At 61.8% G+C, this 135,431-nt stretch overlaps 8 protein-coding genes across 21 annotated transcripts in view; 2 read left to right on the top strand and 6 right to left on the bottom strand.

Annotated features, from left to right (window-relative positions):
- The window catches only part of RNF212 (ring finger protein 212), a 10,574-nt gene extending 10,022 nt beyond the window's left edge, over window positions 1–552 (bottom strand). Inside the window, exon 1 of the mRNA XM_060188408.1 lies at window positions 360–552. Coding sequence (XP_060044391.1) covers window positions 360–474 — 115 coding nt within the window. The 5' untranslated portion in view covers window positions 475–552. The remainder of the gene's footprint in view (window positions 1–359) is intronic.
- A 1,826-nt stretch (window positions 553–2,378) lies between these two features.
- On the bottom strand, window positions 2,379–11,935 carry LOC103126825 (transmembrane emp24 domain-containing protein 11-like). Its single transcript, XM_007537739.2, has 5 exons — window positions 11,664–11,935; window positions 9,650–9,750; window positions 4,126–4,251; window positions 3,346–3,492; window positions 2,379–2,771 (listed from the first exon to the last, which is right to left on the bottom strand). Exons 1-5 carry the CDS (start codon window positions 11,782–11,784, stop codon window positions 2,622–2,624), a joined length of 645 nt encoding a protein of 214 aa, XP_007537801.2. The 5' UTR covers window positions 11,785–11,935; the 3' UTR covers window positions 2,379–2,621.
- An 844-nt stretch (window positions 11,936–12,779) lies between these two features.
- SPON2 (spondin 2) lies at window positions 12,780–20,839 on the bottom strand. The gene is made up of 6 exons (XM_016194613.2): window positions 20,681–20,839; window positions 20,333–20,506; window positions 19,795–20,018; window positions 16,849–17,040; window positions 16,510–16,684; window positions 12,780–13,146 (listed from the first exon to the last, which is right to left on the bottom strand). Exons 2-6 carry the CDS (start codon window positions 20,502–20,504, stop codon window positions 12,968–12,970), a joined length of 942 nt encoding a protein of 313 aa, XP_016050099.1. The 5' UTR covers window positions 20,505–20,506; window positions 20,681–20,839; the 3' UTR covers window positions 12,780–12,967.
- A 4,272-nt stretch (window positions 20,840–25,111) lies between these two features.
- Window positions 25,112–37,665, bottom strand: CTBP1 (C-terminal binding protein 1). Of its 4 annotated transcripts, XM_060188374.1 has the most exons (10): window positions 37,469–37,653; window positions 31,944–32,014; window positions 31,008–31,162; window positions 28,170–28,314; window positions 27,495–27,701; window positions 27,047–27,261; window positions 26,591–26,721; window positions 26,388–26,515; window positions 25,716–25,833; window positions 25,112–25,622 (listed from the first exon to the last, which is right to left on the bottom strand). In XM_060188374.1, exons 2-10 carry the CDS (start codon window positions 31,948–31,950, stop codon window positions 25,436–25,438), a joined length of 1,293 nt encoding a protein of 430 aa, XP_060044357.1. In that variant the 5' UTR covers window positions 31,951–32,014; window positions 37,469–37,653; the 3' UTR covers window positions 25,112–25,435. The 4 variants fall into 4 exon arrangements, with proteins under 4 accessions (XP_060044357.1, XP_060044355.1, XP_060044356.1 ...); XM_060188372.1 differs by lacking the exon at window positions 31,944–32,014 and having other exon boundaries at window positions 37,469–37,665; XM_060188373.1 differs by lacking the exon at window positions 31,944–32,014 and having other exon boundaries at window positions 25,112–25,619; window positions 37,469–37,664.
- Window positions 37,666–52,740: 15,075 nt separating this feature from the next.
- Window positions 52,741–67,480, top strand: MAEA (macrophage erythroblast attacher, E3 ubiquitin ligase). 7 transcript variants are annotated; one of them, XM_016194622.2, is made up of 10 exons: window positions 52,741–52,867; window positions 60,474–60,656; window positions 61,408–61,611; window positions 63,893–64,015; window positions 64,227–64,340; window positions 65,392–65,468; window positions 65,982–66,090; window positions 66,347–66,480; window positions 66,814–67,009; window positions 67,120–67,480. In XM_016194622.2, the coding sequence occupies exons 1-10, from the start codon at window positions 52,799–52,801 to the stop codon at window positions 67,213–67,215; spliced, it is 1,305 nt and encodes a 434-aa protein (XP_016050108.1). In that variant the 5' UTR covers window positions 52,741–52,798; the 3' UTR covers window positions 67,216–67,480. The 7 variants fall into 7 exon arrangements, 6 of the variants coding, with proteins under 6 accessions (XP_016050108.1, XP_016050109.1, XP_007537786.1 ...); XR_009549060.1 differs by having other exon boundaries at window positions 52,784–52,867; window positions 66,818–67,009; XM_060188377.1 differs by having other exon boundaries at window positions 52,784–52,867; window positions 66,818–66,932.
- Window positions 67,481–76,248: 8,768 nt separating this feature from the next.
- UVSSA (UV stimulated scaffold protein A) lies at window positions 76,249–90,339 on the top strand. Of its 5 annotated transcripts, none has more exons than XM_060188369.1 (14): window positions 76,249–76,514; window positions 77,831–78,161; window positions 78,419–78,539; window positions 78,688–79,032; window positions 79,484–79,596; window positions 79,721–79,846; window positions 84,542–84,638; window positions 86,130–86,241; window positions 86,357–86,473; window positions 86,615–86,798; window positions 86,929–87,040; window positions 88,665–88,839; window positions 89,120–89,332; window positions 89,508–90,339. In XM_060188369.1, the coding sequence occupies exons 1-13, from the start codon at window positions 76,417–76,419 to the stop codon at window positions 89,211–89,213; spliced, it is 2,025 nt and encodes a 674-aa protein (XP_060044352.1). In that variant the 5' UTR covers window positions 76,249–76,416; the 3' UTR covers window positions 89,214–89,332; window positions 89,508–90,339. The 5 variants fall into 5 exon arrangements, with proteins under 5 accessions (XP_060044352.1, XP_060044353.1, XP_060044350.1 ...); XM_060188370.1 differs by having other exon boundaries at window positions 79,721–79,847; window positions 84,546–84,638; XM_060188367.1 differs by having other exon boundaries at window positions 79,721–79,847; window positions 84,546–84,638; window positions 86,082–86,241.
- Window positions 90,340–96,903: 6,564 nt separating this feature from the next.
- On the bottom strand, window positions 96,904–99,450 carry NKX1-1 (NK1 homeobox 1). The gene is made up of 3 exons (XM_060188482.1): window positions 98,969–99,450; window positions 98,257–98,616; window positions 96,904–97,562 (listed from the first exon to the last, which is right to left on the bottom strand). The coding sequence occupies exons 1-3, from the start codon at window positions 99,417–99,419 to the stop codon at window positions 96,904–96,906; spliced, it is 1,470 nt and encodes a 489-aa protein (XP_060044465.1). The 5' UTR covers window positions 99,420–99,450.
- Window positions 99,451–124,078: 24,628 nt separating this feature from the next.
- Window positions 124,079–127,196, bottom strand: LOC132537607 (uncharacterized; the record flags this gene model as incomplete). The annotated part of the gene is made up of 2 exons (XM_060188481.1): window positions 124,079–124,892; window positions 127,081–127,196. Coding segments are annotated over 2 exons (930 nt in total), but the record flags the coding sequence as incomplete, so codon positions are not given.
- Window positions 127,197–135,431: the final 8,235 nt, after the last annotated feature.

The following is a 135,431-nucleotide window of genomic DNA, read 5'->3' as shown; positions in this document are numbered from 1 at the left end:
ACTCCCACACATGAGACACCCCGCAAAGCCACGCCTAAGCCTGGGGCCACGCCCACACAACACGAGACACGCCTCACAAAGCCACGCCCACACACGAGACACCCCGCAAAGCCACGCCCAAGCCTGGGGCCACGCCCACACAGCACGAGACACGCCTCACAAAGCCACGCAAGCCTGGAGGCCACGCCCACACAACATGAGATACCCCGCAAAGCCACGCCCACACATGAGACACACCCCGCAGAGCCACGCCCAAGCCTGGGGCCACGCCCACACAGCACGAGACACGCTCCACAGGCCGCGTCCAGCGCGAGTCTGGGGTCTGGCGCGAGGCCCCAGCCCATGACCTTTGCCCTGACCTTGACCCTTGCCCAGGCAGGTGTCGCAGAACACATGACCGCAGTTGGTCAGGCTGAAGCACGACGTGGTGCGCGGTGGCTGGAAGCAGCGGTTACAGAAGACCCAGCAGGCCATGCTGCTGCGCACGAGGCCACTGAGGCGCACTGCGCCTGCGCACAGTCAGAGCCTGGACTGCGCCTGCGCAAGGCGCCACGCGCCCGCCAAAAGCTGCTGGCGGGGCTGGGGGCGGAGGGTAGGCGAGCCGGTGGCTTTGGTCCTCACGTGAGGGGCGTGGTCCCGAGTGGGGCGTGTCTCCACGTGGGCGTGGCCCCGTGAGTGTTCCAGGCTGAGGGCGCGGCTTCTCTGAGGGGCGCGGCTTCTTTGGGGGCGTGGCCTCTTTTGGTGGGCGTGGCCGTGTGGGCGTGGCCTCGAGTGGGAGCCGTGGTCCCCCCCAGCTGAGTAGTGTCCCTGAGAGGAGGCAGGGTCTCTGTGAGGGCGGGGTCTCTGTGAGGGCGGGATCTCTGTGAGGGTGGGATCTCTGTGGGGACGGGATCTCTGTGGGGACGGGATCTCTGTGAGGGCGGGGTCTCTGTGAGGGCGGGGTCTCTGTGAGGGCGGGATCTCTGTGAGAGTGGGATCTCTGTGGGGACGGGATCTCTGTGGGGACGGGATGTCTGTGGGGACGGGATCTCTGTGAGGACGGGTCTCTGTGAGGGTGGTATCTCTGTGGGGACGGGATCTCTGTGAGGGCGGGGTCTCTGTGAGGACGGGGTCTCTGTCAGGGAGGGGTCTCTGTTAGGACGCGGTCTCTGACGGCGGGGTCTCTGTGAGGACGGGGTCTCTGTCAGGGAGGGGTCTCTGTTAGGACGCGGTCTCTGACGGCGGGGTCTCTGTGAGAGTGGGATCTCTATGAGGGTGGGATCTCTGTGGGGACGGGATCTGAGTACGGGGTCTCTGAGGGTGTGGTCTCTGTGAGGGTGGGATCTCTGTGTTGGCGGGATCTCTGTGGGGACGGGATCTCTGTGAGGGCAGGGTCTCTGTTAAGACGGGATCTCTGTGAGGGCAGGGTCTCTGTGAGGGCGGGGTCTCTGTGAGGATGGGGTCTCTGTGAGGGCGGAATCTCTGTGATGGCGGGATCTCTGTGGGGACGGGATCTCTGTGAGGGCTGGGTCTCTCTGAGGACGGGGTCTCTGTCAGGGAGGGGTCTCTGTTAGGACGCGGTCTCTGACGGCGGGGTCTCTGTGAGGACGGGGGTCTCTGTGAGAGTGGGATCTCTATGAGGGTGGGATCTCTGTGGCGACGGGATCTCTGTGAGTATGGGGTCTCTGAGGGCGGGGTCTCTGTGAGTATGGGGTCTCTGAGGGCGGGGTCTCTGTGAGGGCGGGATCTCTGTGGGGATGGGATCTCTGTGAGGGCAAGGTCTCTGTTAAGACGGGATCTCTGTGAGGACACGGTCTCTGTGAGGGCGGGGTCTCTTTGAGGGCGGGGTCTCTGTGAGGGTGGGGTCTGTGTGAGGGCGGGGTCTCTGTGAAGGGGTCTTTGTGAGGGTGGGGCCTGTGAGTTGCTCTCTGTGTAAGGGTGGGTCTCTGTGTGAGGGCGGGTGTCTGTGTGAGGGCAGGTCTCTAGTTGTGGGCAGGGTCTTTGGGCGATGTCTCTGTGAGGGTGGGATCTCTGTGAGGGCGGGGCCAGTAAGTTGCTCTCTGTGTGAGGGTGGGTCTCTGGGTGTGGGCAGCGTCTTGAAGGTGATGTCTCTGTGAGGGCGTTGTGTCTGTGAGGGCGGGTCTCTGAGTACAGGGTCTCTGTGAGGGCGGTGAGTCTGTGAGAGCGGGATCTCTGTGAGGGCAGGGCCTGTGAGTTGTTCTCTCTGTGACGGCGGGTCATCCTGAGGGTAGCCCCTGAGGGCGCGTGGACCAGGGAGGGTGAGGCACAGGTGGGCCGTGGTCCCTCCTCCCCTTCGGTTCTGCTCTTCTGCCTCTCGCCTGGCAACCTCCGTGCCCCTCAGCGCCCTGGGGCCCATGTCCACCCCGAGTCTGGCCTCTGGCCAGTCACCCACCGCGTGTGAGCCGCTGTCTGGTGCTGCTTAGGCTGCACCTCAGCAGGTGCTTGCTGGTCTTTCTTCTCTTATTTCCACTGGTTTTTATTTTGGATAGAGACAGAGATGGAAGGGAAGAGGGAGAGAGACACTGGCAGCCCTGCTCCACCGCTGGTGAAGCTTCCCTCTGCAGGTGGGGACGGGGGCTCGAACTTGCGCACTAACTGCTGCGGTGCCCTTTCTCATTATTTTAAACAAGCTTCTTGGCTATGAAAAAGTCCTTAAGGCGCTTCACTTGGAAAATCCCCACTGCGACCAAGAGCAGCGTCTGCATGAAAGCCCAGCACAGCACGTTGCTGTTGGTGTCTTCACTGGCCGTCCGGAACTGCTCCTCACGGTCCTGTATGGAAAAGAAATAGCAGGCCCTTGAGGCGTGGCTTTCGGAACCGCCGTCCTTCCTGTGACCTCACCGCCGCCCAGCCGAAGCCAGAGTCTGGTTTGTTGCGGAGACCAGAAGTGGACTCTGGCCAACAGAGCGTGTGGCTGCGCTGGGCGTTGGACACCCGGAACCGGAGCCTTTACTTTCTGCTCTGTTCCCACCTAAGTGACAGACTCTCACGGCCTGCGTCTTGCTTGGCTAGGCCTGGGCACCGTGCCAGCTGTGCCCCCCCCCCACTTCCCAGAGCAGGAAACCGGAGCCCCAAGTGAGTGCTGGACCTAGTCTGACCAGAATCCACCCAGCAGACACAAGAACAAAACCATGACTGAGAAAGTGGGCGTCTTTGAGTCTCCGGAGACAGGGAGTGTATGGGGAGCGTCCCACGAGTGCACCCACTGTGGGCGCCTCTTCTGGGTGAGCACCAAGCCCAGCAGGCGAGGAAGCCCCCACCCCACCCCCTTGGCACACAGCTCTGGCCCGGATGCAGCCTCCGCTCCTGGCGGCAAGCGCCCGCGGGCTGAGCAGGCTCACTGACCCGTTGGTAGTTCTGTTCCTTGACTATGTGCTGCACTTGTTCCAGCAGATGTTCCAGCTTGAAGCTGACTTCCTTGACCTTGTCCTTCGCCTGCATGATGGCTGCATCCAAGTCATGCTCTCCCACTCGGATGTCTAAATGGATCCGCTATGCAGAGAGCAAGAAGAGGACCGGGTTCAATCTTCCTTCCCGCACCTGTCCCCTTCCTGCTCCCGCCCCCAGAGAGGGGCACTGATTCACCCCACCACCCCACTTCCAGCTATAGTCACTGGTCTTTCTTTGTTGTAAAAGTGCTTCAAATGTAACCCGCTGGCCTGCAGGCTCAAACCTTCCTCAGCATCAAATTTACTGTTCGGCAAAAGCCTCTGGAGCTGAAGAAAGATGGTGACTCTCAGGGAAGCCTTCTTCACATAGAAATGTCTGAGGCTTAAGTGCAACTTCTCTCATCTGTCACAGCACAGTTAGAACAGGGCCCATCACCACCCACCGTGTGAGTTTTCTTTGTTAGAATTCCATTATTAATTCACCGTTCAGCCGGCACTTGCTTTCAAGCCTGAATAATCACAGTTCTTTTAACCTTCGCTCACAGTTCTTATTTCTCAAGCCCTTTAATCAACTTCACAGCTTTCCTTTGAACCCCTTCCAAGCTCTCCAGCACCCTGTTCAGTCTCTGTGCTGGGATCTGGGCGCAGAACTGTAATCATTCTCCCCAGGCCTGTGCAGCAGTGCACATACCAGTGCCATGCCTGAGCAGAGCCTGCCGGGCCAAGGCCAACTTACCAGCTGACTCCCACTGAACGACACCAGCCTGGTTGAATTTGATTCTAAACAAATGATGTGCTCACCAGGCAAGTGTGATGTAAAATAGAATGTTCCTTGTGGGCCATATAACTTTGACAGTAACACCTAGGATTGAGGACAGTCACGGTTAAAATTTATTATGCTGAATACATATGCCGACTCACAAGGACGTCCAATGGGTGATAAACGTGAAAAGGTCTAGCCTTTTCTAGTCACCAAAGACAAGTAAATTGTAGTAAGCTAGTCCTTATTTGCTGGGGACCCAGGGTATGGGTGTACAAGAATCTAAACTGAGGGCGGGGTAGATAACATAATGGATATGCAAACAGACCTCTCACCTGAGGCTCCAAAGTGATAAATACCACCATAAACCAGAGCTGAGCAGTGCTCTGGGAGAAAAAAATCAAAAATGAATCCCTAAGTTGGGGGGAAGAAAGAACCTAAGTTGGTGGAATCAAATAAATGAACAGATGCTTATCGTGAAGGATGAGAGATTGTATCTATGGGACAACTGTGCTATGAATCATGACTTCTGCAAAGCAATACAAAAAATGCTAAAATAAAAATACTTAATAAAGTATTCAGGAAGACCAGTGGTGGGGGGGGGGATATCCGTGATTTCGTAGCAGGTTGGCCAAGACTTAAAAATACCCAATGGGGGTCGGGCGGTAGTGCAGCAGGTTAAGCTCAGGTGGCGCAAAGCACAGGGACCTGCGTAAGGATCCCGGTTCGAGTCCCTGGCCCATCACCCATTACTCTCTTCTCCTCTCTCAATTTGTCCCTGTCTCTATACAACAAAAAAATAAGATTTTTTTTAAACCAGGATTATTGCTGGGACTCAGTGCCAGCACTATGAATCCACTGTTGTCGGTGACCATTTTTTCCTTTTTTTTTTTTCTTTTCTATTTTATTTGACAGGACAGAGAAAAATTGAGAGGGGAGAGGCAGACAGGAAGAGAGAAAGATGCCTGCAGTTGGTGGTGCACCTTGTTGAGCATACATATTCACTTATACAAGGACCCAGGTTCAAACCCCCATCCGCAGCTGTAGGGGAGAAGCTTCATGACCAGTGAAGCGGGGCTGAAAGTCTCTCTGTCTCCCTCTCCCTCCCCTCTCCTTTCAATTTCTCTCTGTCCTATCAACTAAAAAGAAAATATATTTAAGGGGGTCAGGTGGTAGCGCAGAGGATTAAGCGCACGTGGCACAAAGTGCAAGGACTGGTGTAAGGATCCCTGTTTGAGCCCCCAGCTCCCAACCTGCATGGGGGTCACTTCACAGGTGGTGATGCAGGTCTGCAGGTGTCTATTTTTCTCTCCCCCTCTATGTTTCTCCCCTTTCTCAATTTTTCTGTGTCCTATCCAACAACAATAACTGCAATGACAACAATAATAATAACAATAACAACAAGGGCAACAAAATGGGAAAAATGGCCTCCAGAAGCAGTGGATTCATAGTGCAGGGACTGAGCCCCAGCAATAACCCTGGAGCCAAAAAAAAAAAAAAAAAAAAAGAATGGGGGTCAGGCAGTAGCACAGCGGGTTAAGCGCACATGGGAAAGAAAACACGAGGACTGGCGTTAAGAATTCCAGTTCGAGCCCCCAGTTCCCCACCTGCAAGGAAGTCACTTGATAGGCAGTGAAACAGGTCTGCAGGTGTCTTTCTCCCCCACCTCTGTCTTCCCCTCCTCTCTCCATTCTTCTCTGTCCTATCCAGCAACAATGACATCAATAACAACAACAATAACTACAACAATAGGGAGTCGGGCAGTAACGCAGCGGGTTAAGTGCACGTGGCTCAAAGCGCAAGGACCCCATAAGGATCCTAGTTGGAGCCCCGGCTCCCCACTTGCAGGGGAGTCGCTTCACAGGCGGTGAAGCAGGTCTGCAGGTGTCTATCTTTCTCTCTCCCTGTCTTCCCCTCCTCTCCATTTCTCTCTGTCCTAACAACAATGATGATATCAATAACAACAATAACAACAACAATAAAAAATTACAAGGGCAACAAAAGGGAAAATAAATAAATAAAATAATATATTTAAGCAAAGTCAAAATAAAATAAAATGAAGCGTTGTGCCCAGGAGGTGCTGCCCAGTGGGTGAGTGGGGCTCCGAGCTGGAAGTCCTGAATCTGATCACCGGTATCACATAAGCCAGAGTGACGGTCTGGTGCTCCTGCGCTCTCTGTCTCTATCTCTCTCCTTTATGAATAAATATATCTTTAAGAAAAGAGGGTGCTCAGGCTGGGTGAGCTCAGGCCTTGCCATGTGCAAGGCCTGGGCTCCCTGAAGGGTGCTGTGGGGTCTCCTCTGTTTTTCTTTCTAAAAGGAGAATGCGGCCCCATGCAGCTGTGGACTCTGCGATGGCAATGCAGTAACCCAGCTTCTTCCTCTGTGACAGGTTGGGATGGGTGGGCAGCATGTGTGCAGTGCACATCAGGAGGACTAAGGGACTCTACTCTTCGCTGGATTTTTTGTGACCCTAAAATTGCTCTGAAATAAGATTTACTAAGGGGGAGCCAGGCTGTGGCACGGCACAGCTGGTTAAGCACACGCACTACAGTACGCTAGGGCCTGGGTTCAAACTCCTGGCCCCCACCTGCAGGAGGAAAGCTTCACGAGTGGTGAAGCAGGGCTGCAGGTGTCTCTATTTTTCTCTCTCTCTCTCTCTCTCTTTTTTTTTTGCCTCCAGGATTACTGCTGGGGTTCAGTGTCTGCACTATGAATCCACTGCTCCTGGAGGCCGTGTTTTTTTTCCCTTTGTTGTATAGAACAGAGAGAAATTGGGAGAGAAGGAAGACAGAGGGGGAGAGAGAGATAGACACCTGCAGACCTGTTTCACCACTTTGGAAGCAATCCCCCCCTCTGCCTGCACTGGGAAGCCAGGGGCTTGAACCAGGATCCTTACGCCAGTCCTTGGGCAGGATGCTATGTGCGCTTAACCCACTGCGCTACCACCCAGCCCCCTATTTCGCTCCCTCTCTGTCTCTTCTCCACCTCTCAGTTTCTCTTTGTCTCCATCCAATAATAAATAAGTAAAATTAAAAATAATAAGAAGATTTACTGAGTCATTTCAAAAGATACACTGCACTGATTAAGCGCACACATTACAGTGCACAAGGGCCCAGGTTTGAGCTACATGTGTCTCTCTGTCTCTCTCCCTCTTTATCTTCCTTTCCTTTCTTGATTTCTCTCCACCTTATGGAATAAAATTAAAAAGGAAAAAATGACCCCCCTCAGAGCCAACAGATTTACTGTGCCAGCAGCAAGCCCCAGAGATAACCCTGGAGAAAATAATAATATAATCTACTCTGAAATAAGATTTACTAAGTCATTTCAAAAGATACATTGCACAAGAAGAAAAAGGGAAAGAAAGATATATTGCACATAGAAAATACAGCGAAGTCTCTCTTTCCTTTTTTTTTTTTTTTTTTTTGCTTCTAGTTATCACTGGGGCTCGGTGCCCGCACTACAAATCCACTGCTCCTGCAGCCAGTGTGTGTGTGTGTGTGTGTGTGTGTGTGTGTGTGTGTGTGTGTGTGTGTGTGTGTGTGTGTGTGTGTGTATCAGAGAGAAATTGAAAGGAGGAGGGAAGATAGAGAGGGAGAGAGAGAGACGGACACCTGCAGACCTGCTTCACCATGTGTGGGCCAATCTCCCTGCAGGTGGGGAGCCGTGGGCTCTAACTGGGGTCCTTGTGCTTTGTACTATGTGCACTTAACCCAGTGTGCCACTGCCCAGCCCCTGAGTCTCATCTTTTTAAGTCAGTTTTGATTTGGAAACAAATAAGGGATCTCATTATTACTTGATTCCCTTTAGCAGACAGTTGACAAGAACACTTAGCTAAATACAAATATGTCTAAGGGCTAGATTTTACTTTACTTTTTGCCTCCAGGGTTATTGCTGGAGCTTGGTGTAGGTGTAGCTTGGTGGCGGCCACTGTTTCCATGTTATTGGACAGAGACGGAGAAATAGAGAGAAGAAGGGAAATAGAAGGAGGAGAGACAGAAAGGCACCTGCAAAACCGCCTCATTGCCTGTGAAGCTTGCTTTCTGCAGGTGTGGAGCCAGCAGCTCGGATCCTTGCACTCTGACTATGTGCCCTTAACCAGGTGTTTCACTGCCAGCCCCTGCAAGGTTTTACAATTTGCTGGGAAATTGTGCAGGTGCAGTCACATCTGCCATGTTTTCCCCTCAGGCTGCTAGTTCCCGTATCCCCGCGACATGATATCCGGAGTGCTTTGGTTACTCCTCCCCCCACCCATTCTCGTGAAAGCTGCTCCTATAAAAGCCCTTCTTCTTCCGCACCTCGTTCTCTTGCCAGCGCTTCACTTCGGTGTTCAGACGCAGGAAAGGTTACTGCGTGAGGCGGCCATTTTCGCTACCTCCACGTGGCCCAACCTGCCTCTCTAGCACCCAACTCTGAGGTGCCAGCGCAAATAAAGACTTGTGTTTCCTCTTCGCTCCGGACCTCCTCTCTCTCTTCTCCGCGGCCCGCGCACAACAACAAGAACTGGTTTCCAATTTTGTGTGAATGACAAAGAATTAGACCCTGAGAAGAAATATACTCAGGAGCACTGCCCAGGTAGTGGAGCAATGGACGAGGGCTGGACTCTCAGGCATCAGGTCCTGAGTTGGGGACCTGGCACTGCAGGTGCAGAACTGTGTTCTTCTCACTTTCCTGTTCCTTTCTTTCATAAACAAATAAAACTTTTAAGTTATTCAGAGCTAACCACTACCTACTCGGCTTCCTGTCAAGGTTTCATAGTCTACATCCAGTGAACGTTCGAGCTCACAGCCACATTTTGAATGCCTGTTAGCTGGGAAACACAAAGTGCAGTCTAAGGCTCAATGTTCATGCTGTCTGAGGTGTCGTCCTGCAGGGTGGCTCAGCCACAGCCCAGTCTGCTTCTCCACAAGTGGAGCGTGGCTGTGGGCTGCAGATCTGAGCACACCTGGGGCCCAGGGCTTTGAGTTCAAGTTGTGCCTCTTTCCTTCTGTCTTTCTCTTTATACCCGAGCCCTGCTCAGCTCTGGCTGATGGTGGTGGAAGACTGAACCTGGGACTTTGAAGCCTCAGGTAGGAGAGGCTCTCTGCATAACCACTATGCTGTCTCCACTGTCTATTCTCTGCTTTTATTAGAGGAACCCCAGTGTGACCCCCCACCCCATGTCTGTTGTGCTCACAGGGAACCAGCACGGAACCACACACTGAACCCACCTGGACACATTCAACCGTCCTCCCCTCTCCTCCCAGGAGCCTCCAGGGATCTTGGAATCTGAAAGCTAATTCATTTTTTGTCCCACTGCAGTCTGCTCCTCCATCAGACTCCAGTCACACAGGTACGGTCTTGACATCACTTGCACCTTGCACTTGTCCAGAGTTAACGGCCGGCGCAGTAAACTTGCTGATACAGAGATCGGCACGTGTGTACGTGGGGGCGGGGGGACGTGTGACAGTGGGCACTGTGCAAGTGGAAGCTATCAGCGAGAAAACGTGAAGGGATTCACCTCGTCATTGTAGGTTGTGACAGTCACGAACATGCCCAATCCGGGGGCCAAGTCCAGAAAATCATGTCTGCGTGTGTCCCACTGCTGCACCTTGAAAACACCTGTTTCAAACGTGGCAGGTAAGATGTTTACGGTGAAATACGTGTGAGAGGGCCAGGAGACTGCAGGTCAGGGCCAGACAGACAGAGCCTTATCACACACATGGGCGGGTGTGCGTGCGGTTGCACTGGGGCTGCTTGTCTGTCCTTCTGTCTCCATCTGAGTGGGGAAGCAGCCTTGAGCAGTCAGGTGACCCATGTGCCTGGCCCCGTCCATGGAAATGTGAGAAATCGCTACGTGGGATATGACAAGTGAGTCAGCCCTGTCCTTTCTTCCTTTTTTGCCTCCTGGGTTATCGCTGAGGCTCGGTGCCGGCACTGACTCCACTGCTCCCAGCAGCCATTTTTCAATTTTTTGGAGAGGACAGAGAGAAACTTAGAGAGGAGGGGAGATAGATAGAAGGAGAGAGAGAAAGACACCTGCAGACCTGCTTCACCACTTATGAAGCGTCCCCCTTGCAGGTGAGGAAAAGGGGCTTGAACCCAGGTCCTTGCGCTTAGTAAGCACTGTGTGCACTTACCTTGGTGAACCACCGCCCACCCACTCATATATATATATATATATCTATGATTTTTCTTGGTTTGCTTGTTTGTTTAAGAGGGTAAGAGGGAGAGAGGAAGGGAGAGCAGCAGCATCTGCAGCCTGCTCCTCCGCTGAAGCTCCTCCCTGTGGTGAGAGCTGAGCTGGACCCACAACGGTTCTGGAAAGGGTCCCGGCTGATCTTCCCCTCACCACCCAGAGTGTGAGAAGTGCCCACCTGCAAATGGGGGGGTGTGAGAACCTGAGCAGGGGTGAGGCCACTATTGGGGACACGCACCGGGACCCACAGCCCTTCTAGAACCCCCAGCCATAGAGCTCAAGGTGCATGGAGGGGGGAGCCCCGCAGGCATCAGAGGACACGGGTCTGGACACCGGACACCGGGGCAGGAACCAGGTGGGCACCCACACCTTCCCACCTGGCAGAGACCATCTGAGGAGGAAGGCCTCCCTGTCTGCCACCCCCACCACCCTCCATTTCCTGGCCAGTTCTAGAAGGCCTGCCAGCTTGGGTCCTGGGGCTTCCCCTGCCTGGCTGGAGACAGACTGGGCGGTGGGGGTGGGCCTCAGGGAGCAGGGTGGAGTGCGATGCCTCCTCACCACCACCAGGTGGCAGAAGAGAAGCACCGCAGGCCTGGCAGGTGGGGGCATCGACGTCGCCCCCAGAGCAGAGGGCCACCAGCGGCCGGCTCAGTGCAGTGCCTCAGTTTCCCCAGCGAGGCCAAGACAGAGCGGGCTGTCTGGGCCCGAGAGCTGACCGTGGGCAGAGCATGGGGCTGAGGGAGGAGCTCTGGGATGCCTCTACTCCTGCCCGGCGGAAACCCAGCTTCACCTTGGCCCCACCAGGGAAGGGGGGACTTAGCTCAGATCCAGGGCTCACCCCACAGCCCAGGACTCTGCCTTCACCCCCAGGAGTGAGACTCCAGCTCGAGTCCGCCCTCCTTGGGGCGTTCAGTGAGCGGGCTGCAGGCTGGTGACCCTGAAGGACGGTCAGAGCCCTCCGTGTGTGCCAGATGTGCCGGGGCTGAGGACTCCTCTCCCTGCCACGGAGAGCTTGCTGTTAGACAGTGTCCAGGCCGCGGCCCTACTGGCCCCCTCCCAGCCTCTGGGAAAGCAGCCCTGTCCCTCTGCAGGAACTGGGGGACGCGGCGCCATGCGGCCAGCCAGCTTGTGGCCGGGTTAACCCTGTGTTGGGCACTGAGTTGTGAGCACTGCCCAGTCCCTCTCCTCTGCTCTGGCTGGTCTGCACCTGGTCTCAGGCTCATCCTGGGGGACGGGGTGCAGGGGAGAGGTCCTGAGAGGAAGAGGGTCAGGGCGGAGGCCGGAGTCAGGCCTCTGGGGACCCACTCACTATGCGTGGCCAAGTCCAGGTCCCTACCTGTGATCAGCGTGTCCCCTGGGATATCCTCGATCAGGCACCGCTCCTCCCGCTCGCCTGCGTGGAAGTAAAAAGCCACCGAGAGGCTGACCCAGGCGCTGAGGAGACCCCACGTCCGCATCCTGGTTGCCGTCCTGCCAGCTTGTGTCTGTGCACAGAGTGCCGGCCGTCACTTGACGCCCGTGGGAAGGGGCACCTGGCGCCTGTGCTGGGTGACAGCTGCCACCCCCACCCCTGCTGGCCTGGCCATGTTCCAGGGCAGAGGCAGGGGACAGGCCCCCTCCCGCCACTGTTGTCTAGAGGTGGGGAGACCAGGTGACCTGGGGGCGCAGGGAGGGGCCCCAGCACGTGGCCCCTCCTAGGAGCAGGGCTGCCGGTCTCACTGGCCAGCAAGTCCCAGGGGAGCTAGACTTGCCCGGAGACCTCTGTGGAGAGACCCATCCCGTGGCCCCAGCCTGGGCCCTGCTGGCCGAGCCTCTCAGGGAGCCCTCAGGCTCAGAGTGGCTCGGGTGCAAGAGGGTGCGTGTCTGCAGCTGTGCCCGGCCCGCCCGGTGTGTGTGAGCAGAGGCAGGTGCCACACTGCCACTGGACACTGAGTCTAGAGTCTGGTCCTCCTGGCTTCCAGGCGAGGCCTGCATTCCCTGCTGACCACGTGAGCCTCGGCGGGCCCGTGACCATGAGCACCTCTTCTCGAGTGACATCACTCTCCCAGACGGCTGGGGGCCGGGCGTTGGGGTGATACAGCCCCACGTGGTGGTCCCAGGTTCTAGGGAGAACCCGCTTTGGTTCTGTGGGCCACTGGGGGGCCCGCCTGGCGGTGGGGAGCCGGTGTGTGGCCGGCCGGTATGGTCCAGTGTGGCCCTCTCCTCACAGGCTGGGTGCAGACGGAGGCTGGGCACTCGCAGGGTAGCTTGTGGGTACCCTCACACTCCCCTGGGTCCCGCAGTCACACCAGACCACCCACCGGCACCCACCGGCACCACCACCCGCAGCAGCACACCCACCAGGCTCCAGCAGGCAGCTGAGGTGGGGCTGGTGGTGACACCCTGAACCCCGACTTCACACCAGCACCTGCTCCCTGGCCTGGGGTCCCTGCCCACAGGAAGAGCTTGAGGCTGGTCACGGAGGGCATTTATTCATACAGGTGGTCCACGCCCTCCACCGACCCCACCAGTCACCTGCTGGACGAGCCTCCCAGCGCCCCCAGGTGTCCGTATCCCTGAGGCCAGGGCTCGGGCACAAGCATGCAGGCTTCTGTGGGCTCACCCTGCGTGGGTAATAAATATGGAGGCAGGCAGCCAAGGTCACACGCAGTTGTCAGGAGTGCACTGGGCCTCCTCCTGCAGCTCAGGGCAGGGAGCCCCCCGGTTGGCCGGCTGCACTCGCACGAAGCGGGTCCTGCTCTTGGAGCCCAGTTGCCCACAGGGACCTCCACACAGCCCCCAGGATGACCAGAGGGACACCTCACAGTCCAGCGGCGTCTCTGCAGGGAGACAAAGCACAGGGGCAGTGACAAGAGGCCCCTGGCACTGAGCTCCCACCCGGCCTCCCCACAGGGCCAGGGTCTCTGAGCACCCTGGTCTTCTGGGGCACCCTCAGAAGTCCTCACGTTCAGATCCACCGGGAGGGGCCACCAGGAGGTGATGCCCTGGGCCCTGTCCCACATCCTACAGTGACCCATGGAGCTCAGTCCCTCTCCATGTCCTGAAGTGACCCCACAGGGCCCAGTCCCTAATCCTGCAGTGACCTCCCTAGGCCCTGTTCCCACTTCCTGCAGTGACCCAGGGGGCCCTGTTCTCACATCCTGTAGTGACCCATGGGGCCCTGCCCCCAATCCTGCAGTGACCCCACAGGGCCCTGTCCCCACATCCTGCAGTGACCCCACAGGGCCCAGTCCCCAATCCTGCAGTGACCCCACAGGGCCCAGTCCCTAATCTTGCAGTGACTTCCCTGGGCCCTGTTCCCACTTCCTGCAGTGACCCCACAGGGCCCTGTCCCCACATCCTGCAGTGACCCCACAGGGCCCAGTCCCTAATCCTGCAGTGACCTCCCTGGGCCCTGTTCCCACTTCCTGCAGTGACCCAGGGGGCCCTGATCTCACTTCCTGTAGTGACCCATGGGGCCCTGTCCCCAATCCTGCAGTGACCCCACAGGGCCCTGTCCCCACATCCTGCAGTGACCCACCTGGTCACTGTCCCATATCCTACAGTGACCCCCCCTGAACCCTGTCCCCAGGTCCAGCACTGACACCCTGAGTCGTGTCTCCAAATTCTGCAATGATCCCTCTGGGCCCTGTCCCCACATTCTGCAGTGACCCCTATGGCCCTTGTCCCCACATTCAATAGTGGCAGTCATGGGCCCTGTCCCTTTATCTTGCAATGAACCCCCTGGACCCTATCCCCACATCCTGCAGTGACCACCCAGGGCCCTATCACCACATCCTGCAGTGACCACCCAGGGCCCTATCCCCACATCCTGCAGTGAACCCCCTGGACCCTATCCCCACATCCTGCAGTGACCACCCAGGGCCCTATCCCCACATCCTGCAGTGACCACCCAGGGCCCTATCCCCACATCCTGCAGTGATCTCCTGCTGGGCTATGTCTCCACATCCTGCAGTAATCCCTCTAGCCCCTGACCCACACCTGCAGTGACCACCATGGACCCTGTCACCAGTCTTGCACTGACCCTCATGGGCCCGGTCCTCACATCCTGCAGCCTGCAGTGACCCTCATGGGCCCTGACCCCATATCATGCAGTAAACCCACCCCCGTCCTAACTCCTCATCCTACGATGACCACCCTCAGTCCTGTCCCCACATGCTGCAGTGACCCCCCTATGTCCTGTCAACATGTCCTGCAGTGATCCCCCTAGGTCCTGTGCTCATGTCCTGCAGTGAACCCCTAGGTCCTGTCCTCATGTCCTGCAGTGACCCCTCTAGGTCCTGTCACCATATCCTGCAGTGACCCCCCTAGGTCCTGTCCCCATGTCCTGCAGAGACCCCTCTAGGTCCAGTCCCCATGTCCTGCAGTGACCCCTCTAGGTCCTGTACCCATGTCCTGCAGTGACCCCTCTAGGTCCTGTCCCCACGTCCTGCAGTGACCCCTCTAGGTCCTGTCCCCACGTCCTGCAGTGACCCCTCTAGGCCCTGTCCCCACGTCCTGCAGTGACCCCTCTAGGCCCTGTACCCACGTCCTGCAGTGACCCCTCTAGGCCCTGTCCCCACATCCTGCAGTGACCCCTCTAGGTCCTGTCCCCACGTCCTGCAGTGACCCCTCTGGGTCCTGTCCCCACGTCCTGCAGTGACCCCGCTGGGTCCTGTCCCCACGTCCTGCAGTGACCCCTCTAAGTCCTGTCCCCACGTCCTGCAGTGACCCCTCTGGGTCCTGTCCCCACGTCCTGCAGTGACCCCTCTAGGTCCTGTCCCCACGTCCTGCAGTGACCCCTCTAGGCCCTGTCCCCACGTCCTGCAGTGACCCCTCTAGGCCCTGTCCCCACGTCCTGCAGTGACCCCTCTAGGCCCTGTCCCCACGTCCTGCAGAGACCCCTCTAGGCCCTGTCCCCACGTCCTGCAGAGACCCCTCTAGGTCCTGTCCCCACGTCCTGCAGTGACCCCTCTAGTTCCTGTCCTCACGTCCTACAGTGACCCCTCTAGGTCCTGTCCCCACGTCCTGCAGTGACCCCTCTAGGCCCTGTCCCCACGTCCTGCAGTGACCCCTCTACGTCCTGTCCCCACGTCCTGCAGTGACCCCTCTAGGTCCTGTCCCCACGTCCTGCAGTGACCCCTCTAGGACCTGTCCCCATGTCCTGCAGTGACCCCTCTACGTCCTGTCCCCACGTCCTGCAGTGACCCCTCTAGGTCCTGTCCCCACGTCCTGCAGTGACCCCTCTAGGTCCTGTCCCCACGTCCTGCAGTGACCCCTCTAGGCCCTGTCCCCACGTCCTGCAGTGACCCCTCTAGGCCCTGTCCCCACGTCCTGAGGTGACCCCTCTAGGCCCTGTCCCCACGTCCTGCGGTGACCCCTCTAGGTCCTGTCCCCACGTCCTGCAGTGACCCCGCTGGGTCCTGTCCCCACGTCCTGCAGTGACCCCTCTAAGTCCTGTCCCCACGTCCTGCAGTGACCCCTCTAGGTCCTGTCCCCACGTCCTGCAGTAACCCCTCTAGGCCCTGTCCCCACGTCCTGCAGTGACCCCTCTAGGCCCTGTCCCCACGTCCTGAGGTGACCCCTCTAGGCCCTGTCCCCACGTCCTGCGGTGACCCCTCTAGGTCCTGTCCCCACGTCCTGCAGTGACCCCTCTAGGTCCTGTCCCCACGTCCTGCAGTGACCCCTCTAGGTCCTGTCCCCACGTCCTGCAGTGACCCCTCTAGGTCCTGTCCCCACGTCCTGCAGTGACCCCTCTAGGTCCTGTCCCCACGTCCTGCAGTGACCCCTCTAGGTCCTGTCCCCACGTCCTGCAGTGACCCCTCTAGGTCCTGTTCCCATGTCCTGCAGTGACCCCTCTAGGTCCTGTCCCCACGTCCTGCAGTGACCCCGCTGGGTCCTGTCCCCACGTCCTGCAGTGACCCCTCTAGGTCCTGTCCCCACGTCCTGCAGTGACCCCTCTAGGTCCTGTCTCCACTTCCTGCAGTGACCCCGCTGGGTCATGTCCCCACATCCTGCAGTGACCCCGCTGGCCCCTGGGCCCTGTCCCCACGTCCTGCAGTGACACCCCCCCACTGTATCCTGCATTTACAGGGTGGAGCTGACCCTGGGGCTATTCTGGTTCTGGGGTCTTATCTGTGGGGACTGTCCCGGGGCTGGCGGCTCTCCCTTTTCTGGGGGCTGTCCTGGGGCTGGGGACTCACCCGGGGCATTGTCCCCGATCTCATTGTCTCCCCCCAGTAGCTGGGGTGTGGGTGGCGGGAAGGCCTGGGCGCGGTGGCGCATGCGCACCAGGGTGACCTTGGCAATGGGCGGCAGGGCCTTGAGACGCGGGTAGAAGAATGAGTTGGCCGGGTGGCTGGGCGATGATGCTGTTATCTGCAGGGACAACTCGATGGTGGATGCCGGCCAGGGACAGGGGTCAAGGTTCAGGGGGTGGGGTCGGGAGACAGGGGGCAAGGGTTGGGGTTCAGGGCACCAGGTCAGGAGACAGGGGTCAGGGGTCAGGAGTAGGGGCGAAGAGCAGAGGTCAGGTCAGCCACCTCGGTCACTGTGTCCTGTGGGACGGTGGCAAAGTTGGGCGACGAGAAGGTGAAGCCGCTGTCGGTGCCCGCGTCATAGGGGCGAAGGTCCAGCGCCACCTGCTCCCTCCAGCGACTGCCCTCGCACAGCGCCAGGCTGTCCACACCCACGAACCAGTCGGGGCTCGGCACGATGCGCACCACGAATGACACCTGGGGCGGGCGGCCGGTCAGGGAGCAGCCACCGGATCCCCCTGCCCGCAGGAACATCCTCGCCCCCAGGACCCCCCAATCTCGCCCCCAAGGACGCCCAGTCCTCGCCCCCAGGGACCCCCTGTCCTCGCCCCCAGAACACCTAGTCCTCGCCCCCAGGGACCCCCAGTCCTCGCCCCCAGGGACCCCCAGTCCTGTCCCCAGGGAGCCCCAGTCCTCGCACCCAGGGACCCCCAGTCCTCACCCCCAGGGACCCCCAGTCCTCACCCCCAGGGACCCCGAGTCCTCGCCCCCACGGACCCTCAGTCCTCGGCCCCAGGACCCACAGTCCAGTCCACCAGGGACCCCCAGTACTCGCCCCCAGGGACCCCCAGTCCTCGCCCCCAGGGACCCCCAGTCCTCGACCCCAGGGAACCCCAATCCTCGCCCCCAGGGACTCCCAGTCCTCGCCCCCAGGGACCCCCAGTCCTCGCCCCCAGGGACCCCCAGTCCTCGCCCCCAGGGACCCCCAGTCCTCGCCCAAACGGACCCCCAGTCCTCGCACCCAGGACCCCCAGTCCTGTCCACCAGGGACCCCCAGTCCTCACCCCCAGGGACCCCAGTCCTCACTCCCAGGGACCCCCAGTCCTCGCCCTCAGGGACCCCCAGTCCTCGCCCTCAGGGACCACCAGTCCTCGCCCCCAGGACCCCCAGTCCTCGCCCCCAGGACCCCCAGTTCTCGCACCCAGGACTCCCAGTCCTCGCCCCCAGGGACCCCCAGTCCTCGCCCCCAGGCCCCCCGTCCTCGCCCCCAGGGACCCCCAGTCCACAACCCCAGGGACCCCCAGTCCTCGCCCCCAGGGACCCCCAGTCCTCGCCCCCAGGACCCCCAGTCCTCGCCCCCAGGGAACCCCAGTCCTCGCCCCCAGGGACCCCCAGTCCTTGCCCCCAGGGACCCCCAGTCCTCGCCCCCAGGACCCCCAGTCCTCGCCCCCAGGACCCCCAGTACTGTCCACCAGGGACCCCCAGTCCTCAACCCCAGGACCCCCAGTCATCACCCCCAGGGACCCCCAGTCCTCGCTCCCAGGGACCCCCAGTCCTCGCCCCCAGGGACCCCCAGTCCTCAAACCCCAGGACCCCCAGTCCTCGCTCCCAGGGACCCCCAGTCCTCGCCCCCAGGACCCCCAGTCCTCGCCCCCAGGACCCCCAGTCCTCGCCCCCAGGACTCCCAGTCCTCGCCCCCAGGGACCCCCAGTCCTCGCCCCCAGGACTCCCAGTCCTCGCCCCCAGGACTCCCAGTCCTCGCCCCCAGGGACCCCCAGTCCTCGCCCCCAGGGACCCCCAGTCCTCGCCCCCAGGGACCCCGAGTCCTCGCCCCCAAGGACCCCCTGTCCTCGCCCCTAGGACCCCCAGTCCTCGCCCCCAGGGACCCCCAGTACTGTCCACCAGGGACCCCCAGTCCTTGCCCCCAGGAAACCCCAGTCCTCGACCCCAAGGACCCCCAGGGACCCCCAGTCCTCGCCCCCAGGAACCCCCAGTCCTCGACCCCAGGGACGCCCAGTCCTCGCTCCCAGGGACCCCCAGTCCTCGCCGCCAGGACCCCTAGTCCTGTCCACCAGGGACCCCCAGTCCTCACCCCCAGGGACCCGCAGTCCTCGCCCCCAGGGACCCCCAGTCCTCGCCCCCAGGACCCCCAGTCATCGCCCCCAGGGACCCCCAGTCCTCGCCCCCAGGGACCCCCAGTCCTCGCCCCCAGGGACCCCCAGTCCTCGCCCCCAGGGACCCCCAGTCCTCGGCCCCAGGGACCCCCAGGACCCCCAGTCCTCACCCCCAGGACCCCCAGTCCTCGGACCCCAGGGACCCCCAGGGACCCCCAGTCCTCGCCCACAGGAACCCCCAGTCCTCGACCCCAGGGACCCCCAGTCCTAGCCCCCAGGGACCCCCAGTCCTCGCCCCCAGGACCCCTAGTCCTGTCCACCAGGGACCCCCAGTCCTCGCCCCCAGGACCCCCAGTCCTGTCCACCAGGGACCCCCAGTCCTCGCCCCCAGGGACCCCCAGTCCTCGCCCCCAGAGACCCCCAGTGCTCGCCCCCAGGTACCCCCAGTCCTCGCCCCCACGGACCCCTAGTCCTCGCCCCCAGGACCCCCAGTCCTGTCCACCAGGGACCCCCAGTCCTCGCCCCCAGGGACCCCCAGTCCTCACCCCCAGGGACCCCCAGTCCTCGCCCCCAGGGACCCCCAGTCCTCGCCCCCAGGACCCCCAGTCCTCGCCCCCAGGGACCCCCAGTCCTCGCCCCCAGAGACCCCCAGTCCTCACCCCCAGGGACCCCCAGTCCTCGCCCCCAGGGACCCCCAACACCCCCAGTCCTCGCCCCCAGGGACCCCCAGTCCTCGCCCCCAGGGACCCCCAGTCCTCACCCCCAGGGACCCCCAGTCCTTGCCCCCAGGACCCCCAGTCCTGTCCACCAGGGACCCCCAGTCCTCGCCCCCAGGGACCTCCAGTCCTCGCCCGCACGGACCCCCAGTCCTCGCCCCCAGGGACCCCCAATCCTCGCCCCCAGGGACCCCCAGTCCTCGCCCCCAGGACCCCCAGTCCTCGCCCCCAGGGACCCCCAGTCCTCGCCCCCAGGGACCCCCAGTCCTCGCCCCCACGGACCCCCAGTCCTCGCCCACAGGACCCCCAGTCCTGACAACCAGGGACCCCCAGTCCTCGCCCCATTGTGCCCCCTGGCCCCGCCCCCGGACCCCCCCACCCCCCCCCCCGTCCGTCCTCACCAGCGAATGGCGCGGGTGCACCTCCAGCTCGGTGGCCGAGCGCCCGGTGCCGCTGGGCAGGGCGGGCGCGGAGAAGACGGTGCGCACACTCTGCAGCGCCTCGCCCGCCGCCTCCATCTCCCGCATCAGCGTCCAGGCCTCGCCGCGCTCCGCGAACTCCCGCAGCCCCGCGCTCACGTAGGCGCCGCGCCGCCACAGGCTGTAGTCGGAGCTGTGCGCGGCCCCTGGGACGCGGGAGATGCGGGATGGAGTGGGCGAGGTGCGGGTCGTGGGGGTGAGGTGCGGGGACTCGGGAGGTGCGGGACTCGGGAGGTGCGGGGGACTCGGGAGGTGCGGGTCGTGGGGGTGAGGTGCGGGGACTCGGGAGGTGCGGGTGGGGGTGAGGGGAGGTGGAGGGGAGGTGCAGGTCGGGGTGAGCAGGGCAAGGTGGAGGCTGGTGCAAGCACAGCACAGGGAGCACCTGGACTGGACGGGAGGACCATGTGGCGGGGCTGGAGGAAGGGGAGGAGGTGGCCTCTGGGGGAGCCCTGCCACCTACCCAGCAACTCCGACCACTGCGCGGGCGGCCTGAACAGCGGGTACTGCTTGGGGAAGGCGGCCTGGCTCCACTGGCCGATGAAGGTGAGGCTGTAGCGGGCAGGGCCCGAGCACGCCGGCCCGCCGAGCGCCTGGCCCAGGAGCAGCGCCCAGAGCGCGGGGCGGGGGTCCATGCCTGCGAGAGCCAAGCTGGATGGCCGACCCACCCTCCCTGGAAGTCCATCTCGTGCCCGGCCCGGCTCATCCCGTCCAGTCCCGGCTGGTCCCCACCCCCGTCTCTGTGCCAGGGTGCCCCCACGTCAGCTGGGGCAGGGAGCTGTCTGGCGACTCCATCTGGGCCGACACTCACCAGTGGGAGAGGCCTGGCTGGAGCCTGGAGCTGGGGCGTCTGAGGGGCTGGACGTGAAGTGCGGGACCCGAGCAGCACCTGAGGGACGGGGCTGGGGAGGGGCTCGGGGACGGGCAGGGCCCAGACACGGCCTCCCAGCCTGGGCAGATGCGACTCTGCACTGAGGTCATCCTCGGGTGGCCGCACCCCTTTCTTTGTCTTCCTTCTGCCCAACCCTCCCTTCCTCTCCCCTGCCTGCCCCTCCCCGCCCCTTCCCTTGAGCCTCTCCCCTCCCAGGACTGGCGGCCTGCACTCTGGCCAAGAGTCCTGGTTTCAGCCCAGTGCAGACCCCACCCATGCCGCTGACCACTGAGCTGCCGTCTACACTGCTGTGTCTGTCCACACCAGTGACCCTCTGTCCACCCATACCGCTGACCACTGACCCACCGTCTACACTGCTGACCCTGTCCACACCAGTGACCCTCTGTCCACCCATACCGCTGACCACTGACCCACCGTCTACACTGCTGACCCTGTCCACACCAGTGACCCTCTGTCCACCCATACCGCTGACCACTGACCCACCATCTACACTGCTGACTCTGTCCACCCATGCCGACAGCCTGAGCCACAGTCTACACTGCTGACTCTGTCCACCCATGCCGCTGACCACTGACCCACCGTCTACACTGATGACCCTGTCCACACCAGTGACCCTCTGTCCACCCATGCCGCTGACCACTGACCCACCGTCTACACTGCTGACTCTGTCCACCCATGCCGCTGACCACTGACGCACCGACTACACTGCTGTCTCTATCCATGACGACAGCCTGAGCCACCGTCTACACTGCTGGCCCTGTCCAAACCGCTAACCTTCCCTCCACACTGCTAACCCTCTAGATTACACTCAACACTGCTGTGAGGCCCAGAGTCTCCAGGTGGCCCAGGGGAGGGGTGGCCATGCTGCAGTGGTGTGGCCTCCAGCCCTTAGGCCGAAGCCACAGTGGCCGCCTCAGCTGGAAATCCTGCAGAAACATACACTGGGCAGGCGGGCAGGCTGTGTGAGGGCGCTTTGTGAACTGTCACCCCAGAGACAGTCTCCACCTGTCAGGACAGCAGGACAGCTGAGGACACGATGACCACAGCCATAAAGTACTCAAGATGTAGTGCTCCCTCCCTGTCCCCCTGCTCCCTCCCTGTCCCCTGCTCCCTCCCTGTCCTCCTGCTCCCTCCCTGTCCCCCTGCTCCCTCCCTGTTTCCCCTGCTCCCTCCCTGACCCCTGCTCCCTCCCTGTCCCCCCTGCTCCCTCCCTGTCCCCCCTGCTCCCTCCCTGTCCCCCTGCTCCCTCCCTGTCCCCCTGCTCCCTCCCTGTCCCCCTGCTCCCTCCCTGTCCCCCTGCTCCCTCCCTGTCCCCCTGCTCCCTCCCTGTCCCCCCTGCTCCCTCCCTGTCCCCCCTGCTCCCTCCCTGTCCCCCCTGCTCCCTCCCTGTCCCCCCTGCTCCCTCCCTGTCCCCCCTGCTCCCTCCCTGTCCCCCTGCTCCCTCCCTGTCCCCCTGCTCCCTCCCTGTCCCCCTGCTCCCTCCCTGTCCCCCTGCTCCCTCCCTGTCCCCCTGCTCCCTCCCTGTCCCCCTGCTCCCTCCCTCTCCCCCCTGCCCCCTCCCTGTCCCCTGCTCCCTCCTTGTCCCCCTGCTCCCTTCCTGTCCCCCTGCTCCCTCCCTGTCCCCCTGCTCCCTCCCTGTCCCCCTGTTCCCTCCCTGTCCCCTTGCTCCCTCCCTGTCCCCCTGCTCCCTCCCTCTCCCCCTGCTCCCTCCTTGTCCCCCTGTTCCCTCCCTGTCCCCCCTGCTCCCTCCCTGTCCCCCCTGCTCCCTCCTTGTCCCCCTGTTCCCTCCCTGTCCCCCTGCTTCCTCTTGCTCCCTTGTCTCCTGCCCCTCCCTTCATACCACAGAGGAGCCATCCTCCTACCCCCAGATAAGCTGACCCCCTTTCTGGTCAGTAACAGTGACATGGTCACACCCCCAACCAAGGCAGGGAGGACTTACAGGCAAGCCAAACAATTTAGCCCTGAAGACATTGGAGGGGGCAAGGGGCAGGGGTGTGGCCTGGGGGCCAGGACCAGCTGGACAGGGATAGCCAGGAAGCCCCCACCCTCCCAGAGCACATGACCAGGGGGCCTGCAGCACCCCCAAATACACAAACTTTCTCACAGCCCATGTCCCCCACACCCATGTCCCCCACACCCGTATCCCTCACACCCGTGTCCCCCACACCCGTGTCCCCCACATCCGTATCCCCCACAGCCATGTCCCCCACACCCGTGTCCCCACACCCGTGTCCCCCACACGCGTGTCCCCCACACCTTGTGTCCCCCACACCCGTGTCCCCACGCCCGTGTCCCCCACACCCTGTGTCCCCCACACCCCATATCCCCCACACCCCATATCCCCCACACCCGTGTCCCCCACACTGTGTCCCCCACACCCCATATCCCCCACACCCATGTCCCCCACACCCCATGCCCCCCACACCCGTGTCTCCCCAGCACCCCCGTCCACTAACCCAGACCCCTACACCCCTCTCCTCCACCCCGCACTAACCCAGGCCCCCCCATACACCACTGGTCCACGTGCCCACAGCACTGCACAGGGCACACAACAGTGGTCAGGCAGGAAGCCTCCCGCCCCATGTCCCTTGGGCACTTGGCCTCCGTCTGTCCAGAGGGGACAGGTCAGCTAGCTTTCCCGTGGGCCCTGCTGGGTGGCCCCTGATGGTCCCCAAACCACAGAGTGGGTCCTGGCGGAGGGCTGCGGGGGGAGGGTTGCTGGGGCGCAGCCCAGCAGCTTCCTCCCGCAGGGCTCCAGGGAAGCCCCTGCCAGCCCGGAAAGTCTGACAGCCTCCTGTGTCCTGGCCACACCCTACCCAGAGGGAGGCAATGTGGGTCAGCCTGAGCTCATCTGAACACCCCACCCAGCCCTCCAGCCTGGGCCGCACCCAGGCCACACTGCCAGCAGCACCTTCCCCCAGCAGCACCACTGCCTTGGAATACACACCCACCACCCTGGGGCTCCCCCTGCACCCACCTCCTGTGCCCACCACCCAGAGGCCTCCCCTCTGCACCCACCTCCTCTGCCCACCACCCTGGGGCTCCTCCTGCACCCACCTCCTGTGCCCACCACCCTGGGGCTCCTCCAGCACCCACCTCCTGTGCCCACCACCCTGGGGCTCCTCCAGCACCCACCTCCTGTGCCCACAACCCTGGGGCTCCTCCAGCACCCACCTCCTGTGCCCACCACCCAGAGGCCTCCCCTCTGCACCCACCTCCTCTGCTCACCACCCCGGGGCTCCCCCTGCACCCACCTCCTGCGCCCACCACCCAGGCCTCACAGGGGCTCCTCCCCAGTGTGGGGGCAGGCTGCTCATCTGTGCTCCCACCCTGCCAGAGTGCTCCTCAGTCTTTCCAGGGCTCAGAGGTCGAGGGGAGACACCTAACGGTCCTGCCTGAGACTCTAGCTCCCAGGGTCAGTCCTGCACCATCAGCCAGAGCGGAGCAGCTGCTGGATAAACGAATGACCCAGAGGCTCTGCTAGGCTGCCCTGCCTGAGGCTCTGAGTTCCCAGGTTCAATCCCTCACACCACTATCTACCACAGCTCTTCAGGGGACTCAGGGAGAGAAGCACGCCTCACCCCAAGCCTAGGTGGTGGGAGGGGCGACCCAGGGCCCTGACCCCAGCTCAGGCTGACACCAGAGTGAAGGAGTGTGGATGTGGCCTGGGGGTGAGAAGGGGGCTTCCTGCAGGCTGGGGCAGGGCAGGGGGCTGGGGGTCTCTGTCTGAGAATCCAGGGCCTCCCTCATATGGCTCCCATTTGGGGCGCACCCTCCTCGTCTGCCCGCTCAGTGTCACCCAGCCTGTCCAGCCACACAGAAGCCAGCAGCCTAGCCCCCTCCCCCACTTCTGGGGACTTGGCAGGGGTGGGGCTGGCCTTGAACAAGGAGTGCAAAGGTGGTGAGGGTCCTGGTGGATGCAGGGGTGCAGGGGCCACAGGGGTGGAGGTGAGGGTCCTGGTGGGTGCAGATGAAAGAGCAGCAAGTGTGGGGTTTGGCTCCACTGGGGCTTGCTAGGCAGTGGCTGTGGACACCCCGGCAAACACCCATGGGACCAGCTCCTCACCCACTAGGTCTCTCTGGCAGCTTCCAGAACCTTCCCTCTGTGGAAACACTCCTGGGGACGGCTGGGAACTGGGCTCTGCCCACTGGGCTCTACTGGTCAATAGCTGGGACTCGGGCTGCAGGGGGGCGGGGGGTGGAGAAGGCCCGGGCAGGGGGGCACTCACCCCTAGCTGCCGGCTCTGTGCCCAGCCCAGCCCACAGGGAAGGCTGCCCTGTGGGTGAGGGGCCCAGGGGTGCGGCCCAGCGGGAGGCAGGGGAAGGGGCGGGCACGCAGGACCCAGGCCGCTCTTTCTGGGACTTTTATTTTTTTTAAAATAATTCATACAAATGGTTACAGTCACAAACATGATTTTAACCAAAATATTGCTAGCCTAGCAGGGAGCGGGGGCGGACCTGGCCCCCGGCGGCTGCTGAAGGGGTCATGCCGACGGACGGGACAGCCTCTGTTGTTTTCTCTACGTCACTCTAGAATAAGACAAGCAGGTAGACGGCGCCCTGCCCTGTGGGGAGGCCGGCGCCGGGAACGGACACGGACACGGACATTCACGGAGGGCGGCTGAGGCTCTGCCAGGCCGGGGACACGGCCCCTCAGTCTCTGCAGTGCCCCGGCTACAACTGGTCACTCGCGTGGTCTCGGTCCGCCTCGGGCTTGACGGTCTGGCCGGGGGATGGGGCGTGGGGGGGGTGGGACACGGGGGGCAGCCCGTGCGACAGGGACATGGCACTGGGCACGATGCCCTCCACGGCCGCTGGGAGGCCCGTGGGCGCCACGCCAACTACACCCGGCGGGTACCTGCTGGGGAGACGCAGCGTCAGGCCCGGCCCGGAGGGACCCCACGGCTCCCACTCCGACGGCTGCCCCCGGAACCCTCCCCTGGGGCTCCCCCACCTGTAGGCTGCCCCATTGAGCTCAGGGTGCACCACACCGGGGTCCATGCTGGCCCAGTGGGTAGCGGCTGTCAGGTGGTCCTTGTTGACGCAGTTCTTCAGACTATCGGGGATGCGGCCTACAGGGCAGAGGCAGGTCAGGGGGCAGCAGGGCCTAAGGGTGCCCAGAGCAGCTGTGACAGGACGCTGCACCCCCCATGGCAGTCCTCCATCCCTGTGCCCACATGATGGCTCCTGAACCCAACAGTCCCGTGTACCCACTCTCCCTTGGAAGCCCCTTAGGCAGTCCTATCCCTTCACCCTCATGACTGTTAGTGACCTTGTGATAATGCCCATGCCCCAGCCCACCTGCGACAGCCTCTGTCCCTGTGACCCCAGCTCACCTGTGACAGCCTGTCCCTGTGGCCCCAGCCCACCTGTGACGACCTGTCCCTGTGACCCCAGCTCACCTGTGATGGACCCTGTCCCTGTGGCACCAGAGCTCACCTGTGACGGCCCCTGTCCCTGTGGCCCCAACCCACCTGTGACAGCCTCTTTCCCTGTGGCCCCAGCCCACCTGTGACAGCCCCTGTCCCTCTGGCCCCAGCCCACCTGTGTCGGCCTGTCCTCTCTGGCCCCAGTCCACCTGTGACAGCCTGTCCCTCTGGCCCCAGTCCCTGTGGACGCAGCCCACCTGTGATGGCCCTCCGGATCTCCCGGGCCGCTTCCTCGCGCATCTCGATGGAGGCCTGCTCACTGTACCAGGCGGCGTGTGGGGTACAGATCAGGTTGGGGGCGTCCTTCAGAGGGCCCTGACTGAAACTGCAGCCACAGAGGTCAGGGGTCAGAGAGCGGTGGCCACCCTGGCACCCCCCCCCCAGCCACCAGGGGGCGCACCTGAAGGGCTCCGACTCATGCACGTCCAGGGCTGCCCCACGGATGCGTCCCTCCTTGAGCGCCTGGGCCAGCGCCTTCTCGTCCACCAGGCCGCCCCGTGCTGTGTTCACCAGGAAGGCGCCCTGTCTCATCTGCAGGTGCAGGTGGTCAGCTCAGCCCACCGCCCCCCAGGCCTCAGCTGCTCCTGACACCCATGGGGAAGGGCTCCCAGGCAGGGGACCTCACCCTCAGGGCTGCCCAGCACGCAGACTTCACGCCCACTGGGACAGAGTGAGAGGGGCAGTGCTGCCCGGCCTCTAGCCCCGTGGGCGTGGCCAGTTCAGGGAACCCCACCGATAGCCACCCTGACCCCGCCATGGCCCCTCACGCCCATCCAGTCCCCCACGTCTGATGAGGCCCCGTGTCCCCCAACTGTCCTGTCACCCGGCCTTCTGGTTGCCCCGCGTCCCTGCCCACCTGCTTGACGGTGAAGTCGTTGACCAGGTGGTGGTTGTGTTCGTTGAGGCCGCAGTGCAGGCTCACGCAGTCGCTGTGGAAGAGGAGGTCCTGTAGCGTGCTGACCCGCTGCAGCCCCAGCGCGCGCTCCGTGCCATCCGCCAGGTAAGGGTCGTAGAACAGCACGTTGAAGCCGAACGCCTTGGCCCGAAGTGCCACTGCCTGGCCCACTCGGCCTGCAGACGCAGCACCGGTCAGCTGCTCGCGGAGGCCCCGGGCCTGGCAGCGGGGGGCTCCTCCCTGGGCCAGCCCCCACCCACGGGGAGCTCTGGCAGAAGGCCCCCGCCGACCCCTGCAGAGCCCGAGCCCACATGGCCCCAGGCAAGGGACTGTGGGGGCTGAGGGGGTTCTGGAGGTTCTGCCCTGGGCTCTGAGGGGCTCAGTCCACCAGAAGCGTGTGGAGCCTCACCCAGCCCGATGATGCCGAGCGTCTCCCCACGGATGCGAGCGGCACCCGAGGCCACCTCTCGGATCTGCTCCACGCTCTGCACGCGGGTGCCCTCCCGCAGCGCCTGGTGCAGCCACGTGGTCCTGCGGTACAGGTTGAGGATGTGGCAGAGCGTGGAGTCTGCCGTCTCCTCCACAGAGGCCGCCGGCACGTTGCAGACAGCGATGCCTAGGGATGGGTACGGGACATGGTCACCCAGGCGACCGCCCGCTGCTGGAGGGTGGCTCCCCTGAGCCCCCACCCATCTCCAGGATTCCCTCCGGTTCCCCCAGGCCCCTCCCATCGCCGTCCTCACAGCCCCCCAGGACGTGTGGAGGGAGGGCCCAATGGACCGTCACAGGCTCATGGCCAGACCAGAAGTGCGTGCCACGACCTCTGACCCTACCATGACCTCCCCGGACCCCGCTATGACCTGCCATGACCTCACCTGACCCGACGTGACCTCACGCACACCCACGCGCAGCGCGAAGAAGGGCCGGGTGATGGGGACATCTCGTGACCCTGTGGCCTGACCACCTCCAGCCCTGACAGCAGGAAGCCCCGAGTGGCGCCGGCAGGTCCCACAGGAACCAGTGGGATGGCCCACGGGGGCAGGGACACACAGGTGGCCCCGTGCTGAGGGGACAGGCCACCTACCCAGGTCGCCAGCAGACTTGATGTCGATGTTGTCGTAGCCGCTGCCGATGCGCACGATGATGCGCAGGGCCTTGAACTTCTCCAGGTCCTCGCGGGTCAGCGTGATGGTGTGGTACATGAGGGCGCCCACCGCCTCGTTCAGCACCTGGGGAGACCGTCGTGAGCGGGGCGGGCAGGCTGCATGTGACCACAGAGGGAGCGCCCCGCCCGCCCTGGGTGGACAGACTGCCCGCTGTGACCACCTGCAGGGGGAGGGGCGCTGGGACGACCCAACCAGGCCCTCGGGGAGAGCACCCGGCCAGGGCACACCACGGACAGCCAGGAGCCCTGCCCTGACGGCAGCACCACGCAGCGGCACACCCGGCCGCGGGCCCATGCGAGCCCTCCCCCACCGGGCCCCCCACCCTGGGCCTCCTCCACTGTGCTCACAGGCCCCTCAGATGCCAGGACCCCTCACAGACCAGGAGCCGCCCAGCCTGTGTGAGGCAGGACTAGTGCTGGGAGGGCCCATGCGGGCCGGCTCGTTGACCCTCAGCTCCGAGGGGATAAGCCTCTCTGGGACCCGGAGTTCTTCCTGGTCCCGGCAGTCCTGGAGCCTGCACTGCTGCAGGGTTCCTCCTAGTGGGACGGGGATGCTACAGCCTCTGTGACTTGGACCAGCTGAGTGGACACGTCCCCATGCCTGCAGACACGTGGCCCCACCACCTCAATGGCTTTGTCTACGTTCCATGGCTTACTCTGTGGTCCAGATGGTTGCCAGGCTTCTGCCACTGCAGCTGCTTTCCACCCTGTCTCAGCCTAGTTGGCAGCAGAGCTCGGGGCAGGAGAGCCAGTGGAGTCTGGGGGAACTGGGCTCAAGTCCTGTGGCACCTACCCATGGGGGCCCGGCCCCGGGGTCCCCTTGTGCCTCCCGCAGGCCTCCTGTGCCAGCCCCTCCCATGGCTCCCTTCCTCAGCCACCGAGTCTGTGCCCCACTGCTGCCGACATCAGTCCTGCACAAGCTCTCTAGCATCTGTCCCCAGTCACTCCCTGCCGTGCTCCTGTTCCCATGGGTCCTGTCCACCTTCCTTCCACCCCAGGGTCTAGACCCACTCTGGTACTCTGTTGGCATCTAGTGGTCCACTGCAGATCTGCTGAGAAAACACTCCACAACCTTTCCAAGAACCTGATAGTCCTCCCACACATGCTGGAGTCCAGTTTTCCCACTTTGTTGGGGTCCACTTCACTCTCTGTGGGAGTCCGGTTCACTCTGTGGGGGTCTAGTTCACTCTCTGTGAGGGTCCAGTTCACTCTCTGTCAGCGTCCAGTTTCTGCGAGGGTCCAGTTCACTCTGTGGGGATCTAGTTCACTCTGTGGGGATCTAGTTCACTCTCTGTGAGGGTCCAGTTCTCTCTGTGAGGGTCCAGTTCACTCTGTGGGGATCTAGTTCACTCTCTGTGAGGGTCCGGTTCACTCTGTGAGGGTCCAGTTCACTCTGTGGGGATCTAGTTCACTCTGTGAGGGTCCGGTTCACTCTGTGGGGGTCCAGTTCACTCTCTGTGAGCCTCCAGTTCACTCTCTGTGGGAGTCTGGTTCACTCTGCGGGGGGCCCAGTTCACTCTCTGTGAGCATCTAGTTCACTCTCTGTGAGGGTCCGGTTCACTCCATGGGGGGTCTAGTTCACTCTCTGTTGGGGTCTGGTCCTCCCCCCCCCCCTCTCTCCATATATATATATATTTGCTTCCAGCGTTATTGCTGGGGTTTGGTGCCTGCACTACAAACCCACTGTCCTGGAGGCCATTTTTTCCATGTTGTTGCCCTGTTGTTGTTGTTGGATAGGACAGAGAGAAATGGATAGAGGAGGGGAAGACAGACACCTACAAACCAGCTTCAACACTGGTGAAGTGACTCCCCTGCAGGTGGGTAGCCGGGGGCTCGAACCAGGATCCTTACACTGGCCCTTGTGCTTTGCGCCATGTGTGCTTAACCTGCTGTGCTACGACCCGACCCCCTCTGGTTCATTCTTTGTGTGGGGGGGTGGCAGTTCACTCTGTGGGGGGCTGATTCATTCTCTGTGGGGGTCCAGTTCACTCTGTCCAGTCCAGTTCACCCTATGTTAGGGTTCAGCTGCCCCATGTGGGGCTCAAGGCACTCTCCCCACGCACTGAGCTCTCCCCTGCAGGGGTCCAGGGAGCCTGTCCCAGTGAACTGAGCTGTCCTGCAGAGTCCTGGGACCACATGGCCGTCCAGAGCAGGACTGGCCCTCAGCCACCTGGAGATCAGCACCCTCGGCTCTAAGGGGCACACCCCACCCCCAGTGGACCCTAACTATGCCCTCCCACTAGACTCCTGCGGGTCGCCTATTGCCCCCTAACAGCTACCCAAATCTCCGTCCTCCCCCCCTCCCGCTGCCCCCACTGCCCCACTACTGGCGGAGTGGTGCCCTGACCCAGCGGCGACCGTGTAGCATTGAGCCTGTGTGAGAGTCTGGCTGCCGTGTCTTCAGGGCCAGGCGGCCACCCAGCAAGCACACGGGTCCGAGACGCCACAGCACAGCTAAGCTGCCCAAGCTGCTGGGGGCACTACAGCCTCTAGAGCTGGTCCCACTTTCTGTGACAGAAAGGGTTACTGGCAGCGACTCAGGAACCTCGGCCGCCAGTGTCCATCTACCCACAGTGTCAGACACGCTGCCGGGTCTCAGTGCGCCCGGAGGCCGCAGCCTGCTGGTGGGGTACGGCCTACTTAAGCAGGTGCTGCCTGACCTCTGGGGTGATCCCCAGGGGGGGCTGCCCACCTTAGGATGCTGTAAACTGACAAGAGTCCGCCGCCCTTCCCCCGGCAACTCCCCGCCTGCCGCACCTTCTCGTGGATCTCCTGAGTGGACTGGGCATCACAGAAGGCTACGGTGGCCACATCCTTGAGGATGGGCATCTCCACGGTGCAGTCGCGGCCATCCAGCAGAGCCACCAGGGGCCTGGGGTGCAGGGGCCCGTTCATGATCGGGGGTCGGACGCCTGCAAGGACCGGGCAGAGGCTCAGCCCCAAAGGGTCGCGACGTCACCACCCGGGACAGGGAGCATAAAGACGTCACCACTCCACTGAGGACAAGAACCATCATGGTGTCAGCATCCCAGCAAGGACAGACTGTGGGACCATCGCCCGCAGGGTCACTGCTACCACAGGGCTCTGTGGTGACACTGGGTCAGTCTCTTATAGTGTCTCCAAGCCCCGAGGGCCCCACCCCAGCACCTCTGCTCCCCACGGGCCTGGGGTGCAGCTGAGATACCAGAACCCCAGCCTGAACACAGACCAGACTGAGGCGCCTGCCTAGCACAGGGTGGCAGCCACAGCAGAAGGGGGAGGGTGCTGCCCACGCCTTTTTCAATAACTCTGCCCCCCTCACACAGGACCCCCTCTGTCTGTCCAACCCTCAGGACCCTGTCTGTCTCTCCCTCCCTCAGGACCCTGTCTGTCTCTCCTCAGGACCCTCTCTGTCTCTTGTCAGGATCCCCTCTGTCTCTCCTCAGGACACTCTTTGCCCCTCTTCAGGACCCTCATTGTCTCTCCTCAAGACCCTCTCTGACTCTCCTCAGGACCCTCTTTGTCTCACCCAGCGGAGGGGCAGGGATGGGATGGAGGCGGGGTGGGGTAGGGGCGGGACAGTGACAGTGATGGCACTGGCACCCAGGGCCAAGGCAGGCGTCCGGGGACAGGAGGCGGCACCCAAGAAGCGGGCTGCGCCGGGAGACAGGGGCCAGGAGCGCCCACCCTGCGCACCCAGCGTCCCGCCCCTACCTGCCATGTCCCGCCCGGCCTCCTGGACATGTGTCCTTGGGCGCCCAGCCTGGTCCCGGGTCAGAGCCGGACTAGAACCAAACACAGCACGGTGTTACCCGACCCGCAGGGCAGGGGCAGAGTGAGGGGCAGTCTGTGCTGGGGGCACTCGTCCACATGCGCCGAGGACTCGGGCGCCAGCCCACCTGCAGCAACGTCCCAGACCAGAGCCCGAGAAGCCCTGGGGGAGGGTGCACGGGGGACCCAACACAGAACCCCCTCCCTCACCCCAGGGACCCCCTTCCCTCACCCCAGGGACCCCCTTCCCTCACCCCAGGGACCCCCTTCCCTCAACCCAGGGACCCCCTTCCCCTCACCCCAGGGACCCCCTTCCCTCAACCCAGGGACCCCCTTCCCTCACCCCAGGGAACCCCTTCGCTCACCCCAGGGAACCCCTTCCTTCACCCCAGGGACCCCTTCCCTCACCCCAGGGACCCCATTCCCTTACCCCAGGGACCCTCTTCCCTCACCCCAGGGGCCCCATCCCTCACCCCAGGGACCCCATTCCCTTACCTCAGGGATCCCCTTCCCTCACCTCAGGAGCCCCTTCCCTCACCCCAAGGGACCCCCTTCCCTCACCCCAGGGACCCCCTTCCCTCACCTCAGGGTCCCCCTTCCTCACCTCAGGGTCCCCCTTCCTCACCTCAGGGTCCCCCTTCCCTCACCCCAGGGACCCCCTTCCCTCAACCCAGGGACCCCCTTCCCTCACCCCAGGGACCCCCTTCCCTCAACCCAGGGACCCCCTTCCCTTACCTCAGAGATCCCCTTCCCTCACCCCAGGGACCCCCTTCCCTTACCTCAGAGATCACCTTCCCTCACCTCAGGAGCCCCTTCCCTCACCCCAGGGGCCCCCTTCCCTCACCCCAGGGACCCCCTTCCCTCACCCCAGGGACCCCCTTCCCTCACCTCAGGGACCCCCTTCCCTCACCCCAGGGACCCCCTTCCCTCACCTCAGGGATCCCCTTCCCTTACCTCAGGGGCCCCATCCCTCACCCCAGGGACCTCCTTCCCTCACCCCAGGGACCCCCTTCCCTCACCCCAGGGACCCCCTTCCCTCACCCCAGGGACCCCCTCCCCTCACCCCAGGGACCCCCTTCCCTCACCCCAGGGACCCCCTTCCCTCACCCCAGGGACCCCATTCCCTCACCTCAGGGATCCCCTTCCCTCACCTCAGGAGCCCCTTCCCTCAACCCAAGGGACCCCCTTCCCTCACCCCAGGGACCCCCTTCCCTCACCTCAGGGTCCCCCTTCCTCACATCAGGGTCCCCCTTCCCTCACCCCAGGGACCCCTTCCCTCACCCCAGGGTCTCCGAGGTAGGGCTCCCTGGTCACCATCCCAGCAGTCCCCCTGCTCCCCTAGAACCACATCCTGAGGAATGGCCCCAGAGGGGGTCCTGTTGTCCCCAAAGGGGAGCGGGTGGGCGTGGCCAATACCGGATGGGGGCGTGTCGTGTGGGCGGAGCTAAACTCGGGCAGGGAGCAGCTTCCCCCAGGAGCAGCTTCCCCCACCCCTGCCTGTCACCAGGCCGCAGCCCAGTGGGCCCTGTGACAAAGGGTCCCTGAGGTGCTACCCCGCAATCACACTCACACTTGCTCTGCACACACCCCACCAAAGAACCTGCCCACAGCTGCACCCCACTTCTCAAGTTGCACCTAGAGCAGCACCCAGAACACAGTCACAGGGACGCCCAGTCACAGGGACGCCCAGTCAGTCACAGGGACGCCCAGTCAGTCACAGGGACGTCCAGTCACAGGGACGCCCAGGCTACAGTGACGTGACGTGCATGTGTGAGCACCCAGGCCTGCAGACGCCCACCTGTGCTGCATCAGGAAGCCCAGCACCCCCCAAACCCGTGTCACCTGGGGCAGAGGACGCCAGAGCTCTGGGCAGGGAGGGTCAGTCACCCGGCAACGGGGACATCAACCACAGGGACACCCAACTAGGGGGACACCAGGCCACAGGGACACCCAAATGTAAGGCCACCAGGCCCAGACACCCTGCTGATAGGTCACTTGGCCACAGGGACACCCAACTAGGGGACACCCAGTCACAGGGACACTCAACTGTAAGGACATCAACCGCAAGGACACCCAACTGCAGAACACCCTACTGAGAGGCCACCTGGCCACAAGGACACCCAACTAGGAAACGCCCAGTCACATGGACACCCAACTAGAAAACACCCAGTCACAGGGACATCCAACTAGGAGACACCCAGTCACAGGGACATCCAGTCACAGGGACATCCAACTAGGGGACACCCAGTCATAGGGACACCCAGTCACAGGGACACCCAGTCAGTTACAGGGACGCCCAGTCACAGGGACGCCCAGTCACAGGGACACCCAGTCACAGGGACGCCCAGTCACAGGGACACCCAGTCAGTCACAGGGACGCCCAGTCAGTCACAGGGACGCCCAGTCAGTCACAGGGACGCCCAGCCAGTCACAGGGACGCCCAGCCAGTCACAGGGACGCCCAGTCACAGGGACGCCCAGTCAGTCATAGGGACACCCAGTCACAGAGACGCCCAGTCAGTCACAGGGACACCCAGTCACAGAGACGCCCAGTCACAGGGACGCCCAGTCACAGGGACGCCCAGTCAGTCACAGGGACGCCCAGTCACAGGGACACCCAGTCAGTCACAGGGACGCCCAGTCACAGGGATGCCCAGTCACAGGGACGCCCAGTCACAGGGACACCCAGTCAGTCACAGGGACACCCAGTCACAGAGACGCCCAGTCACAGGGACACCCAGTCAGTCACAGGGACGCCCAGTCACAGGGACGTCCAACTAGGGGACACCCAGTCACAGGGACACCCAGTCACAGGGACACCCAGTCAGTCACAGGGATGCCCAGTCACAGGGACGTCCAACTAGGGGACACCCAGTCACAAGGACGCCCAACTAGGGGACACCCAGTCACAGGGACGCCCAGTCATAGGGACACCCAGTCAGTCACAGGGACGCCCAGTCACAGGGACACCCAGTCAGTCACAGGGACACCCAGTCAGTCACAGGGACGCCCAGTCACAGGGACACCCAGTCACAGGGACGCCCAGTCACAGGGACGCCCAGTCACAGGTACGCCCAGTCACAGGGACACCCAGTCACAGGGACGCCCAGTCACAGGGACGCCCAGTCAGTCACAGGGACGCCCAGTCAGTCACAGGGACGCCCAGTCAGTCACAGGGACGCCCAGTCACAGGGACACCCAGTCAGTCACAGGGACGCCCAGTCAGTCACAGGGACGCCCAGTCAGTCACAGGGACGCCCAGTCACAGGGACACCCAGTCACAGGGACCCCCAGTCAGTCACAGGGACGCCCAGTCACAGGGACACCCAGTCACAGGGACACCCAGTCAGTCACAGGGACGCCCAGTCAGTCACAGGGAAGCCCAGTCACAGGGACGCCCAGTCAGTCACAGGGACGCCCAGTCACAGGGACGCCCAGTCAGTCACAGGGACGCCCAGTCACAGGGACACCCAGTCAGTCACAGGGACGCCCAGTCACAGGGACGCCCAGTCACAGGGACACCCAGTCACAGGGACACCCAGTCACAGGGACGCCCAGTCACAGGGACGCCCAGTCAGTCACAGGGACGCCCAGTCAGTCACAGGGACACCCAGTCAGTCACAGGGACGCCCAGTCAGTCACAGGGACGCCCAGTCACAGGGACACCCAGTCACAGGGACACCCAGTCACAGGGACGCCCAGTCAGTCACAGGGACGCCCAGTCAGTCACAGGGACACCCAGTCAGTCACAGGGACGCCCAGTCAGTCACAGGGACGCCCAGTCACAGGGACACCCAGTCACAGGGACACCCAGTCACAGGGACACCCAGTCAGTCACAGGGACGCCCAGTCAGTCACAGGGAAGCCCAGTCACAGGGACGCCCAGTCACAGGGACGCCCAGTCACAGGGACACCCAGTCAGTCACAGGGACGCCCAGTCACAGGGACGCCCAGTCAGTCACAGGGACGCCCAGTCACAGGGACACCCAGTCAGTCACAGGGACGCCCAGTCACAGGGACGCCCAGTCACAGAGACACCCAGTCACAGGGACACCCAGTCACAGGGACGCCCAGTCACAGGGACGCCCAGTCAGTCACAGGGACGCCCAGTCAGTCACAGGGACACCCAGTCAGTCACAGGGACGCCCAGTCAGTCACAGGGACGCCCAGTCACAGGGACGCCCAGTCACAGGGACGCCCAGTCAGTCACAGGGACGCCCAGTCACAGGGACGCCCAGTCACAGGGACGCCCAGTCAGTCACAGGGATGCCCAGTCACAGGGACGCCCAGTCACAGGGACGCCCAATCACAGGGACGCCCAGTCACAGGGACGCCCAGTCAGTCACAGGGACGCCCAGTCACAGGGACACCCAGTCAGTCACAGGGACACCCAGTCAGTCACAGGGACGCCCAGTCACAGGGACGCCCAACTAGGGGACACCCAGTCACAGGGACGCCCAGTCACAGGGACGCCCAGTCACAGGGACACCCAGTCACAGGGACACCCAGTCAGTCACAGGGACACCCAGTCAGTCACAGGGACGCCCAGTCAGTCACAGGGACGCCCAGTCAGTCACAGGGACACCCAGTCAGTCACAGGGACGCCCAGTCCCAGGGACACCCAGTCAGTCACAGGGACGCCCAGTCACAGGGACACCCAGTCAGTCACAGGGACGCCCAGTCAGTCACAGGGACACCCAGTCAGTCACAGGGACGCCCAGTCCCAGGGACACCCAGTCAGTCCCAGGGACGCCCAGTCACAGGGACGCCCAGTCAGTCACAGGGACGCCCAGTCACAGGGACACCCAGTCAGTCACAGGGACGCCCAGTCAGTAACAGGGACGCCCAGTCACAGGGACGCCCAGTCACAGGGACGCCCAGTCACAGGGACACCCAGTCACAGGGACGCCCAGTCACAGGGACGCCCAGTCACAGGGACGCCCAGTCACAGGGACACCCAGTCACAGGGACGCCCAGTCACAGGGACACCCAGTCACAGGGACGCCCAGTCACAGGGACGCCCGGCCGTAGGCGCTGCCCGCACACGAGGACGCGGCGCCCACCCGGGTCCCCGACACCCCACGTGGGCCTGGGAGGCCGAGACTATGACACGCGTGGCCCGGGCTCGGACCCGGACCGCACCGTCGGGCAGGCTGCTGCCTCGGGGCCTCCAGCCCCCGGCGAGAAAAGGCGGAGCCTGTGCGCAGGCCGGTCCCGGGTCCGAGGTCGCCGCCGCCGCGCGACGCCCCTTTGTCACCTGCGCGCCGGGCCGGGCGGGCGGCGCACGCGCACTAGCTGGCCAGCCACGTACGCGCAGGATCGCGCGGCCCCGCCCCCGCCCCGCCCCCCGCCCCGCCCCCGGCGCGCGCGGCCCGGCGCGCACGCGCACTGACACAAAGCCGCGCCCCGCCCCGCTCCGCCCCGCCCCGCCCCGCCCCGCCGGCCGGAAATGCGCGCGCGCGGCCTTACCGAGCGGCAGGCCCTTGTCGAGCAAGTGCGCGCTGCCCATGGAGAGCGCGGCCGCCGCGGGCGCCCCCCGCTCCGCCGCGTCGCCGCGAGCCCGCCCCGGGCCGCCCGCCGCCGTCCGCCGCCGCGCCGCCCGCCTGCGCCCGCCCGCCGCCGAGCCGAGCCGCCGCGCCGCCAGCAGCCGCTCCCGGGCGGGACAGGCGCGCGCGCGGGCGGGGCTTCCGGCGCGTTGGTCTGCTGGTTCGCGGCGGCGGCGGCGGGCGCGCGGGCGGGCGGGCGGGCGGAGGGACGGACGGCGCAGGACGCGCCCGCCCGCACCGACGCCTGCAGCGCCGCACATGCGCACACGGGCTGCGGCGCCTGCCCCGCACCGGCTGCACCTGCCCTGCACTAGGCTGACCCCGCACGGGCTGCACCTGCCCCGCACTAGGCTGACCCCGCACGGGCTGCACCTGCCCGCACTAGGCTGACCCCGCACGGGCTGCACCTGCCCTGCACTAGGCTGACCCCGCACCGGCTGCACCTGCCCCGCACTAGGCTGACCCCGCACCGGCTGCACCTGCCCCGCACTAGGCTGACCCCGCACCGGCTGCACCTGCCCGCACTAGGCTGACCCCGCACTAGGCTGACCCCGCACGGGCTGCACCTGCCCTGCACTAGGCTGACCCCGCACCGGCTGCACCTGCCCTGCACTAGGCTGACCCCGCACCGGCTGCACCTGCCCGCACTAGGCTGACCCCGCACCGGCTGCACCTGCCCCGCACTAGGCTGACCCCGCACGGGCTGCACCTGCCCCGCACTAGGCTGACCCCGCACGGGCTGCACCTGCCCCGCACTAGGCTGACCCCGCACTAGGCTGACCCCGCACGGGCTGCACCTGCCCCGCTCTAGGCTGACCCCGCACGGGCTGCACCTGCCCCGCACTAGGCTGACCCCGCACGGGCTGCACCTGCCCCGCACTAGGCTGACCCCGCACGGGCTGCACCTGCCCTGCACTAGGCTGACCCCGCACCGGCTGCACCTGCCCCGCACTAGGCTGACCCCGCACTAGGCTGACCCCGCACGGGCTGCACCTGCCCGCACTAGGCTGGCCCTGCACGGGCTGCACCTGCCCCGCACTAGGCTGACCCCGCACTAGGCTGACCCCGCACGGGCTGCACCCGCACGGGCTGCACCTGCCCCGCACTAGGCTGACCCCGCACTAGGCTGACCCCGCACCGGCTGCACCTGCCCTGCACTAGGCTGACCCCGCACGGGCTGCACCTGCCCCGCACTAGGCTGACCCCGCACTAGGCTGACCCCGCACGGGCTGCACCTGCCCCGCACTAGGCTGACCCCGCACCGGCTGCACCTGCCCCGCACTAGGCTGACCCCGCACGGGCTGCACCTGCCCCGCACTAGGCTGACCCCGCACGGGCTGCACCTGCCCCGCACTAGGCTGACCCCGCACGGGCTGCACCTGCCCCGCACTAGGCTGACCCCGCACGGGCTGCACCTGCCCCGCACTAGGCTGACCCCGCACGGGCTGCACCTGCCCGCACTAGGCTGGCCCCGCACGGGCTGCACCTGCCCCGCACTAGGCTGACCCCGCACGGGCTGCACCTGCCCTGCACGAGGCTGACCCAGCACGGGCTGCACCTGCCCCTCACTAGGCGGACCCCGCACTAGACTGACCCCGCACGGGCTGCACCTGCCCGCACTAGGCTGGCCCTGCACGGGCTGCACCTGCCCGCACTAGGCTGACCCCGCACTACGCTGACCCCGCACGGGCTGCACCTGCCCCGCACTAGGCGGACCCCGCACGTGCTGCACGCACACCTGCCCCGCACACACACCTGCCCCGTACACCCATCCTCGCGAGAGTGCCCAGCACCCACAGACACCCCCAGAGCAAATCCAAATGATGTCGACATGAGATTTCAAAGTGTGGAGTGATCCCATTTGGAGACAGAAGCAAACCCATGAGGTGTACAAAGTGCGTGGCTGCACAGCCCAGGTTATCCGGAAGTGCGGGCTTACCTGCAATACATTCAACACGCTCACAAACAAACGTTCCTATCAAGTCACTGCACTTGAGACAAGAGACGGATTCCGAGCAGGTGTTGGTGGCGAAGTATCTTTCTGCCTCTTTTTTCTTTTTTTTCTTTTCTCCTCCAGGGTTTTATCACTGGGGCTCGGTACTGAAACTACGAATCCACTGCTTCTGGTGGCCACTTTTCTGGACAGAACAGAGAAATTGAGAGAGGAGAGGGAGATAGAAAGAGACACCTGCAGCCCTGCTTCACCGCTTGTGAAGCTTTCCCTCTGCAGTGTGGAGTGGGGGTTTCAACCTGGGTCCTTGCACATTGTGATATGAGCGCTTAACCAGGTGCACCATCGCCTGCCCCTAAATCTGAACTAAGGTAAAGTTGACATCATCTACAAGTTACCAGAGTGCCAGGTGGTGATGCACCCAGTTGAGTGCACATAGTACCACAAGCAAGGACCAGGGTTCAAACCCCGGCTCCCCATCTGCAGCAGGATCACTTCACAAATGGTGAGCAGGTCTGCAGGTGTCTTTCTTCCTCTCTCCCTGTCTATCTCCCCTCTCTCCATTTCTCTCTGTCCCATTGAATGGAAAGGGGGGAAATGGCCACCAGAAGCAGTGGATTTGTAGTGTAGACACCTAGACACCGAGCCCCAGCATTAACTCTGGAGGCCGAAATAATGAATGAATGAATGAATGAATGAATGAATGAATGAATAGATAGATAGATAGATAGATAAATGGGCAGTGGCCGGGTGGGTGCAGTGCTGGGCTCTTGTATAAGGTCTCAAGCCCACCCCCAGCACCAAGCATGCCAAAGTGAGGCTCTGCTTCTCTCCGCCCCCACAAATAAATATTTTGAAGAGTGTACCAGCCACAGGGCCAGGAGACAGCTTTCCTGGTAGGGCGCACACCACATCACAAAGGAGGACGGGGAGGAAGCCCAGCCGCCACGGGGGCTCCTCCGCCACGGAGGCACCACAGGGAAGGGAGGCTCCACAAATGCTGGGTGCTGAGTTCGTGTCCTTCTCTCTCTCATTTCTTTATTGATTTGGGTGGAGACAGAGAGAAAGCAAGGGGCAGGCAGTGGCACACCTAGTTAAGTGCTGGACCGCACAAGGATCCGGGTTCGAGCCCCTGGTCCCCACCTGCAGGGGGAAAGCTTCAAGAGTGGCGGAGCAGGGCTGCAGGGGTCTCTCTGTCTCTCTCTCTCTCTACCTCCCCCTCCCCTCTCAATTCCTCTGTGTGTGTGAGTGTCTCTGTGTGAATGTATATGTCTGTGCTTGTGTGTGTGTGTCTGTACGTGTGTGAGTGTGTCTGTGCTTGTGTGTGTCTCTGTGTGTGTCTGTTTCTGTCAGTGTTTGAGTGTCTGTGTGTGTCTCTCTGTGTGTGTGACTGTGTCTGTGAGTGTATCTGTGTGTGTGTGACTGTGTCTGTGTGTGTCTGTGAGTGTGTGTCTCTGTGTGTGTATGAATGTGTGTGTCTGTGTGTGTCTCTCTCTGTGTGTATGAATGTGTGTGTCTATGTGTGTGACTGTGTCTGTGTGTGTCTGTGAGTGTGTGTCTGTTCTTGTGTGTGTCTGTTTCTGTCAGTGTGTGAGTGTCTGTGTGTGTGTGTCTGTGTGTGTCTGTGAGTGTGTGAGTGTCTGTGTGTGTATGAATGTGTGTGTCTGTGTGTGAATGTGTCTGTGAGTGTGTGAGTGTCTGTGTGTATATGAATGTGTGTGTCTGTCTGTGTGTGTGTCTGTGAGTGTGTGTCTCTCTGTGTGTATGAATGTCTGTGTCTGTGTGTCTCTCTGTATGTGTCTGAGTGTGTCTGTGTGTGTGTCTGTGTGTGTGTCTCTCTGTGTGTGTATGAATGTGTGTGTCTGTGTGTGTGTCTGTGAGTGTCTGTGTGTGTCTGTGAGTGTGAATGTGTCTGTGTGTGTCTGTGAGTGTGTGTCTCTGTGTGTGTGTTTATGAGTGTGTGAGTGTCTCTGTGTATTTGTGAGTGTATCTCTGTGTGTATGAATGTGTGTGTCTGTGTATGTGTCTGAGTGTGTGTCTCTGTGTGTGTGTTTGTGAGTGTATGAGTGTCTGTGTGTGTGTGTCTGTGAGTGCCTGTGTGTGTCTGAGTATGTGTGCATGTGTGAGTGAGTGTCTGTGTGTGTATGAGTGTGTGTGTGCATGTGTGAGTGTGTGTGTCTGTCTGAGTGTGTGTCTATGAGTGTGTGTCTGTGAGTGTATGAGTGTCTGTGTGTGTCTATGAGTGTGTGTGAGCATGTGTGAGCATGTGTGTGTGTGTGTGTATGAGTGTGTCTGTGTCTATGAGTGTGTCTGTGTGTGTCTGTGCATTTGAGTGTGTGTGTGAGAGTGTCTTTGTGTGAGTGAGTGTGAGAGTGTGGATCCCACCAATCTGGCTCATGACTACATCAACAGGGGAGCCCAGGCGCTGAGCAGAGCCCCCCACAGTGGGTGTTCTCGCCGCCCCAGGAGCAGCTCCAGAGCCAGCTCCCAGCGGCCCTGCCCCTCCGTGCCCCCTTTTCCCTCAAGGGCTCATCTCCCCACCTGTGGACGGGGCATCTGATTTGACCCCTGAGCAGCCCCCTTGGAGGATGATGGCGTCCTGTGGCATGTGTCTCCTCCATGGGGCCAGCCATTGGGAGTCCCCTTCCTTCCATCCTGTCTCTGCGTGTCTCCGTCCCTCTGCCTGGGACGCCAGTGGTGTGAGGAGCCACCTGGTCAGGACCTCGCTTCTATCCTTTGCCAGCTGTTTCCTGATGCTCGGTCCCTCCATCGCTGGTCAGGTGTGTGATTCCGGGGTGGCGGGGCTGAATCGCCTGTGTTTCTAGCTGTTGCCTGTTGTGGGATGCCCTGCCTCGTCTGAGCCCACACAAATGTGTCTAGACGTGGTGTCACCCCTCCACATGCTCTGGCCACAGGTCACTTCTCTGCCCATCAGCATGTGTTCTGATCATCAATCACTCCATCTAACAGGTTTTTTAAAATATTTATTTATTTACTTCCTTTTATTGCCCTTGCTGTAGTTATTATTGTTCCTGTTATTGATGTCATTGTTGTTGATATCATTGTTGGATAGACGGAGAGACATGGAGAGAGGAGGGGAAGACAGAGAGGGGGAGAGAAAGACAGACACCTGCAGACCTGCTTCACCGCCTGTGAAGCGACTCCCCTGCAGGTGGGGAGCCGGGGGCTCGAACCGGGATCCTGACGCCGGTCCCTGCGCTTTGCGCCACCTGCGCTTAACCCGCTGCACCACCGCCCGACTTCCGTAACGTTTTTTTAATTGGTAGATAAAAGAAGATTTCCCTCAAGTGGCTGGGGCTCCTGCTGTGAGCCTGCCCCTCTGGGCTTGGTTCGCTCTCTGACCCCCTCCCACCTCAGGGCCCCACAGCGGCGGTGGGAAGGCAGCTCCACCAGTGACGGCCATGACGCCCCATGGTGCTCCCTGACGGCCCAAGCAGTCTGTTTATCGGAGTGCGTCTTGGCTCTAAGTCCAGCAGGATGTGGCCAGGGGAGGCCGCCCAGTGGAGCGCACGTCCCCACACCCCTACAGAAGAGGTGGGCTTCTTTCTGGCAGAGACAGCTGGGCTGGCCCCTCCCCACCCGCCACCCCGCCAGGTTCCTGGGGCTCCGACATGGAGGTGACACTTGTGACTGAGCCCGGCCCCGCCATGAGCCCCACCTCTGTGCCTAGCCCGTCGGCCAGGCCAGGCTCTCTGTCTGTCTGCTCGGCCTCCGGGGGGGGGGTGGGGGGTGGGGGTGTGTGGGGGGGGGCTACACCTTCGTCGCTCGTCAAGTTCTGTCTCCTGGTCCTTTCCGTGCCTTGGTTGCCTGTCTCAGTGCCAGACATCCTAGGACTTGTTATGTGACTTACCGAAGTTTCTTGTTGCCAGAAGTTATCCAAGCCCAGTCTACCAAAATAACACGATTATTGCCACTAATTTTCCCCAGAATACTTACTAGATGTTTTAGGTACTTCAAAACATTGATTTATTTATTCTAGATAGAGACAGAGAAAAATTGAGAGGAAAGGGAAGATAGAGAGGGGAAGAAAAAGCAGAGGGTAGACAGCATAATGTTTATGCAAAGAGATTCTCATGCCTGAGGTTCCAGAGTCCCAGGTTCAATCCCCAACACCACCAAAAGCTGGAGCTGAGCAGGGCTCCAGAAGATTAATTAATTAATTAATTATACAGGGGGAGCTAGACACATGCAGCCTTGATTCACCTGCTTGTAGTTTCCCCCTGCAGGTGGGGACCAGGGGCGTGAACCGGGGTTCTTGAGCACTGTGACGTGTGTGCTCAACCAAGTGCCCCACCACCCAGCCCCCTCAGTAGACATCTTCATGCTTGCTGTTATGAGGAGGGGGGGAGATGGAGATGGAGAGGGGGAGAGAGAGAGAGACAGCAGACCTAACCATCTCACTCACAAAGAGGTGTGACCTGCCTGGCTGAGGCCAGTCTCACTTAGCTTTGGAAAGGAAAACTTTCTCTTTGAAGCAGAAAAGCAAACATGGCTTGAAACACAGGCTATCAAACGTCTAACAGACATCAGTCATTTCCCTGGTCCTGTGCCCAGGCCTCGGCCTCCGTAGAAGTCTGTCACCGCCCACCCAGGGCCCCATGGGTGTGGAGTTATTTTCACTTTCATGTGTGTGTTGTGGAGCCAGCAAAGTTCCTTCCAGTGAATTCCTTTGAACACAAAGCATTTGATAGCTTCTTAAAGCAGCAAGGACTCAGGGGCCAGAGTGGCCTGGTGGCGCACTCCCTAAAACCACACTTTCCAGTGTCAAGGACCCAGGTTGAAACCCCCAGCCCAGCTTGCACCGGGGAAGCGTCATGAGTGGCGTCTGTCTTTGTCCCTCGCTACCGAGTCTCCCCTCTTGATTTCTTTGTCCCTGTTGAATATATAATATGTTAAGTTATAATACCTAATTATAAAATAATAAATATTGTCGGGGTCCTGACGAGGACCCCACCTCTCAATCCGACTGAGTCAGCGACCCACTCTGTTGTGCACCAGAGGAAGGGGCTGAAGGCTTTGGACCAAGGGCAGCAGGAGTGAGTACGAGCTGGGGGGTCTGTCCTGTGGGTGCCACAAGAGAGGAAGCCAAGGGGCACCCCAGGACGCTATTTGCCTATGAATAGTGCGTATATTGTATGGCAAGCAAGGGTTTTTAAAGGTTGGGGTAGGGGAAGCTATGGCCCAGCCTTATATATGGTCAGGAATGTTAAGGGAGGAGGGGGCCGCTGGGGGTCTTCAGAGACAGTTACTTGTCTACACCATATATGGTCGGGAGACTGGGAAACAGGAAGTGGCGAGGGTCTTTCCAGCAACCATTTGAGTGAATGGACCAACTGGTTTGAGAACAAGGAAATAAACGGTTGTGCTAACATAGAGAGGATATGGGGCCCACGTGGGCGGGGAAGACTGATTGGGGACTGAACCTGGATAGCCAAGGCCTCCCTGCTCGACCCCTGAGGTGGGGGAGACTGACAGGGGGACTGTACTTTCAGGCACCGTTTTTCCATAGTTGGTTCACACCATGCTCAGCCTCAGCCTCACAATTGCCCACAAATATGCCAAAAATGAAATAGTGGAGTCAGGCGGTTGCGCAGTGGCTTAAGCGCACGTGACACAAAGTGCAAGGACCGGGCTAAGGATCCTGGTTCGAGCCCCCGGCTCCCCACCTGTAGGAGAATCGCTTCATAGGTGAAGCAGGTCTGCAGGTGTCTGTCTTTCTCTCCCCCTCTCTGTTTCACCTCCTCTCTCCATTTCTCTCTTTCCTATCCAACAACGACGACATCAATCATAACTACAACAATAAAACAACAAGGGCAACAAAAGGGAATAAATAATAATAAATAAATAAATAAAAATAAAATAGTGGGGCTCAGGCGGTGGTGCACCCAGTTAAGTGCACATAGTACTAAGTGCAAGGACCTGCACAAGTATCTGGCCCAGGTTCAAGCCCCCACTCCCCACCTGCAGGGTGGAAATCTTCACAAGTAGTGAAGCGGGTCGGCAAGTGTCTCTCTTTCTCTCTCTCTCATTGTCTCTCCCTCCTCTCTCAATTTCTCTGTTTTTTTTTTTTTTCCTCCAGGGTTATTGCTGGGCTCGGTGCCTGCACCATGAATCCACCGCTCCTGGAGGTCATTTTTTTCCACCTTTTGTTGCCCTTGTTGTAGCTTCATTGTGGTTATTATTATTGCCCTTGTTGATGCAATTCGTTGTTGGATAGGACAGAGAGAAATGGAGAGAGGAGGGGAAGACAGAGAGGGGGAGAGAAAGACAGACACCTGCAGACCTGCTTCACCGCCTGTGAAGCGACTCCCCTGCAGGTGGGGAGCTGGGGGCTCGAACCGGGATCCTTACGCCGATTCCTGTGCTTTGCACCACATGCGCTTAACCCGCTGCGCCACCGCCCGACCCCCTCAATTTCTCTGTTTTAACCGATAAAATGGAAACAATGGCCATCAGGAGTAGTAGGTCTGCCGGCACCAAGCCCCAGAGGTAACCCCAGAGGCATAAAGGAATAAATAAATAAAATAGTAAGAACTTAAAGAAGCTGTGGTCGGGAGGTGGCACAGTGGATAAAGTACTGGACTCTCAAGCATGAGGTCCTGAGTTCAATCCCCGGCAGCACATGTACCAGAGTGATGTCTGGTTCTTTCTCTCTCTTATCTTTCTCATGAATAGAGTCTAAAAAAAAAAAAGAACTTCAAGCGGCTGTAACTAGAGTCTTTATTATCAGCTGAAAAGGAGGCTTCTGTTATTTGCTAAGTCAGGAGTGACCAGAACAGATGAGCTCTTTCAAAGAGTTCCCATGGTGGCAGGTCACACCACACGTGTGCAGGCCTGACACCTGCAGGTGGTGACGCTTGAGTCTCAGCATATCCTATAGCTTCTTTGCCTCCAGGGTCATCGCCGGGGCTCAGTGCTGCACCTTGAACCCACTGCTCCTGGAGGCTGTTTTTTTTTCCTCCCTATTGTTGCCCTTGTTATTGTTATTGCTGTTGTTGTTGGATAGGATAGAAAGAAATGGAGAGAGGAGAGGAAGACAAAGAAAGGGAGAGAAAGACAGACACCAGCAGACCTGCTTCACCTCCCGTGAAGCAACTCCCCGCCCCCCCCCACACACACACACAGGTGGGGAGCCAGGGCCTCGAACCAGGATCCTTACACCGGTCCCTGTGTCGGGCAGCCCCCCTGCTCCATTGCTGACACCATGGCCTATTTACATAATCATAGTTTTGCCCTGATCTATCTTCTTTCTACCTCAAGACCCGCCCTGCCTTCAGGGTATTAATTAATCCCACCAGTTAAAACCTTCGCAGCAACAGTTCTAAGGGAGCGTCTACCATTAGCCCGCTTGCTCCTTTTCTCTCCGCCTCCTTTCCTAGCCATTTCCTTTTCTGACCTGCCACTTCCGGTTTCTAAGATATAAAAGGCATTGTCTCTGATCCATAAAGCACTGTGTTCCCGCTCCGCCAGGAGTTTCTGGTCTCTCTCCCACGTCGCTGAGTAAGCAGCAGCCCAGGTTGGCTCCGGTCGCGTTCTCTCCAACCCAGAGAGCACGTGTTTGGGAAGAAACACCCTCACGCTGGCCCGGCAGCTGTGCCTCACGCCATGTGTGCTTAACCCACTGTGCCACCACCCGGCCCCCATATTTATTATTTTTTACAGTTAGGACAGGCAGCAACACATGTCATCATTGACAAGGCTCAGTTAGTCAGTGTTTTCTGCTCACCAGAGGTTTGAAGGGAAAAGACATGAAATATTTTATTTTTAAAATATTTTTATTTTTCCATGATGTAATGCTTAGCACTCTGGCTTTGAAATATTTTATTTTCAGATCATATAATTCACAATTAGCATTAACAGGTAATCCTGGTTCAGCAATACTTCTTTAAAAAGTTGTTTGTTGGGAGTCGGGTGGTAGTGTAGCAGGTTAAGCACACGTGGCTCAAAGCATAAGGACCGGAGTAAGGATCCCAGTTCGAGCCCCCGGCTCCCCACCTGCAGGGGAGTCGCTTCCCAGGCGGTGAAGCAGGTCTGCAGGTGTCTGTCTTTCTCTCCCCCTCTCCATCTTCCCCTCCTCTCTCCATGTCTCTCTGTCTTATCCAACAACGACGACATCAATAACCACAACAATAATAACTACAACAACAATAAGAAACAACAAGGGCAACAAAAAGGGGAAAATAAATCTTTTAAAATAATAATAATATCACTAAGGGAGTTGGGTGGTAGCACAGCAGGTTAAGCTCATGTAGCACAAAGTGCAAGGATCGGCATAAGGATCCCGGTTCAAGCCCCCAGCTCCCCACGTGCAGGTGAGTCGCTTCCCAGGCGGTGAAGCAGGTCTGCAGGTGTCTGTCTTTTTCTCCCCCTCTCTGTCTTCCCCTCCTCTCTCCATTTCTCTCTGTCCTATCCAACAACAACGACATCAATAACAACAACAACAACAAAAAAGTTGTTTGTTTATTATTTGATAGAGACAAAGAGAAATTGAGAAGGGGGAGACAGAGAGACAGAGACATCTGCAGCCCTGCTTCACTATTTGTGAAGCTTTCCCCCTGCAGGTGGGGACAGGCCTGAACCCGTGACCTTGTGCACTATAATGTGGGTGCTTAACCAGGTGCACCACTGCCTGCTCCTGACTCAAAAACACTTTTACCAAGGCTGGGATTCAGCACACCTGGCAGACTGCACAGGTTACCCCGCTGATGACTTGGGTTCAAGGCCCTGCCTGCAGTGGGGAGGCTTTCTAAACTAGGGAGCAGAGCTGTGGTCGTTTCTCCTCCTCTCTCCTAATCTCCCTTTCTCTCACTTTCCAACAGAAATGGGAAAAATGCTGCTAGGAGTGGTAGGATTGTGTAGTCACTGAATACCAACAATAACCCAGGAAGCAAACACACACACACATTTTAAAAAACTTTCTTTAAAATGTTTTAAATTATCTTTACTTATTTAATAGATACAGACAGCCAGAATTTGAGAGGAAGGGGGAGACAGAGAGGGAGAGAGACGCCTGCAGCCCTGCTTCACCACTGGCAAAGCTTTCCCCCTGCAGGCAGGGACCAGGGGCTCGAACCTGGGTCCTTTTGCACTTAACCCAGGTGTGCCACCACCCGGCCCCCACATCTCTCTTTGCTTTTTTCTCTTCCTTTCTCTCTCTCTCTCTCTCTTTCTTTCCCTTGCCACCAGAGTTATCCCTGGGGCTCAGTGACTGTAAATTAACTCCACCACTGCCAGCAGACATTTTTTTCCTTACTAATTTTTTAAGTGGAAAGGGGACCGGGAGATATGTATAGAGAAAGACACCGGCAGAACTACATCACCACTCAGGAAGCAGACCCCTGCGGTGAGAAGGGGGGGCTCAAACCCAGGGCGTCTGTTTAGTAATAGGTGCACCACTGCCTGGCCCCCACATTTTTTCTTAACCAAGAGAAAAATCGGGCTCCGTTCAAGCGCACCCTTGATAGTGACATCCGACTGTGAAAACTGTCATAAGGGCCCAGGTGGTGGTCCACCTGGCTGGGCGCTCATATTACAGCGCAGCACCGGGACCCTGGTCCCCACCTGCAGGGGGAAAGCTTTGCGAGTGGTGAAACTGGGCTGCAGGTGTCTCTCTGTCTCTCTCCCTCGCTCTCTGCCCCTTCCTTTCAGTTTCTGGCTGTCTTTATCCAATAAATAAGAAAGGAAGGGAGTCGGGCTGTAGCGCAGCGGGTTAAGCGCAGGTGGCACAAAGCCCAAGGATCGGCATAAGGATCCCGGTTCGAGCCCCCGGCTCCCCACCTGCAGGGGAGTCGCTTCACAGGCGGTGAAGCAGGTCTGCAGGTGTCTGTCTCTCTCTCCTCCTCTCTGTCTTCCCCTCCTCTCTCCATTTCTCTCTGTCCTATCCGACAACGACAACAACAATAATAACTACAACAATAAAACAACAAGGGCAACAAAAGGGAATAAATAAATAAAATAGATATTAAAAAAAAGAAAGGAAATAAAAATTTAAAAGCAGTGAGGCATCACAGTGACCTGATCATGCGCGTCCTGCCTCTAGGGCTTCTGCTTCTGAATGTGCGTTCCCACTGTCGCCAAGCTGTTATCACCGTCTCTCCAATCTGTGTTTTGACTTCCCAATTCATTCTGGATTATTTATCCTCCTATAAAAGAAACCACATTGGGTGGGTGTAGATAGCATAATGGTTATGCAAAGGGACTCTCCTGCCTGAGGCACTGCAGTCCCAAATTCAATCCTCCCCCCCACTATCAGCCAGAGCTGAGCAGTGCCCTGGGGAAACATAAAAATTAAATAGTAAAAAAATAAAAGAGGGAGTTGGGCGGTAGCGCAGCAGGTAAAGCACACCTGGCGTGAAGTGTAAGGACCTGCGTGAGGAGCCCGGTTCAAGCCCCGGGCTCCTCATCCGCAGGGGAGTCGCTTCACAGACGGTGAAGCAGGTTTGCAGGTGTCTTTCTCTCCCCCTCTCTCTCTCTCTCTGTCTTCTCCTCTCTCCATTTCTCTCTGTCCTATCCTATCAATTACAACAACAATACAATACAACAATGATAAAAAACAAGGGCAACAAAAGGGAAAATAAATAAATATTTAAAAAAGAAATGAAAGGAGGGTGGGGTATAGCATAATGGTTATGCAAAGAGACTTCCATGATTGAGGCTCTGAAGTCCCAGGTTCAATCCCCCACACCGCCATAAGCCAGAGCTGAGCAGGGCTCTGGTAAAAAATAAATAAATAAAAGGGGGAGTCGGGCGTTAGCGTGGGTTAAGCGCACATGGTGCAAAGTGCAAGGACCGGCATAAGGATCTGGGTTCCAGCCCCCAGCTCCCCACCTGCAGGGGAGTCGCTTCACAAGTGGTGAAGCAGGTCTGCAGGTGTCTGTCTTTCTCTCCCCTTCCTCTATTTCTCTGTCCTATCCAACAGTGACAACAGCAATGACAATAATAGTGACAACTACAAGGGCAACAAAATGGGAAAAGTGACCTCCAGGAGCAGTGGACTCATGGTGCAGGCAATGAGCCCCAGCGATAACCCTGGAGGCAAAAAGAGAGAGAGAGAGAGAGAGAGAGAGAGAGAGGAAGCAGCCACATCTATTGTGTCCTTTTCCTTCCTCGTCCAGAAGATACATTCTCAAGAGCACTGGTGGTGTAGTGAGCATAGCTGCCTCCAGAAGACACACTGTCTCTCATTGTTCCTTCCAGGCGTGACTCTGCAGCTTGGGGCTGGCGCGACCGACTCCTGCTCCTGTGGCCATTTTGTTCCCTTTATTGGTTAGGACAGAAAGCGACTGAGAGAGGATGAAGAGACGGAGAGGGAGAGGGAGAGAGAAGCAACATCAAGACTTCTTAAAAAATATTTATTTACTTATTCCCTTTCGTTGCCCTTGTTTTATTGTTGTAGTTATTGCTGTCGTCTTTGTTAGATAGGACAGAGAGAAATGGAGAGAGGCCCCCAATAAATATTTACAAAAATTTAAAAAAAAATAGAAAGAACCGGCCAGAGAACCTAAAGTCCCAGGGAAGACAGTATTTGTGGTCCCATCTGGGACTTTCTCAATCTGGACTGACCTCTTGAGAGAGAGAGAGAGAGAGAGAGAGAGAGAGAGGGGACAGATGCCACAGCACCAAGCTTCCCTCAGCACGGGCCGGCCACCGAGCCTGGGTCTCACATGGGGACGTGAGGTGCGGTGAGCGGCGCCCTCGGGCCCCCTGGCTGCTGTTCCCAGAAGGTTCTGCGCGAGGCGGACAAGGTGCCAGACACTCGTTTCCATCCACCCGTGTGAGGGTGAGGACAGACTGATGCCTCTGGTGCACCGCGGCCCTGGGCATGGAGTCCAGCTGCCCTTCCCGGGCTGTGAGCAAGGCTCCTGTGGGCGGTGGCCTGAGCCTGGAGCCGGAGAGGCTGCAGGTGCAGGGAGCCTCACAGGCCCTTGGAGAAGGTGCGGAGCTGCTGCGGTGCGGTGCGGTGCGGTGCGGTGCGGTGGGGAGGGTCCCAGGCCGCGGGCGCGTCCCACGTGGGCAGGCGGGAGGGTCTGGGGAGCGGGCAGCCAGAGTGGACCCGGCCGCACCCACCCACACACCTGGGCAGTTTCAGACAGAGGGCGAGAGGTGCCCGTGTGTCCGTCCGGGCTGCCGCTGCGGGGGCACAGGCCGGTCCCTCCCCTTGGCCGGGCTTCATCCAAGCGCTGAGGCAGGAGCAGGTGGCACTGCGGGTGCCCGGAGGGACAACGGGTGGGGGCATCTGGGGAGGGGGTCTGGAAGCCCTGCGAATCCCAGAGGGAGGTGGCTGCCTCCGTGTCCCGGGTCTGCATGTCCCGTGTTCCCCCCCCCCCCCCGTGTCCCGGGTCTGCATGTCCCGTGTCCCCCCCCCCCCGTGTCCCGGGTCTGCATGTCCCCGGGTCCCCCCCCCCCGTGTCCCGGGTCTGCATGTCCCCGTGTCCCCCCCCCGTGTCCCGGGTCTGCATGTCCCGTGTTCCCCCCCCCGTGTCCCGGGTCTGCATGTCCCCGTGTCCCCACACCCCCCCCGTGTCCCGGGTCTGCATGTCCCCGGGTCCCCCCCCCCCGTGTCCCGGGTCTGCATGTCCCCGTGTCCCCACACCCCCCCCCGTGTCCCGGGTCTGCATGTCCCCGGGTCCCCCCCCCCCCCCGTGTCCCGGGTCTGCATGTCCCCGGGTCCCCCCCCCCCCGTGTCCCGGGTCTGCATGTCCCCGTGTCCCCACACCCCCCCCGTGTCCCGGGTCTGCATGTCCCCGGGTCCCCCCCCCCCCCCGTGTCCCGGGTCTGCATGTCCCCGGGTCCCTCCCCATGGCGCCCCTGGCCGCACTGCCGGGTGGAAGCTGTTCCGCAGCCCGTGGGGACAGGGGGTCGCGCTCCCGCGGGGAGGTGCCGCACGGGGGCGGGTCCGTCGCCAAGGGGCTCAGGCGGGGCGCGGGGAGCGGGCGCCGGGCGCCGGAGCGGGCGGCCGACAGGAAGGCGCAGGCGCGAGACGAGACAAGCGCGCGCAGCCCGAGGGCGGGACGGGCGCTCACCTGGCGGCCCGGATGGCCCCGCCCACCGTCGCTCGCCGAGGATTGGCTGCCAGGCAGACACGTGGCCGGGGATTGGTCGTGCCCGCCGTCTGTCAGCACGCACGCGCGGCCCCGCCTTTTCCCGGCTCCTTGCCGGCGCGGGACGGGATTGGTGCCACGAGGCGGCCGTCCCGCCCCGCCGCGCCCGCGCGTGACGTCACCACCCGGCGTGCACTGCGCCGCGCTCGCCCCCGCCCGCTTGTGTTTTGGCGGATCCAAGATGGCGGTGCAGGAGTCGGCTGCCCAGCTGTCCATGACCCTGAAGGTGCAGGAGTACCCGACGCTCAAGGTGGGCCGGGCCGGGCCGGGCCGGGGCGCGGGCTCCCGGTTCTGGGGTTGGCGGCGGGCGCCCAGTGTGGACGGTGGGGAGTCGGGTGCCCTCGGCGGTGGAGGCGGCGTCCCCCCCACCCCCCGTGTGGGACCGGCCCCTCCCCCACTGCGCCGTGGGCGCCGCGTCCCCGCCGTGGGTGCCGCGTCCCCGCCGTGGGCGCCGAGTCCCCGCCGTGGGTGCCGAGTCCCGCCGTGGGCGCCGCGTCCCCGCCGTGGGTGCCGAGTCTGGGCGCCGAGTCCCGCCGTGGGCGCCGAGTCCCGCCGTGGGCGCCGAGTCCCCGCCGTGGGCGCCGAGTCTGGGCGCCGCGTCCCCGCCGTGGGCGCCGAGTCCCGCCGTGGGCGCCGAGTCCCCGCCGTGGGCGCCGAGTCCCCGCCGTGGGCGCCGAGTCCCGCCGTGGGCGCCGAGTCCCGCCGTGGGCGCCGCGTCCCGCCGTGGGTGCCGAGTCCCGAGTCCCCGCCGTGGGCGCCGCGTCCCGAGTCCCCGCCGTGGGCGCCGCGTCTCCGCCGTGGGCGCCGAGTCCCCGCCGTGGGCGCCGAGTCTGGGCGCCGAGTCCCCGCCGTGGGCGCCGAGTCCCGCCGTGGGCGCCGAGTCCCCGCCGGCTTGTCACCTGAACCGCAGCGTGGCGGCCTTGCCTGGGCTCCCGGGTCCCGTGGGGTGAGGGTCGCGGTCGGGGCGTTCTGGCTCCGAGACCCCGGGCCCCCCGGCCCCCCGAGCCCGAGCAGAGGAAGGAAGGAGGGCAGAGCGGCCGGAGCCCAGACCCGGCCCCGGCCCAGGACTCGGGACCCCGCTCCCCCCGCTGGCCGTCCCTGGAGAGTCGCCGCAGCCACAGGGGCAGCAGGGGAGGCGAGGGCCGGGCCCTGGGTCGTGGGCGCAGGTTCCCGTCCTGAGCCGCGCCGCGGGGAGAGCCCGGAAGCCCCTCTGCGCCCACCGGCGGGCGGACGGGACTTTGTTTGCTCTGGTGTGCCAGGGCTCCAACTGCTCCCTCCATCGGGGGCTCTGCCCCTTAATTTAAAAGCGACGGAGACAGACAGGACAGACCACAGCGCTGCCCCACCACTCAGGTGCCCCCGCGTCCGGGCGGTGCTGGACCCTGGGTCCCTGGGTCCCTGGGTCCCTGGGCTTGGTCAGGGTCGTTGGTCCTCCCGGCCCTTGGCTTGGCATCTTGAGCGCAAGTCCTTCGGGCGTTTTCTGATGAAAGATAAGTTTGTGTTTACAAAGTTTTTCTGTCTCAGAGAAATTTTTAACTTATTTATTTTTTCCCTTTTGTAGCCCTTGTAGTTTTTTTTTTGTTGTTGTAGTTATTGTTGTCATTGCTGTAGTCGTCGTTGGCTAGGACAGAGAGACATGGAGAGGGGAGCGGAAGACGGAGAGGGGGGAGAGACAGACAGACACCTGCAGACCTGCTTCACCGCCTGGGAAGCGACTCCCCTGCAGGTGGGGAGCCGGGGGCTCCAACCGGGATCCTGACGCCTGTGCTTGTGCTTGGCGGCACATTAGCACCCGACTCCCTTTAACCTTTTCTTCATAGCTACCAGAGCTGTCACTGGGCCTCTGTCTGCGTGACAAGTCCGTTGCTCTTGGCATGTCCCCCCCCCCTTTTTTTTCTTTTTCTTTTTTTGTATCGTGTGTAGGACAGAGAGAAACTGAGAGTGGAAGGGGAGATAGAGAGAAAGAGAGGGGGGCAGGTGGTGGTGCTCCTAGCTGAACACACGTTACAGAGCGCAGGAACCCGGGTTCAAGCCCCGGGTCCCCACCTGCAGGGGGAAAGCTCCACGGGTGGTGAAGCAGGGCTGCAGGTGTCTGTCCCTCCCTCTCTGTCACCACCTGCCCTCTCAATTTCTAGCTGTCTGTCCAATAAATAAAGAAAAACTTAAAAAATAAAAAGGAGAGAGCCACCCGCAGACCTGCCCCACCATTGGAGAAGCTTCTTCCCTGCAGGTGGGGTCGAGGGCTTGGACTGTATCATTGCGGCACAGTGGCGTTTGTGTTAACCGGGTGCACCTGGCCCCCCCACACACCTGAATGTGTTAGTTTCTATTTTTTCTCAGTAGTTGGAGTCCGTTGTTGCTCAGGGACCTTCCGGCTCTAAGCTGTGCTGTGGGTCTGCAGCCTGGGCCGCACTGTCAGGACTGGGGGCGCGACCGCCTGACTGGAGCGCCTGGGGGCCGGAGGGGCTTGCCGGCTGCCACGCTTGCAGGGGCGGCTGTGGGGGCTGTGACGTGGACTCTGTGCGCCCCCAGACAGGTTCAGAGCACTGTGGCTTGAGACTTGCCCCAAGCTGTGCTGTGAAGAGCAGGTGGGGAGCCCCCTCGTTAGGGCTGCGCCCGCCACAGCTCTCTACCCCCAAGATTCGCACAGAACCTGTCCCCACCCTCAGCCCCCGTGCAGGGCACGGCCCTGTGTTCTGGCATCTTCCGGACTCCAGGCTCTGCCTGGTTCAGGGTTCCAGCCCCATGTGCCCTAGCCGGGCTGCCCGTTCCCTCGCGCTCCTGCCCGGCCCACCCTGTGCTCGTCCCCCAGAGCGTGGCCGGGACCCCGGGCGTGTTCCTCCTCCCGAGGCCAAGCACGCACACCTAGCTGCCCCCAGCCCCCAGCCCCGCACAGGGCTCTCTGCTCAGCTCGCCGCCTCCTCTCTACAGCACAGACGGTGTCTTCAGTGCGACCCCGCTTCTGATGAGTCAGTCCCTTCCTTGTCCCCGCCCGTTGGACATATGGCCCTGGCCTCCTGGCCCTCGCCGCCCGCCACCTGTGGGGCCTGACCCTCCCCAGACATGCGTGCAGCAGTCTGCCCGAGTCCACCCCCCACGCAGCTTCCTGCGGCCCCGGCCTGTCTGCGCGAGCCTGTTTCTGACGGGAGAGGGTCTGTGGGTCTGTGTGCAGGCAGGCAGGTGCCCCTGTAGCCGCAGTCGCTAGGGTGGCAGCACTCAGGGTGGGCCGTGGGGCGGGATTCGGCGGGGCAGGTGGTGGGTGGCCACAGGGACTCAGGACGCCCAGCCCGTTTTTGCTGACCAGACTCCACAGTGCTGCTGACTCCGTCAGATGCGCACGTGCATGGTTGTACCCGCGGGCCGAGGCATCACGTCACCAGGGGCTCCCTGGTGCCGCCGTGTGGTGCTGGGGCTCAGACCTGGCTTGCAGTGCTCCCCACCCAGTGAGCTCTCTGCCTCCGAGCTCCAGTAGTTTTAATCTTTCTAGATTTATTTTTCCCCATTTTTTTGTTGCCCTTGTTCTTATTCTTGCCATTGACGATGTTGTTGTTGGTTAGGACAGAGAGAAATCAAGAGAGGAGGGGAAGAGACAGACACCTGCAGACCTGCTTCACCACTTGCAAAGCGACCCCCCCCCCTGCAGGTGGGGAACCAGGGGCTCGAACCAGAATCCTTACTCCAGTCTTTGCACTTTGCGCCACGTGCACTTAACCTGCTGTGCTACCGCCTGATCCCTCCCCATTCTTTTTTTTAACCAGAGCACTGCTCAGCTCTGGCTTATGGTGGGGTGGGGGATTGAACCTGAGACTTTGGAGCCTCAGGCATGAGAGTCTCTCTCTCTCTCTCTTTTTTTTTTTTTTTTTTTTTAAGATTTTCATTAGAGGTCTGAGCAGTGCTTGTGGGTGCCAGGGATTAAGCCTGGAGATCTGGCGCCCTGGGGGGGCTCCCTGGCTGCGGCGTGCTGGCTTTCAGATGTGTCCACTCAAACCGGCTAGGGTGGCTGTGGGCCCTGACGGGGTGTGACAGTGAGGGCTGTCTGTTGTCACCAGCATGGGAGGCATTTCCACACTGGGAGGCTCTTCACCTCTCACAGCTTAGAAGCCTCAGAAGGTGCTTCAGAACCTGCACCCAAAGCCACTGACATCTTCCTAGTGCAGGTCTGGGTCCTGCTGCCAGCCAGGGTCCCGCTCTGCTCTGCCGTGTGACTCGGAGCTGGGCACCCCAAGAACTGGAGACAGAGGCCCAGTCAGTCCTGTGTTTTCAGAGAGTGTTTCTGGCTAACTCCAGGGGGCTGTGAAGGACAGGTGTGCGACAGGGCAGGGGACAAGCAGCCAGCTCTCCCAGCTACACTGGCTCCGTCAGAATGGCTCACCTACGTGGTGTTCAGCAGGGCCACCCACACAAACCAGCATGGCAGGGAGCCCGGAGTCACTCTGCCCAGTGCCCTGTGCCTGGGTCAGCTCGTTGACCAAACAGCACAGGGAGCACAGTGTCTGCAGAAGCCACTCCCTCACTTTCAGACAGAACCCGGGGCCAGTGAGAGTGCCCACTGTGCCTGAGACTCCAGGGAACCTGGGGCCAGTGCCAGTGAGTACACGCTGTGCCTGAGACCCCAGGGAACCCGGAGCCAGTGAGAGTACCCGCTGTGCCTGAGACCCCAGGGAACCCGGAGCCAGTGAGAGTACCCGCTGTGCCTGAGACCCCAGGGAACCCGGAGCCAGTGAGAGTACCCGCTGTGCCTGAGACCCCAGGGAACCGGAGCCAGTGAGAGTACCCGCTGTGCCTGAGACCCCAGGGAACCCGGAGCCAGTGAGAGTACCCGCTGTGCCTGAGACCCCAGGGAACCCGGAGCCAGTGAGAGTACCCGCTGTGCCTGAGACCCCAGGGAACCGGAGCCAGTGAGAGTACCCGCTGTGCCTGAGACCCCAGGGAACCCGGAGCCAGTGAGAGTACCCGCTGTGCCTGAGACCCCAGGGAACCCGGAGCCAGTGAGAGTACCCGCTGTGCCTGAGACCCCAGGGAACCCGGAGCCAGTGAGAGTACCCGCTGTGCCTGAGACCCCAGGGAACCCGGAGCCAGTGAGAGTACCCGCTGTGCCTGAGACCCCAGGGAACCCGGAGCCAGTGAGAGTACCCGCTGTGCCTGAGACCCCAGGGAACCCGGAGCCAGTGAGAGTACCCGCTGTGCCTGAGACCCCAGGGAACCCGGAGCCAGTGAGAGTACCCGCTGTGCCTGAGACCCCAGGGAACCCGGAGCCAGTGAGAGTACCCGCTGTGCCTGAGACCCCAGGGAACCCGGAGCCAGTGAGAGTACCCGCTGTGCCTGAGACCCCAGGGAACCCGGAGCCAGTGAGAGTACCCGCTGTGCCTGAGACCCCAGGGAACCCGGAGCCAGTGAGAGTACCCGCTGTGCCTGAGACCCCAGGGAACCCGGAGCCAGTGAGAGTACCCGCTGTGCCTGAGACCCCAGGGAACCCGGAGCTGCTGGAGCTGGGGCCCTTTCCCAACAGGGAGCTTCAAGAGCTGTGAAAACAGGAAGGATGACTCCTTAGTCCCTGGAGGGGAGGAGGTGCTGGAGGTCCCGCCAGCAGGCTTTAGCCCTTGGTGTGACCAGAGAACTGAGGAGTGGGGTTGGCAACCCACCGGGCATCAGCCAGAGGGAAGAGAGTTGCGTCTGAGAGGCAAGGCCTCCTCATAGAGAGCTGGGCAGCAAGCACGGCCCTCACGCCACCACTTTTGAGGGAGGAGAGACGGCATGGTAGTTCTGCAGAAGCACTCTCATGCCGGAGGCACAAGGCCACCATGCCAGAGCTGAGCGGGACTCTGGGGAAAGTGAATAAGATGATGGCTGACGGGGACCCTAAGACACTGATAAGGAAGGCACGGGGTCAGACGGCGGTGTGGCGGATTCTGTGAAATGTTTAAGAAGAATCACCACTGACCCTTCGCGGGCTCCCAAAGGACAGTCCTGCTCCGGGACGCAGAGCCAGACACCGCAGGAAAAGCAGACGCACACGGTGACCGAGTCAGGCAAAAGCCGGCCCAGGGCGCTGCACGCAATGCTGTGACTCAGCCGGCCCCTCCTGGTCTCCGGGGACAGCTGCGGAGCCCTCGGTGCGCCTCGGGGGAGGGGCCCCAGCCTGAGGAGGCCCGACTCCACGGGACACAGCCACCTGAATCTGACAGCAGATGAAAAGGCTCACAGACCACAACGGAGGGGTTCCCAGGAATGTCGGCTCTCTGGCTCGTGGAAAAGTCTTAACGTGTTTTTTAGTTTCTCCATGGAGAAATGTGATAGTACTTTTCTGAGCTGGCGGCACAAAGCGCCAAGCCCTTCAGCTCTCCTGATGCAGAAACAAAGCGCTTGCGAGACACAGTACCCCTCGGGGGCTTACGAAAACGTCATCCAATTAGGGGCAGAACTTGCTCAAGCTGTGGAAATCCCACAGCCCTTCCTTAGTGGGCGGGGAAGCCCACCTGAGTGGAAGGGTTAGCAAGCCCACACACCCTGGTCTTGCAGCTCAGAAACAATAGGTGCTCTGTCTGCGAAGAAGCAGAACTGGACTTGCTTTCCTGTGACTTTCGGTGTGGAAGCTTCAGGAGACTCTGCCGGAGCTGGTGCTTTGGGTCCTGGCTTGTCAGCCCCCCGCCGCCGCCGGCACTCACTGGGCGCCACCTCCCACCACCGTCACGTGGGCGCCAAGTCTCCGCGCAGCGACCAGGAGAGGACTCCGGGCCCGCGGCTTATGGCCTCCAGACCCTGCTGACGGCAGAACTGAGGACCGGCCAGGGGCTGGGTGTGCGGTGTGGACGGGTGGGCTTGACAGCCGTGTCAGCCCAAACTTACTCTCAGCAGGGTGGGAAAGGGGGTGTCCAGCTGGTGGTCTGAAGCCAGTGGTAGTCAGCCTCTGGTAGGTTCCGCTTCACAGCCAGCGCTGGACAGGCCCCTCGTTAAGGCGGTCATCAAAACTCCCCCCCCCTTTTTTTTTTTTGCCTACAGGTTTGTCCCTGGGCCTTGGCCTGCACTACAAATCCACTGCTCCTGGAGGCCATCTTTTTTTTCTATTGTGTTATTGCTGTCGTTGTTGTTGGGTAGGACAGAGAACTTGAGAGATGGGGAACACGGGGTGGGGGGCAGAAAGACAGATACCTGCAAACCTGCTTCACCACTTCTGAAGCGACCCCCCTGCGGCCCAGGGCGCTGCACGCAATGCTGTGACTCAGCCGGCCCCTCCTGGTCTCGGGGACAGCTGCGGAGCCCTCGGTGCGGGTGCCAGGGGCTCAAACTGGGATCTTTGCACTTGGCACTATGTGTACTTAACCCGGTGTGCTACACCCATGCCTTCCTTTTTTTTTAAAAATATTTTCTTTTGTTGCCTTTTTGTTGTAGCTGTTGTTACTGATGTCGTCGTTGTTGGATAGGACAGAGAGACATGGAGAGAGGAGGGGAAGACAGAGAGGGGGAGAGAAAGACAGACACCTGCAGACCTGCTTCACCGCCTGGGAAGCGACTCCCCCGCAGGTGGGGAGCCGGGGGCTCAAACCGGGATCCTTCCTCCGGTCCTTGCGCTTTGTGCCACCTGCGCTTAACCCGCTGCGCTACCGCCGACTCCCTACGCCTTCCCTTTTTACCCTCGGTATCAGAGGGTACGCTCGTGCGTGCGTGCGTGCGTGCGTGCAGCAGGGGTCGACCTTGAGCCCAGTCAAGACTTGAGCCCGCCTGTCTCGTCTGTGGTTTTTGCAGCTTGAGGGGAGTGGGGCCCTGGGGTGGGGTGTGTGTTTGCACCTGCAGGCCCCCCAGGCAGGGTGCAGCTGTCAGGCCTGACCAGGCCCTGTCTTCTGTCCTCACCACCCCAGGTGCCCTACGAAACCCTGAACAAGCGCTTCCGGGCAGCTCAGAAGAGCATCGACCGGGAGACCAGCCACGTGACCATGGTGGTGGCCGAGCTGGAGAAGACCCTGGGCGGCTGCCCCGCGGTGGACTCGGTGGTCAGCCTGCTGGACGGCGTGGTGGAGAAGCTGAGCGTCCTCAAGAGGAAGGTCGGTGCAGGCCTCCGGGGACGGGGAGGTGCCTGCCAGACCCCAGACCGTCGCCCCACGTTAGCCGATGGGCTTCTGGGATGGCCGTGGAGGGTGTCCCTGTAGGACTCGAAGTCCCGCAGAGGGCCTGGGGCTCCCCTGGGTTCTGGGATCAGGTGGGAGGCGCTCTGGAGCCGCCCTGCACAGCCGCCCCCCTCCCCCGTGCTGAGTGCTGAAAGATGGGGCAGATATGCAGAACTTCCAGGTAGAAGCTGGGGCGAGTCAGAGCCGGGAGGGAGCTGCAGTGAGTGGAGGGGTCACGGCCAGCACAGGGGCCAGAGGAGGACAGGCTGGCAGGGGGCAGGAGCAGGGCCGAGCGGAGCAGGGCAGGGAGGGCGGTCTCACAGGCCACTCTCGGTGGCTGCTCCTGTGGCTCGGGCCTCGCACACACGATCCCGAGCTTCCGCCCGCCCGGGGAGGAGGTGGAAAGGGAAGGCTGTCAGGCACTCCCCCCCCCACCCCGTCTGCGGCTTCACCTGGGCTGTGATGCTCCTTCGCGGCGCCGGTCTCACCCCGGGACCTCACGTGGGGCAGCACGTTCCGAGCTCGGCGAGTGTCCCGGCCGCACCGACCAGGAGTCTTCACGGCCCCAGAGGCCGGGAGGCCGCACCGCCTCGGGGTGCCAAGCCTGGCCGTCCTCAGTGCAGGCCACTGGCGGAGGCAAGGCCACCGGCTGGCACTGCCGGGCAGTGAGGGTGTCGTCTGCACCCAGGCTGTGGAGTCCATCCAGGCTGAGGACGAGAGCGCCAAGTTGTGCAAGCGGCGCATCGAGCACCTCAAGGAGCACAGCAGCGACCAGCCAGCGGCCGCCAGCCTGTGGAAGCGGCAGCGCATGGACCGCATGATGGCAGAGCACCTGCTGCGCTGTGGGTATTACAACACGGCCGTGCGGCTGGCACGCCAGAGCGGCATCGAGGTGGGTGCAGTGCTGATCCCCGCTGGGTGGGCCTGTGGGCTGTGCTGTGACCCCAGGCTGGGAGGGGCCCTGTGGGCAGTGCTGTGACCCAGGCTGGGTGGGCCTGTGGGCTGTGCTGACCCCAGGCTGGGAGGGGCCCTGTGGGCTGTGCTGTGACCCAGGCTGGGTGGGCCTGTGGGCTGTGCTGACCCCAGGCTGGGAGGGGCCCTGTGGGCTGTGCTGTGACCCAGGCTGGGAGTGGCCCTGTGGGCTGTGCTGACCCCAGGCTGGGAGGGGCCCTGTGGGCTGTGCTGTGACCCAGGCTGGGTGGGCCTGTGGGCAGTGCTGACCCCAGGCTGGGAGGGTGGGCTGTGCTGACCCCAGGCTGGGAGGGGCCCTGTGGGCTGTGCTGTGACCCAGGCTGGAAGGGGCCCTGTGGGCTGTGCTGACCCCAGGCTGGGAGGGGCCCTGTGGGCAGTGCTGTGACCCAGGCTGGAAGGGGCCCTGTGGGCTGTGCTGTGACCCAGGCTGGGAGGGGCCCTGTGGGCTGTGCTGTGACCCAGGCTGGGTGGGCCTGTGGGCTGTGCTGTGACCCAGGCTGGGAGGGGCCCTGTGGGCAGTGCTGTGACCCAGGCTGGAAGGGGCCCTATGGGCTGTGCTGACCCCAGGCTGGAAGGGGCCCTGTGGGCTGTGCTGTGACCCAGGCTGGGAGGGGCCCTGTGGGCTGTGCTGACCCCAGGCTGGGAGGGGCCCTGTGGGCAGTGCTGTGACCCAGGCTGGAAGGGGCCCTGTGGGCTGTGCTGTGACCCAGGCTGGGAGGGGCCCTGTGGGCTGTGCTGACCCCAGGCTGGGAGGGGCCCTGTGGGCTGTGCTGACCCCAGGCTGGGAGGGGCCCTGTGGGCTGTGCTGTGACCCAGGCTGGGTGGGCCTGTGGGCTGTGCTGTGACCCAGGCTGGGAGGGGCCCTGTGGGCTGTGCTGACCCCAGGCTGGGAGGGGCCCTGTGGGCAGTGCTGTGACCCAGGCTGGAAGGGGCCCTGTGGGCTGTGCTGACCCCAGGCTGGGTGGGCCTGTGGGCTGTGCTGTGACCCAGGCTGGGAGGGGCCCTGTGGGCTGTGCTGACCCCAGGCTGGGTGGGCCTGTGGGCTGTGCTGTGACCCAGGCTGGGAGGGGCCCTGTGGGCTGTGCTGTGACCCAGGCTGGGAGGGGCCCTGTGGGCTGTGCTGTGACCCAGGCTGGGAGGGGCCCTGTGGGCTGTGCTGACCCCAGGCTGGAAGGGGCCCTGTGGGCTGTGCTGACCCCAGGCTGGGAGGGGCCCTGTGGGTAGTGCTGTGACCCAGGCTGGGAGGGGCCCTGTGGGCTGTGCTGTGACCCAGGCTGGGAGGGGCCCTGTGGGCAGTGCTGTGACCCAGGCTGGAAGGGGCCCTGTGGGTAGTGCTGTGACCCAGGCTGGGAGGGGCCCTGTGGGCTGTGCTGTGACCCAGGCTGGGAGGGGCCCTGTGGGCAGTGCTGTGACCCAGGCTGGAAGGGGCCCTGTGGGCAGTGCTGTGACCCAGGCTGGAAGGGGCCCTGTGGGCAGTGCTGTGACCCAGGCTGGGAGGGGCCCTGTGGGCTGTGCTGACCCCAGGCTGGAAGGGGCCCTGTGGGCTGTGCTGACCCCAGGCTGGGAGGGGCCCTGTGGGCAGTGCTGTGACCCAGGCTGGGAGGGGCCCTGTGGGCTGTGCTGTGACCCAGGCTGGGAGGGGCCCTGTGGGCTGTGCTGTGACCCAGGCTGGGAGGGGCCCTGTGGGCAGTGCTGTGACCCAGGCTGGAAGGGGCCCTGTGGGCTGTGCTGTGACCCAGGCTGGGAGGGGCCCTGTGGGCAGTGCTGTGACCCAGGCTGGAAGGGGCCCTGTGGGCAGTGCTGTGACCCAGGCTGGGAGGGGCCCTGTGGGCTGTGCTGACCCCAGGCTGGGTGGGCCTGTGGGCAGTGCTGTGACCCAGGCTGGAAGGGGCCCTGTGGGCTGTGCTGACCCAGGCTGGGCACAAGCCCTCCGTCTCTGCCTGCTAGCCTTCCCCACACACAGGCCACAGTGTCGCTTGGTTCCTGGACTCTGGGCATTGACCCTCACTCGGTTCACCTCTGGTCCAAGGCACAGCGTGCGTTTGGGGCGTGTGTCCACATCGGGCCGCCCTCCCCATGATGACACTGCTCCAGTCCCGCAGACACCTGCAGCTTGTGTCCTGGGGTCGGGGTCGGCGCCCACCCTCTCAAGGCTGCCTGGGCCGGCGCCCACGGCCTGAGCAGGCCCGCTCTCCCCCCAGGACCTGGTGAACATTGAGATGTTCCTGACGGCCAAGGAGGTGGAGGAGTCACTGGAGCGCCGGGAGACGGCCACGTGCCTGGCCTGGTGTCACGACAACAAGTCTCGGCTGCGCAAAATGAAGGTGGGCGCCCGGTGGGGCGGGGCGGGCGGGGGCAGAGGCGGGTCTGGGGCGCGGAGGCCGGGATCCCGCAAGGCCGGGCCGAGCCTGAGAGCGGACCCCGGGAAGGGCTGCAGGCGGAGGTGAGGTCTGCAGGAGCGTGGGCTGCGGCCCCCGGGCACCCTGCCCATGTGCTTGTAGTCGCCAGCCAAGGGAGACGCTCTCTGCCACTCAGGGCCGCCAGGGCGAGCAGGACCTGAAGACGGGACGCCGGGGCCGGGCGGCCAGCGGCTCCCCCAAAGAGAGCGAGGACCTTGGCCTGGAGCCCCTAAGAGGAAGGCCAGAATTGGTACGTAACGCGCCCGCTGTGACACGCCCGCCCCTGCTGCCCAGCACGGGGCAGCCCTGCGGTGGCCCGCAAGCACCAGCTCTGAGCGGCCCACCAGAGCGCACTTGGAAGGTGACAGAGTGGCATGCAGGCGGGTGTCAACATGGCTGGGCCGCATGTTCCAGTCTGCAGACTCGACCTAGTCTCCGTGCCCCGGGGCTCAGTGGCCGGGCACCCCCAGCCAGGAGAGCGGGTGGCATCAAGCCTGGGCCCGGGCTGCTGCCTCAAGGTCATTGAGTAGATTTGGGGTCCCTGGGGACCCCGAGCCCGTCGCCTTCTGGGGCAGAGTCTAGGCCGCCCTGGCACGTGGCCCGGGCTTCCTGGAGCTGGACGTGGGCTTTGTGACCGCAGCCTACCGCTGTCAAGTGGCTCCTCAGATGTGGTGTGTGGCTGGCCATATCCCATGGGTGGGTAGAGCGGGTCCTGGGGACTCCCGCTGCCAATAAGGGACCCTGCGTGGCAGGACGGCACAGTGGGGTGCAGGCGGCGGGGTGCCGGGTGTGTGTCCGCCACTCGGCCAGACCTGGGCAGTTACCGATTCATGCGCCCTCAGCATGTTACAGTGGCCGGTGCCCAGGAGCACTGGTGGCCTTGGCCACACGGGTGGCCCGAGGCACTGTCCTCCCCAAGCTGTCTGCAGCCTTGGCCTTTCTGAGCCGGGCGGCCCTGGGGGGCCCCTTGGCCTCTGCGCCGCCAGCAGCTGCTCAGGGTTCCAGGCTCCTGCCGCCCAGGCCCACTCTCTGCTCTCCCGGGCGTGGTCTCCAGAAGCTCCCACCTCGCCCCTGTAGACCCTCGTGTGGCGTCTCTCCTGGGCGTCTTCCGGCACTTTCACTCGGTGCCTGCGGTGTGAGGGTAAAGGCCGGCATGGCCGCTGCATCCGCCCAGGAGCTGTCCAGTTCGCCGGGTGCGGCGACCCCCCCTGCTCCTGGCCCTGGGGGCTCCCCAGCTTCGTGGGTAGCTCCTCAGGGTGCAGGCTGCTGGGGCGTCTCAGCCTCTGTCTGTCTCCCCGCAGAGCTGCCTGGAGTTCAGTCTGCGGATCCAGGAGTTCATTGAGCTCATCCGGCAGAACAAGAGGCTGGACGCTGTGAGGTGTGTGGCCACCACCCGGCCCAAGTCCCCACAGTCATTGGGAAAGGGTCACGGGGCTCCCCACGCACAGGACTTGGGTGTGAGCTCCGCTGCCCACCTGAAGCAGGGCTGCACGTGTCTGCCTTGGCCTCTCTGTTTCTCTGTCCTGTTAAACAACAAAAAAGCAAAGCGTGACAGGTGCAGATAGCAGCCTTGGTCTGTCCTGGGGTGAGCCCAGGGTTAGGGTTAGGGTTAGGGTTTGGTGCTCAGTCTCCAAGGCAAGAGACCTGTGTCACAGGTGTGCTGTGGCCTCCAGGCCTCCCAGCTGGATGGGTACCCTGGCCACTGCCCACCAAGGGCATCTGGGCCCTGAGCCTGGGCTCCCAGCTAGCTGCAGTGTGGGGCCCTGGAGGTCCACTGGGCCTGCTTCGGTCATCACGGGGTTGGGGTGGGCAGGTCGTGGTGACCGGGCCCCTGTCCGAGTCTGCTGGCCGTGCTTGGGGGCTCTGAATGCAGCGTCCACTTGTCTCGCAGACACGCGAGGAAACACTTCAGCCAAGCGGAGGGCAGCCAGCTGGACGAGGTACGGCAGGTCATGGGCATGCTGGCCTTCCCGCCCGACACCCACATCTCTCCCTACAAGGTGAGGCCCATGGCCGCAGGGGACTCAGCCTCCATGCCCAGGCCACGGGGGGACATTCCCGGGGGTGGGGGCTCGGGCTGCTCATGCCCCTTCCTGCCCGGCATTAACCCCTGTTACCTGCCTGCTGCCTTGTGGCCACTCCCCTGGGGTCAGGTGGCTCCCCCCAAGAGGCACTGGCCCCTAGACCTGCAGGGCTGGGGTCCTGGGGGCAGATAATCCGCTGAAATCACCGGGTCCACATCCTGCCCCCCACCAGGACCTGCTGGACCCCGCGCGGTGGCGGATGCTTATCCAGCAGTTCCGCTACGACAACTACCGCCTGCACCAGCTGGGAAACAACTCCGTGTTCACACTCACGCTGCAGGCCGGCCTGTCGGCCATCAAGACCCCGTATCCAGCCTCGGTCCTGGGCGGGGCCTGCCTGTGGGGACGAGCGGGGGACGGACCCACGGCACAGGGAAGAGCAGGGACGGCCTGAGGGCCACCCACCCAGGGACCATGGGGCTACGGCTCTCCTGCCTGGGGGAGAGGACGGGTCAGCTGATGGCCACCGGGTGTGCCGGGTGGACCTGAGGCACCTGGGGGTGGGCCATTTCCAGGTGTGGCCTCAGGTGGGCCAGCTACCCGCCCAGCGGTGCTTCCATTGCCTGGAGCCCCAGGGTGCCCCGGCCCCCGTGTCCCCCTGGCCCCGTGTAGCCCTGTGACGCCCTTAACGTCGCTCAGCCAGTGCTACAAGGAGGACGGCAGCTCCAGGAGCCCCGACTGCCCGGTGTGCAGCCGCTCGCTCAACAAGCTGGCACAGCCGCTGCCCATGGCCCACTGTGCCAACTCGAGGCTGGTCTGTAAGATCTCAGGGGACGTGATGAATGAGAACAACCCCCCCATGATGCTTCCCAACGGCTACGTCTACGGCTACAATGTGAGGCTGGGGGGACGGCTCCTCTGCATGTGTCCTGCCTCCAGGGTGGGGGTGGGGGTGGGGGGCTGCCGCCGGCGGGTCGCGTGACGGGCGGCCTCTGTCTTCTTCAGTCCCTGCTCTCCATCCGCCAAGACGATAAGGTCGTCTGCCCGAGAACCAAAGAAGTCTTCCACTTCTCGCAGGCGGAGAAGGTGTACATCATGTAAGGCCTCCTCCCCGCCGCCACCAAAGAGCCCCTGAGCGGAGCGGTGAGCCTCCCAGACCAGCACTGGCGGCGGTGCCCGGGGCGGGGTGAGCAGCACACGTGTCTCGGACCCTCGGGCCACCTCTGCCGAGGCCTCCCTGCGCCCGGAGCCACGGGGTCCAGGGACTGTGCCGTAGGGGTCTGTACCCAGAGCTCACTTGCATGCGTGTTGATCAGCTAATAAACTGTAAATGTAACATGTTAATAAAGGGCTTTCTATTTCTTCCTTCCGTGTGCAGCAGGACATGCTTGGGGGCTGGGCATGGATCTGCCCCAGCCCTGTGCTGAGCGTCCAACCTGAGCCCCTGCCCTGTGCCACCCTGACCCCCTCAGCCCCCAGCCCCGTGCTGCCCTCAGGCCTCAGCCCCTCAGGTCCCAGCCCTCAGATCCCAGCCCTGTGCTACCCAGAGTCTCTCAGCCCCCGGCCCCGTACCACCCTGACCCCCTCAGCCCCCAGCCCCGTGCTGCCCTCAGGCCTCAGCCCCTCAGGTCCCAGCCCTCAGGTCCCAGCCCTGTGCTACCCAGAGTCTCTCAGCCCCCAACCCCCAGCCCTGTGCTGCCCTCAGGCCTCAGCCCCTCAGCCCTGTGCTGCCCAGAGCCACAGTCCCCAGCCCTGTACCGTACTAAGCCCCCAGCTCTGTGCCGCCCTGAGCCCCCAGTCCCCAGCCCTGTGCAGCCCTGAGCCCCCAGCCCCCAGCCCTGTGTGCTGAGGGCCCCACAGCCTAGGATGCCCCTGACACCCTGGCTTGGCCCTGTATCATGGAGCTGCCCACCCACTGCTGACAGGGCTCTGAGCTGGTGTGTGGCCAGCCTGCCAGGGCCGTGTGCTGAGTGACTGTGGGCCCGGCTCCCTGTTCACTGTCCCAGTGGGCACAGCCAGGCACCGCTGTCCTGTTGCTGCCCAGGCCGTGCTCCCTGTACCTACTCCTGCCTCACCACCTTGAGGCCTCCCTCCCACATGGCCTCTTCTGCCCACAGCCTCACCTTGGGCCACGGGGCTGCCAGGACAGTTTGATGTGTCCACTACACCCCAGGTGCTGGTTTGGGGGCTCTGAGCAGGGCAGCCCCTGAATGCCACCTCCATTTTGCACCAAATAGGAGGTGCTGGAGACAGCATCACGGTGGCCAGACAGCCCAGTGTGGTGGTCCAGAAAGTGACGCTGCTGCTGCTGCCGCCGGTGTCTTCTTGTCACCCCTACCCTCTCAGTTTCTGGTTTCTATCCAATAATTTAACAATAATGAGGGGGCCAGGCAGTGGCGCACCAGGTTAAATGCACGTAGTACCAAGCGCAAGGATCTGGGTGCGAGCCCCAGCTCCCCACCTGCAGGGGGGTCGCCTCACAAGTGGTGAAGCAGGTCTGCAGGTGTCTGTCTTTCTCCCTCTCTATCTTCCCCTCCTCTCTCCATTTCTCTGTCCTGTCCAAAAAGATTTTTAAAAGATAGGGGGTCGGGTGGTAGCGCTGTGGTTAAGCGCACGTGGCGCAAAGCGTAAAGACTGGCATAAGGATCCCGGTTCGAGCCCCCGGCTCCCCACCTGCAGGGGAGTCGCTTCACAGGTGGTGAAACAGGTCTACAGGTGTCTGTCTTTCTCTCCCCCCCTCTGTCTTCCCCTCCTCTCTCCATTTCTCTCTGTCCTATATGACAATAACAACAATAAATAACAAGGACAACAAAAGGGGAAAAATGGCCTCCAGGAGCAGTGGACTCATAGTGCAGGCACCGAGCCCAGCAATAACCCTGGAGGCAAAAAAAAAAAAATGTGCAATGACCCAGGCTTGCTAAGGCCCTGTCTCCACCTGCAGAGAGAAAGCTTTCTGAGTGGTGAAACAGTGCTGCAGGTGTCTCTGTCTCTTTCCCTCTGATCACACCCTTGCCTCTCGATTTCTGGCTGTCTCTACCCAATGAATAAATATAAATCAAGACATCTGGGGGGGGGGGCAGGCGGTGGTGCACCTGGCTAAGTGCCTGTATTACTTATTTGCACAAGGACCCAGGTTTGAGCCCCCAATCCCCACCTGCAGGGGGAAATCTTCACAGGTGGTGAAGCAGGGCTGCAGGTGTCTTTCTCCCTCCCCTTTCTGGCTATCTCTACCCAATAAATAAAGATAAAAAATGTTTAAAAGAGATGGAGAGAGAAGAGACCTGTGGCTCACGCCCGGATCTTTGCGTGGGTCCTGCGCTTAGTTCTACGCGCATGAGCTGCGTGCACCACCGCTGTGCTGCCCTCCTTGTACTCCTGCTGGAGTGTCCCCAGACCAGCACCCCAGGCGGCAGTGCTGCGACTTGATTCTGTTCCAGGGTTTTTGTGGGGCTGCGTGTCTGCATGGTTCACTGCTCCTGGTAGATTCTTATTCCTTGGTAGAAGGTGACAGAGGTAGTCTGGGAGGTGGATCAGTGGATCAAGCTCTGGACTCTCAAGCATGAGGTCCTGAGGTCAATTCCCGGCAGCCCACATACTAGAGTTATGTCTGTTTCTTTTTCTCTCTCATATCCCTCTCATTAATAAATAAAATATTTTTATTTATCTTATGTTTTTCTTTTTTCTTTTAATTTATTTAAGAAAGGCGATATTAACAAAACCGTAGGATATGAAAGGTACAACTCCATACAATTCCCACCACCCGATCTCCATATCCCATCACCTCCCCTAATAGCTTTCCCATTCTCTATCCCTCTGGGAGTATGGACCCAGGGTCGTTGTGGGTTGCAAAAGGTGGAAGGTCTGGCTTCTGTAATTGCTTCCCCGCTGAACATGGGCGTTGACTAGTCAGTCCATACTCCCAACCTGCCTCTCTCCCTAGTAAGGTGGGTCTCTGGGGAATCAGAGTTCCAGGACACATTGGTGGGGTCGTCAGTCCAGGGAAGTCTGGTCGGCATCATGCTAGCATCCGGGACCTGGTGGCTGAAAAGAGAGTTAACATAAAGTTAACAAAGCCAAACAAATTGTTGAGTAAATAAAATATTTAAAAAAAAAAGATGAGAGGGCAGGGGTAGGTAGCATAATGGTTATGCAAAGTAATTCTCATGCCTGAGGCTTCAAAGTCCCAGGTTCAATCCCCTGCACCACCAAAAACCAGAGCTGATAGTGCTCTGGTAAAATAAATAAATAAAATTAAAAAAAAAAAAGGTGAGAGGGGGCTGGATGGTAGTGCAGCTGATTAAGTGCGCATGGCGCAAAGCGCAAGGACTGGCCTAAGGATCTGGGTTCGAGACCCTTCATGGGTGGTGAAACAGGCCTGCAGGTGTCTGCCTTTCTCTCTCCATCTGTCTTCCCCTCCTCTCTCGATTTCTCTCTGTCCTATCCAACAACAGCTATAACAATAGCAATAATAGCAACAACAACGAGCGCAGCAACAAGGGCAACAAGATGGGGGAAAACGGCCTCCAGGAGCAGTGGATTCGTAGTGCGGGCACCGAGCCCCGGCGGTAACCCTGGGGGCAAAAACATAATAATAATAAAATAAGGTCAGAGACAGACAGTGTGAGGGAGATTCCAGAGAGCTTTGCTTTGGGCGGCACCTACATGTGGCCGGGTGGGTCCCAGGCCCCGACGTGTGGTCATGTGTGCTTGCAGGAAACCCCTGCACTCACAAGCCAGTCAGCAGGCCTGTCCCCACCCTCGCCACGCCCCTGCCCTTCACGCCTGCACCTGAACTTCCTCTTCTGTTGAAATGCTTGTTTGTTTGTTTTTAAAATTACCACTCGTGGAACTGTCTGATTTCACATTTACTTGTTCTTCAAACGGTTCTTGATCATTTATCACATTTATTTACTGACTAACTTTCAAAATTATTTCTGCAGCCCTAACTCTTAACACTTGAGTTTCACCTCTTGACAGTTCTTTCAACCCATTCACAGTCCTAGGCTTGGTGGTGCTCCTAGTTGAACACACACATTACCATGCATAAGGACCCAGGTTCAAGTCTCCAGTCCCCACCTGTAGGGAAGGAAGTTTCTCAAGCAGTAAAGTACTACTTAGGGTGTTTCTCTTTCTACCTCTCATTTCTAATTTTTTTTATTATCTTTATTTATTGGATAGACTTTGAAAGTGACTGGGATCCATGTGGATTCAGTCGGCTAGGAAGGATCGTCAGTTTCCCCAATGAATGGGTACTCACGGGATGCACCACGGGAAGGTCAATCCAATGCATCCCATGGAATAAAGACTCGTCACCCGACCTGTGCTGGATTAGCACAGTCAACGGCCAAGCCTTTCCCGCTACGAGACAAGTTCTCAAGATCTTCCCGCACAGTCATCACCGCCCAGCTATCATCCACATTGGTCTCTAGCTCCCACTGATTCTGTGCTCGGAGAAACTAAGATGGAACTTTCGGAAAGCAAACTGGCGTCTGTTCAGTGATCTTACCAACAAATCTATTCCTGCAATTCCAATGAACTCTATCCCCTCTGAAGATTCCTACAGGTGCTTCCGCCAAGCCATCTTCAAAGCAGCTTCCCAAGCCATTCCTCGTGGGAGACGTGCTAACTATACGCCTTGTCTTGATGCTGAATGCGAGCAACTACTAAAGCAGTATGATGAGTCGGGCGACCCAGATGTGGCCGACCATCTCATTGCCTCCCTGGATGCAGCACGCCAAGCCCGCTGGCAACAACTCACGGAAAGTCTGAACTTCACCCACTCAAGTAGGAAGGCCTAGAAGCTTCTTCACAGACTGGGTGCCGGTAGCCAACCCCCTCCCATCTCCCATCCTCCCGTATCTCCAAACTCAGTGGTCAGTCACCTAACTCAAGTTGGTCGTGCTAAGATCGACACAGTCTGGAAAAGAGAAATTTCCCATGAGTGGTCATTCCACTTCCGGTTATCTTGTCCATCTCCAAAACTCTCTCCCTTTACACTGTCTGAACTGGAAGACGCCTTGAAGAGGGTTAAACCAGGAACAGCTGCTGGCTATGATAACATCACCCCAGAACTCATTCTTAACCTGGGCCCCGCGGCAAAGAAGTGGCTCACTTCATTCCTGTCCCACATCTTGGAATCTGAGTCTATGCCCAAAGTTTGGCGTCGTGCGAAGATTATAGCGGTTTTGAAACAAAAGAAAGACCCAACACTGGCCGCCAGCTATAGACCAATTTCTCTCCTCTCCGTGTGTTACAAACTCCTTGAGAGGCTGCTTCTGTCACGTATTTCTCCTCTTACAGAGAAATTCCTATCACCTGCCCAAGCTGGTTTCCGCCCAGGGAGATCTCAAGCCCTGGCCCTCTCAACTTACATTGAAAATGGATTCCAGAAGAATTTAAAGACGGGTGCTGTCTTTGTTGATCTCACAGCAGCCTATGACACGGTCTGGCACCGTGGTCTCCTAGTCAAGATCTCAAGATGCCTGCCTCCATGGGTGGCCAACACTATATCGTTTCTTCTCCAAAACAGAAGATTCCGGGTACATCTGGGTGACAAGTCTAGCAGATGGAGACTTGTCTCAAGTGGCCTCCCCCAGGGCTCTGTTCTGGCTCCTACGCTATTTAATATTTACATCAATGACCTCCCAGAAACTTCTTCAAGGAAGTTCATCTACGCCGATGACATCTGCTCTGCAACTCAGGCATCAAAGTTTGATATCCTCGAGGAAACACTCACGAAAGACATGTCTCTGATATCTGATTACTGTAAAAAATGGCGACTAATCCCTAGCACTGCAAAAAACGGTATCATCTGTTTTCCATCTACACCATGCCTCGGCCTCGCGTGAGCTTAATGTGCAGCTTGGCGATACGAGAATCCGGCATGAAGCCCAGCCAGTCTATCTCGGCGTTACTCTCGATCGCACCCTGTCATTTCACAAACATCTCGTAAAAACTGCAGCAAAGGTGGGCGCGAGGAATCACATCATTGCAAGACTGGCCAGCTCCTCATGGGGCGCGAGCGCTGCCACACTGCGATCATCCTCTCTGGCATTATGCTATTCCACTGCAGAATACTGTGCCCCAGGATGGTTCCGTAGCCCCCATGTCCACTTGGTCAATTCCAAATTATATTCCTCCATGAGGATCATTTCTGGAACCATCCGTTCCACCCCGGTTCCATGGCTGCCAGTTCTCAGCAACATCGCCCTGCCAGATATTCGTCGGGATGCGGCATCATCTAAGTTCATTTCCCACGTCTACGCTCGACCGGACCTGCCAATATACGCGGATATCTTCGCCCACCCTGTCCAACGCTTGACGTCTCGTCACCCAATCTGGTCCCCTACGCCTACACTGAACTTCTCTGTTCCAGACTCTTGGAAACAGAGCTGGCAGTCAGCTGAGGTCAAGAACAAACACCTCATCACAGACCCCTGCGAGCGTCAACCCGGCTCTGACCTAGCACGTTATGATTGGGCCCTCCTCAATTGCTATCGAACAGGCCATGGCCGGTGCGCCGCTATGTTCCATCGCTGGGGAGCCAGAGACGACCCGAACTGCCCCTGCGGCTCCAGACAGACTATGACCCACATAGTCAACGACTGCCACCTCCCCAGATTCAAAGGAGGTCTCGAACTTTACATCAGGCTCAACCTGACGCTGTTGACTGGCTACGGAAGAAGGGCAAACGCTAGAAGAAGAATTGGATAGACTCAACCAGAAATCATGAAGGGGGTGATAGAGAGGGTGAGAGGCAGAGAGACGCCTGCAGCCCTGCTTCACCACTTGTGAAGCTTTCCCCTTGCAGGGGACTGGAGGCTCGAACCTGGGTCCTTGTGCATTGTGACATGTGTGCTCAACCAGGTGCGTCACCACCTGTCTCCTCTCCCTCTTTATATCCCCCTTCCGTTTAGGTTTCTCTCTGTCTCGACACAGTAAAATTTAAAATAAATACATAAAATTAAAAAAAATTATTTATTTACTTTATTTGAAATGCTTGTTTTAATGAGAGAAAGATACAGGGAGCCCAGAGCCCTGCTCAGCTCTGCCCGCTGGTGGTGTGGGGATTGAACCTGGGCCCTCGGTGCCTCGGGCAGGACTCCTGCAGAAGCAGAGCTGGTCTCACCTTTTCTTCCACACACAGCTGCTTCCAGATTCAGGGGGTGTGTTCTGGGGGTGCACCATTGCTGTAGGCCACCTGCTTCTGACACAGGTGTGCCCAGAGGGCGGGCACGCTGGGCTGTGGACCCCATGAGCGGGCGCTCTAGCGGGGAGGGGGCTGCCTTGTTGGCCCCTTGAATTCAGCTGCCTGGCCCAACAGTCTTCAGTGGACACTTCACTGCGCCCGACACCGGTGCCAGGTGACGCTGAGCTCTGGCACCTGCACCAGGAAGCCACCACTCCAGGGGCCATTTTCTCCTCCTCCTTTTTTTTTTTATTTTTACTATTTTTATTTATTTATTTATTATATTTATTATTTATTTGTATATATTTATTATTTATTTGTATATATTTATTATTTATATATTTATTAATACATATTTTATCAATATATTAAATATATATTTATTATTAATATATCTATTATTATTTACTTATTTATATATTTATTATTTGTTATATTTTATTTATTATATTAATTATATTTATTATATTTATTTTTACTATTTTTATTTTACTATTTTCATTTTTATTTTTAAAATTATCCTTATTTATTTGGATAGAGACAGCCAGAAATAGAGGGGGAAGGGGTGATAGAGAGGGAGAGAGACAAAGAGACACCTGCAGCCCTGATTCACTACTTTTTAAAAAAAATTTATTTCTTTATTGGGGAGTTAATGTTTTACATTCAACAGTAAATACAATAGTTTGTACATGCATAACATCCCCCAGTTTCCCATATATAAAACTTTTTATTGTTGGACAGAGACAGAGAAATTGAGAGGGACGGGGAGATAGACAGAGACACCTGCAGCCCTGCTTCCTCATCTGTGACACTTTGCTCCTGTAGGCGAGGAACAGGGGCTTGAACCCAGGTCCAAGCTCACCCAGTGAGCGCTTAACTGGGGGCGCCACTGTGCGGCCCTCCTCGTCCCCTTTCTGATGGCGACAGGAACCGAGAGGGACAGTCACCTGCGGTGCTGCTGGTAGGGACGGGCCTTGAACAGAGGCCCTGTGCTCTGGGGAACAGAACCCATTGGCATGTCCTGCGCCCCCTCCTGGGTGGCCCCTGGCCCTGGGGCCGAGCTGTGGCCAGGGGAGGGGGGACGGGAGGCCAGGCGAGGGTGGGGGTCAGGGGTTGGGGGTCAGGGGAAGGGGGGCGGGGGGCCAGGCGAGGGCGGGGGTCAGGGGAGAGGGGGCGGGGGCAAGGCGAGGGCGGAGGGCGGGGGTCGGGGGTCAGGGGAGGGGGGTCAGCGGGGCCAGGCGAGGGCGGGGGTCGGGGGCCAGGGGAGGGGGGTCAGCGGGGCCAGGCGAGGGCGGGGGTCGGGGGTCAGGGGAGGGGGTCGGGGGGCCAGGCGAGGGCGGGGGTCGGGGGTCACGGCCGGTGTAGGGAGGGGTGTGGCCGGGCGGAGAAGGGGGCGTGGCCCAGAGTGGAGGCGCGGCCAACGGGGCGGGTTGGCGAGCGACGTGGGCGTGGCCCGAGGGTGGTGGGCGTGGCCAGCGGCGGGTGAGGGCCAGCGGAGCTCGACAGGAGCGTGGGAGTCGGCGGGCCTCGGGGAGGTTGGGGCCGGTGTCAGGAGCGGTGCAGGGTTCGGGGCCCGGGCAGGGTACATAAGGAGGGCGGCCTGGCGCGACCCTCTGACCCTCTTCCGGGGCCTGCTGGGCCCCTTCTCCGGGTGCCAGTGCCGCTCTGCCGGCCTGCCGGCAGCCACCCCACAGCATCCGGGGGCCGCCCCGCGCCCTTCCTTTCGCGTCAGCCAGCCCCCCGGGTGCGCGCCGACGTCACCGCGCCAGCCTCGGCCCCGCCCCGCGCTCGTGGCCCGTAGGTCCTGCCGAACCATTGGCCGCGGGGCGTGGGCACGTGACTGGGGCGGGGCCTCCTCGGAAGAGGCGGGGCTAGGGGGGAGGGGCTCGGTGAACTTTGTCCCCGCGCCGTCTAGCCAGCGGCCGAAGAGATGAGGGACCGGAAGGGCCGGGCCTTCGCCGGAAGAGGCTGGGCACCGCGATGAGGCCAGTGGCGCCTCGTAGAGCGCCTTCTCGCGAGGGTCGCCTTCCTGGGGGCGGGTCCTCGCGACGCCTCTGTCCGGCTTCGCCCGGAGGCGCCGCCCGTCCGCTGGTGGCCGGGCCTGGGCCGCGGATATGGATTCCGCGCTGGCGCGGCTGGTGGACGAGCTGACGACCTCGGGAGAGCCCCGGCTGGACGCCGCGAAGATGCGCGCGCTCAAGAGGGAGTGCAGGTGCGCTGCCAGAGCGGCGGCCGGGACCCTCAGCCCACCCAGGACCCCCCTCAATCCGGAACCCCCCTCAGCCGGGACTCTCAGCCCGGGACCCTCCTCAGCCGGGACCCTCAGCCCGGGACTCCCCTCAGCCGGGACCCTGAGTCCACCCAGGACCCCCCTCAGCCCGGGACCCTCCTCAGCCGGGATCCACAGCCCGGGATCCTCAGCCCAGGACCCCCCTCAGGCCGGGACTCCCCTCAGCCAGGACCCTGAGTCCACCCAGGACCCCCCTCAGTCGTGACCCTCAACCCAGGACTCCCCTCAGCCGGGACTCTCAGCCCGGGACCCTCCTCAGCTGGGATCCTCAGCCCAGGACCCCCCTCAGTCGGGACCCTCAGGCCGGGACCCACCTCAGCCGGGACCCTCAGCCCGGGACTCCCCTCAGCCAGGACCCTGAGTCCAGCCAGGACCCCCCTCAGTCCGGGACACTCCTCAGTCCGGGACCCCCCTCAGCCGGGACCTTCCTCAGCCTGGGACCCTCCTCAGCTGGGACTCTCAGCCCGGGACCCCCCCTCAGCTGGGACCCTCAGCCCACCGAGGACCCCCTTAGCCGGGACCCTCAGCCGGGGACCCCCTCAGCCAGGAGCCTACTCAGCCCGGGACCCTCCTCAGCCGGGAGCCTCAGCCCACCCAGGACCCCCCTCAGCTGGGGACCCTCCTCAGCCTGGGACCCTCAGCCCATCCAGGACCTTCCTCAGCCCAGGGCCCCCCTCAGCCTGGGACCCCCCCCTCAGCCCAGAACCCCCCTCAGCCTGGGACTCCCCCCCTCAGCCCAGAACCCCCCTCAGCCTGGGACCCTCAGCTCTGGACCCCATCAGGCCTGGACCTTCCTCAACCGAGACCCTCAGCCCACCCAGGGCCCTCCTCAGCCCGGGACCCCCCTCAGCCAGGACCCCCCTCAGCTCACCCAGGACCCTCCTCAGTCCGGGACACCCTTCAGCCTGGGACCCCCTTCAACCAGAGACCCCTTGCCCACCCAGACCCCCCTACCCCAGCCCTGGTGTCCATCTGTGGCCACGCTGCCCCAAAAGCCATCGTCATTTTCCCGTTTGACAGAGAGCGAGGGAGAAAGGGAGGGGACATAGCTGAAGCAACACCCGCCGCCTGTGAGGCCCCATCTGCCTCTGTACTGTGCGACTCCTGTGCTCTACCCGGCGTGCCGCAGACCCAGTCTTGAGTCCCGTCTCTGTGCTTGCGCTGTGTGGAGGCTGCCATCACCCGGGGTGTCGGGTGGCGCCCGGCAGGGGCTTCACCTCCGGTCTCCCGTTCCCCAGGGCATCGGAGGAGCAGCTGGACTGCGCCTACCGCCTGCTGATGGCCCAGCTCGGCCGGGCGCACGCCCAGGTCCGGCTATCCACTTTCCAGGCCATGGAGCAGCTCTTTGCCCGCTCCCACCACTTCCGTTCCCTGTTGGTGTCTGACTTCCAGGACTTCTTGGCGCTCACATTGGGCACCGAGCACGCACGGCCCCTGCCGCCTCCCCGGGAGACAGCTCAGCGGCTGAAGCGGGCCACCCTGCAGGCTGTCCAAGGATGGGTGGCCAAGTACGGCCCTGCCTACAAGAAGCTGGAGCTGGGCTTCCACTTCCTGCGGCACAATAAGCAGGTGGGCGGTGGGGCGGAGGCTCATGGGCAGCAGGGGCTGGGATGGCTCTTGGGAGACACCCCTAGCAGGTGTAGCTAGCAGAGGACCTGGGCCTGGCCGCCTCCCTCCTGGAGCAGGGTGCTCCCTGCCGCCCTCCCGGCACTGCAGACTGGAAGCGCTGCTGCCTGCCAGGGGCTGGGGCTGAGCCCAGGGTCTGACTGTGGGCGTGGGACGGGGGCGTTTTCGGCCCTGGTAGGCTCATCTCCTTCCTTCCTCAGGTGGATTTCCAGGACGTGGATGTGAGGACGCCGGCTGAGAGGAAGCGCGCAGAGGAAAAGCAAAAGCGTCTAGAGCGCATCTACAAGGAGCGAGCAGAGCAGGCAGCTAATGACATGGAGGGTGAGTGGGCAGGGGTCCAGAGTGGGAGCCAGGGTCCATTTGCTGTTCCTCTAAGTGGGGAGCCCTAGAGGCTGGTCCTCTGGGTGGGAGCCCCAGTGTCCTCTGTGGGTGGGGAGCCCAGGGCCCACGGCTATGACTTCTCGGTTAGAGATGTCGGAGGAGATCAGGTGCTGCCTCACGGAGGTGGACAGCTGCTTCCGCCTGCTGGTGCCCTTTGATCTGGCCGAAGCTTCCAGACAGTCTGGGGAGGGCACCCCAGCCCCAGAGGAAGAGGAGCAGCCGTGCTGCAGCAAGAGCCTGCCCCCCTGTGCCCCCTGTCCGCCTGTGGGGGCCCACCAGACAGCTTCAAAGCCAGCCTCAGAGGACAGTGATGGGGACGAGGACGGAGAGGAAAACCCAGTTTTGGAGGATGGGGACGGCGGCCTGAATGGCTTTGTGCGGTGTCACGGGCTGGGCTCTTACAAGTACACGCTGCAGGTGGAGCTGTGTGCAGGTGGGCCCCCCCATGACCTCCCCACCCCCTCATTCCCCCACCTCTCACCATCCTGCATTCAGAAGCAGGCATCCTGCTGTTAAAGGCAGGCCTCAGATTGGCTCCCGTCTGTGGGCAATGGCTGCCCGGTCTGAAGTGAGGAGCCATATGAGCTGTGGGGGCCCTGCACCTGCGCGGGCACTGCTCTTTCTGGAGGGGTTGGTGGTGTGCACCAAGGGAAGGGTGGTTACCCTGGGAGCCTCAGGCTCAGGTGGGGGCTCCCTCTGGGCAGGAGGAGGGGGGCAGAGATCCTGCTGTCCAGTTGCTCTTGGTTGGAGTGGGGCACACCCCTGCAGGGGTGGGATGGGCCAGAGACACAGGGCAGGGGCAATCTTGGGTGTCAGGCTGAGGGTGCATGGTAAGGCATGGGGGATACCCATACTGCTGGCTTGGGGCAACCTCTCTCCTACAGACAGTCTGCGGGTGCAGGAGGACGAGAACAACCAGGCCATCGTCCACTCTGCCCGAGACGCACTCAAGCTCATCCAGAACAAGTTCCTGCCAGCCGTGGGCTCCTGGGTACAGGTGGGTGGGGTAGGCGAGTGCCCTTAGATGCAGGTGGGTGGGGTGGCTGTGGGTTCCAGGGTGCAGCAGGGGCTGTAGGGGAGCCCAGAGCCTCACCTGCGCTAGGACCTGCCCTCGTTTGCAGCTGTTCACCCGAGCAGGGGCCCGGGTCCCCTTGGAGGATGCTATCCGGCTGAAGGTGGAGCTGGAGGCCATGCTGAGAAGGGGCCAGGAGCTGGCCATCCATCCCGATGTGTCGAGTGGCAGGGAGGTGAGTGTGGCCCGTGCTGGGGGCTGAACATTCTCTGTCCTTCCTGGTTTGGATGCGCCGTCCACATGCAGTCCTGGCCTGAAGACAGAGCCTGGCTGGGTTGTTACTCTGCGCTGGGGTCGGGTGGGCGCAGTGGCCAGCTGGGCTGGTAGAAGGTTCTAGTGAGAGGCAGAGGACCTGACCTGGAGAAAGCAGAGCAGGTGGGAGCAGGCCTGTCACCCTACAGAGCACCTGAGACATTTTCGGGCCTGTGAGGTTTGGTCAGGGGAAGGTTTGGTTGGGAAGGTTTGGTCAGGGACATGCCGGGTTCCCAGAGAATAGACCCATAGCGCCTTAAGGCCTGGGAGTAGTGCCAGCACCAGAGCAGGGTCTGGGGGAGAACTTGGCCGGGTGCTGGGGTGACCTGTGCCCCCTGAGCCTCCTGCTCTCCTGGGTGAGCTCTGCCCCTGGGTCTCCACTCTCTAGGGTGAACTGTGCCCCCTGGTCTGCCCACCAGGCTGCATTCCAGCTGTTCCCTGCTTCTCCTGTTTGGTGTTAACCCCGGTCGCCAGCAGAGGGCGGTGTTGCCCTGCCTTTACAGTCGGCCTGCCGTACCCGCCCCTTAGGGAGCTCCGTTTGGCTCTGCTGCTCCCTCTTTGGTACAGTGAGGCCTGGCTTTCCGCCCCTGGGAAGGTGATGGACCTGGGCGCCTCCTGAACATCTACTCTGTGGGTGTATGGCAGGGGCCTCACAGCTCTGGGCCATGAAGTGGGGAGGCCCTGCCCTCACCTTGGCTCTGGGTTTGCTGGGCAGTGAGGTTCTGCCCCCCCAGGGGCCAGCGCAGGGCTGCATCTGGGCAGAGCCTTCCAGTGTCTACAGGAGGTGCCTCATGGCTGCAGATGGCCTTGAGGCCTGGTGGCTGGCACAGCTCAACAGTGGCTTGTGGTCCAGTGTCCTTAAGGCATGTTTTGTCAGTGCTGTCATGGCACTGAAGCTTCTGCCGTGGGAGTTTGCCCAGAGTGTCCCTGAGGCTGCTCTCTGGTCCCCAGCCATGTTGACACCTGACACCTCCAAGCCAAGTGTGGCCATCACTCCTCTGTAGCAGGGTCATCTGGGATATCTGCATTCTGGGCTCCTGTGGCCAGAGGCTAGGGTGGGTGCATGGTGAGTGTTTCAGGTGGGGGAGTCCCCTGGTGCCTGTCACCTGGGCTGCAGGGAGCATCTGTCAGCCCTGCACAGCCATCCCTGCTGCAGCCCTTGGGGACCAGGCTTCTCGCAAGCGAGATGGAGAGATTGGAGCTCTGGTGAGCCGCTTCCCAGAATAACCCAGCCTTGGGGTGGGGGTGGGGAGCGCTGGGGGGACTGGAGGGCTGTGTGCAAGGATGGGGGCAGTGGGGGGTTGTGTGCTGGGCTGGGGGTGCTGGGGGGACTGGAGGGCTGTGGGCCAGGATGGGGTGGAGCACTAGCTGTGCACCCCAGGTCCAGCCGCCATTGACTAGGGAAGCTCCCTGCTGTGGGGTCTTCCCTTCCGCCTCTGTCTCTGTCTTATTTCCTCCTTTCTTTCTTTTCTTTCCTTTCCTCTTACCTTTTAAAATATTTTACCTATTGGGCAGAGACAGAAAAATTGAGCAGGAGAGTGAAAGAAATAGAGAGGAGAGGCCCCTGCAGGCCTGTTTCCCTGATGCAGGTGGGGCCACGGGCTTGAACCCGGTCCTCATGCAGGGTGATGAGTCTCTGTAAAGGCTGTGCCGGCCCCCGGCCCCTCCGTCCCTGTCCCTGTCTGTGCCCCAGTTGGTGAAGAGATTGGGGAGCAGACATTGCCCCCCTGCCTGAGCCGCTCCCTCTTTAGGAGGCTGTGGCTTAGATGTGTTTAACCGCTTGCTTTATGGAGCGTCTCGTCTCAGCGCGGCACGGGTGTGGCGGCGATGGGGATAAATCTCACCATCGATCCGGCATCTGATGCGCGGATGCGCTGCCCGGCCTGCATCTGTCAGGCTGATCTTGGTCCCCTGGCAATGTCCCAGCGGCCTGCCTTTTAATTACGAGTGAGATCACTGATCACTTGGTATCACGTAATTAAGAAAATATTAATTTCACCCAAGCACCAAGTGAGAAAGGAATCGCTGGGCACAGCGTGCTGAAACCGCAGCTGTAGGTCGGTGTGCATGAAGGGGAGCGTCATACGTGGCCAAGTAGTGCCATGGGGGGGGCGTCACCCTGGGCATCCCAGGCTGTGGGGCCTCTGCCTCAGGATGCAGAGAGGAGGGAGCTGGCTGTGCGGGCAGCAGGACCTCAGTCAGCTGCTGCAAGGCCTTGCACTGGACCCGCCTGCCCGGGACAGGACAGGACGAGGCGACAGCCCATTCCTGCTCCCTGCAGCCCTGGAGGCCACCCACACACTTGCCCACGCTGCCTGCCCCCTGCTCACACTGCCCCTACCCAGGCCACTGCCCACAGGCCATGCTCGCTGGCTGGATCCTGGGCACCAGTTCCTGTTCCCTCACGTCCAGCATGAGCCCGCGCAGCTCACTTTCTGCAGACTATGGACCAGCCCCTGCTGTGGCTGCGGTTGGCGACGTGTCTTCCCCAGTGGGCCTGGGCAGCCCGTCAGGAGACCCTGCCCTGAGAGGGTCTGTCCTGCCCTCTGAGGGCCTCCTGGCAGAGGGGTCCCTGAGTTGTCGCCTGGCAATTTGCAGGCCTTGCCGGAGGACATTAGCATATAAATAGCGGTGGGCTGAGGCGCACAGCTGAGCACGTTTAATTTTGGGTTGATCAGGGAGAATGGGCTTTTAAACGCACGGCCATCACACGGGAGACAGATGCAGCTTGGCGCTCACTCGGCTGACGAGGCTTTACATCATTTTTTTTTTTTTTAAAGGAAACAGACACACATAAAACTGAGCAAAAGTGATTTCTTGGGTGAGAAGTAATTGAGATTGTGCGCCGAGTTAATTAGATGGCACAGGGTTTATTTAGCGCCCAGCTGTATCTGGGGGCGGGGGCCAGGCCTCCGCCTCTGTAATTAGCGGCTGCCGACTCCAGGCCCACGGCCCGTGTTTCCTCGAGTTTTATTGCTTGTTTAATTATGATTGCGGACGTTCATTTTTCTAAATCCTCTTAACTGGGCAAGAATCAATTTGTGGGGAGTTGATGGGAGACGGGCTGGGCCTGACTTGTTGTTTCTGGAAGTGTCCAGTGGACACCCCCCACCCCAAGCTGCACCCAGTACCCAGACCCCCACCTGGGTGCCACACCTGCCTCGCCCCCAGCATGCCCCTGGGCCTCTGATCCATGACCTTTGACCTCAGTGGACTAGGAGACAAGCCCTCCTGAGTCTGGAGAGGGCTGGACAGGGGCTAGGACTCTGACTCACAGTTGCAGTCTGGCTCCTGCCCTTCCTGGGTGATGTACTCTACCCCTCACTCCAGCTGTGGGGTGCAGACAGCCCCACAGGGCACTGTGAGGGACAGCAGGGAGGGGGCTTTTAGGGGCCTCAGGCAGCCACTAGAACCTTGCAGTGGGGTAAGGGTGCGGGGGCTGTTTGGGAGTGACTGCAGGACTGGTGAAGCACTGGGAGCTGAGGGAACTTTGTAGTGGGGCTGGGGAGACGAGCGAAGCTGGGTTGATGTGGGCTCGGCACCCCTGGGTGTTTCTGCACCCCACCTCCCACTAATGGGGCACAGAAATGTGCGCCCCACCTGGGGTGGGGCTCCTGTTCCTCTGAGCAGCCCTGAAATTGGGGTGAGCCCCCAGTGGGATGCGGGCACCATATTTTGTGGAAGTGCCCCCCGTATTTAAGCTGGTGCTCTGTGTTCTGTGTTGTAGCATCCAGGCCCGTCTAGCTTTTAGAAAATTAAAACACATAAATTCTGTTTAGTGTTGGCCGCGCAGGGCCGGCCGCCCGCAGGAGCCGGAACGCCACCTTTCATAAATTCCTGGTGGGTTCCGCACAGAATCCTTTCCAGGCCCGTGCTCATTGTTATTCAAACGTGATGGATGGGCGTCATTTGCTCTGCACTGGAGTTAAGTGCCCCGTCATTTCCAAAGAGCGTAATTGGGACGTTTCACAGGTCAGCGCTGGGGACAGGCTTCCCAGTGATCAGTGTTGGGCTGATAACAGAAGTCGTGTTGGTGATGGATGTGCCGAGGCAGGCGGCCCCGACGGCGCCAGCATCCCCTCACCATGGGGTTCTGTCCAGGCCCATACCGGCAGGCCCAGCCCTCCGAGGAGTTGGCTAGCCATCCCTCCCTCACAGGCTAGGCTAGGGGGCAGGCAGTGGGCCACCCAGGTCCCAGTCTGGGCTGAGATGCCTGGCGGCCAGTGGCACCAAGGGTCACAGCTCAGGGGTCTGCCTGCCCAGTGTGTCCCCAGGCCTGCTCTGGGGTCTCCCTGCTCGGGGGTTTGTGCAGTATGGTTCTCTCCTGAGGGTCCCAGCTCTCTGGGGTGGAGGTGGCAGCATCTGGAGGAAGCTGGTCTCTGTGGCTCTCTGACCAGCCCCCTGAAGGACAGACCCTTCTGGAAGTGTGGCTGGTGCCTCAGGACTGAGGCTGGACTGCCCCCAAGCCTGGGCCCCGGCCCCAGACTGACTGCCACTGCTTGGTGGGGTGTCCTCCATGCTGCACTGACCTAGCTGCCCACCCTGGGGTTCTCCCTGTCCGGACTGCCTGCCTGCCCCCAAGCCTGGGTCTCTGTTTAAAGTTGGGGTGCTTCTATAGACGGCAGCCTCCGAGGACGAGGATGAGGACTTCGTGGAGGTCCCTGAGAAAGAGGGGTATGAGCCCTGCATCCCTGCCCACTTGCGGCCTGAATATGGTGAGCTGCAGGGTGGGTGGGTGTGGGGGAGGAGCAGGAGACTGTTTGCAGAGTTAGGGAGCGGAGGACAGCGGGCAGGGGGATGGTGGGTAGTAGGTAGCAGGGATAGCGGGGGGGGGGGGGGCAGTTGGCCCAGCCAGTGGAGGGTCAGGCATTGCCTGTATAGCTGGGGGGTGGGTGCCCCAGGTCCAGGCCTGTAGAAGCTGGCCCCTCCCTCTGTGCTGACTGGATGGCTGCCCTCTGTCCCAGTGCCCAGCGGGGTGCTCCCCCAACTCCAGTCCCCTCAGGCCCTGGCCCAGGAGGCAGTAGGCCAGGGTGGCCCCTCACTTGAGCCGTACGCTTCTCTGCCTCAGAGCTGGAGCTGTCCTCCTCACAGGCTCCCACCTCCCCTGATGCTGAGAGCCAGCCTCCCCATCCTCCCCACAGGCTTCCATCTCCCCTGATCCTGGGAGCTGGCCTCCTCGTCCTCCCCGTCCTCCCTGAAGGCTCCCATCTCCCCAATTCTAGTTTCTGTCAGGACATAATCTCTCTCTCAAATTTACATTTTAATTACAAGGCCAGCTGAACTGGGTAGAATCAATGGTGTCAGCCTGGCAGCTCCATTTCCTGCCATCGATCGGGCCTTCTGCCCCCTGCCGGTGCCTGGTGCCACCCGGTTAGGCTGCAGGAGAGGGGTGACTGATGGGCGGGGAGTGGGCTCAGTCCTCACTTCCCTCCTCTCAGACCCCCCAACCCCCTGCATTTGGGGTCTTGCTGGGAATCCTCCTATGTGCTGCTCTCGGCGTGTGAGGTACTCTCACTTACCCATCTGTTTAGTGGCTCCAAGCAGATCAATGGGGGCTCACTCCTGGAACTCCCGGGGTCCCCTATTGATCCCCAGCTGCCTGTGTCCATCCACACCGCAGCCATTCTCAGTCCCCGCCACAGGGCAGCAGCAGTGTGGGTGTGTGTAAGAGCATGTGTGTTTGTGAGCGTGTGAGAGAAAGCGTGTGTGTGTGTGCATGTGTAGATGTGTGAAAGCGTGGGCATGAGAGCATGTGTGGCATGTGTGAAAGCATGTGTAGGTATGTGAGTGTAAAAGTATGTGGGTGTGTGTCAGTGTGAGCATTGTGTGTGTGAGAGCATGTGGACATGTGAGTGTGATAGCATGTGTGGATACATGTGTGAGAACACATGGGCATGTGAGAGCATGTGGACATGTGTGTGAACATATGAGAGCATTGTGTGTGTATGTGTGAGAGAGAGAGTGCGTGTGCATGTGGGCATGTGATTGGCTATCTGCCTTGGGTTCAGTGTGGAAGACTAAGGAGGCAGTACTATGGTGCTCAGTGGGCTGGGTGGGCAAAGTGTTGGGGGACACAGTGTTAGGGAGTAAAGTATTGGGGGGCATGGTGTTGGGGGTCACAGAATTAGGGAGCATGGTGTTGTGGAGCATGGTGTCAGGCAGAGTGTCGCTGAGTGGCCTGGCAGCGGGAGCACCCCTCTCTACAGGGCTGGAGGCTGCGCAGGGCTCGCAGGTGAGAAAAGATGAGGAGGCGCAGGACCCCACCTCCGCGGCTGCCCAGCCACACTCTCTCCGGGGCCGTGTGCTTCCTGGTGCCAGGTGAGTGTTGCCTGCAGGCCTCAGGCTCAGAGTCTCCAGTGGGTGGCGAGGCCAGGGATCAGGACCTGAGCACCGTGGGGTGTGCCTGCTCAGGGCCCCTCCCCGAACCCCTCAGAGCTGCACGAGGCCCGCAAGAAGCAGGGAGCCTGGCAGGGGCACCAGTGCCCGTCGTACCCTTTGGGCTGGACCTGTGCTACTGGGGCCAAGAGCCACCATCTTCGCGGGTCCTCAGGTGAGAGCCCCCATCCTGGGGTTAGGCAGGGCCGCAGGGCCTGCCCCTGGGGAGGGGTGCAGCCAGGGCACTGACCTTGTTGCCTGCTGACCAGATCTTGGTGCTGGGCGCCCTGGCTCCCCTCACCCCCAACCACTGCAGGGCTGACCCTGAGCACCGCTTTTGGAGACCCCTGGAAATGGAGGCAGATGGGCAGGCGCATGGGGAGCCGGAACCACGGGGCAGCCGTCACATCACCTTTGCCGGCACCTTCCAGCCCGTCCAGCACCGCTGCCGTGCCCCCAAGCCCGACGGCCGGCTCTGTGAGCGCCAGGACAGGCTCAAGGTGAGCTGGGGGAGCAGGGGCTCCAGAAGGGGCAGGCTGGCCTTGGCTGAGCCCCCAGGGGGGTCTGCCCACTGGTCTGGGGGTCCATTCTGATTGACTGGCAGTGACCACAGCTGTCCCATGTCTGCAGTGTCCATTCCACGGCAAGATCATCCCCAGAGATGAGGTGGGCCAGCCCCTGGACCCTGACGACCGGGCACGGGAGCAACAGCTGCAGGAGCAGAGGCAGGCAGGGCAGCCAGGTAGGTGGGGCAGCGGGCCATGCAGGGTGGGTGCACTCAGGTCTGTGCGTACGTGTGCCTGGGGGTGTGGCCAAAGGGCTATTTATAGGCAGCCCTGCTGAGCTCGTGAGCTGTGGGCGGGGAGGTCAGGCCCTTGTTTCCTGGCAGTGGCCAATTCAAGCCCAGTGCACGTGGCCTCAGTCAGCTGCATGCCCTTGGGGTTACACGTCAGCCGTTGAGTGAGCGAGGTGGCAGTATGCCAAAGCCTGGAGGGCGCCCACCTTGACCTGAGGTCCTGTGGATCTGTCCTGCCTGGACCAAGATGTAAGGGTGCCAGACTCAGTCTAATTCAGGCCCTGAGAGTAGGGCCTGTGTGTCCCCAGGCTCAGCTGTGCCCCTGTGTGTGTCCCCAGGGCTCAGTCTGCTCCTGTGTGTTTCCCTAGGCTCAGCTCTGCCCCTGTGTGTGTCCCCAGGGCTCAGCTCTGCCCCTGTGTGTGTCCCCAGACTCAGCTCTGTCCCTGTGTGTCCTCAGGGCTCAGCTCTGTCCCTGTGTGTGTCCCCAGGGCTCAGCTCTGCCCCTGTGTGTGTCCCCAGGGCTCAGCTCTGCCCCTGTGTGTGTCCCCAGGGCTCAGCTCTGCCCCTGTGTGTGTCCCCAGGGCTCAGCTCTGCCCCTGTGTGTGTCCCCAGACTCAGCTCTGCCCCTGTGTGTGTCCCCAGACTCAGCTCTGCCCTTGTGTGTGTCCCCAGACTCAGCTCTGCCCCTGTGTGTGTGTCCCCAGACTCAGTTCTGCCCCTGTGTGTGTCCCCAGGGCTCAGCTCTGCCCCTGTGTGTGTCCCCAGGGCTCAGCTCTGCCCCTGTGTGTGTCCCCAGACTCAGCTCTGCCCCTGTGTGTGTCCCCAGACTCAGTTCTGCCCCTGTGTATGTCCCCAGACTCAGCTCTGCCCCTGTATGTCCTGGCCTCTGCGTGGGGACTTGTTAACAGACAGGTGTGCAGGCCAGTCAGTTCTGAAATAATGTCCCCACTAACGGCCATCGATCGCTTTCCCTCACCTGGGGACCAAGAGGCAGCCCCATAGGATCCAGATCGATCTTCCTCTGAGGCGTTTAAACCAGGAGGCCTCCCCCTTCCCTCCCTCCCTCCCTCCTGGCCACAGGCCTGTAAACAATCCCCCATTCAACCTTGTTGGGGAGATATACCCACCCAGCCTCCCACCTCTGCTCCACCCTGTGCTCCACTGGGGCTCAGAACACCAGCAGGAGGCTTCTCAGGCTGCACCCCACCCTTACTCACCCCAGACCCCTGACCCACTCACCCCTTCATCCCTTCATCTCTTACCCCTCAGCCCTCTCATGGACCTCACCTCCTTAGTCCCCACCACCTCATTCCTCACCCCTCATCTGGCCTCTCACCCTTTCATGCCTTCACCACTCTCACCCCTCACTTCTCTCATCACTCAACCCTCACCCCCAAGCCCCCTCACTTAGCCCCTCCTTCTACACCATTCTGCATAGGGGCTGGAGGCCGGGACACTGAGCTGGACTGTCAGAGATGTAGCCAGCACTGGGCCTGAGTTAGTGGACTTCCAGTCCAGGGCGGGTGGCCGGTGCTCTGGTGGGTGCTGGACATTTGGGGTGTGTTTGCAGGCTGGAAGGACCCTGAGTTCCTGAGGGATGTGGAGGCTGCCACAGGGGTGGACCTGGGCTCTGCGCACGGCCGGGGCCGTGGAAGAGGCCGGTGGAGGAAGCACCCAGGGCTGGCAGACCTGAAGTGCCAAGCCAACACCAGCCGCGCCCGCCTCGCCAAGAAGGTGTTGGCCAAGTGAGAACCTTGCCCCGGGCATCCTGGGGCACCAGTGGTGGGGACGTGGAGCATGGGGCCCTCAGGCACTGGGCAGTCACTCTGCTACCTCCTGCTTTGAGGCCTCAGCTCACCCTTCAGCCCAACACCCAGCCTGTCTCCCAGGCCTGACCCCCCCATCCCATCACCCAGCCATCCCCCCAACTTATCCCCCAGCCCTGTCCTCCCAGCCCGTCTGCCCCAGCCCATCACCCCATTTGTCCCCCAGCCCTCTCCCCCAGTATGTCCACTTTTCCTGCAGGGCCTCTGTGCAGCGGGTGGCGGCCGCCATGAACAAGATAGACCAGAAGAAGCATGAGAAGTTCCAGAACCAGTTCAACTATGCACTCAAGTAGAGGCGGCCTGTCGTCCTGGGGTCCAGCCCTGCTGCCAGTGCAGGGGGTGTCCAGTGCAAGGGGGTGTCCAGGGCAGGGGTTTCCAGTGCAGGGGGTGTCCATTGCAAGGGGTATCCAGTGTAAGGGGGTGTCCAGGGCCAGGGGTGTCCAGGGCAGGGGTTTCTAGTGCAGGGGGTGTCCAGGGCAAGGGTGTGTCCAGGGCCAGGGATGTCCAGGGCAGGGGTTTCTAGTGCAGGGGGTGTCCAGTGTAAGGGTGTGTCCAGGGCCAGGAGTGTCCAGGGCAGGGGTTTCTAGTGCAGGGGGTGTCCTGTGCAAGGGACTGGCCAGGGCAAGGGGTGTCCAGTACAATGGGTCATCCAGTGCAAGGGTTTGTACAGTGCAGGGTTGTCCAGTCCAAAGGAGTGTCTATGGTAGGAGGTGTCCAGGGTAGGGGGTGTCCAGGGCAGCCTGTCCTCAGCTTGCTCGTGGCTGTCCTCACACAGGGACCCTCCTTGCCCTTAATGCACTTGGCAGGCACACCCCACTTGGCCCACAGGAAGCCCTGACCCAGCCTGGCCCTCGGCCCCCAGCCCCTGACTCTAGCCTGACTCCTAAAAGACCCTGTCCTCTCGCCTCCTGTGTGTGTGACCTACCCTCACCTCTTGTCCACTGTGTTCTCCAGTCCTCAGCTGGTGACTCCCAAGTGACAGTGTAGCCTTCTCATTGGGTTTGTGCCCCATTCCTAGCAGGGGATTCGCAGCCCTGGCTTCTTGCTGCCCGTCTGCACGCACAGCCCGGCCGCCTTCCAAAGTGGACACAGGTCTCTGCTCCTCACCAGCATTCGCCCTCTGGCCCTCATGATGTGTCAGGGCTGGGCGTTTGGGGCTGACTGCATGTGCTCTGATGCAGAACTGAGCAGACTTCACACCTTGTCTCTTTCCCACTGTGTCCTGGAGCCCAGGACCCTTGCCCTTGCGGTGGCCCGTGGCCCCTCTGCCTCTCTGCGTCTGTGGCGCAGCCTGACCCTGAGCCCTGGGGTGGCCTCTGTGTGTCCCCAAGAACCTCGGGGCTCTAGCTCTTGAATCCCATTCCCACATTCCTGACTCAATTCTGATTTGAGTTTTAATTAAATTTCTTTTGTTGCTGACACCTTGCACCTGTGTGACTCTGCTGCCCTCACAGACATGTCCCCTCAGCTTCAGAAACAGGGAGAAGAGAGACCAGAGCACCAACCCATTGCCCACGGAGCTTCCCACCCTTGGTGAGAGCATGTGTTCCCACAGGGTGCTGGGGCTCGTACCCAGGTCCTCACATGGGAGTACGTGTGCTCTGCCAGCTGAGCTGCTCCTGGTCTGACTCTGTTCTCCCTGCTCCCCCCTGCCCTGCACCCCAGGCTAAGCTAGGGCTGTGCCTGCTGGGCCCCACTGCTTCCAGCAGATGGGGTGAGAGACAGAGACATCACAGCACTGCTCACCGCTCTCGGAGCTTCCCTGGGGCTTGAGCCTGGTCTGTGCTCACGGTGACATGTACACTCTGCGAGCTGAGCCATCTCAGGCCCCTAGTTTAATTTTTGAGGTGTGAGGTAGGACCAGGCTGCATATTTCCTGCATGCTTAGGGGAATTTGCCACTGAAGCTATTTGATTTTAGCACTTGGGATTTTTATTATTTATTTATTTATTTATTTTAAACTTTACTTACTTATTTTTCCCTTTTGTTGCCCTTGTTGTTTATTGTCATTGTTGTTCGTCGTTGGATAGGACAGGGAGAAATGGAGAGAGGAGGGGAAGACAGAGAGGGGGAGAGAAAGACACCTGCAGATCTGCTTCACCACTTGTGAAGCGACTCCCCTGCAGGTGGGGAGCCGGGAGCTTGAACCAGGGTCCTGATGTGAGTCTGTGCACTTTCTGCCATGTGCGCTTAACCTGCTGTGGCACCACCCGGCTCCCTGGAATTTTTATTTTAATTCAGTAGTTTAACATAGATATGTTTATATTTTCTATTCCTAAATCACTTTTTAGTGGTCTATCTAGGAATTGGATTGTTTCATCTGTGTGGTACAGCTTGTTTATAGTGTTTTCAGTTCTTTTAGTTTATTTTATTACTATTTCATTGCTTCTGGGGTTATTCCTGGGGCTTAGTGCCTGCACAAAAGATCCACAGATTCACAGTGGCCACCCCCCTTTTTATTTTTTTACTTTTTAATAGAGACAGAAATAGAGAGACCTGCAGCCCTGCTTCCCTGCTCATAAAGCTCCCCCTGCAGGTGGTGAGCAGGGCTTGAGCCTGTGTCCTTATGTATGCTAGCATGACTCTTCTGGGTGCACCACCACTGGGCTCTTGTGGTTTTGGTTTTCTTTCTGGTTTCTCTCCATATTATACCCCAGTAACAGTGGGATCTGGAGTCTCCAGCGGTGCTTGGGTCTCTGCTTCTTTTCAGCTCTGTGGGCTCTGGCTTCTGTATGGGGCTTTGCTGTTTGGTGTGTGGCTCATAAACGTGCCTCTACCCCCACAGACAGTCAGCCACAGCAAGTACAGCCACCCACAGCCATTACAGTCAGCTACAGCCAGTATAGCCACCCACAGCCATTACAGTCAGCCGCAGCCAGTACAGCCACCCACAGCCATTACAGTCAGCCGCAGCCAGTACAGCCACCCACAGCCAGTACCGTCAGCCAGTACAGTCAGCCACCCACAGCCATTACAGTCAGCCACAGCCAGTACAGCCACCCACAGCCAGTACAGCCACCCACAGTCATTACAGTCAGCCACAGCCAGTACAGTCAGCCACCCACAGCCATTACAGTCAGCCACAGCCAGTACAGTCAGCCACCCACAGCCATTACAGTCAACCACAGCCAGTACAGCCACCCACAGTCATTACAGTCAGCCACAGCCAGTACAGCCACCCACAGTCATTAAAGCCACCCACAGTCTGCCACAGCCATTACAGTCAGCCACAGCCAGTACAGCCACCCACAGTCAGCCACAGCCAGTACAGCCACCCACAGTCAGCCGCAGCCAGTACAGCCACCCACAGTCATTACAGTCAGTCACAGCCAATATAGCCACCCACAGCCAGTACAGCCATTACAGTCAGCCGCAGCCAGTACAGCCACCCACAGTCATTACAGTCAGCCACAGTACAGCCACCCACAGCCAGTACAGCCACCCACAGTCAGCCACAGCCAGTACAGTCAGCCGCAGCCAGTACAGCCACCCACAGCCATTACAGTCAGTCACAGCCAATATAGCCACCCACAGCCAGTACAGCCATTACAGTCAGCCGCAGCCAGTACAGCCACCCACAGTTTTACAGTCAGCCACAGCCAGTACAGCCACCCACAGTCAGCCACAGCCAGTACAGCCACCCACAGTCATTACAGCCACCCACAGTCAGCCACAGCCATTACAGTCAGCCACAGCCAGTACAGCCACCCACAGTCATCCACAGCCAGTATAGCCACCCACAGTCAGCCACAGCCAGTACAGCCACCCACAGTCAGCCACAGCCAGTACAGCCAGCCACAGTCAGCCGCAGCCAGTACAGCCACCCACAGCCATTACAGTCAGTCACAGCCAATATAGCCACCCACAGCCAGTACAGCCATTACAGTCAGCCGCAGCCAGTACAGCCACCCACAGTCATTACAGTCAGCCACAGCCAGTACAGCCACCCACAGTCAGCCACAGCCAGTACAGCCATTACAGTCAGCCGCAGCCAGTACAGCCACCCACAGTCATTACAGTCAGCCACAGCCAGTACAGCCACCCACAGTCAGCCACAACCAGTACAACCACCCACAGTCATTACAGCCACCCACAGTCAGCCACAGCCACAGCCAGTACAGCCACCCATAGTCAGCCGCAGCCAGTACAGCCACCCACAGTCATTACAGTCAGCCACAGCCAGTACAGCCACCCACAGTCATTACAGTCAGCCACAGTACAGTCAGCCACAGCCAGTACAGTCATCCACAGCCAGTATAGCCACCCACAGTCATCCACAGCCAGTACAGTCAGCCACAGCCAGTACAGCCACCCACAGCCATTACAGTCAGCCACAGCCAGTACAGCCACCCACAGCCATTACAGTCAGTCACAGCCAGTACAGCCACCCACAGCCAGTACAGCCATTACAGTCAGCCGTAGCCAGTACAGCCACCCACAGTCATTACAGTCAGCTAAAGCCAGTACAGCCACCCACAGTCATTACAGTCAGCCACAGCCAGTACAGCCACCCACAGTCATTACAATCAGCCACAGCCAGTACAGCCACCCACAGCCATTATAGTCAGCCACAGCCAGTACAGCCACCCACAGTCAGCCACAGCCACCCACAGTTCCAGATAAAGCAGACAAGACTACAGATGCCCTACAGAACTTAACTGATGTGTGTGCAAACTTCTTTATTTTCTTCTCGCAATAGCCAGAACTTGATGGGTTTGTGATTCACTACTCCAGGACACTTTTCATTCAGAGAAACTGAATGGGAGCGACAGAACCCCACAGCCGAGCAGGGCTCTGGCAAAGAGGAAATAACACACACACACACACACACACACACCTACCTACCTACCTTTTTCTTCTAGGCTTCCCCTTGCATGTCAAAGGTCTGATGCTCTTGGGACACTAGTTCCTTGGCCTTTCTTGGCTCTTGCATTTTCAGTGACTCTATGCTGGAGACAGGCCCCAGACCCTCTGGAGTATCCTGTGGCCAAGTTTTCTTGAGAGAAAAAGAGGAAGGGGACAGTGGGGAGACTAGAGGAGACCCGCCAAGGCACCCTTCACCTGCCATGCTGTTGCAGGAGGCCCAGGGCTGGCATGCCCCCTGCCAGCTGAGTTTTCCTGGCCCCAAGGTCCCTCCACACTGACCCAGGGTGTGCCCACCCTCAGCCCAGCCGTGCCAAGCCACCCAGTGAGGCTGAGGGAGCCTGTGGGTCCCCACCACGCCACCCACCCAACTGTGCTATCTGTCCCAACACCCTTTGCCAGGCCATGGGGCCAGGAGGGGACAGGCGAGACTGTCTCTCCCTCCTTCCCTTCCTCCACCCACACAGGCTGCAGACCAGGTGGACGTGGGGAGCCAAGTATACTGGCCGGACTGCCGGCTCCGGGTCTGAGTCCGAGTCCAAGGCTAGCTAAGTCCTGGCCAAGAGGCCAGGTGAATGCCAGGGTCTCCTCCTGGGAGGCAGGGTGACCCGGCCAGCAGGATGGGCAGCTGGCACTGTCCCCACCTGGCTGCAGGGGAGAGACCCCAACAGAGGACATGGGGCAGGTCCTCAATGCTGCCTCCTGGGGGCTTCACCATGGGGGATGACATTGGGAGGAGCTCATCCCAGGAGATGGGGCTGTGGGAGTGGGGCTCATGCAAATGGGGGCTGGCCATGGGGGAGGGAGCTGGGTATGGATTCCTCTCCCTGGGCTCCAGAGCAAGCCAGGAGTGCAGGGCAGGGCCCATGTGAGGGCTGTGGGCAGGGAGGGCAGGGAGGGCGGCCCTGCACTGGGTGGCAGCTGGTGCCCTGTGTGTTCCTTCTGGGGTGGGGGGCAGAGTGTGGCAGGGTTTGGGGTGAGGTTGGGGTTTGGATGCCCTGGGCTGCTGGGAGACCACCTAAGGCACGGCCTGAGCAGCAGCAGCCCAGAGCCCGGCCTGGGTGCGAGGACTGGGACACAGGACTGGGGTGGGGTTGCGGCTCAGAGTCCAAAGGCCACCGCCCCGGTGCTGTGGCCACAGGACCTTCCCCCAGGCTGCTGATTGGCCCAGAGCAGCTGCTGGGGCTCTGGCTATCGCTGATGCAGAAGGAAGCAGGGCAGCTTCTGGGAAGACTAGAAAGGGACCCTTCCCTTCTCCCTCCCTCTGGGATGCAGAGGTGATGGCTGGAGCCTCATCCCCTAGATGGGCTGTGAGGCAGCAGGCCCAGCCTAGGGAGTCTAGTGCCTTAGCCACTGCACCACCTCCTTCCAGCCTAGGGAAGGAGCTAGAGAAGATGTCAGAGCTGCCTACGGGTCACCTGTGGCCAAGATTCCCTCACGGGGAGTAACCTCCAGCCTGCGTGCCCGGGGCCATGTGGGCCTCAAGGCTAGATGGACCTTCCATGTGCACTCCCACCCCGGACCCCAGACACGCTCAGCTCAGGCACCCTCAGACTGGCAGCGGGGCCCCAGGGTGCTGGGGGTGAGGAATGGGTGAGACGCGGGGTTTCTGGTAGGGGCTGGCTGGGGGAGCCTGGGGAGGTGTCTTGTGCACTGAGAGCCCCTGCACCTCCTCCCCCCAGGGGCCAAGGCTGGTGCTGGAGGGGCCCAGAGTTTCTGGGGACCTTGGAGGAACAACCTGAGCTGGGAGGCACAGGGCTGGGAACCCGAGGAGGCCCCCCACCCACCCAGAGGGGAAGCCGATCTGGGTGCTGGCCACCACGGAGGAGCCAGTGCCTCGGCAGTCAGTGTGTCCTGGACTTGGGGCCACAGCCCTGAGCAGGTCAGCCCCCCACTGACCCTGTCCATACGGGGACTCAACTCGGGGTCCAGCAGCTCCTGCCCCCTGGGGGGGTCCCTGTGTAGCACCACTCCTGAACCCAGTCCTATCCCCCAGCTGGAGGGAAGCCTGCCGCTCCCAGGCTGGAGGGCCTGGGGGGCAGGTCCCCACCCTGCCACTTCCCATTCCCAATGACAGTGGCCCTGCCCTCAGGCTGCAGAGCCCGGGTGTCTGGGGGCCATCCTGGCTGAGAGCACTGCATCCCCAACTCCCGAGGGAGGGTTCCCCTAGTCTCACCCCTGCTGCGTCCCCATCCTCTCCCTGTCCCTTTAAAGTGCTGGTCCTTGGCCCCTCCCTGGCACCCTGTCCCCATTCTGTCCCCACCCCACCCCGCCCACACCCCTTCCCTTGCCCCTGCTCTCTCCCTCTGGTCCCCAACTCCATTCCCTCCCCTGTCCCTGTCTCCCGTCCCTGTCCCCCTCCCCCTTCCCTGTCCCTGTCCCCTCCCGTGTCCCCTGTCCCCTGTCCCCTGTCCCTGTCCCCTCCCATCCCCTGTCCCTGTCCCCTGTCCCTGTCCCCTCCCGTGTCCCCTGTCCCCTGTCCCTGTCCCCTCCCATCCCCTGTCCCTGTCTCCTGTCCCTGTCCCCTCCCGTCCCCTGTCCCCTGTCCCCTCCCGTCCCCTCCCCTCCCCCGTCTGTCGCCTGTCCCCTCCATGTTCCCACACCCTCTTCATCTCCTCCCTGCCTGTCCCCCTCCTGTCTCCTCCCCTTTCCAGGTCCCCATCCCCTTCCCTTCCCGTCCAGTCCCATCTCCTTGTCCCCGTCCCTGTCCTCCCTCCCCCCCCGCCCCCTGCCCGTCCCCTCTCTGTCCTGGTCCCCACCTCCGCTCCCCCTCCCCACCCTCAGTCCCCAACCCCCTCTCCCACATAGCACTCCCATCCCCTCCCGCCGCAGGTCCAGGCCGCCGCCAGGGAGCAGAGGCAGCGGGCTGCTGGGCATTTTATTGGGGGCGAGTCCGGGGGCGAGTGTGGGTGCCTGTCGATCCGATCCCACAGCGGGTGCGAGCAGGGTGCCAGCTCGGTGCAAGTGGGTACGGGTCCAGGCCCGAGTCCGCATCCGAGCCTGGGCGCCAGCCCGGTGCAACTCCCGGTGCCAGTCCAGGTCCAGGTCCAGGCTCGAGCCCGGCTCTGAGTGGGAGTCCGGGTCCGGGTCCGAGTGCAGGTGCGAGCGCCGCCGCCCGGCTCAGAGGTGGGGCGCGTAGAAGGCGGGGGCGCCGTAGGCCTGGGAGCCCAGCACGAAGGGCGAGAGCACGGCGGGCGTGGGCAGGAAGGGCAGCGGGGCGGCGGCGCACACCAGGCCGCCGGGGCCGTGCGCGGGATAGGCGGGAGCGCCGTGCAGCAGGGGGGCGCCCAGCGGGGGCGACGGGCTGAGCGGGCTGAGCCCCCCGGGCAGCCCCGGCCCCGCAGCGCCCCCGGCCCCCGCCCCGCCGCTGGGCGCGCTGGAGTCGGCGCCCGGGTTCTGCTTCTTCCATTTGGTGCGGCGGTTCTGGAACCAGATCTTGACCTGCGTCTCGGTCAGGCTGAGCGACAGCGCCAGGTTGAGGCGCTCGCACACCGACAGGTAGCGCGTGGCCTTGAACTTGTTCTCCAGGGCGACCAGCTGCTCGTAGGTGAACGCGGTGCGGGCCCGTCGCGGCTTCCCCGACTTGGCGTCCGCGCCTGCGCGTTTCCGCTTGGGCTTGGGGCCCGGGGGCCCGGGGGGCGCGGGGGGCGAGTCCCGGGGGGCTGCGGGGGCCTCCCCTGCGCCGTCCGCCTCGGCCTCGGCCTCGGCCTCGGCATCGGGCGCATCGTCTCCGCTGCTGTAGCCTCGGGCCTCTGCCGCTCGCGAGGGGTCGGCGGCATCTGCGGACAGACGGACAGGACAGACAGACGGGTCAGCGGCCCTGTGGTGCTGCCACCGGGCGAGCGGGTCAGCGGCCCTGAGGCCACCAGCCATGCGGGAGGATGCCACCCCACCCACCGACCCCCACCCCACCGGCCGAGTGCGTCTGGGGGCCTGGGGATCGGAGCTCCCACCGCCGACATGGGCGTGGGATTTGGGAGCCCTGGATCTTGTGGCTCCTGTGTGTGTTGGGCTCCGGAGCTCATGTGTGTGTAGAATTTTGGGCTCTGAAGCTTGTGCCGTGCGTGTGTGTGTGTGTGTGTGTGTGTGTGTGTGTATGTGTGTGTGTGTGTGTGTGTGTGTGTGTGTGTGTGTGTGTGTGTGTTGGGGGTTCCGGGGGTACTGCGGCTCCATTAGGGGCCTGGACTCCCGGGGCGGCTACACGGGGTCCCCCAGGCAGGCGTTCCCAAGGCCGGGTGTCTGGGGCTGCAGGCCCCGAGGCTGAGACGGGGTCGGTCCGCCCACAGGTGGGGCAGTGGGGCTGCGGACTCATGGAACCCGGACTGGGGACAAGGACGGAGCTGAGCCAGCCGCCTTCCAGCCCTGGTGCCCGGGAGCTGCCTTCTGAGCCTGCGGGCCAGGGGGCTCTTGGCACCCTGCGGCGGGGTCCTGCTCACCCAGGAAGTTTCGGGTTCGTGCTTCACCCAGGTTCACTGCTCCACACAGGAAGCTCGGGGTCCCCACACCTGGGAAGCTCGGGGTCCCCACACCCGGGAAGCTCGGGGTCCCCACACCCGGGAAGTTCGGGGTCCCCACACCCGGGAAGCTCGGGGTCCCGCACACCCGGGAAGCTCGGGGTCCCGCACACCCGGGAAGCTCGGGGTCCCCACACCCGGGAAGCTCGGGGTCCCGCACACCCGGGAAGCTCGGGGTCCCCACACCCGGGAAGCTCGGGGTCCCCACACCCGGGAAGCTCGGGGTCCCCGTGAGGGAAAGCCCAGTGAGGGAGGTGGAGAGGGGCGGTGAAAGCAATTTGGAGCCGGTCGAATGCGATTCTCCGATCAATAACGGCCCCTAATAAGTGTAATAGGTTTTAATCGAGTAATTATCCGAATTTTGACCCTATAATTTAGATGTTCGGGGGGAGTTTGCAAGGTGGCTGAAAGAGATACGCGGCCGGCCTAATGGGATATCGATCGGGGGGCCTGGGCTCCCCATTACGGGCGCTTCCCCGCTAAGCGCATATCCCCGGAACTGTAATCGAAGGGATTTAATTGTTTTTCCAGAGATAACCAGCGTTTTGTCACAATTAGTCTGATTTGTCCGGGGGAAAAAAAAAAAAAAAACGGACGAGGACGAGGAGCAGGAAGGGCCAGAGATGTCTCTGCCGCCCGCTGACCCCCGGCCCGCAGCAGCCTTGGCCAACCTCCAGCCACCTCTGGACACCCCCGGATGCCCTCGGCCACCCCTGAGCGCCCCCTAACACCTCTGGACACGTCCGGCCACCCCGGCCCCTGTCCGCCCGGCCCGGCCCGGCCACCCCGGCCCCACTCACGCGGCGGCTCGGCTCGGCTGGCAGCTCCGGCGGCGCTGGCGGCAGGTGCGCGCTGCTCGGGCGGGTCGGCGCGCGGGGGGCGCCCCGGGGTGCAGGCGGCGGGCGCGGGGGGCCCCGGGGTGCTGGCGGCGGGCGCGGCGGGCGCGGGGGTGCGGGCGGCGGGCGCGGGCAGCGCGCAGCGGCGCCGGCGGCTGTTGAACTTGTTGGGGTCCAGTATGTCGAGCACCGAGAAGGACGTGGGGCGCGCGGGCGGCCCTGGCCGGGGCGCACCCGCACCCTCGGGCGCCGCGGGCCCCGTGTCTCCAGCGGCCGGCCCGTCCATGGCGTCCCGGGCGGGCGATGCGGGCCCCGGGCCGGGCGGCGATGCGGGGCGGGCCCCGGGAGGCGAGGGGCCGCGGGCGCTCATGCCGCTCCCGCTCCGGCCGCGGGCTGGACGCTGCCCGCCGCTGCCCGCCGCTACTGGGCCGCCATCCCGGGGCCGCCGCCTCCGCCTCCGCCCTCCCGCCGCCTCGGGCGCCCGCCCCCCGCACCCGCGTTATAGCCGCCGCCCCGCCCCGCCCCCGCACCCCCGCGCCCCGTCCCCCACCCGCAGCAGGTTACAGCCGCCCCGCACACCCCCCCCCGCGCGTGCCGCCCCCTCGGTAGCTCGGCGCGTAACTGGCGGCGGCGGTGGCGGCGAGGACACCGACCGGGCGCTGCGGGACCCGGACGTCGGGCTTCGGCCTGGCCTCTGAGCCCGCCCTCACCCCTGCGCCGCCCCGCGCACCCCTTGCACCCCTGCGCCCCCAAGGCAGCCCGCACCCCGCGACACCCGGCCTCTGGCACGTACCCCCGCCCGGCGCACCCCTGCACTCCGCAGCCCCGCCAAATTAGGCGGGAAGGGGGCGACCCCGGGGAGAGGGGCGCAGGGGGGCGCCCACAGCTCGGAGCCTGCGTCCCCTCCGGGCGGCCGGCCCGCACCCCACGGTGCCGCTCAGCAGCGGGCGCGGGGTGCCGGGCGCGGGGTGCCGGGCGCGGGCAGGTCCGCAGAGCGAGGATAGGCGGGGGCGCGCCCACACTGCGGCCCGCTCGGGCTGGGCGGGGAGAAGTGGGGGCGGGGGACCCCGGGATCCCGCGGGCGCGGGACTCTGCCTCTAGAGGCCATCGGGCCGCGCGGCTGGCGGGGGCGTGCACCAGCACCCATGGGCCCCCATTGCCCGCGCCCATGACCATGCACCAGCACCCATGGGCCCCCATGCCCGCGCCCATGACCATGCACCAGCACCCATGGGCCCCCATTGCCCGCGCCCATGAACATGCATCAGCACCCATGGGCCCCCATTGCCCGCGCCCATGACCATGCACCAGCACCCATGGGCCCCCACGCCCGCGCCCATGACCATGCACCAGCACCCATGGGCCCCCACGCCCGCGCCCATGACCATGCACCAGCACCCATGGGCCCCCATTGCCCGCGCCCATGACCATGCATCAGCACCCATGGGCCCCCATTGCCCGTGCCCATGACCATGCACCAGCACCCATGGGCCCCCATTGCCCGTGCCCATGACCATGCACCAGCACCCATGGGCCCCCGCGCCCGCGCCCATGACCATGCACCAGCACCCATGGGCCCCCATTGCCCGCGCCCATGACCATGCACCAGCACCCATGGGCCCCCGCGCCCGCGCCCATGACCATGCACCAGCACCCATGGGCCCCCATTGCCCGAGCCCATGACCATGCATCAGCACCCATGGGCCCCCATTGCCCGCGCCCATGACCATGCACCAGCACCCATGGGCCCCCACGCCCGCGCCCATGACCATGCACCAGCACCCATGGGCCCCCATTGCCCGCGCCCATGACCATGCACCAGCACCCATGGGCCCCCGCGCCCGCGCCCATGACCATGCACCAGCACCCATGGGCCCCCATTGCCCGCGCCCATGACCATGCACCAGCACCCATGGGCCCCCATGCCCGCGCCCATGACCATGCACCAGCACCCATGGGCCCCCGCGCCCGCGCCCATGACCATGCACCAGCACCCATGGGCCCCCACGCCCGCGCCCATGACCATGCACCAGCACCCATGGGCCCCCACGCCCGCGCCCATGACCATGCACCAGCACCCATGGGCCCCCGCGCCCGCGCCCATGACCATGCACCAGCACCCATGGGCCCCCATTGCCCACGCCCATGAACATGCATCAGCACCCATGGGCCCCCATTGCCCACGCCCATGACCATGCACCAGCACCCATGGGTCCCCATTGCCCGCGCCCATGACCATGCACCAGCACCCATGGGCCCCCACGCCCGCGCCCATGACCATGCACCAGCACCCATGGGCCCCCACGCCCGCGCCCATGACCATGCACCAGCACCCATGGGCCCCCACGCCCGCGCCCATGACCATGCACCAGCACCCATGGGCCCCCATTGCCCGCGCCCATGACCATGCACCAGCACCCATGGGCCCCCATTGCCCACGCCCATGACCATGCACCAGCACCCATGGGCCCCCGCGCCCGCGCCCATGACCATGCACCAGCACCCATGGGCCCCCATTGCCCGAGCCCATGACCATGCATCAGCACCCATGGGCCCCCATTGCCCGCGCCCATGACCATGCACCAGCACCCATGGGCCCCCACGCCCGCGCCCATGACCATGCACCAGCACCCATGGGCCCCCATTGCCCGCGCCCATGACCATGCACCAGCACCCATGGGCCCCCGCGCCCGCGCCCATGACCATGCACCAGCACCCATGGGCCCCCATTGCCCGCGCCCATGACCATGCACCAGCACCCATGGGCCCCCATTGCCCGCGCCCATGACCATGCACCAGCACTCATGGGCCCCCACGCCCACGCCCATGACCATGCACCAGCACCCATGGGCCCCCATTGCCCGTGCCCATGACCATGCACCAGCACCCATGGGCCCCCATTGCCCGCGCCCATGACCATGCACCAGCACCCATGGGTCCCCATTGCCCGCGCCCATGACCATGCACCAGCACCCATGGGCCCCCATGCCCGCGCCCATGACCATGCACCAGCACCCATGGGCCCCCGCGCCCGCGCCCATGACCATGCACCAGCACCCATGGGCCCCCGCGCCCGCGCCCATGACCATGCACCAGCACCCATGGGCCCCCGCGCCCGCGCCCATAACCATGCACCAGCACCCATGGGCCCCCATTGCCCGCGCCCATGAACATGCATCAGCACCCATGGGCCCCCATTGCCCACGCCCATGACCATGCACCAGCACCCATGGGTCCCCATTGCCCGCGCCCATGACCATGCACCAGCACCCATGGGCCCCCACGCCCGCGCCCATGACCATGCACCAGCACCCATGGGCCCCCACGCCCGCGCCCATGACCATGCACCAGCACCCATGGGCCCCCACGCCCGCGCCCATGACCATGCACCAGCACCCATGGGCCCCCATTGCCCGCGCCCATGACCATGCATCAGCACCCATGGGCCCCCATTGCCCACGCCCATGACCATGCACCAGCACCCATGGGCCCCCATTGCCCGTGCCCATGACCATGCACCAGCACCCATGGGCCCCCATTGCCCGTGCCCATGACCATGCACCAGCACCCATGGGCCCCCGCGCCCGCGCCCATGACCATGCACCAGCACCCATGGGCCCCCATTGCCCGCGCCCATGACCATGCACCAGCACCCATGGGCCCCCGCGCCCGCGCCCATGACCATGCACCAGCACCCATGGGCCCCCATTGCCCGAGCCCATGACCATGCATCAGCACCCATGGGCCCCCATTGCCCGCGCCCATGACCATGCACCAGCACCCATGGGCCCCCACGCCCGCGCCCATGACCATGCACCAGCACCCATGGGCCCCCATTGCCCGCGCCCATGACCATGCACCAGCACCCATGGGCCCCCGCGCCCGCGCCCATGACCATGCACCAGCACCCATGGGCCCCCATTGCCCGCGCCCATGACCATGCACCAGCACCCATGGGCCCCCATTGCCCGCGCCCATGACCATGCACCAGCACTCATGGGCCCCCACGCCCATGCCCATGACCATGCACCAGCACCCATGGGCCCCCATTGCCCGTGCCCATGACCATGCACCAGCACCCATGGGCCCCCATTGCCCGCGCCCATGACCATGCACCAGCACCCATGGGTCCCCATTGCCCGCGCCCATGACCATGCACCAGCACCCATGGGCCCCCACGCCCGCGCCCATGACCATGCACCAGCACCCATGGGCCCCCATTGCCCGCGCCCATGACCATGCACCAGCACCCATGGGCCCCCATTGCCCGCGCCCATGACCATGCACCAGCACCCATGGGCCCCCGCGCCCGCGCCCATGACCATGCACCAGCACCCATGGGCCCCCGCGCCCATGACCATGCACCAGCACCCATGGGCCCCCATTGCCTGCGCCCATGACCATGCACCAGCACCCATGGGCCCCCACGCCCGCACCCATGACCATGCACCAGCACCCATGGGCCCCCATTGCCTGCGCCCATGACCATGCACCAGCACCCATGGGCCCCCGCGCCCGCGCCCATGACCATGCACCAGCACCCATGGGCCCCCGCGCCGCGCCCATGACCATGCACCAGCACCCATGGGCCCCCACGCCCGCGCCCATGACCATGCACCAGCACCCATGGGCCCCCGCGCCCATGACCATGCACCAGCACCCATGGGCCTCCGCGCCCATGACCATGCACCAGCACCCATGGGCCCCCACGCCCATGACCATGCACCAGCACCCATGAGCCCCCACGCCCATGACCATGCACCAGCACCCATGGGTCCCCGTTGCCCGCGCCCATGACCATGCACCAGCACTCATGGGCCCCCACGCCCACGCCCATGACCATGCACCAGCACCCATGGGCCCCCATTGCCTGCGCCCATGACCATGCACCAGCACCCATGGGCCCCCATTGCCCGTGCCCATGACCATGCACCAGCACCCATGGGCCCCCATTGCCCGCGCCCATGACCATGCACCAGCACCCATGGGTCCCCATTGCCCGCGCCCATGACCATGCACCAGCACCCATGGGCCCCCACGCCCGCGCCCATGACCATGCACCAGCACCCATGGGCCCCCATTGCCCGCGCCCATGACCATGCACCAGCACCCATGGGCCCCCATTGCCCGCGCCCATGACCATGCACCAGCACCCATGGGCCCCCATTGCCCGCGCCCATGACCATGCACCAGCACCCATGGGCCCCCATTGCCCGCGCCCATGACCATGCACCAGCACCCATGGGCCCCCGCGCCCATGACCATGCACCAGCACCCATGGGCCCCCATTGCCTGCGCCCATGACCATGCACCAGCACCCATGGGCCCCCACGCCCGCACCCATGACCATGCACCAGCACCCATGGGCCCCCATTGCCTGCGCCCATGACCATGCACCAGCACCCATGGGCCCCCACGCCCGCGCCCATGACCATGCACCAGCACCCATGGGCCCCCGCGCCCGCGCCCATGACCATGCACCAGCACCCATGAGCCCCCACGCCCATGACCATGCACCAGCACCCATGGGTCCCCGTTGCCCGCGCCCATGACCATGCACCAGCACCCATGGGCCCCCACGCCCGCACATCCACTAGCCCTCACGACCGTATTTGCACACACGAGCCCGCACCCATGGGCCCCCGAGCTCGCGTCCCCATACTCTAACGCACCATCACACCCGCACCCACATGTGAGCGCCCCTCCATGCACCCACGGTCCCCACCCTCATCCCAGCCCCCCATGGGGCCAGTGCATCCTGGGCTCGGTCTGAACCTGCGGGCAATGGGGTGGGGGCAGAGGGCAAAGGGTGGAGGGGGCAGAGGGGGTCTGGGGGCAGGAAGAGGGGGCAGGGCGGGACTGGGGGCAGGGGGAGGGGAAATGGAGGACTGGGGGCAAGGGGAAGGGGCGGGGGGGGAACTGGGGGCAGGCGGCGGAGGCAGGGGGACAGGGGGCAGGGGGAGGGAACAAAGGGGGGACTGGGGGTAGGGGGAGGAGACAGAGGGGTATTGGGGGGCAGGGTGGGATTGGAGGAAGTGGAGGGGACAGAGGGGGGACTAGGGGCAGGGGGAGGAGGCATGGGGGCTGGGGCAGGGGGAGGGACAGAGGGGGGCTGGGGGCAGGGCAGAACTGAGAGGAGGCAGGGGGGACAGGGGGCAGGGTGAGGGGACAAGGGGGGACTGGGGCGGGGGAGGGGACAGAGGGGGCTGGGGGCAGGGGAGGGGAGCAGAGGGGGACTGGGGGCAGGAGAGGGGACAGAGGGGGACTGGGGCAGGGGAGGGGACAGAGGGGGACTGGGGCAGGGGTGGGGACAGAGGGGGCCTGGGGGCAGGGGAGGGGACAGAGGGCGACTGGGTGCATGGCGGGGGAGCAGAGGGGGACTGGGGGCATGGCGGGGGAGCTGAGGGGGACTGGGGGCATGGCGGGGGAGCTGAGGGGGACTGGGGGTATGGCGAGGGAGCAGAGGGGGCAGGAGGCTGCTGCTCACACCTGGCCCCCAGGTGAAGGCCACTCAGCACTTCCCACCGTGATGCCTCCCAGCACCTCTGACTCCCCCCCCTCGCCCCCCAGTCCCTGAGGAACCAGGACTCAGGACTCAGGCGGGGTGAGGTCTGGGGGCCTGTGTCTCACATCCTGCCTCCCCCCCTCCATCCTTCCTCTCCCACTCCTCCCTCTTTCTCACCCGCAGCTTCTCCTGCTCAGCAGACTGGGCTGCAGCCCCTCTCAGAGCCCAGGGTGCACAGCCCAGGGACTCCTTCAGCACCGCGGACAGCGGTCACCCCAGAGCCCAGCGGGCAGCACCATGGACAGCGCCCCAGCTTCGTCCTGCCCGCCCCACCAGGGGCTACAGTCCAGGCGCGACCCCCTCTTTGAGAAGGGCAGGGCACCGCCGTCACTGCCCCGGGGCCTGGACTCGGCCTCAGCAGAGGCCAGAACCACCCAGACTGCAGGATGCCCCCTCCCCAGGAACCACAGCTGGGCAAGTGTGGCCTGTGCCCCCTCAGGCCTGGGGGGCTGGGGAGTCAGAGGGCTGGGAGTTGGATCCTGGGAGCTGGGAGTTCAGAAGGCTGGGGGCTTGGGTCCTGAAGGTCTGGGGACTGGGGGGGGTCAGCACTGGGGCCTCAGGGGTTGGGGTTCAGGGGGCTGAGGCCTGGGTTGGAGTCTGGGGGTTTGGGGCTTGGGTATTTGGGAGCCAGGATTGGGGGGCTTGGGGCTGGGGTTCAGGGGGCTGGTGGGGGCCATGGTCTGGCAGCTGGACACTGGGGTCCCCAGGTTTGGGGTGCTGGACCCACTACCCCTGAGCATGGCCAGCTCAGAGCCCCCAGAGCTCAGGAATTTCATGTCCCGGCTCCCGCCTCAGTTTCCCCTTTTGCCCCCACCCACTGCTCACCCACCGGGGTCACAGGTTCCTCCGTCCCCACTTCTCCCTCCCCCTGCACCCCCCCCCACTCACGCTGCCCTGTGTCTTGTGTCCTGCGTCCCTTCCTGTGTGGCCCCAGAGCTGCGCCTGTCAAGGGGCCGTGCTGGGGGCAGCAGGCAGGGAGGGTCTTGTCTCTCCTGACCCACCTTGGGGGCAAGAAGGAGGGCAGGAGGGGGAGGGGGGGCAAGGCAAGCAGAGGGCTTGGAGCTGGTGGGTGGGTGACTGAGGACTACATGGGGGACTACATGGGTGCTGGGAGAGGTGCTGGGGTGGAGGGCTGAGAAACTTCGCCTGGGTTCTGGATGCCCAGCACACTGTGGTCAGGGTCCTTCAGAGACTCCTGACTGTTACGGCCATGTGCCTGGAGGTGGGGGACACTCGGGCGCACAGGGCCTGCAAAGGCTCCCAGTCCTGCACTCCTGGAGGGACCCCCACATCCCCCCATCCGGGTCCTGGCCTCCTTGACCACAGGAGGGGGGCTGTCTCCTCGAGGCTCCAGCCCTGTCCTGGCCCCCCAGCTGGTGGCCTGGCCTCGGTGTGGCTGGGGCCCCTGTGCTTGCTCCTTGGGGTCAGGTCAGGAGTCAGGAGGGGTCCAGGGTCCCCAAGAGAGATGTCGTTCCCCTTCCCCTCTGATCTCTCTTCTGTCCCGTCCCCTCTTCCTGCCAATCTGTCCCTTGTCCTCTGTCTCTTCTGTCCCCTCGCTCCTCCCTGTCTGTCTGTCCCCTCTCTCTCCCTCTCCATCTCCTGCCCCTTGTCCCCTCTTTCTGTGTCTGTCTGTCCCCTCCATGTCTCTCCTGTCCCCATCCTAGCTCACTCCTGTTTGTCTGTCTCCTCCATGTCTCTCCTGTCCCCTCTCCCCCCTGTCTGTCCCCTCCTGTGTCTCCTGTCCCCTGTCCGTCTGTCCCCTGGAGGGCAGGCTGCAGGGAAGGAGGAGCTGGCTGTGAGATGCCCGCGGTGACGGCTGGAATTACCCCCAATCAATATCTGCACCGGGTGTCCTGGGCTGATAAGCGCCACCAAGACAATGTTGACTATTAAAGTCGACAGCTTGAGATATTACACTATTAGTTATGCTATTTTTAATAATCTATAATATTTGGGCTATAATTAATTAATTATACGGTCAGATAGTATCTGGGGCTGGAATGAGGTCTGGAGGACCTAGCAGGACGGTAATGAGAAAGGAGACGGATCTGGGGACCCGCTGCCCACCCCCTCAGACCCGGTCATGGGACATGCTGGGCCTGAGCTCCGTCTGCTTCCTGGGGCCTGGAGGGGCTGCTGTCTGCGTGGGTCTGAGAGCCCCCCAGCTCCCCGTGGAGTGGCAGCTTGATTTGGTCTTTTGGTTCCAGTGCTCATCTGTTCCCAAGAAAGGGAGGAGAGATCACTGCATCCTGACTTGGGCCTCAAACCAAGCACCCCACTGTAGCCTGTGGCCCCTGCTCCCTTCCTGGGAAGGCCCTGAACCCCTTGCTTTCTAGAGGATCCAGGACCTGTGCTGGGGGGGTCCCATGGGTGACATCACCGACACCCAGTCACCCAGGTCATTGGAGCACAGTTGTGCAGGGCAGGTGGCACTGGGACAAGCCTAAGTTGGGGCCTCATCCGACCTGGTGACCCTCCCTCCTGGTGACACTCTCACTGGTGACCCTCCCAACTGGTGACCCTCCTGGCCTGGTGTCCATCCTGGCCTGGTGAACCTCCCTCCAGGTGACCTTCTTGACCTGGTGACCCTCCTGCCTGGTGACTCTCCTGCCTGGTGACCTTCTCAGCCTAGTGACCCTCCTGGCTTGGTGACCCTCCTCGTCTGCTGACCATCATGGCCTAGTGACCTTCTAGACCTGGTGACCTTCTCAGCCTGGTGACCCTCCTGGCTGGTGACCTTCTTATTTATTTATTTATTTTTCTTCTTTTTTTAAAAAGACTTTTTAAAAAAAAATCTTTATTTGTTGGATAGAAACAGTCAGAAATCTAGAGGGGAGGGAGATAGGAAGAGACAGAGACACCTGTAGCCCTGCTTCACCACTTGCAAAGCTTCCTCCTGCAGGTGGGGACCAGGGTCTCAAACCTGGGTCCTTATGCATTGTAACATGTGCATTCAACCAGGTGCACTACCATCCGGCCCTGGCCTGGTGACCTTCTTGGCCTGGTGACCCTCTGGCCTGGTGTCCCTCCTAGTCTGGTGTCCCTCCTGCCTGGTGTCCCTCCTGGTCTGGTGTCCCCCTGGTCTGGTGTCCCTCCTGCCTGGTGTCCCTCCCACCTGGTGTCCCTTCTGGTCTGGTGTCCCTCCTGCCTGGTGACCCTCCTGGCCTGGTGTCCCTCCTGCCTGGTGTCCCTTCTGGTCTGGTGTCCCTCCTGCCTGGTGACCCTCCTGGTCTGGTGTCCCTCCCGCCTGGTGTCCCTCCAGCCTGGTGTCCCTCCTGGTCTGGTGTCCCTCCCGCCTGGTTTCCCTCCCGTCTGATGTCCCTCCTGGTCTGGTGTCCCTCCTGGTCTGGTGTCCCTCCCGCCTGGTGTCCCTCCTGGTCTGGTGTCCCTCCTGGTCTGGTGTCCCTCCCGCCTGGTGTCCCTCCTAGTCTGGTGTCCCTCCTGCCTGGTGTCCCTCCTGGTCTGGTGTCCCCCTGGTCTGGTGTCCCTCCTGCCTGGTGACCCTCCTGGTCTGGTGTCCCTCCTGCCTGGTGTCCCTCCAGCCTGGTGTCCCTCCCGCCTGGTGTCCCTCCTGGTCTGGTGTCCCTCCTGGTCTGGTGTCCCTCCCGCCTGGTGTCCCTCCCGTCTGATGTCCCTCCTGGTCTGGTGTCCCTCCTGGTCTGGTGTCCCTCCCGCCTGGTGTCCCTCCTGGTCTGGTGTCCCTCCCGCCTGGTGTTCCTCCCGCCTGGTGTCCCGGCTCTGTTGGTCTTTGTGTCACTCCTGCACTGCTGTTTTTTTTGTTTGTTTTTGAGATACAGGTTCACTCAGGAGAGAAGCAGACATATCCTTGGGGACTGAACTCAGGACCTCAGAGTCCAGAGCCTTGTACTTGCCCTCCACTGTCCCCTCTTCCTCTGTTGTCCAGGGGGGACTCGTCCCCACCCACGCCTGCCACTGTCCCTGCTGTTCTCTCTGCTGGTAGGGAGGCATGTGGAGGTTTGAACCTGTGAATTAATTCTGCCAGGAGCTGCTCAGCTCAGGTGAGAGCCCTGCCTGGTGCCGCCCCGACTGTGGGGAGGAGGGTGAGGTCTGGACCAGTCTGGAAATGTGCTGGGGCGGGGTGCAGGGTGGCTGGGTGGCTTGCCCCCATGAAGAGCTGCAGGGTCCTGACCGCGGCTAGCCAGGTGGCCTTTGACCCGAGGGGCCCTGGTCTCTCAGAATTCTAGCTCCCTGCTAGTGTCTGATGACCATCCAGCTCTCACACTGCCACGGCCCCGTGTGCTCCCACATGACATCTTCATTCTTTTGGTTTCAGAGACACAGAGAGGGAGACCCCCTCCCCGCAGCTTCTCCCGGTGCTGGGCAGGAACTCCAGCTGTGTACACGGCCAGGTGCTGGGCAGGAACTCCAGCTGTGTACACGGCCAGGTGCTGGGCAGGAACTCCAGCTGTGTACACGGCCAGGTGCTGGGCAGGAATTCCAGCTGTGTACACGGCCAGGTGCTGGGCAGGAACTCCAGCTGTGTACACGGCCAGGCTCAGTCCCAGACGGGAGACCAGGCTCAGAGCGGCCTGTGGGCTCCCATGTCTTCTCTTCCTGCCTTCCTCTGCCCCTCGGCCTGCTGGCAGGTTGCCCCTCACACTCTATCAGATGCCCCCACAGGCCGGCTCCCCCCCAGGTTGCCTCCCCCCAGGTTGGCCTTCCCCTGCTGACTACCTGCCCATGGGCCAGCCCTCCCCCAGCAGCTCTGGGCCCAGGGAGCCTGGTTGTGGCTCCAGCCTGTCCCATCTGTCCCCTCTGTCCTCTCCTTTGAGCTGGGCCTCTGTCTGCAGACCTGCAGCCGTTCAGAGGTTGGCACCTTCAGCTTGTCCTCCTGGGGACGTCCTGGGCCCCTGGCCTGTCCTCCGTGCCTCCCTCTGGGTGCCTCTCCCTACCTCTCTGTCTCTGTCGCTCACCAGCTCACTGCAGGCTCCACACACTTGCTGCTGCTGTCACCTGGGCCCAGGCCATCCTGAGTGAGGGACCTGTCAGTGGCTCCCCTGCCAAGATGGGGGGCACAGGGAGGGCTGGCGTGGGGATGAGGGGCAGTGGAGGGCAGAGATAGCCTGAAGACAGGTGTGGGTGGCCTGGGAGAGACAGACAGAGTGGGGTCTGAGAGACAGACAAGGGCACAGTGGGGCTCAGGCAGCTGATTGCAGAACAGCCCAGCCCTGGCAGCTCTTGAGAGAAGTGACTTCCAGGTGGGGGGCACCCAGCCTGGCCAAGGCCACAGCCGTGGGGAAGGGAACCCTGAGACTCACTGTCCCCACCTGCCTCCACTGTTTGTCCCCACTGTTCCCTGTCAGGCAGGGGTGAGGGGTGTGGACAGCTGTCCCCTGGGTAAGGGACCCTCTGGGTAGGGCAGGAGGACTGGACCTGCAGAGGGCGCCAGGGACCCTGGGACCCAGCCACCCTCTGCCAGGTGGTTTCTCCTGGTGGCATCATGGCCCCCCAGAACCATTGTTAATTAAGACTGTCTCCATTATGGGGCTAATTAACAATTAGCATAAACATAATTAGCTGGCACTGACATTTAACTCAGCACATTGTTTAAATAATTTTCGGAAATCGGCCCTCCGTGCATTCTGTCAGTTTGCGGTAATGGGGCCACTTTGTCATGTAAATTAAGTGGCATTTGCGAGTTAGCTTCTGGCAGGGTGGGAGATAGAGGCCCGGTCCTGTCAGCACCCTGGGGACCCTGACCCCTGCCAGGTGGCCTGTGGGCAGGGTGGCCCAGCACCTAGGAGACCCAAGGGTGCTGAGGATGGGGGAATGGGAGTCTAGGGTGGGGACCTCACTGGCCAGCAGAGGAGTGGGCACTGGGGCAGAGCAGAGCCTCCACAGGAAGGGGTCTGCGGTGGGGGCTGTGGGCAGCTCACTCTCCATCCTACACTAGGAGCTGGTTAGAGCATCTACTCGGGAAGCTTTCCTATGTGGTGTTATGCTGTCTCTGCCTGTCTCTGCCCTCTGTCTCTCCTCTCTCCTGTCTCTCCTCTCTCCTGTCTCTCCTCTCTCCTGTCTCTCCTCTCTCCTGTCTCTCCTCTCTGCCTGTCTCTCTTCTCTCCCTGTCTCTCCTCTCTTCCTGTCTCTCTTCTCTCCCTGTCTCTCCTCTCTCCGTGTCCCTCCTCTCTCCCTGTCTCTCCTCTCTGCCTGTCTCTCCTCTCTGCCTGTCTCTCTTCTCTCCCTGTCTCTCTTCTCTCCCTGTCTCTCCTCTCTGCCTGTCTCTCTTCTCTCCCTGTCTCTCTTCTCTCCCTGTCTCTCCTCTCTTCCTGTCTCTCTTCTCTCCCTGTCTCTCCTCTCTCCCTGTCCCTCCTCTCTCCCTGTCTCTCCTCTCTCCCTGTCTCTCCTCTCTCCCTGTCCCTCCTCTCTCCCTGTCTCTCCTCTCTCCCTGTCTCTCCTCTCTACCTGTCTCTCCTCTCTGCTTGTCTCTCCCTTCTGTCTCTCCTCTCTCCCTGTCTCTCCTCTCTGCCTGTCTCTCTTCTCTCCCTGTCTCTCCTCTCTCCCTGTCTCTCCTCTCTCCCTGTCTCTCCTCTCTCCCTGTCTCTCCTCTCTCCCTGTCTCTCCCCTCTGCCTGTCTATCCTCTCTATCTATCTCTCCTCTCTGCTTGTCTCTCCCTTCTGTCTCTCCTCTCTCCCTGTCTCTCTTCTCTGCCTGTCTCTCTTCTCTACCTGTCTCTCCTCTCTCCCTGTCTCTCCTCTCTCCCTGTCTCTCCCCTCTGCCTGTCTCTCTTCTCTACCTGTCTCTCTTCTCTCCCTGTCCCTCCTCTCTGCCTGTCTCTCCTCTCTGCCTCTCTCCTCTCTCCCTGTCTCTCCTCTCTGCCTGTCTCTCTTCTCTGCCTGTCTCTCCTCTTTCCCTGTCTCTCTTCTCTGCCTGTCTCTCTTCTCTCCCTGTCTCTCCTCTCTCCCTGTCTCTCCTCTCTCCCTGTCTCTCCCCTCTGCCTGTCTCTCCTCTCTCCCTGTCTCTCCCCTCTGCCTGTCTATCCTCTCTATCTATCTCTCCTCTCTGCTTGTCTCTCCCTTCTGTCTCTCCTCTCTCCCTGTCTCTCCTCTCTGCCTGTCTCTCCTCTCTGCCTGTCTCTCCTCTCTGCCTGTCTCTCCTCTCTCCCTGTCTCTCCTCTCTGCCTGTCTCTCCTCTCTGCCTGTCTCTCCTCTCTGCCTGTCTCTCCTCTCTCCCTGTCTCTCCTCTCTCCCTGTCTCTCCTCTCTCCCTGTCTCTCCTCTCTGCCTGTCTCTCTTCTCTGCCTGTCTCTCCTCTTTCCCTGTCTCTCCTCTCTCCCTGTCTCTCCTCTCTCCCTGTCTCTCCTCTCTCCCTGTCTCTCCTCTCTCCCTGTCTCTCCTCTCTGCCTGTCTCTCCTCTCTGCCTGTCTCTCCTCTCTGCCTGTCTCTCCTCTCTGCCTGTCTCTCCTCTCTCCCTGTCTCTCCTCTCTCCCTGTCTCTCCTCTCTCCCTGTCTCTCCTCTCTGCCTGTCTCTCTTCTCTGCCTGTCTCTCCTCTTTCCCTGTCTCTCCTCTCTCCCTGTCTCTCCTCTCTGCCTGTCTCTCCTCTCTCCCTGTCTCTCCTCTCTGCCTGTCTCTCCTCTCTGCCTGTCTCTCCTCTCTGCCTGTCTCTCCTCTCTCCCTGTCTCTCCTCTCTCCCTGTCTCTCCTCTCTCCCTGTCTCTCCTCTCTCCCTGTCTCTCCTCTCTGCCTGTCTCTCTTCTCTGCCTGTCTCTCCTCTCTCCCTGTCTCTCCTCTCTCCCTGTCTCTCCTCTCTCCCTGTCTCTCCTCTCTGCCTGTCTCTCCTCTCTGCCTGTCTCTCCTCTCTCCCTGTCTCTCCTCTCTCCCTGTCTCTCCTCTCTGCCTGTCTCTCCTCTCTGCCTGTCTCTCCTCTCTGCCTGTCTCTCTTCTCTCCCTGTCTCTCCTCTTTCCCTGTCTCTCCTCTCTCCCTGTCTCTCCTCTCTCCCTGTCTCTCCTCTCTGCCTGTCTCTCCTCTCTGCCTGTCTCTCTTCTCTGCCTGTCTCTCCTCTTTCCCTGTCTCTCCTCTCTCCCTGTCTCTCCTCTCTCCCTGTCTCTCCTCTCTCCCTGTCTCTCCTCTCTCCCTGTCTCTCCTCTCTGCCTGTCTCTCCTCTCTCCCTGTCTCTCCTCTCTCCCTGTCTCTCCTCTCTGCCTGTCTCTCCTCTCTGCCTGTCTCTCTTCTCTGCCTGTCTCTCCTCTTTCCCTGTCTCTCCTCTCTCCCTGTCTCTCCTCTCTGCCTGTCTCTCCTCTCTCCCTGTCTCTCCTCTCTGCCTGTCTCTCCTCTCTCCCTGTCTCTCCTCTCTGCCTGTCTCTCCTCTCTCCCTGTCTCTCTTCTCTCCCTGTCTCTCCTCTTTCCCTGTCTCTCCTCTCTCCCTGTCTCTCCTCTCTCCCTGTCTCTCTTCTCTCCCTGTCTCTCCTCTCTCCCTGTCTCTCCTCTCTCCCTGTCTCTCCTCTCTCCCTGTCTCTCTTCTCTTCCTGTCTCTCAGGGTCTGACTGGAGTCCCCTGGCTGTGCGAGGGGCAGGGGCTGGGTGTCCTAGAGATGGGGCTCAGAGGAGGGCCCAGTGGGGGTGCAGGGGAGCTGCTCCCAGGGCCCTGAGCACTGCTCCCCACCAGCCCAGCTGAGACCGTCTCGCACCATCTCCCCCCAGAGCAAGCACAGGCTCACTGCACCCCTGCAATGGGTGGGGGGCTGCAGGGGGCTCCCTCAGCTGGACTGCTGGGCCTCAAGTACTCCCTCCCTCCTCACTCATTCACTCACTCACTCACTCTGGGACTCACTCAGCACTCATCACTCGCTCACTCATCACTCGCTCACTCACTCATTCTGGGACTCACTCACTCATTCATTCACTCTGGGACTCACTCATCACTCACTCACTCACTCACTCTGGGACTCACTCAACACTCATCACTCACTCACTCATCACTCATTCACTCACTCATTCATTCACTCTGGGACTCACTCATCACTCACTCACTCACTCATTCACTCACTCTGGGACTCACTCAGCACTCATCACTCACTCACTCATCACTCGCTCACTCACTCATTCTAGGACTCACTCACTCATTCATTCACTCTGGGACTCACTCAGCACTCATCACTCACTCATTCACTCACTCTGGGACTCACTCAGCACTCATCACTCACTCACTCATCACTCACTCACTCACTCATTCTGGGACTCACTCACTCATTCATTCACTCTGGGACTCACTCATCACTCACTCACTCACTCATTCACTCACTCTGGGACTCACTCAGCACTCATCACTCACTCACTCATCACTCACTCACTCACTCATTCTGGGACTCACTCACTCATTCACTCACTCTGGGACTCACTCAGCACTCATCACTCACTCATTCACTCACTCTGGGACTCACTCAGCACTCATCACTCACTCATCACTCGCTCACTCACTCATTCTGGGACTCACTCACTCATTCATTCACTCTGGGACTCACTCATCACTCACTCACTCACTCATTCACTCACTCTGGGACTCACTCAGCACTCATCACTCACTCACTCATCACTCGCTCACTCACTCATTCTAGGACTCACTCACTCATTCATTCACTCTGGGACTCACTCAGCACTCATCACTCACTCATTCACTCACTCTGGGACTCACTCAGCACTCATCACTCACTCACTCATCACTCACTCACTCACTCACTCATTCTGGGACTCACTCACTCATTCATTCACTCTGGGACTCACTCATCACTCACTCACTCACTCACTCATTCACTCACTCTGGGACTCACTCAGCACTCATCACTCACTCACTCATCACTCACTCACTCACTCATTCTGGGACTCACTCACTCATTCATTCACTCTGGGACTCACTCATCACTCACTCACTCACTCATTCACTCACTCTGGGACTCACTCATCACTCACTCACTCACTCATTCACTCACTCACTCACTCATTCTGGGACTCACTCACTCATTCACTCACTCTGGGACTCACTCATCACTCACTCATTCACTCACTCACTCATTCTGGGACTCACTCACTCATTCACTCACTCTGGGACTCATCACTCACTCGCACTCACTCATTCACTCACTCACTCTGGGACTCACTCATCACTCACTCATCACTCACTCACTCATTCACTCACTCATTCTGGGACTCACTCATTCACTCACTCACTCATCACTCACTTACTCTGGGACTCACTCATCACTCATCACTCACTCATTCACTCACTCTGGGACTCACTCATCACTCACTCACTCATTCACTCACTCATTCTGGGACTCACTCACTCATCACTCACTCACTCACTCATTCACTCATTCACTCACTCTGGGACTCACTCATCACTCATCACTCACTCATTCACCCACTCACCCACTCACTCATTTGCATACAACACTCATTCACTCATTCACTTACTCATTCACTCACTCATTCACTCATTCACCCACTCACTCATTCACTCACTCATTCTGGGACTCACTCACTCATCACTCACTCACTCACTCACTCATTCACTCACTCTGGGACTCACTCATCACTCACTCACTCATTCACTTATTCACTCATTCATTCACTCATTCACTTAGTCACTCACTCATTCACCCACTCACCCACTCACTCATTCACTCATTCACTTACTCATTCACTCACTCATTCACCCACTCACTCACTCACTCACTCACTCATTCACTCATTCACTCACTCTGGGACTCACTCATTCTGGGACTCACTCATCACTCATCACTTACTCACTCATTTACTTATTCACTCACTCATTTACCCACTCACTCATTCACTCACTCACTCATTCACTCACTCACTCATTAACTCACTCACTCATTCTGGGACTCACTCATCACTCATTCATTCACTCACTCATTAATTTACTCAGTCACTCATTCACTCACTCACTCATTCACTCACTCATTCAGCCACTCACTCATTCACTCACTCACTCATTCACTCATTCACCCACTCTCTTATTCACTCACCCACTCACTCATTCACTCACTCATTCACTCGTTCACTCACTCTGGGACTCACTCATCACTCACTCATTCTGGGACTCATTCATCACTCACTCACTCATTCACTTATTCACTCACTCATTCACTCATTCACTTACTCACTCACTCACTCATTCACTCACTCACTCACTCACTCACTCACTCATTCACTCATTCACCCACACACATTCACTCACTCACTCATAACTCACTCATTCACTCACTCATTCACTCACTCACTCATTCTGGGACTCATCACTCACTCACTCACTCACTCATTCACTCACTCATTCACTCACTCACTCATTCTGGGAGTCACTCATCACTCACTCACTCATTCTGGGACTCACTCATCACTCACTCATTAATTCACTCAGTCACTCACTCACTCACTCATTCACTCACTCATTCACCCACTCACTCACTCATTCACTCACTCATTCACTCACTCATTCACTCATTCACCCACTCACTCATTCACTCATTCATTCACTCACTCACTCATTCACTCACTCACTCATTCTGGAAGTCACTCATCACTCACTCATTCTGGGACTCACTCATCACTCACTCATTAATTCACTCATTCACTCACTCACTCATTCATTCACTCACTCACTCATTCACTCACTCACTCACTCATTCACTCACTCACTCACCCACTCATTCACTCACTCACTCACTCATTCACTCACTCACTCACCCACTCATTCACTCACTCACTCACTCACTCATTCACTCACTCACTCATTCTCTCACTCACTCATTCATTCACTCACTCACTCACTCATTCACTCACTCACTCACTCACTCATTCACTCACTCACTCACTCACTCATTCATTCACTCACTCATTCACTCATTCATTCAGTCACTCACTCATCACTCACTCATTCTGGGACTCACTCACTCATTCATTCACTCAGTCACTCACTCATTCACTCACTCACTCATTCACTCACTCACTCATTCTGGGACTCACTCACCACTCACTCACTCATTCATTCACTCATTAATTCACTCATTCACTCACTCATTCACCCACTCATTCACTCACTCATTCATTCACTCACTCACTCATTTACCCACTCATCCACTTACTCATTTATTCACTCACTCGCTCGCTCGCTCGCTCACTCACTCACTCACTCATATGCGCACTTATTCATTTGGTCCTTTGAACTGTGCCTCAGAATAAATAAAGGTCCTCAAACCTGTGGTCTCTCTGAGCCAATTTGTTCATGTAATTTCTCTCTCTCTCTCTCCCTCTCTTTCTTCTTCTTTTGTTTTTTTTCCCCACCAGGGCTCTCACTGAGGCTCTGTGCCAGCACTACAAATCCGCTGCTCCTGGTGGTCATTTTTTCCATTTTATTGGACAGGATGGAGAGAGAAGGGGGAGGGGGAGAGAGAGAGGGAGGGAGGGAGGGAGGGAGGGAGGCCTGCAGCCCTGCTTCACCACTTGTGACGCTTCCCCCAGCAGGTGAGGACTGGGGGCCCTTGTTGTGCTTAGTTCATAATTTCTAGGATAGACGGACAGACAGACCCTGTGCATAGCTTCACCCGCACGGCCAGTCTTCCCCCTCGTGAACCCAGGGCCTCAGGCAAGCAGGAGGTGAGCTCCTATGGGTGCGGGCCCAAGTCTGACACCACACTGCTGCCCTCAGATGGCCACACCCCTACCCCCAGTCACCCGCACCCCTGCCCCCAGTCACCCGCACCCCTGCCCCCAGTCTCCCGCACCCCTGCCCCCAGTCTCCCGCAAGCCTGCCCCCAGTCTCCCGCACCCCTGCCCCCAGTCTCCCGCACCCCTGACCCCAGTCACCCGCACCCCTGCCCCCAGTCTCCCGCACCCCTGCCCCCAGTCTCCCGCACCCCTGCCCCCAGTCACCCGCACCCCTGCCCCCAGTCACCCGCACCCCTGCCCCCAGTCACCCGCACCCCTGCCCCCAGTCTCCCGCACCCCTGCCCCCAGTCACCCGCACCCCTGCCCCCAGTCTCCCGCACCCCTGCCCCCAGTCTCCCGCACCCCTGCCCCCAGTCACCCGCACCCCTGCCCCCAGTCTCCCGCACCCCTGCCCCCAGTCTCCCGCACCCCTGCCCCCAGTCTCCCGCACCCCTGCCCCCAGTCTCCCGCACCCCTGCCCCCAGTCACCCGCACCCCTGCCCCCAGTCTCCCGCACCCCTGCCCCCAGTCTCCCGCACCCCTGCCCCCAGTCTCCCGCACCCCTGCCCCCAGTCACCCGCACCCCTGCCCCCAGTCACCCGCACCCCTGCCCCCAGTCACCCGCACCCCTGCCCCCAGTCTCCCGCACCCCTGCCCCCAGTCTCCCGCACCCCTGCCCCCAGTCTCCCGCACCCCTGCCCCCAGTCACCCACACCCCTGCCCCCAGTCACCCGCACCCCTGCCCCCAGTCACCCACCATTGCTCCCAGTCTCCTGCACCCCTGCCACCAGTATCCTGCACCCCAGCCCCCAGTCACCCGCACCCCTGCCCCCAGTCTCCTGCACCCCTGCCCCCAGTCACCCACACCCCTATCTGCCAGTCACCCGCACCCCTGCCCCCAGTCACCCACACCCCTATCTGCCAGTCACCCGCACCCCTGCCCCCAGTCATCCGCACCCCAGCCCCCAGTCACCCGTACCCCTGTGCCCCAGTCTCCCACACCCCCTCACCCACACCCCTACACCCTGTTACCAGCACCCCTGTCCCCTAGTCTACCACACCCCTACCCCCATCACTGACACCCCATCCCCCAGTCTCCCACACCCCTGCCCCCCAGTCACCAACACCCCTACCCCCAGTCTCCCACACCCCTGTCCCCAGTCTCTCACACCCCTACCCCCATCACCCGCACCCTGTCCCCCAGTCTCCCACACCCCTGCCCCTCAGACACCCATCACCCGCACCACTCCAGAGCCACCCCTAGCTCCAGCGCCCCTGCTGGCCTGTCCCCTGTCCCCCACAGCCCTCCAGAGCCCCCTCCCAGCCCCTGCCGGCCGCCCTGAGCTCTCAGAGCCGCTGATGTCTCCGTTCTGCCTGTTAAGTGCTTGTCAGCGCCCGGCCTCGCTGCGGGTCTGAGAGTTACAGGGCTCAGGGTCACATCACTCATCGCACACTAGATTTAACCTGGCGGCCAGTGATTCATATTTGTGGCGATAATATTGTTTTCCACTTTCCGAGCGGCTCCCTTCCAGGTCAGTGTGGGTATCAAGAATCAATTTGGAGAGACGCATACCGGCTGGGCAAGAAGGTGGGGGTGGGGGGCCATGGGCCGCCTGGAGAGACAGGCGCCCGCTGGCTCAGATGGGGGGGCGGGGGGGGGGCGGGGGAAGGGCTGGGGACCGCAGGGGTGCGGGGGGAGGGGTTCCGGGGGCGGCCTGGAGGAACAGACCGGGGTAGAGGTTAGGTGAGAAGGGGAGTGGGGGTGCGCTGGAGGAGCATGGCCACTGGGCCGTGCCGGAGCCCCTCTGCTCTCCCGGCTGCTGACCGAGGGGCTGGGCAGCGATGGTCCCCACACCCCAGCACCGGCCCCTGGGCCAGTCACCGCCTCCCCCCCACCAGGGCTGAGGGAAAGAAGCTTGGGGCCTGGGGTGTGGGGACGGCTTGGTCCCCGAACATTCTGGGAAAAGCTGCCGGTGGCTCTGCCTACCTGGCCCTCTGGGTCCTGGAGTGTCGAGGTGACACCTGGTCCTCTGGTGTCCTGCTGGGCCACGCAGCAGTAGCTCATGTCCCTTGGTGGCCGTGTTCCTTGTGGTGGCTGTGTTCCCTGTGGTAGCCGTGCCCCCTGTGGTGGCCATGTCCCCCTATGGTGGCTGTGTCCCCCTGTGGTGGCCGTGCCACCTATGGTGGACGTGTCCCCCTGTGGTGGCCGTGTCCCCCTGTGGTAGCCGTGTCCCCCGTGGTGGCCGTGACCCCTATGGTGGCTGTGTCCCCCTGTGGTGGCCGTGTCCCCCGTGGTGGCCGTGACCCCTATGGTGGCCGTGACCCCTGTGGTGGCCGTGTCCCCCTGTGGTGGCTGTGTCCCCCGTGGTGGCCGTGACCCCTATGGTGGCCGTGACCCCTGTGGTGGCCGTGTCCCCCTGTGGTGCCCGTGTCCCCCTGTGATGGCCGTGTCCCACTATGGTGGCTGTGACCCCTATGGTGGCTGTGTCCCCCTATGGTGGCCGTGACCCCTATGGTGGCTGTGTCCCCCTGTGGTGGCCGTGTCCCCCTGTGGTAGCCATGTCCCCCTGTGGTAGCCATGTCCCCCTGTGCTGGCCGTGTCCCCTGTGGTGGCCATGTCCCATATGGTGGCTGTGTCCCCCTGTGGTGGCTGTGTCCCCCTTGAGGTGGCTGTGTCCCCCTGTGGTGGCCGTGTCCCCGTGTGGTGGCCATGTCCCCCTGTGATGGCCATGTTCCCCTGTGATGGCCGTGTCCCCCTGTGATGGCCATGTCCCCGTGTGGTGGCCATGTCCCCCTGTGATGGCCGTGTTCCCCTGTGATGGCCGTGTCCCCCTGTGATGGCCATGTCCCCGTGTGGTGGCCATGTCCCCCTATGGTGGCCGTGTCCCCCGTGGTGGCCATGTCCCATATGGTGGCCGTGTCCCCCTGTGGTATCCATGTCCCCCTGTGATGGCCGTGTCCCCCTGTGGTGGCCGTGTCCCCCTGTGGTGGCTGTGTCCCTGTGTTGGCCATGTCCCTCTGTGGTGGCCATGTCCCCATGTGCTGGCCATGTCCCCCTGTGGTGGCCATGTCCCCTGTGGTGGCCTGCTCCCCAGCTGCCCACATCAGGTGGCCCTAGCCCCATCTCCTGCCTAAATGGTGCCTGACCCCCAAAACCTGTGGCTTGTCCCCCCCACCTCAGCTCCACCTGGCCCAGCTGTCCCCACATCATGCCACATAATGGGGGTGGTCTGAGGTCCCACTTAGCCCATCAGACCCCTCAGGGGGCCCTCAGAGGAGGAGTGGAGAGAGGAGGCTGCACAGGGCATGGACACTGCATGTGCATGTGAGTGGACCCAAGTGTGAGTGTGTGGACCCAGGTGTGAGTGTGTGGACCCAGTTGTTAGTGTGCATATGAGGGGACGCAGGTGTGAGTGTGTGGACCCAGGTGTGAGTGTGCATATGAGGGGACACAGGTGTGAGTGTGTGGACCCAGGTGTGAGTGTGCATATGAGGGGACACAGGTGTGAGTGTGTGGACCCAGGTGTGAGTGTGCATTTGAGGGGACACAGGTGTGAGTGTGTGGACCCTGGTGTGAGTGTGCATATGAGGGGACACAGGTGTGAGTGTGTGGACCCTGGTGTGAGTGTGCATATGAGGGGACACAGGTGTGAGTGTGTGGACCCTGGTGTGAGTGTGCATATGAGGGGACACAGGTGTGAGTGTGTGGACCCAGGTGTGAGTGTGCATATGAGGGGACACAGGTGTGAGTGTGTGGATCCAGGTGTGAGTGTGCATATGAGGGGACACAGGTGTGAGTGTGTGGACCCAGGTGTGAGTGTGCATATGAGGGGACCCAGGTGTGAGTGTGTGGACCCAGGTGTGAGTGTGCATATGAGGGGACCCAGGTGTGAGTGTGTGGACCCAGGTGTGAGTGTGCATATGAGGGGACCCAGGTGTGAGTGTGTGGACCCTGGTGTGAGTGTGCATATGAGGGGACACAGGTGTGAGTGTGTGGACCCTGGTGTGAGTGTGCATATGAGTGGACACAGGTGTGAGTGTGTGGACCCAGGTGTGAGTGTGCATATGAGTGGACCCAGGTGTGAGTGTGTGGACCCAGGTGTGAGTGTGCATATGAGTGGACCCAGGTGTGAGTGTGTGGACCCAGGTGTGAGTGTGCATATGAGTGGACCCAGGTGTGAGTGTGTGGACCCAGGTGTGAGTGTGCATATGAGGGGACCCAGGTGTGAGTGTGTGGACCCAAGTGTGAGTGTGCATATGAGTGGACACAGATGTGAGTGTGTGGACCCAGGTGTGAGTGTGCATATGAGGGACACAGGTGTGAGTGTGTGGACCCAGGTGTGAGTGTGCATATGAGGGGACACAGGTGTGAGTGAGTGGACCCAAGTGTGAGTATGCATATGAGTGGACCCAGGTGTGAGCGTGTGGACCCAGGTGTGAGTGTGCATATGAAGGGACCCAGGTGTGAGCGTGTGGACCCAGGTGTGAGTGTGCATATGAGGGGACACAGGTGTCAGTGAGTGGACCCAAGTGTGAGTATGCATATGAGGGGACACAGGTGTGAGCGTGTGGACCCAGGTGTGAGTGTGCATATGAGTGGACACAGGTGTGAGTGTGCATATGAGTGGACACAGATGTGAGTGTGTGGACTCAGGTGTGAGTGTGCATATGAGGGACACAGGTGTGAGTGTGTGGATCCAGGTGTGTGTGTGGACCCAGGTGTGAGTGTGAGTGGACCTAAGTGTTAGTGTGTGTGGACCCAGGTGTGAGTGTGTGTGCACCCAGGTGTGAGTATGAGTGGACCCAGTTGTGAGTGTGTGTGGACCCAGGTGTGAGTGTGTGTGGACCCAGGTGTGAGTGTGAGTGGACCCAGGTGTGAGTGTGCATGTGAGTGGACAAGCTGTGCTTGTGTGCACCATGTCCTGAGTGGACATGGCTGCCTGGCCTGCGCTTGTGTGGTGTACACACTTGTCCCCACACTCGGGTGCTGTGTCTGCTCAGTGCTGAGGCCTCACCTGCATGAGGGGGCTCCTCTGGAGCCAACACCCTCCTGAGCTGGCCCTCCAGCCCCTCTGTGCGCACAAGTCTGCGTGTGTGTGACTGCCTGCCAGCCCTGGTGTGGCTGTGAGGATACTGCCCAGATGGGGTCCAGCAGCAGAAGGGAGGCAGTGAGGATCTGGCGCCCCGGATCTGAGGGACACTGGAGGTGTGGGAGCTGTGCCAGCAGGATTAGAGTCCTGGGGGGCCCTGGGCCCTGTGCTCCCCCCCCCAGCCTGTAGAGAGAGCACCGCCTCTGGGTGTTGGGGACCCTATTGATTTTAATTACCACAATGGCCCCACAGGGACAAAGGACTTTGCTGTGCGGGAGAGATCCCATCAGCCCTGTTATTACCATCACAATGAGGCCAACTGCCAGCCCGCCCCCTGCGGAGCCGATGGTAAAGCATCAGCCGGCCCTCTTGCCCCCTCCTGCCGCGGCTGGAGCAACAGGAGTGATTCCTCCATCGATATTAATTCAATTAAACCCAGGCTATTTGCCGCACATTCCGGAGCAGAGCGGAGTCCAGCCCCCAAGGCCATTGACATGGGACCAGGCCTCCAGCAAGGGGACAGGGAAGGCCAGGAGGCCCCGGTGGGGGAGGCTGTGCCCAGCTGGGCTTGGGGACGGTGCCCAAGAGCTGGTGACAGTGCTGGCTATGGTCACAGTAACAGGACAGAAGGCACAGTTGCAGACCAGTGACAGTCACACTGTGATGATGGTGGTGGTGGTGATGGTGGTGATGATGCTGGTGGTGATGGTGGTGATGATGGTGATGGTGATGGTGGTGATGGTGGTGATGATGGTGGTGGTGGTGGTGGTGATGGTGGTGGTGGTGGTGGTGATGGTGGTGGTGGTGGTGGTGATGGTGATGGTGGTGGTGGTGGTGATGACGATGCTGGTGGTGATGGCGATGGCGGTGGTGATGGTGATGGTGGTGGTGGTGATGGTGATGGTGGTGGTGGTGGTGATGGTGATGGTGGTGGTGGTGGTGATGGTGGTGGTGGTGATGGCGATGGTGGTGGTGGTGGTGGTGGTGGTGATGATGGTGGTGGTGGTGGTGATGGCGATGGTGATGGTGGTGGTGGTGATGGTGATGGTGGTGATGATGATGGTGGTGGTGGTGGTGATGGTGATGGTGATGGTGGTGATGGTGATGGTGGTGATGGTGGTGGTGGTGGTGGTGATGGTGATGGTGGTGATGGTGATGGTGGTGATGATGGTGATGGTGGTGGTGGTGGTGATGGTAGTGGTGGTGGTGATGGTGATGATGGTGGTGATGGTGATGGTGGTGGTGATGGTGATGGTGGTGGTGGTGGTGGTGGTGGTGATGGTGATGGTGGTGGTGGTGGTGATGGTGGTTGTGGTGGTGACGGTAATGGTGGTGGTGGTGATGTTGTTGGTGGTGTTGATAGTGATGGTGAGGATGGTGGTGGTGATGGTGGTGATGGTGGTGATGGTGATGGTGATGGTGGTGGTGGTGATGGTGATGGTGATGGTGGTGGTGGTGGTGATGGTGGTGGTGATGATAATGGTGGTGATAGTGATGGTGGTGGTGATGCTGGTGATTATAGTGATGATGATGGTGGGGGTTAGGGTGGTGGTTATAGTGGTGGTGGTTATGGTAGTGATGATAATGGTGATAATGGTGGTGGTGATGTAGTGATGATGATGATGGTGGTGATGATTGGTGGTGGTGGTGACACTGGTGGCACGTGTCCACCCCTCGCATTGAGCAAGCTCTTTAGGGGAAGACTGCCTGGGCCAGGAACAGCCCCCATCTGTCCCTGGCTATCCTGCCGCTACTCCCACCCTTGCTCCCGAAAATCATGGGGCACCTGGCACTGGTGACCTGGAGAGACACAGTGACCTGAAGCCTCAGGCAGGCAGTGCTTTGCAGGGGTGAGGAGGGGTGGCCTTCAGCTGGCTGTGGGGGCACCGGGCAGGTCAGGGGTGCCCATGGAGGCCCAGTATCCTGGCCTGCTGTTACCTTGGACCAGCCAGTGTCCTTGAGAACTGTGTGCCCCCACCCTGGGCACAGCCTGTAGCAGCCACATGGGTGACCCCTCGGAGTTGGCTACTCCCACCCGCCCTGACCACAGGCCTCGCCGGGGACCCGGCCACAGCCGGACACCGTGTCTAAGCGGCCAAGATTGCCCGGCGGCCGCGGCGGCAGGAGGTAATTGGATGTTCTGAGATTGGCGGCCGCAGGCTGGAGCCCTGTCCCTGAGATAAGCCGCCCACTGCTCCCTGAGGGGTCAGTCAGACGGACGCAGCCGCCGTGCAATCAGTTCCCACAGCAATTTCACGCTGTGGCCGGCCAGACGGGGATGGGACAGGGACAGGGATGGCTGGTGTGGGCAGGGAGGGGAGGGGAGGGGGAGGTGAAGAAACCCCCTCTTCCAGGAAGCCCCCTGGAGAACTTCCTAGACTGCGGGGTGGCCTGTGCCCAGGCTCCAGGTGACCCTGCACCCCAGGCCAGACATGGACACCCACACCTCTCACCCTCACACTCACCCCTGCCCTGTGACCCCTCACCCCTGTGCCCCTGCCCCTACATCGCGGCTGGCAGGCTTGTGGGGCACAGGCCTGGCGGGTGGTTCTGAGGAGGGGACAGAGGGGCCCTGGGCGGGCAGGACACTGGGGGCCACTCCCCAGGGACTTGACCGGGAAGAGGCGGCTGGGGGGAGCCTTCTGGGTGGGTGTGGACAGCCCATGGCACAGCCGCCAGCCTCTGCCCATCTGCCCCCATCCAGAGGGGCTCTCCAGGCCAGGTCCATTTCCCCACAGAGGGGTGCTGGCAGGGGCGGTGGGGAGCTGGGTCCCCAGACCCTGCTGTCAGGGCAGCGCTCCAGCGAGGCCCCTCCTGGTGGAGCAGGGCAATTCATCTCCGTCTCCCGCTCTTAAAACACTTTTATCAAAATTGGCGGTCACACCGCGCTGAACCGTGGTGGCCTCAATCTTAACCGCCGCGCTGCAGATTTTAATTTGGGGAAGATTAATGTGCTAGTGGCCCGTCACCCCTGAAGGGTGTCAGCGCCGTTGCCCACAGAGCCCCCATGGGTGCTGGGGGTGGGGTATGGGGGCCACTGCCCCAGCCCCCTGACCATGGACCCTGTTCCCTGACCCCTGACCCTTGTCCTCTGACCCCTGTCCCCTGACCTCTGTCCCCAGACCTCTGTCCCCTGATCCCTGGCTCCAGACCTCTGTCCCCACCCCTGTCCCCAGGTCCCTGGTCCCTGTCCCCTGTCTCCAGTCTGTGCTCTCAGGTGCCCCAGACGTGCATGTGGAGGGGTGCTGCTGCGTCCCTCTGGATGCCCCGGGTGCCTCTGTGGGCACCACCTACTTACAAGACCCAGATTCCCTCTGAGCCCTGGATGCAGGAAGGTGGCAGCCTGGTCCCTGTCACCCCAGGGGCAGGGCCCTATCCATGGGGCCCACTGCCCTCACCAGCCCCACTGGGAACCTGACCAGGACCCAGTTCTGGCTCAGCCCAGGCAAGGGAGCAAGTCAGGGAGACAGTCACCCAGAGTGGGCAGCCCACTATGCCCACCCACCTGCCACAGCCACTCACTCATTCATTCATTCACTCATTCACTCACTCACTCTACCTCAGTCACTCACCCATTCACTGCAGGCTGTGGAGGGTGAGGCTGTGTGTGGGTGAGGATGTGGTGGGTGAGGCTGTGGAGGGTGAGGCTGTGGAGGGTGAGGCTGTGGAGGGTGAGGCTGTGGAGGGTGAGGCTGTGGAGGGTGAGGCTGTGGAGGGTGAGGCTGTGGTGGGTGAGGCTGTGGAGGGTGAGGCTGTGGAGGGTGAGGCTGTGGAGGGTGAGGCTGTGGAGGGTGAGGCTGTGGAGGGTGAGGCTGTGGTGGGTGAGGCTGTGGTGGGTGAGGCTGTGGAGGGTGAGGCTGTAGTGGGAGAGGATGTGGTGGGTGAGGCTGTGGAGGGTGAGGCTGTGGTGGGTGAGGCTGTGGTGGGTGAGGCTGTGGAGGGTGAGGCTGTGGTGGGTGAGGCTGTGGAGTGTGAGGCTGTAGTGGGAGAGGATGTGGTGGGTGAGGCTGTGGAGGGTGAGGCTGTAGTGGGAGAGGATGTGGTGGGTGAGGCTGTGGAGTGTGAGGCTGTGGTGGGTGAGGCTGTGGAGGGTGAGGCTGTGGTGGGTGAGGCTGTGGTGGGTGAGGCTGTGGTGGGTGAGGCTGTGGAGGGTGAGGCTGTGGAGGGTGAGGCTGTGGAGGGTGAGGCTGTGGAGGGTGAGGCTGTGGTGGGTGAGGCTGTGGTGGGTGAGGCTGTGGAGGGTGAGGCTGTAGTGGGAGAGGATGTGGTGGGTGAGGCTGTGGAGGGTGAGGCTGTGGTGGGTGAGGCTGTGGAGGGTGAGGCTGTGGTGGGTGAGGCTGTGGTGGGTGAGGCTGTGGAGTGTGAGGCTGTAGTGGGAGAGGATGTGGTGGGTGAGGCTGTGGAGGGTGAGGCTGTAGTGGGAGAGGATGTGGTGGGTGAGGCTGTGGAGTGTGAGGCTGTGGTGGGTGAGGCTGTGGAGGGTGAGGCTGTGGTGGGTGAGGCTGTGGTGGGTGAGGCTGTGGTGGGTGAGGCTGTGGAGTGTGAGGCTGTGGAGGGTGAGGCTGTGGTGGGTGAGGCTGTGGAGGGTGAGGCTGTGGTGGGTGAGGCTGTGGAGGGTGAGGCTGTGGTGGGTGAGGCTGTGGTGGGTGAGGCTGTGGAGGGTGAGGCTGTGGTGGGTGAGGCTGTGGAGTGTGAGGCTGTGGTGGGTGAGGCTGTGGAGGGTGAGGCTGTGGAGGGTGAGGCTGTGGTGGGTGAGGATGTGGTGGGTGAGGCTGTTGAGTGTGAGGCTGTGGTGGGAGAGGCTGTTGAGTGTGAGGCTGTGGTGGGAGAGGCCGTGGAGGGTGAGGCTGTGGAGTGTGAGGCTGTGGAGGGTGAGGCTGTGGTAGGTGAGGCTGTGGAGGGTGAGGCTGTGGAGGGTGAGGCTGTGGTGGGTGAGGATGTGGTGGGTGAGGCTGTTGAGTGTGAGGCTGTGGTGGGAGAGGCTGTTGAGTGTGAGGCTGTGGTGGGAGAGGCCGTGGAGGGTGAGGCTGTGGAGTGTGAGGCTGTGGAGGGTGAGGCTGTGGAGGGTGATGCTGTGGTGGGTGAGGCTGTGGAGGGTGAGGCTGTGGAGGGTGAGGCTGTGGAGGGTGAGGCTGTGGAGGGTGAGGCTGTGGAGTGTGAGGCTGTGGAGGGTGAGGCTGTGGAGGGTGAGGCTGTGGTGGGTGAGGCTGTGGAGGGTGAGGCTGTGGAGGGTGAGGCTGTGGAGGGTGAGGCTGTGGAGGGTGAGGCTGTGGAGGGTGAGGCTGTGGTGGTTGAGGATGTGGTGGGTGAGGCTGTGGTGGGTGAGGCTGTGGAGGGTGAGGCTTTGGTGGGTGAGGCTGAGGGCTGGGTTTTGCTGCGGGTGGGTATTGCTGTGGGAGGGTCCCCTAGCTCGTCTTATCGGCCAGTTTTGACCCTAGCAGCCTGTGCTACTGGGAAAATGAGTTTCTTGGCTGCTGTTTTTGTGGGGTCCTGGACTGGTCCCTCTTAGAGCTGAGTGGGGGTAGGGTGCACCTCTCTCACTAGAATTTCCAGGGCAGCCCCGTCCCCTGTTCCTCCTGCAGCCCGCCCTGCCGGGTGTGAGGTCCACTGTCGGGGACCCCTAGGCAGGCGGTTGGGAGCCCTGAGCATGGAGCTGCAGGTGGGCGCAGAGGCCTCCTGGTTGGGCAGTGCAAGTACAATTCCTTTTACTTAGTGGCCCAGGGCCAGCAGTGGGGAATGGGCAGAGGGCAGTGGGAGTGGGCAGAGGGCAGTGGGAGTGGGCAGAGGGCAGTGGGAGTGAGCAGAGGGCAGTGGGAGTGGGCAGAGGGCAGTGGGAGTGGGCAGAGGGCAGTGGGAGTGGGCTGAGGGCAGTGGGAGTGGCAGAGGGCAGTGGGAGTGGGCAGAGGGCAGTGGGAGTGGGCTGAGGGCAGTGGGAGTGGCAGAGGGCAGTGGGAGTGGGCAGAGGGCAGTGGGAGTGGGCAGAGGGCAGTGGGAGTGGGCTGAGGGCAGTGGGAGTGGCAGAGGGCAGTGGGAGTGGGCAGAGGGCAGTGGGAGTGGGCAGAGGGCAGTGGGAGTGGGCAGAGGGCAGTGGGAGTGGGCTGAGGGCAGTGGGAGTGGCAGAGGGCAGTGGGAGTGGGCAGAGGGCAGTGGGAGTGGGCTGAGGGCAGTGGGAGTGGGCAGAGGGCAGTGGGAGTGGGCTGAGGGCAGTGGGAGTGGCAGAGGGCAGTGGGAGTGGGCAGAGGGCAGTGGGAGTGGGCAGAGGGCAGTGGGAGTGGGCAGAGGGCAGTGGGAGTGGGCAGAGGGCAGTGGGAGTGGCAGAGGGCAGTGGGAGTGGGCAGAGGGCAGTGGGAGTGGGCTGAGGGCAGTGGGAGTGGGCAGAGGGCAGTGGGAGTGGGCTGAGGGCAGTGGGAGTGGCAGAGGGCAGTGGGAGTGGGCTGAGGGCAGTGGGAGTGGCAGAGGGCAGTGGGAGTGGGCAGAGGGCAGTGGGAGTGGGCAGAGGGCAGTGGGAGTGGCAGAGGGCAGTGGGAGTGGGCAGAGGGCAGTGGGAGTGGGCTGAGGGCAGTGGGAGTGGGCAGAGGGCAGTGGGAGTGGGCTGAGGGCAGTGGGAGTGGCAGAGGGCAGTGGGAGTGGGCAGAGGGCAGTGGGAGTGGGCAGAGGGCAGTGGGAGTGGGCAGAGGGCCGTGGGAGTGGGCATAGGGCAGTGGGAGTGGGCAGAGGGCAGTGGGAGTGGGCAGAGGGCAGTGGGAGTGAGCAGAGGGCAGTGGGAGTGAGCAGAGGGCCGTGGGAGTGGGCAGAGGGCAGTGGGAGTGGGCAGAAGGCAGAGGGAGTGGGCAGAGGGCCGTGGGCACAAAGACGTTCTTCTATGTGACCCTGGCGCCCAGCTCTCTTTGCTCCCCTGCTCAGCTCTGGCTGATGGTGGTCCTGGGGATTTGCACCCGGGGCCTTGGAGCCTGGGCAGGAGACCCCACAGACCCGTGCTGTCCCCTGGCCCTGGCTTTGGCATTTATTTGCTGCTTTTTCTAGGTACACAGGTGGAAGTTCGGTCACAGGTCTAGAGCCTTTGGGGGTGTGTGTATGGGGTGTGTGACTGTGCGTGTCTGTGAATCTCTGTGCTGTGTGTCTGTCCTGTGACTATGTGGCCAGGGTCTCCTGCCTGCAGTGTCAGGTCTGTTCAGCGCCACATCCCCCCAGACAGCAAGTGGTGCCCAGGGACACTGCCCTCTGCCCGGGTCGGACAATGACAGCAGTCCCGAGCGCTCACTCCTCCCCTCCCTCCTCCCTCCTTTCCTCTCCCTCCCTCCCTCCCTCCCTCCCTCCGTTCCTTTCTCTCTTTCATTTAAAAAAAATTTGTGTATATTTATTTATTTATTTTCCCTTTTGTTGCCCTTGTTTTTTATTGTTGTAGTTATTATTGTTGTTGATGTCGTCGTTGTTGGATAGGACAGAGAGAAATGGAGAGAGGAGGGGAAGACAGAGAGGAGGAGAGAAAGACAGACACCTGCAGACCTGCTTCACCGCCTGGGAAGCGACTCCCCTGCAGGTGGGGAGCCGGGGTTCGAACCGGGATCCTGACGCCGGTCCCTGCGCTTTGCGCCACCTGCGCTGAACCCGCCGCGCCACCGCCGGACTCCCTCCCTTCTTTCTCTCCTCTCTCTCTCTATTTTTATTTGCTAGGATAGAGAGTAATGGAGGGGAGGGGAGACAGACACCTGCAGCCCTGCTCCACCACCTGTGAAGTGCCCCCTACAGGTGGGGAGCGGGGCTCGAACCCGGGTCCTTGTACGGGGTGCCGCATGCACTTCAGTGCAGGGGCTGCTCTGCGCTCTGTCCTGGCTCAGCAGCCGGCTCTGGGCGACCTGGGCCCTGGGGTTCTGGTGGGCCGGGTGCAGGGCCCCACAGCTCAGTGCGTCTCTGTCTGCTTCCTGCTTCTTCCTGTGTGGTCAGGCGCCGTTGATGGACACATTCATATTCTTTTTATGATAAAAATACTTTTTTGTTTTTAAATTTCCTCCAGGGTTGTCACTGGGGCTCAGTGCCTGCAGGAGAACCCACCACTCCTGGCAGCCATCTTTCCCTCCTCCCTCCTCCCTCCTCCCTCCCTTCTTTCTTCTATAGGACAGAGAGAAATTAAGAAGGGGGGGAGGGAGGCAGAGAGAGACACCTGTAGCCCTGCTCACCACTTGTGAAGCATTGTCCCCCTGTAGGTGGGGAGTGGAGGTTCGAACCCGGGTCATTGTGCCTGGCACTGTGTACACTTAACCAGGTGCAACCTGCCAGGACCCCAGAAAAAAAAAGTATTTCTTTTTCCACGAGACCAGAGGACAGCTCAGCTGTGGGGCAGAGTGTGGACCGGCACTCCTGGGTCTCAGGTTGGGTTCAGGTCAGTGCCATCACTGTGTCCTGGCCTGTCCCCCTGCCCACCTGGCCTAGACAGTGCCCTCCCCACCTGGCCTAGACAGTCCCCTGCCCACCTGGCCTAGACAGTGCCCTGCCCACCGGGCCTAGACAGTGCCCTGCCCACCGGGCCTAGACAGTGCCCTGCCCACCTGGCCTAGACAGTCCCCCTGCCCACCTGGCCTAGACAGTCCCCCTGCCCACCTGGCCTAGACAGTCCCCCTGCCCACCTGGCCTAGACAGTGCCCTGCCCACCTGGCCTAGACAGTCCCCCTGCCCACCTGGCCTAGACAGTCCCCCTGCCCACCTGGCCTAGACAGTCCCCCCTGCCCACCTGGCCTAGACAGTCCCCCTGCCCACCTGGCCTAGACAGTCCCCCTGCCCACCTGGCCTAGACAGTGCCCTCCCCACCTGGCCTAGACAGTGCCCTCCCCACCTGGCCTAGACAGTCCCCCTGCCCACCTGGCCTAGACAGTCCCCCCTGCCCACCTGGCCTAGACAGTCCCCTGCCCACCTGGCCTAGACAGTCCCCCTGCCCACCTGGCCTAGACAGTGCCCTCCCCACCTGGCCTAGACAGTGCCCTCCCCACCTGGCCTAGACAGTCCCCTGCCCACCTGGCCTAGACAGTCCCCCTGCCCACCTGGCCTAGACAGTCCCCCCTGCCCACCTGGCCTAGACAGTCCCCTGCCCACCTGGCCTAGACAGTCCCCCTGCCCACCTGGCCTAGACAGTGCCCTCCCCACCTGGCCTAGACAGTGCCCTCCCCACCTGGCCTAGACAGTCCCCTGCCCACCTGGCCTAGACAGTCCCCCTGCCCACCTGGCCTAGACAGTGCCCTCCCCACCTGGCCTAGACAGTGCCCTCCCCACCTGGCCTAGACAGTCCCCCTGCCCACCTGGCCTAGACAGTCCCCCCTGCCCACCTGGCCTAGACAGTCCCCTGCCCACCTGGCCTAGACAGTCCCCCTGCCCACCTGGCCTAGACAGTCCCCCTGCCCATCTGGCCTAGACAGTCCCCCTGCCCACCTGGCCTAGACAGTCCCCCTGCCCACCTGGTCTAGACAGTCCCCCTGCCCACCTGGCCTAGACAGTCCCCTGCCCACCTGGCCTAGACAGTCCCCCTGCCCACCAGGCCTAGACAGTCCCCCTGCCCACCTGGCCTAGACAGTCCCCCTGCCCACCTGGCCTAGACAGTCCCCCTGCCCACCTGGTCTAGACAGTCCCCCTGCCCACCTGGCCTAGACAGTGCCCTGCCCACCTGGCCTAGACAGTCCCCCTGCCCACCTGGCCTAGACAGTCCCCCTGCCCACCTGGCCTAGACAGTCCCCCTGCCCACCTGGCCTAGACAGTGCCCTGCCCACCTGGCCTAGACAGTCCCCCTGCCCACCTGGCCTAGACAGTCCCCCTGCCCACCTGGCCTAGACAGTCCCCCTGCCCACCTGGCCTAGACAGTGCCCTGCCCACCTGGCCTAGACAGTCCCCCTGCCCACCTGGTCTAGACAGTGCCCTGCCCACCTGGCCTAGACAGTCCCCCTGCCCACCTGGTCTAGACAGTGCCCTGCCCACCTGGCCTAGACAGTCCCCCTGCCCACCTGGTCTAGACAGTGCCCTGCCCACCTGGCCTAGACAGTCCCCCTGCCCACCTGGCCTAGACAGTCCCCTGCCCACCTGGCCTAGACAGTCCCCCTGCCCACCTGGCCTAGACAGTGCCCTCCCCACCTGGCCTAGACAGTCCCCTGCCCACCTGGCCTAGACAGTCCCCCTGCCCACCTGGCCTAGACAGTCCCCTGCCCACCTGGCCTAGACAGTCCCCCTGCCCACCTGGCCTAGACAGTCCCCCTGCCCACCTGGCCTAGACAGTCCCCCTGCCCTCCTGGCCTAGACAGTGCCCTGCCCACCTGGCCTAGACAGTCCCCCGGCCCACCTGGTCTAGACAGTCCCCCTGCCCACCTGGTCTAGACAGTGACCTGCCCACCTGGCCTAGACAGTGCCCTGCTCACCTGGCCTAGACAGTGCCCTGCTCACCTGGCCTAGACAGTGCCCTGCCCACCTGGCCTAGACAGTCCCCTGCCCACCTGGCCTAGACAGTGCCCTGCCCACCTGGCCTAGACAGTCCCCCTGCCCACCTGGCCTAGACAGTGCCCTGCCCACCTGGCCTAGACAGTCCCCCTGCATACCTGGCCTGTCCCCCTGTCCTGTCTGTCCCCTGTCTGTCCCCTGTATGTCCCATCCCCTGCCTGTCCCTGTCCCCTGTCTCCTGTCTATCCCTTCCCTGTCTGTCCCCCACCCCGTCTGTCCCCTGGTGCGGGCTGTGGGTGGCATTGTGCTGGGCTTGGTGTGGCCACCATTGCCACACACTGTTACGCATGTGAGCGAGTCATCACACATTCTTCCCAGATGGCTGTGAAGCCGCCATCGTCATAGTTACTGTGCTTTGCCAGCGGTGGTCTGCCACCCGGTCCCCAGGGCAGAACGTCACTGATGACAGTCCTGCCACAGCCAGGGGAGTCTCGATCCCCTCAATGCCACCTGCTCCAGGGGATGGTCTGGGGGCAGCTGGCCCTGAGTCTGGAGCCCGTTGGCCCCTGGCTCCGGGGGTCACCGCCCCTCCTCTCCTCTCTCCCTTCTCTGGGGTCACTATAATCCCGGTAGTGACAGCACCTGCCAGGCTCAGCCCCTGCCCCCCGCCCGTAAGCCCTAGCGCCCAGCCCTCACTCACCCGGGCAGAGTGGCGTCCCTACCCCATGGCCCGTCCAGCACTCTCTGCAGCCAGGTGACCACGGAGCGCATGGCTCCCCCACAAACCTTCCAGAATTTCCCCAAGGTGTAGGTGCCTCCAAGCCCCAAGCCCAGGCCCCTGCAACCCCACACTGTCCCCTGCTGGTCCTGGTACCAGGGACAGCAGGGAGTCCTGGGCCAGACTCAGAAGCCCCCTGCCCCTGTCCCCCAGAGCAGCCCCCTGCCCCTGCCCTCCAGAGCCGCCCCTGTCCCCCAGAGCAGCCCCTGCCCCACAGAGCAGCCCCTGCCCCGTCCCTTAGAACAGCCCCAGGCCCCTGCCCCCCAGAGCAGCCCCTGCCCCACAGAGCAGCCCCTGCCCCGTCCCTTAGAACAGCCCCAGGCCCCTGCCCCCCAGAGCAGCCCCTGCCCCCCAGAGCAGCCCCTGTTCCCCACAGAGCAGCCCCTGCCCCGTCCCTTAGAACAGCCCCTGCCCCTACCCCCCAGAGCCGCCCCTGCCCCCCAGAGCAGCCCCTGCCCCCCAGAGCAGCCCCTGTTCCCCAGAGCAGCCCCCTGCCCCCCATTTGGAAACACAGCTCATGTCAAGCCTCAGGTTCCCCATCTGTGAAATGGAGCAGCTCTGGGCAGGCCTACATGGGGTCCCCTGGGGACACCCCAGCCCCTGCCCCCCTGCGGATGAGCAGCACGGCCGGACAAAGCGCCCTGCCAGTCGGTAATGAATGACCGGGCTGCCCACCACCTGATAAGGAAGACCAAGGAGAAAATTAGATTCTGCTGTGCTGAAACATTATGATTTATGTATTTGTAACATGGCGGGCAGAGCGCAGGCCCCC

The sequence above is a fragment of the Erinaceus europaeus genome, chromosome 3, assembly GCF_950295315.1.
Source record: "Erinaceus europaeus chromosome 3, mEriEur2.1, whole genome shotgun sequence".
Lineage (NCBI taxonomy): Eukaryota > Metazoa > Chordata > Mammalia > Eulipotyphla > Erinaceidae > Erinaceus > Erinaceus europaeus.
Note: the sequence above shows the minus strand (reverse complement) of the source record. Positions and strands in the feature narration are given on the sequence as shown.

Bases quoted from the DNA above. Each gene is read 5' to 3' on its own strand.
- LOC103126825 (XM_007537739.2), bottom strand. From the start codon at position 11,784: ATGCGGACGTGGGGTCTCCTCAGCGCCTGGGTCAGCCTCTCGGTGGCT. The intron at 4,252-9,649 runs GTGAATCCCTTC...CCTCAATCCTAG, and splicing joins TCACAACCTACAATGACGAG to GTGTTACTGTCAAAGTTATA. The intron at 3,493-4,125 runs GTAAGTTGGCCT...CTCTCTGCATAG, and splicing joins CGTTCAGTGGGAGTCAGCTG to CGGATCCATTTAGACATCCG.
- SPON2 (XM_016194613.2), bottom strand. From the start codon at position 20,504: ATGGACCCCCGCCCCGCGCTCTGGGCGCTGCTCCTGGGCCAGGCGCTC. The intron at 16,685-16,848 runs GTGGCTGACCTG...TTGTCCCTGCAG, and splicing joins CACAGGACACAGTGACCGAG to ATAACAGCATCATCGCCCAG. The intron at 13,147-16,509 runs GTGAGTCCCCAG...GTCTCCCTGCAG, and splicing joins GATCGGGGACAATGCCCCGG to AGACGCCGCTGGACTGTGAG.
- CTBP1 (XM_060188372.1), bottom strand. From the start codon at position 37,508: ATGGGCAGCGCGCACTTGCTCGACAAGGGCCTGCCGCTCG. The intron at 27,262-27,494 runs GTGAGGCTCCAC...CTGCGTCTGCAG, and splicing joins GCTCGGCATCATCGGGCTGG to GCCGAGTGGGCCAGGCAGTG. The intron at 25,623-25,715 runs GTGGGGGAGCCC...GCGTCTCCCCAG, and splicing joins CTCAATGGGGCAGCCTACAG to CAGGTACCCGCCGGGTGTAG.
- MAEA (XM_016194622.2), top strand. From the start codon at position 52,799: ATGGCGGTGCAGGAGTCGGCTGCCCAGCTGTCCATGACCCTGAAGGTG. The intron at 64,016-64,226 runs GTGGGCGCCCGG...TCTGCCACTCAG, and splicing joins CTCGGCTGCGCAAAATGAAG to GGCCGCCAGGGCGAGCAGGA. The intron at 66,481-66,813 runs GTATCCAGCCTC...AACGTCGCTCAG, and splicing joins CTGTCGGCCATCAAGACCCC to CCAGTGCTACAAGGAGGACG.
- UVSSA (XM_060188367.1), top strand. From the start codon at position 76,417: ATGGATTCCGCGCTGGCGCGGCTGGTGGACGAGCTGACGACCTCGGGA. The intron at 79,033-79,483 runs GTGGGCCCCCCC...TCTCTCCTACAG, and splicing joins GCAGGTGGAGCTGTGTGCAG to ACAGTCTGCGGGTGCAGGAG. The intron at 86,474-86,614 runs GTGAGAGCCCCC...CAACCACTGCAG, and splicing joins CCATCTTCGCGGGTCCTCAG to GGCTGACCCTGAGCACCGCT.
- NKX1-1 (XM_060188482.1), bottom strand. From the start codon at position 99,419: ATGGACGGGCCGGCCGCTGGAGACACGGGGCCCGCGGCGCCCGAGGGT. The intron at 98,617-98,968 runs GTTGGCCAAGGC...TACACTTATTAG, and splicing joins GTGTCCAGAGGTGGCTGGAG to GGGCCGTTATTGATCGGAGA. The intron at 97,563-98,256 runs GTGAACCTGGGT...GTCTGTCCGCAG, and splicing joins CGAGCTTCCTGTGTGGAGCA to ATGCCGCCGACCCCTCGCGA.